General features: G+C 34.5%; 4 protein-coding genes across 4 annotated transcripts; 3 read left to right on the top strand and 1 right to left on the bottom strand.

The window, feature by feature from the left end:
- The first annotated feature begins 34,159 nt into the window (after positions 1-34,159).
- Positions 34,160-40,785, top strand: LOC145328598 (uncharacterized). Its single transcript, XM_080172342.1, has 11 exons — positions 34,160-34,182; positions 34,603-34,638; positions 35,105-35,184; positions 35,424-35,546; positions 35,911-36,016; positions 36,456-36,635; positions 37,119-37,223; positions 38,126-38,225; positions 38,587-38,695; positions 39,129-39,185; positions 39,642-40,785. Exons 4-11 carry the CDS (start codon positions 35,430-35,432, stop codon positions 39,723-39,725), a joined length of 858 nt encoding a protein of 285 aa, XP_080028468.1. The 5' UTR covers positions 34,160-34,182; positions 34,603-34,638; positions 35,105-35,184; positions 35,424-35,429; the 3' UTR covers positions 39,726-40,785.
- Positions 40,786-41,204: 419 nt separating this feature from the next.
- Positions 41,205-85,307, bottom strand: LOC145327782 (glutamate receptor ionotropic, delta-2-like). The gene is made up of 21 exons (XM_080171338.1): positions 85,252-85,307; positions 84,160-84,215; positions 83,462-83,505; positions 82,581-82,649; positions 81,957-82,018; positions 81,600-81,707; positions 77,236-77,305; positions 76,350-76,409; positions 75,580-75,686; positions 74,998-75,079; positions 74,758-74,801; positions 74,455-74,540; positions 45,908-46,031; positions 45,577-45,642; positions 45,284-45,322; positions 44,690-44,750; positions 44,113-44,213; positions 43,707-43,817; positions 42,746-42,837; positions 42,224-42,285; positions 41,205-41,361 (listed from the first exon to the last, which is right to left on the bottom strand). Exons 5-21 carry the CDS (start codon positions 82,007-82,009, stop codon positions 41,236-41,238), a joined length of 1,392 nt encoding a protein of 463 aa, XP_080027464.1. The 5' UTR covers positions 82,010-82,018; positions 82,581-82,649; positions 83,462-83,505; positions 84,160-84,215; positions 85,252-85,307; the 3' UTR covers positions 41,205-41,235.
- A 12,897-nt stretch (positions 85,308-98,204) lies between these two features.
- Positions 98,205-122,313, top strand: LOC145327450 (uncharacterized). Its single transcript, XM_080171000.1, has 23 exons — positions 98,205-98,373; positions 98,840-98,921; positions 103,186-103,346; positions 106,763-106,822; positions 107,573-107,646; positions 107,851-107,895; positions 109,640-109,720; positions 110,375-110,428; positions 110,712-110,774; positions 111,057-111,097; positions 111,991-112,034; positions 113,673-113,743; positions 114,283-114,332; positions 114,763-114,858; positions 115,388-115,600; positions 115,973-116,099; positions 116,554-116,639; positions 116,852-116,885; positions 117,963-118,068; positions 118,767-118,916; positions 120,897-121,007; positions 121,607-121,707; positions 122,190-122,313. Exons 1-23 carry the CDS (start codon positions 98,245-98,247, stop codon positions 122,311-122,313), a joined length of 2,103 nt encoding a protein of 700 aa, XP_080027126.1. The 5' UTR covers positions 98,205-98,244.
- Positions 122,314-122,586: 273 nt separating this feature from the next.
- LOC145327449 (uncharacterized) lies at positions 122,587-141,322 on the top strand. Its single transcript, XM_080170999.1, has 9 exons — positions 122,587-122,719; positions 123,252-123,456; positions 124,081-124,209; positions 125,118-125,217; positions 132,528-133,240; positions 134,768-134,855; positions 136,652-136,736; positions 136,885-136,952; positions 141,174-141,322. Exons 1-9 carry the CDS (start codon positions 122,587-122,589, stop codon positions 141,237-141,239), a joined length of 1,587 nt encoding a protein of 528 aa, XP_080027125.1. The 3' UTR covers positions 141,240-141,322.
- The last annotated feature ends 2,857 nt before the right edge of the window (positions 141,323-144,179 follow it).

Below are 144,179 nucleotides of genomic sequence, written 5' to 3'. Positions count from 1 at the left end.
AAGGATGAGCTTTGCCAGCCTGTTGTGGCGGCTGAGCAAGACAACACCTGGGCTGTCCTTCATAACTTTTCTGGGGCCTCCAGCTGCGGCCTCCAGGGCTTCATCTCCTCTGCCGGCCATTTTCAATATTGTGAATGACCTAAGAGGAAAACATCCATCGTGACCCACTATGGGCCAACAAACCTGGACCTTGTGATGATAGGGTTGAAGGGAGTCGAATTTCCCCTCGGCGTCCATGGTCATCTCCTTCTCTTGGTTGAAGGATGTCAAAAACAAGTCACAAACAGAATCCATGTATGTGTTTGTGAAAGTATAGTTCTCATAATACCTAGAACTATCATTGTTGCTAACACCATCCTCATTTGTTGCAACACCAGGTTTCTTGACAAGCAACATTTTAAAGCAGTTGGCAGCCTTAAGAACTGCGGCCACAGTCCTCCTTGCCTGCCTGTAGGTCCTTCTTGCCAGGGACCTCCAGAAATCATTGTCCACCACCTGTGTGAACATTACCTTGAGCTTCGCCATCTTGGGATTTAGCTCGCTCTCGGGAATGGATGCATTAACCTCACCCGCCGTTTTAACGGGCCACTGGTCCTGTGACAGGCGCAACCAGCTTGGACCTTCCTGGTATGTAGATCCAGGTTGTACATCCTCAATCGTACACAAACCACGCGTCGCCAGATCGGCGATGTTGTGTTGGGTTGGAACCCATCTCCAATCTTCAGGGCTCGTCAACTGTTGTATCTCAGAAACACGATGACTGTTGAAAACATTTAGCATAACACTGTCACTGGATAACTGAGCCAGGGCACAGCTGCTATCACTGAAAAATACTTTGCCAGAAATGCTGAAAGGTAGAGCTCTGACAACTGTATCCACAAGCCTTGCCAAAATTAGACAACTAAGCATTTCTAACCTTGGTATAGACTCTATCTTCACTGGTGCGACACGTGACTTGGCGCAACACAAAACTACATCAAATCCTCCAGGAACTGGCCATCTCAGGTAGGTGATGGCTGCATAGGCCTGGTTTGATGCATCACAGAAACCAACAACCATTGGAAGCCCCAATGGCTTATCAGGAACCATCGAACGTCTGAACGACACATTTCCAAGTGCCGCCCGGTCCTGGAGGCTGCTCACGAGCTCCGACCTCAACTCTCCAGGTATGACATCATCCCAGTTGCATCCATGTATGCAAACTGAGCGCAGACAAAGCTTGGATTTAAGCAGCAATGGTGCTGCTAGACCCATCGGGTCATACAATTGTTGCACAATTCTCCAAACTTCTCGTTTAGTTATCAACTCAGGTAGACTTCTCCAGAGTTCCTCCAGATCCAGGTCTTCTAGTAGCTTTCTACCCTTGATCTTCTCGCCGTGGTTGGCTCTGACAGGCAGGAACAATTTATCCTGTTTAGGGTCCCAAACAAGGCCCAAAACTTTCACACTGTCAACATCATCTCCAGAATAAACAACAGATTTAAATCTGAAATTTCCAGGTGCAATCATCTCTTCCAGCTCTTGGACCAGCTGGACAGCTTCAGGTTTACTGTTATGACCGCTTAAACAGTCATCCACGTAAGTACAAGTCTCCAATTTGACCGAAGGAGGATCTTGATACAAAACAAATTCAGATCTGAGTGGTTGCTGAACATCTCTCCACACATCTTGCTGGGCTACAACATCAGAACCTCTAATCTTCTCAGATCCATAAACATCTTGAACATCCTGCAGGGAACGTCCACCAAAAATACGACCAGTGAGTCTGAGGGCGGTCACGGCCATATCGCCGGCCAAGGCTTCACCAAAGTTGATGGTTTTGGTGAGATAAACCTCCGGCTCTCCATCAACTGTATCAGCGAAAAAAACACGTTTCAGCTGAGAATCTTCATAGGTAGCTAACAATGAATTGTAGAACTTCTGAATGTCAGCCACGAATGCACACTTGTAACTTCTGAACCGAATAAGATTGTGCATCAGGGAATATAATGGAACTTGCCCGTCCATCATAATACTATTGAGGCTTAGCCCCTTGCAGCAGAGGCTAGAATTGGCGCATATCCTCAACGGCGTGGAAATAGATTCTTTATATGCGCAGACTAGGCTCGAATAATACACGGGCTTAGTATAAGCTAGATCTTCTGGCGAAGCTTTTGTGTACACTCCACGAGAAACAGCTTCTTGGAACACTTGGCAGAAGGTGTCATATTCACCTTTTTTGACCATCCTCTGCCGGTCACGTAAGCAGATCTTGTACGCCTGCTCTGAGTTATCAAACAACACACTTGGCGGCTGTTTGTAAGGATATGAGGCCGTCCAGATGCGGTTCTCAAGATCCAACGTCAAACCTTCTTCAATCAGCTGCCGCTTACGCACGTCCAAGGCGGACTGCCCGGCGGCAATGGCGGCGCAATGACGGCAGTTCTTACAACCGCTGCACATTGATGGCGGCTGTATCCCCAAACTTTCTGTACTCAGGAACTCCATCTTGCTGACCTCCAACTTAACAGCTTTACAAGCGACAGGATTAGTAACAGTCCTGCCGTCCGCAGACACAACTAAATAACCTGTACCAAATAAGCTTCTGTACAGTCTAGAATCACCAACCATTTTATCTGCACACGGGAACATAGCTGGTGTTAGATGGCCGATAAGAATATCTATCTTACCGTCGACCATAGAAAAATTATCAGGCTTCATGTTGAAAATTTCGGCGGCGGCTGCAGGATCAATAGAACGCAACCCTTCTTCAGTACCAATGCTGGGCACTACCGCCGCCTCCAGAATATGGCAATTCCGGTTGCGGTCAACCAAGCAGATTTTAACTGTAGGACATGCTTGGCTCTTCCCATCTGCCAAAGAAATAGTAGCTGTGCGACCAGTTGATGGCAACTCTAACTTCTTGGCGATACTTCTAGAAATCAACGTCAGATTTGCTCCAGAGTCCCACATAGCATTGACGGTGACTTGACGTTTGTCAGCCGCCAATGCTGGGAGCTGCTGCAACATCAGCATAAAATTGTTCTTGCTAAACAACTGTGATTCATAAACTGCCGCAACTTGTCCAGCCACAGTCTCATGAATCAAACTATTATGGGGTTGATTGCAGCTGTCTATGGTACAGCTGCCAAGTTTATCGGCTCTAGGACAGTCGGCAACCCTATGCCCTTTTTGCAAGCAAAGCAAACAGGCTCCTATCTTCTTGATGAAGATTTTACGTTCAGGAACAGACATATCCCTAAACTTGGAACACTTAAACAACAGGTGATCAGAACTACAACCTTCCGACGGGCAAGGCTGTTTCTTCTTGGTCTTAGCTGGAGACCCAGGTTTACCAACGGCTGTAGCTGCGGCCGCAGGATTACCTTTCTTCTTGGAGGGGGTGTCTACATCAGTCGAGCACCTCATCAAAATGGCGCCCCTCTGTTCCTCTATAATCTTCAACAGCTTTGGAACATCTGGGGTATCCATCGAGCCCAACGCTAGGTTGAGCTTATCTTGAAAATCACGTGGCAACTTCTTGGATAACATCTCCAGAAGGATCATGGTCAACCACTGGCTTGTGGTAACCTCATCATCGTCATCATCTTTAGTCAGCTGCTCGAGCTGGCTAACTGCACCACCAAACTCTGCTAACACAGTCACAATCTGGTTGGAGTCCGACGGTTTAGACTTCTTCTCCCATTGGTTGAAAAGGCAGAGCATCTGACGTGTTTTGGACTTAAAACGTGCATCAAGGTAAGCCCATTGAGATTCATGCGATTGAATCTGAATTAACTGAAGTCTCAACTCTTTATTTTTACAGACCTTTTCACTGCTCAACAATAACTGTAAATATGACGGGTCCTGTCCTACAGTAAGCTTTTTAAAATTGTCCTTGAAACTTACGTAGGCTGCCTCTTGGCCGTCAAAGCTGGGAAGAAGACGTTCGTCGACACGATTCATATATCCTGGCGTGAACATAGAACCGGTGCTGAACTGTGGTGTGCCAAACGGTGACACAAATGGCGATGCTGTCGAGGCACCCGCCGTCGTTGTGGGCGGCTTCACAGGTTCAAGCTTAACCTCAGCCAGCCGTTTCATCAAAGCAGACAAAGTGTTTATAATTGGTTCAGGTAAGGGAAAGTATGACCCTTTAATAACTTTCACAATCTTTAAGCATCGATCATATAGTTCAGCCTTATGGTCAGGCAAATTATCACCAACTAAATCAACAACACTTTGAATGTCACTAAGCTCTTCTATAGCATCTAGAGCATCCTTCAGAGCACTATAGTCTTTTTGCACAGTAACTATATCAGAATAAATGTCACTAAACTCCTCAAGCTCTTGGATTCTCACACCAAGCTTGCTAAAACCGACCATGATGCTATCGAATGTCTCGAACTTGTCATGGACAAGGATTGACTCCTTAGTGAAATGTCTAACGTCAAGCTCTGAAGATTCACTGACCAACTTCATCACTTTACTTAGTTCACTGGTTAGGGCCTCGACGGCTGGGCGCAGCCGCAATCCCAATTGAGCGCCTTTATTCTTTTTAGGACCCATGATTGTCACTAGAGTTAACTGTACTGATTACGACTATAATAATGTGTGGTAAGGTATCACAACCAACACATTCACAAAACTTCACAGATTCTTCTTAGCCGCATCTGTTCTGTCTTGTTTTCATTGTTTCGGAACGCAATGCCTAGCCGTTCTCGAAATCTTATCTCCAAGCCCTCCGAATGACCAACATAGTGAAGTTTACGAATGTGTATTTATTACCATGAAAACAGTAAGTCACATATGATGTCAAACTAAGCAGGAAGGCTTATTTGAGATCTTCCACGGATTAGAGCGCATGTATTTTCAACCAATACATTATTTTCATTCACGTAGCTCCTCACATGGGAATCATCAAAGGAAAAGTGCGCGTCTTTTTTGTTTGTTTACAAGCGACGCGCGGAGATAGTTAGGAATACCGCGTAACACACTCATTCTCTGGTGTAAGGAAAAGGGAATTAATGGGTTCGGACTTGCCAGGGAATACAAGAAATACATTCCAACACACCATAAAAAACTTACTACTTTATAATACAGAAGATACAAACATATATTTTTACTTTTTACTCTTCTGAATATTTTCATTCTTGTTCAATGTTATTTTTTTTGATTGGTTTGCATTCAAAATTTGAAGTGTTAAACAAATATTTTATTAAACATTTATGTAAATATATTATATATGTAGGATTTACAGGGTCCGGCACTTAAATTATGTCCGTTTTAAACTTTGAAATGTATATCATACTTCTAAATAAATGTCATACAATCAAAGGGTTGATTAAAGTCCAAACTTTTCAACCACAAATTAAAATCTACAGAAGGGATAATTTTGTGTATCATCATTGGGGATGTAAATAAATTCATGATTATTTTATATCATCAGATCCTTGTTCATGTACTGACATTTTGACACAAAGGCGTATTTTAAAGAAACTCATTGATTAGGAAAAAAATATGAAAGTATTTTGATAGATTTGCAAAAAAGTCTAATCAGTTGCATATCAAAACAAGAACGATTACTTCTCATGAGAGCGAAGACCCTTTGAACTAACAAGAGAGATAGATAGATAAATAGATAGAGATAAAGCGTCAGAGATATAAAACAGGCTAAATATCGAGAATTCTGTGTTACAAACAGACGGAAAGACACGGACTTATAAATCACACTTATAGCGGAGCTTCGCTACAAAAAATAAAAAATGTATTTCTTTGTATTTAGATTTTTATCTTTCCGTTATTTGTATTTGTAGTTTGTACACAGTACGATTTAATAGAAATGAACAAATTTCTATTTAAATAATCTTCTTTGGTCATTTAATAAATCATGCATAAAGTGAAATGTTATAATTAAAATAAAAGTTTTACTCTTTGAATTCTAACCTTCGAAAGTTCTAAGTGTTGAGGGTAGTTTTTCTATTAGACCAAGGCAATCCTGCAATTTACAAATTTAAATTTTTCTCTCTTTAGTTATGGCGCGGTTTGGGGAGAAGATTCGAACCAATTAACGGTTGTCTATAATTTTATTGTAGAACTATTTTTTTGCCACTAGTGCAGAAAATTTTCCCTTTTTTCATGAAATTAACTCAAGCAAGCGGCAATATATGAAATTTAATCCTATTATAAGATTGAGATATTTAAATTAAATCATGTAGAAAATTATCATCTTATTTATTCTACTTATGCTGCTATGCATACAATTCTAGACATTTTAATTAAATAAGCATAAAGTATTTATGCAATAATTAGGTTTCAAGTATGGCTTCGAAACCGATTAATATCCGCTGGATTATAACTGGTTCTCAGCCATACAGAAAAATCAGTATTACAAACAATTTTCCACGAAAATTGAAATGAAATCATAAAATTGATTCTAATTTCGTAGCCTAAGTCTTTAGCTCGTCGGGGCTAGCAAAATCTTTTATAACTTAATAATTTTTCATTTTGATACCCACGGAAAGCTGTCTAAAATACGATGCGATAAATAACTATTTCAATATGGCTCTGTATTGATTAACTTCCGCTGGTTCAAAACCGGTTATGAATTATACTGAAAAGCATGTATCTTATGAAGAATATGTAAATGTTGATATCAGACCAAGTAGCTTTTAAATAAGTATGTTAATGAAAAGTACCTCTTCTAAAGATTAAAATCATTGGTGTAAATGTTTAGACATTGAGATCTTTTTATGTAAAACTAATCAAGATTGAATTATATCACCCAAAAATTATAAATTAGCGAATGATATATTGTGTAATGTTTTTTTTAAACCTTCGGGTGACGGTACAATTTATTATCCAGTGAACCCCCCCCCCCCCCGGTTAAAAAATACATGGTATCCCACCTCAACATTTTTTTTCCATTTTAAGCGTGATGTTCTCTTGGAATCGTTGAGGCCTTTTTCTGGCACATTCTTCTTACACAGAACCCTAGATGCAAGGGAATTAATATTTATGAGTATAGAAAAAGAATTAAACAGTAGCAGAGCTACTACACATATTTAAAATTAGATCTGCAAAATTATTATGAATTTAACAATTTTTAGCCTAAATCAAAGAGTTCAAAAAGAAAGCTTTTGATAATGCAAAAAGGTTAATGCCTGTTCATTGTTATCTCTTGGACGGTTGAATTGGTTAGAGTCAGGTTTAAAGCTATTTATTCAACGCTAAAGGGGAAGAAAATAACACCTAAAGAAAATTTGTTTACACAAGTTTTTAAAAGCATCTTATGGGGGGGGGGAGGGGTGGTGAAGGCTAATTGCAGGTATCCTACCAAATTAAATGAAATAATTACCTAATTGAATAAATATAGAATCAAAAGGGACTTAAGTAAATAGAAATTAATTCTTAAGAGCTTTGAATTTCATGAAAGGGTTTTCACATCTTTTTTCCTCTAGGGCTTTAAAAAGGTGGTCATTTAGAATGATGATTAAAGGGCGGAAAATCTAGTTTTACTAAGGATACATGTATAGGGCAACTTTAAAAAAATTAAGGTCTATCTCAACCAGGGATCTAAAGGGATAAGATAATGATCAATAAATGTATATCCTCAATTATGATACGCAATATTACCCTTCTGTAATTAGTGGTTGAAACGTTTGAACACTCAGCTTAATGAACCAACCAATCAAAATTTTAGAAAAGTCCCTCATGTTGATAATCCAACGAATAAGAAAACGTTCTTATAAAAACTTTGGGGACTAGTCTAATAAAGAGCTCAATTACCCCTCCCTCCTGTACCTCAACACCCTGTATAAGGGAGAAACTAATTTTATTTTGATTTAATAAAATCATCAATACTAAACTGTTTAAATTGAACAATAAAATTAAAAACTTTTATAAGCACAAACCCATAATAAAATTGATTACTACTTATCTACAGAATCATACTTATATACGATCTAACTGCATGTTTATAGAGTATTAAAGGATGGCAACATACATAAAAGCGTAGCTCACAAATTATCAAATCAATGGTAGCCTAACATCTTTTAAAACTTTAGGTACAGAATCATACTTATATACGATCTAACTGCATGTTTATAGAGTATTAAAGGATGGCAACATACATAAAAGCGTAGCTCACAAATTATCAAATCAATGGTAGCCTAACATCTTTTAAAACTTTAGGTACATAATTATAAAATTTATTTATTCTTACTTAAATAATTAACACCTAATTATAATTTATTTATATGACCTATAAGAGGTCAATTCCAAGTTTTTGAGAATATAATTATAGCGGGGCAAAAAGTAAGAATTTCTAGGGTAAAAATAAAAACAGAAGGAAAAAGAAAGTGTTGTGCATTAAGTTATTCTTAAACAAATGTAATGTATTATATCAGACTATTAACTTGATCTAAAAATCATAAATAATGAGTAGCCCTTAGGGTTATTAACCTAACCTATATATGGCTATTTAAATTTGTTATCTACACTATTTTGATTGAATGGGCAAGTCTAGGATCAAAGACAGGGAATCAGAAAAAATTCATGACAGTAAGGACATATATTTAGAGAACAATAGATCTAAAAATCTTTTAGTTGTCCTAGACTTTGGTTACCAGAGCAAAATGCTATTATCTGTTTTTTTTTACAGCAGACCAAGTTCAACACATACACGAACAGACAGCATAGAGTTCAAAAATTACATATTGGCCTTTTAGAGTGAAAGCAAAGGTACAAACCTCGTTATAATTAAAGATGTTAAAATGCTTCTTTATAATTTGTGGTAATTAGAGTATATAGAGTAGAGGAATGTTTTGGCGTAAAAACAGGCACAATACATTACAATACGCAGTAAGAAATTCCAGAAGATAGTATTACAACCAAAGACCAAGAGTGTAATGGTATACTAAATTTAATTCAGAATACTGTTTCCTTTATTTCTTATCAATTTTATGAGTATACTGTTTAATTGATTTTACCATTTGGTAACACCTTTTAATTACAGAGAAATATTTCAACCAAGGGATCTAAAGGGATAAGACAATAGCCAATAAATTGATGTACATTTTACATCTCCGATGGTGATAAATAAATTTAATCCTTCTGTAGATTACAATTTATGGCATGAAACGTTTAGACACCTAACTAAACCAACCAACTAAAATTCAATAAAAGTCTCTAAAGTTGTTAAGCCAACGAGTAAAAAAAGTTCTGATTGCTCTACATTATAATGGATAAGTAAAAAGGGGAACGATAATTTGAACAATTCCCATGCTTAAATCTAAATTGCAATAAACACTCCGAGACGTGTGTGAAGCTTTCCTTAAAAGGAGAAATAAATTAGTTTAGTATTTACCGAAATCTTAAGCTTTAAACAAAAGACCTTAGTACTTTATACAATAAATAATTATTTCATTTGAGAATACTGTTGCTTTTTAAAGTAGATTTCAGTTATCTATATTTTTCGCCTTTTTCTTTAAATTTATATATTTGTCATACATATCAGTAAAGAAAGAGAAAATTTAGATAATAGCTGGGACAATCAAAAAAAATGTATATCAATATAAAAAAATCTAACTCTTAGACTTAATGTATCTACGGAGGCAAAACAATTGTAGCAAGCCCAAAAAAGCAGCTATTACATCTTCATTTTGACTTTAAAAATCAGCTGGGTGTCTGTCCCTTTTAAAAAAAAAAAAAATTTAAATTTGCAGACTGTTTTGCGGCTAAGGAGCATAGATTGCCTTTTATTATTTTTAAAGAAAATATGAAATTTTCAACCTCTCAACTGGATAAGACCAATAGATGAAAGTTTAAATATTTGCTACTAATTTGCTTCCATAATGTTTACACAAAAAGTAAATTCTTATGTATATATATATAGTAAATTTTAAAGGTTTTAGGTTCAAATCTTTACTCTATTTAATAGTAGTCACTGCTAATCAGTCTATCAAGTAATATTCAAGTTAAATTCTTATGTTATATTAAATTTTTGATATTTATTAGATTGTAGTTTAACATTTAAAGCTATAATTGTGGATACATTCTTATATTGACTTTGACAGGGCTTGCAGGTTTCAGGCTATCATTTTGTTGCTGGTTCGTATGACAACCGTGTTTTATGGTTTTCATGGTCTCCTAGGCACAGCAACAAAATTGAACAGTAACAGATAAATTAATTTCTTCTTTAATAGATAGTTTAATTCAGACGTATCCTTTTATAAAAGTAACAGAATGTCTGTCTGCTTGTCTGTCTGTTTGTCTGTCTGTTTGTCTGTATGTTTTCTGTATGATTGTCTGTCTGTTTGCCTGTCTGTTTGTCTGTCTGTTTTTATGTCTGTTTGTATGTATGTTTTTCTGTCTGTTTGTCTGTCTGTTTTTATGTCTGTTTGTATGTATGTTTTTCTGTCTGTTTGTCTGTCTGTCTATACCTAGGATTCTCGCTAAACGCTGAACCGATATGGTTCTCCTTTGCAATGTTACTTCTCATAGGTCCAACGAAGGCTTTCAACTATTTTGGGGAGAGGCGCCACGACCTTCCTGAAATTGCCCCAGGAAAAAAATGCCTCCCCCACAAATTTTTTTACCCTTTCCTTTTTAAAATTAAAATTTTAAGGTCTCCATTTGCGTCTTCATACAACAAGACTTTCGTTACAAAAACACTTTTCAAAAGTTCCTAAGTTTGTTATATTCTTTAATTTAGTTAGTTTAATGAACTCAAAAAATACTAAAATATTTTGCCCACTCTCTAAGTCCTTTTTTAAGTTCCTCCTCAGTTTTAAATATCTGGAATGGTCTTGAATATGGCAATGAATTAGAAAGGCCAATGACTGTACTATATGAAATGTGTAAAATTCATTTTAACAGCTGGCTGATTTATACATGATAATAGATATAAAGCTATTAGATAAATGGTTACATAATTTAATAAATAATAGGTTCCTATATTCAAAAGCGCCCATGTAAATATATTGCCTATAGAAAATGATGTTATACAATACAAGTGACCAATGATATGCCAGTATACATAATTGACTAATCGTAAAATGTAGATATACTGGCCTATCATTGGTCTTTTGTATTGTATGACGTCATTTTTTGATAGGCTCTATATCAAATTACACTGCTTATAATTAGCTAATTGTTTTTCCTAAATGCTGTGGGGACATTATTTTTTTCTTTTTACAAATCTTATCTGGACCAATACTAAACTTTCCTAAAAAATGTGGAATAATCAGTCCAGACGTTTACCAGATCTTATTGGACGCGCTACCAGACAAATAGACAAACATGCTGTTACTTTCGTATAAAAGGTTCTAAATAAAAAGGGACATATTAGACTATTAACCCTAGATTTCGAAGAAAATAATGATTTATCTTAATATATCTATTACAAAGATATGAAATTATTTGCAATTATAAGAAACATGCGGCTTAGATACATTTATTAATACTACCAATATTTTAATTAGCAAATTTTATAATATTTAAACACAACCCAATCTTTCCCGATTTTTTATAATTTTTGATGGAACACGACTCCAGTGACGTCATATTTTTCTTTCCCGAAAAAGGGAAGGGGGGAAGAACAAAAGAGATGGGAGAAAAGGGAGTTTTCCCCATCTCTTGTGAAAAGATTTTCTTCCACCCTTCCCTATTTCGGGAAAGAAAAATATGACGTCACTGGAGTCGTGTTCCATCAAAAATTATACAAAATCGGGAAAAATGGGTTGTGTCTAATATTTGCATTCAGAAAAAAACATCATACTGACAAAAAACAAAGCAAAATATGCTTATTTAATCTTAACAAATTTTGTATTTTAATTTTCCTAAATCCATAAATTAATAAGGAATTTAACAGTCATTTTGGATGCTGTTTTAGAAAGTCAAAAGCCATCGCAATTAATAAAATTTAAATGATGTAAGCGACTTTGTTATTTATACAATATAAATATTTTTTGCTGTTTTCTAGAAAATAACTTGTGGTTTTTGTGTTGTGTACCTTAAAATCAAAGGCTTTCTTTTTAAAAAGCGTATCTTTTCTATATAAGCAACTCTAAAATAGGAACACAGTAATAGTGTCTGACTGATTATGACGTAACAAAAAAAATTAGCCAATGAGAGGCCACTATAAATTTTACCATTGGTCAATAACGGCCTCTCATTGGCTAATTTTTTTTTGTTACGTCATAATCAGTTAGACACTATTACTGTGTTCCTAAAATAGTTACCAGAAATTCCATACGTCCATTACAACAAGATTTTTAAAAAACTTTTTTGATAACAACGTTTTATGTGATGTTTTGGAAAAATGATTTCTGGGACAACAAGGTGCAATGTTATAAGCGAAGTGTATTTATAATCAAAACCTAAATATGAAAGTATGTCCTATAATACTAACAGCATTTGTAAAAATTTAATTTTGCAACAAATTATATACAATTTTGTTTTGACTTATATATCAAAATTCCATTATTAAGTTCTACAAGTGTTAATGTTCTTTTGTCCTACCACCTTATTTGCAAGCTTCGCTTTTATGGATGTTGTGATCCATGTTGTACTAATTTTCTTGTAAAGTTAATGTTTAAAAGCGCAGCTTTTCTTTGGTCGGGTCAATACATAATATCGTCAGAGATTTTTATCAAATTAATCTATTATAGTAAACGATATATTATTATTTGGATGTTCAACAGATTTTCAAGTACTCCTTAACCACCCTCTTTATATCACATCCTTCCCTCCTACTGGATGAACGAACAGATCATTAAATGAGGTCCATATTATAAAGCTAAATATACAACAAATTTTCCTCTGTCAATATCCCAAGCAATGTCATTTAGGGATGGGACATTGGCCTGTATACAGGGTTACTAAAGAAGATAATAACCATGTCATCTTATTCGATAGCTAAAAAATCTAAGAGGGCTTTATTAAATATTGATTGGTTGATTACAAACTAATAACTATATATACCTGTCAATCAATAATTTAATCTACAGGAGGGGTTATATTATATTACATTGGGTATGGATAATTATATCAATTTATAAACCGTTGTCTTATCCCTTATACAAAAGAAAGGAAATTTTATTTAAAATAGTTTTTTTTTATTTTAGAGGCAAGATGTATTTTTTACGAGCAAACTTTTGTGCAATGGTATGCTGTTATTGTTATCAATTGCTATATTTTACATAATAATTAAATTTAAATTTTCAGATGTGATTTTAAATATGAAATTACTGGTATTTTTTATCTGTGTGTCAATCACAATCTCATACATTGAAGCAGCAGAAGAAACACAAGACGACAACGTAAGTTTTAAATAAAGCTTTTTTTTCTGTAATTTCTGTTTGTTCGTATGTCTTTTAGTAATATTTTATTGGATACTCGCAGTTCTATATTCTAAGAGGAAGGGAAGGGCAGAAAGATATATTTAAACAATCTTATGACTTATAAAATAGCCTAAAACAATTCCGGGACCTATGTGATTGTGAAGCTTCTCTACAATAGAGAACTCAATCGGTCGAGTATTTATGGAAATCTGAAGCTTACAGAAAAAAAATTATAATAAGGATAAAAAGAGAGGTTTTGTGATGTGAATATGTGCAATTTTGCAACAAAAGGAAAAATAAACTTTTTAGTCAGAAAAAAAGAGAAGGGTTAACATTAATTAGAAAGTTACAGAAAGACTGACAGACACTGGTTAATTACAGAAAAGCCTAGGCATTATTTGGTGTAAACAAAATACAGAAAAAGTTAAGATTTAAAAAGATAAAATTATTTAAACGCTGTAGAAAGAGGTATCGTATAATCTTTAATTTTCATATTTACGCGGATGACATCAACCGAAACACACAAAAACAAGGATGACAACATCCATAAAAGCGAAGCACAGAAACGGTAAGACAAACGGACATTAATACTTGTATAGTGTCAGAACTGAATAATCAGAATATAAATGTATAAGAGTCAACGCAAAATTGTAAGTAAATTTGTTGAAAAACAGCTTGATTCAGGATAATGTTTATGGACATACTTACATTTTTAGGACTTGATTATAGAGTTGCTTCGCTTATTACATTATACTTTGTTGTCCTAGGAATCAATACACCAAAAATCAGATCAATCGGATGATCAGATCACATAAAAATTTGCTGTTAAAAAGTAAAAAAATCAACATGTTTAAAATGGACGTACGGAAATTTTGATGATGATTATAGAGTTGCTACGCTTTCTAAATCGTACCTAACTATTAAAGGAATCACCATGCAAAATTTGAAACCGATATGACAATTCTAACACGCCTAAATTAACGAAAAAAGCTATCCGTTACGGACGTACGGACGGACCGACCTTAATTATAGAAAAGCTTCGCTTTTAAAAACATGGGATAGACAGGCGGACAAAGGGAATTATAGAACAGATGTTAACAAAGAAAAAATGAGAAAGATTATGCCATAAATTAAAAGAATATCACGAAAATAAAAATGTGTTATGACCTTTAAAGCATGACCGACAGACAGACGGTAAACAATGTTTAGACTAGATGTGAATATGCCATAGCAATCTTCACTTGAAATGTCACCCATAGCCTCCTCTGGAGAGTCTGTATTCGAAGGGGAAGGAAGAGGCATTGAAATAGCACCAAACCACCCCAAGACTTAAATTTAAAAATAAAATGGCTTAAAAACCACCACAGTAACTAAATGAAGGTTTCCTAAAATTAGAACCTAATCAACTCAGCGGACAAACTAAAAAAACCTTACTTATACGACAGCATGTGTCAAATGCATGTCATAGCTTCAGTTATTACAATTTTAAAGTTTCTAGAAGACATTAACATGACCTCCAGAGGACGCATCACCCTTTACGCCTTAATCGCGTATGTGTACTTTTGAAGCCCTTATTCAGTTTTATAGATAACAATTAAACCTAATGAAGTTGAGTACAGAACAAAAAGAAAATACGCCTTTTTATAAAGTTAAGCTTCTCTGTAAATAACTTTATTATTAGAAGATATAAGTTTATATAACTAATTATGATTTATGTTGGTTACAAATACAATGACGAATTAAATATCAGATATATTATCGCATAACCTAGAATAACTAAGGAAGTCAATTAAGTAACACTAGACAACCAACCCTTTGTAGGCAAAACCTTTGTCTAGAAGTTCTAATTGTGTATGGTAATTAGTCAAGTCATTTACTAAGTATATTGGGTATAGTCCTTTCCATGACATCGCTCCATATGGGGCGATGATTTTAATTGATCGCCTCTTATGACATGGGGCGATGTAATGGCTCCTTGAAAGGAGCGATTTAATAGCCCCTTATAACAAGAGGCGATGTTATGACTCCTTGAAAGGAGCGATTTAATAGCCCCTTGCCCTAAGAGGCGATTAAATGATCCTTTATCGCTCCTTTATCGCCCCTTCTAAAGAGGAGATGATATGTCCTCTTATCCCAAGGGGCTATTTAATTAAATATCGCCTCTTCATGGCCCCTTCACTATTATATATATCTTAGTCCCTTGATGGCCCCTACATCGCTCCTACATCGCCCCTTCATCGCTCCTCCATCGCTCCTTCTCCAAATTTATATTACATTGTACTTTGATGGCCCCTACATCGCCCCTCCATCGCTCCTACATCACCCCTTCATCGCTCCTTCTTCAAATTTATATTACATTGTACTTTGATGGCCCCTACATCGCCCCTCCATCGCTCCTACATCGCCCCTTCATCGCTCCTTCTTCAAATTTATATTACATTGTACTGTGATGGCCCCTACATCGCTCCTACATCGCTCCTTCATCGCTCCTACATCGCGCCTTCTCCAAATTTATATTACATTGCAACTTGATGGCCCCTACATCGCTCCTCCATCGCCCCTTCATCGCTCCTTCTCCAAATTTATATAACATTGCAACTTGATGGCCCCTACATCGCTGCTACATCGCTCCTCCATCGCTCCTACATCGCCCCTTCATCGCTCCTTCCACAAATTTATATTACATTGTACTTTGATGGCCCCTACATCTCTCCTCCATCGCTCCTCCATCGCCCCATCGCCCCTTAATAGCCCCTTACCTTAATTTATATAAAAAAGCCCCTACATAGCCTCTCCATCGCCCCTTAATAGCTCCTTACCTTAATTTTTATAACATAGCCCCTACATAGCCTCTCCATCGCCCCTTAATAGCCCCTTATCTTAATTTATATAACAAAGCCCCTACATAGCCTCTCCATCGCCCCTAATAGCCCCTTACCTTTATTTATATAACAAAGCTCCTACATAGCCTCTCCATTGCCCCTTAATAGTCCCTTACCTTAATTTATATAACATAGCTCCTACATAGCCTCTCCATCGCCCCTTAAAAGCCCATTACCTTAATTTATATAACATAGCCCCTACATAGCCTCTCCATCGCCCCTTACCTTAATTTATATAACATAGCCCCTACATAGCCTCTCCATCGCCCCTTACCTTAATTTATATAACATAGCCCCTACATCGCCCCTCCATCGCTCCTACATCGCCCCTTCATCGCTCCTTCTTCAAATTTATATTAAATTGTACTGTGATGGCCCCTACATCGCTCCTTCATTGCTCCTACATCGCCCCTTCATCACTCCTTCTCCAAATTTATATAACATTGCAACTTGATGGCCCCTACATCGCTCCTACATAGCTCCTCCATCGCTCCTCCATCGCTCCTTCATCGCTCCTACATCGCCCCTTCATCGCTCCTTCTCCAAATTTATATTACATTGCAACTTGATGGCCCCTACATCGCTCCTCCATCGCCCCTTAATAGCCCCTTACCTTAATTTATATAACAAAGCTCCTATATGGCCTCTCTATCGCCCCTTAATAGCCACTTAATTTAATTATATAACATTGCCCCTACATAGCCTCTCCATCGCCCCTTAATAGCCCCTTACCTAAATTTATATAACAAAGCTCCTATATAGCCTCTCCATCGCCCCTTAATAGCCCCTTACCTTAATTATGTAACTAGCCCCTACATAGCCTCTCAATCGCCCCTTAATAGCCTCTTACCTTAATTTATATAACATAGCCCCTATATAGCCTCTCCATCGCCCCTTAATAGCCCATTACCCTAATCTATATAACATAGCCCCTACAAAGCCTCTCCATCGCCCCTTAATAGCCCCTTACCTTAATCTATATAACAAAGCTCCTACATAGCCTCTCCGTCGCCCCATAATAGCCTCTTACCTTAATTATGTAACATAGCCCCTACATAGCCTCTCCATCGCCCCTAAATAGCCCCTTACCCTAATTTATATAACATAGCCCCTACATAGCCTCTCCATCGCCCCTTAATAGCTCCTTACCTTAATTTATATAACATAGCCCCTACATAGCCTCTCCATCGCCCCTTAATAGCCCCTTACCTTAATTTATATAACATAGCCCTACATAGCCTCTCCATCGCCCCTTAATAGCCCCTTACCTTAATTTATATAGCATAGCCCCTACATAGACTCTCCATCGCCCCTTAATAGCCTCTTACCTTAATTTATATAATCCTTACCTTAATATATATAACATAGCCCCTACATAGCCTCTCCATCGCCCCTGAATAGCCCCTTACCCTAATTTATATAACATAGCCCCTACATAGCCTCTCCATCGCCCCTTACCTTAATTTATATAACATAGCCCCTACATCGCCCCTCCATCGCTCCTACATCGCCCCTTCATCGCTCCTTCTTCAAATTTATATTAAATTGTACTGTGATGGCCCCTACATCGCTCCTACATCGCTCCTTCATTGCTCCTACATCGCCCCTTCATCGCTCCTTCTCCAAATTTATATTACATTGCAACTTGATGGCCCCTACATCGCTCCTACATAGCTCCTCCATCGCTCCTCCATCGCTCCTTCATCGCTCCTACATCGCCCCTTCATCGCTCCTTCTCCAAATTTATATTACATTGCAACTTGATGGCCCCTACATCGCTCCTCCATCGCCCCTTAATAGCCCCTTACCTTAATTTATATAACAAAGCTCCTATATGGCCTCTCTATCGCCCCTTAATAGCCACTTAATTTAATTATATAACATTGCCCCTACATAGCCTCTCCATCGCCCCTTAATAGCCCCTTACCTAAATTTATATAACAAAGCTCCTATATAGCCTCTCCATCGCCCCTTAATAGCCCCTTACCTTAATTATGTAACATAGCCCCTACATAGCCTCTCAATCGCCCCTTAATAGCCTCTTACCTTAATCTATATAACAAAGCTCCTACATAGCCTCTCCATCGCCCCATAATAGCCTCTTACCTTAATTATGTAACATAGCCCCTACATAGCCTCTCCATCGCCCCTAAATAGCCCCTTACCCTAATTTATATAACATAGCCCCTACATAGCCTCTCCATCGCCCCTTAATAGCTCCTTACCTTAATTTATATAACATAGCCCCTACATAGCCTCTCCATCGCCCCTTAATAGCCCCTTACCTTAATTTATATAACATAGCCCTACATAGCCTCTCCATCGCCCCTTAATAGCCCCTTACCTTAATTTATATAGCATAGCCCCTACATAGCCTCTCCATCGCCCCTTAATAGCCTCTTACCTTAATTTATATAATCCTTACCTTAATATATATAACATAGCCCCTACATAGCCTCTCCATCGCCCCTAAATAGCCCCTTACCCTAATTTATATAACATAGCCCCTACATAGCCTCTCCATCGCCCCTTAATAGCCCCTTACCTTAATTTATATAACATAGCCTCTACATAGCCTCTCCATCGCCCCTTAATAGCCCCTTACCTTAATTTATATAACATAGCCCTACATAGCCTCTCCATCGCCCCTTAATAGCCCCTTACCTTAATTTATATAGCATAGCCCCTACATAGCCTCTCCATCGCCCCTTAATAGCCTCTTACCTTAATTTATATAATCCTTACCTTAATATATATAACATAGCCCCTACATAGCCTCTCCATCGCCCCTGAATAGCCCCTTACCCTAATTTATATAACATAGCCCCTACATAGCCTCTCCATCGCCCCTTAATAGCTCCTTACCTTAATTTATATAACATAGCCCCTACATAGCCTCTCCATCGCCCCTTAATAGCCCCTTACCTTAATTTATATAACATAGCCTCTACATAGCCTCTCCATCGCCCCTTAATAGCCCCTTACCTTAATTATGTAACATAGCCCCTACATAGCCTCTCAATCGCCCCTTAATAGCCCCTTACCTTAATTTATATAGCATAGCCCCTACATAGCCTCTCCATCGCCCCTTAATAGCCTCTTACCTTAATTTATATAATCCTTACCTTAATATATATAACATAGCCCCTACATAGCCTCTCCATCGCCCCTAAATAGCCCCTTACCCTAATTTATATAACATAGCCCCTACATAGCCTCTCCATCGCCCCTTAATAGCCTCTTACCTTAATTTATATAACATAGGCCCTACAAAGCATCTCCATCGCCCCTTAATAGCCCCTTACCTTAATTATATAACATAGCCCCTACATAGCCTCTCCATCGCCCCTTAATAGCCTCTTACCTTAATTTATATAACATAGCCCCTTCATAGCCTCTTCATCGCCCCTTACCTTAATTTATATAACATAGGCCCTTTATGGCTCCTGTACAGCCTCTGTAATTGTATTGCCCCTTCATTATAGAAGGTAGGGCATTAAGGTAAGGAAGGAATGTGACCCTCTACAGTTTTAAATTTAAGTTTTAAAAGGATGACAAGGATGACAACATTTATAAAAGCAAAGCTCTGAAACGGTAGAAAAAAGTTTAAAGGAAGCCTGCAAGAAATACCACGCTTTAACTGCTGAAAGACTGCCACAAGTAGACCAAATACCCCAAATTTGAAGCCTTCAGCTTCTATAACAAAAAAGTTCTAGGCATTTTAAAATGACATTTTATGTACAATGGAAATTTTGAAAGAATTGCAATGCTCATGTTGAAAACTTTAAAATTAAACTACGTGGCCTAGAAACAAAATTATAAGCTTATTTTTGTCATAAATTTAGGTTTCCAGTAACTAATTATATTTTTACAATAAAAATACCCATTTTTATAGTCAAAATCATTAAAAAAAAATAAGTTTTACTTGCGTTGTACCGAATGTACTGTAGCCAATCAGAAGGCTGAATCAGCTTAACAACCAATCACAGCTAAGCTTGTATTAGTTTACCCCTTTGTTTCCGCTATGATTTTCGTTTAAAAATGCAATTTAAATCGATTTTTTTTCATAGATTTTGACTATGAAATGTGGTGTTTTTATTGTAAAAATGTAATCAGTTACAGGCAATCTAAGTTTCTGACAAAGATAAGGTTATAATTTTATGTCTAGGCAACGTAATTTAATATTGTTTTTTCTTTTATGAGCATTGGAAATCTTTCAAAAATTCCATTGTACATAAAATGCTATTTTGAAATGCCTAGAACTTTTTTGTTATTGAAGCTGAAGGCTTATAATTTGGGGTATTGGGTCTTCTTGTGGCAGTCTTTTAGCAGTTAAAGCGTGTTATTTCTTGCAGGCGTCCTTTAATGAACATTAATAATGTAGAGTGTCAGAACTGAATAGTCAGAACATAAATTTAAAATTCGAAACAAAATTGTAAGTAAATTTATTGAGAAATTGCTAACATGCAGGAAAATGCTTAAGGACGTACTCACATTTTTTGAACTTGATTATAGATATGATTCGCTTATAACATTCTATTTTGTTGTCCTAGGAATCAGTATCCCAGAAATCAGATTAATCGGATAATTTTGATACATAAAAATTTGTTGTAAGTTAATAATTAGTATGCTTAAAATGGACGTATGGATATTCTGATAATGATTATAGACTTTCTAAATCGTACCTTTCTACTACAGGAATCACATGCCTAAATTAACGAAAATAGCTAACCGTTACGGACGTACGGACTGATCCTTAATATAGAAAAGCTTTGCTTTTAAAAAGTTAAAAAGATTTTTTGAGGGGATGGGGTAATATTTTTCTTGGGGTGAATTTTCTGGGAGGGTGGAGATACCCTCCCTCGAAATAATTATAAACCCTCTATGAACTTAAAAGAAGCTTCACTGTAAAGGAGAACCATATAGGTTCAGCGGTTAGCTTTTCTACAGACAAAAAAAAGATTACTACTTTATATAATAGGTTATGAAAAAGGAAAAAAAAGCAAGATAACAAGGATAACAACATTCACAAAAGCAAAGCTCTAAAATCAGGAGGTCAAACATAAATTTTGTTAAAATTAGCGTAAATCTATAATACAAAGTAGAATGATGTCTGTCCATCCGTCTGTCTGTCTGTCCGTCTGTCTGTCCGTCTGTCTGTCCGTCTGTCTGTCCGTCTGTCAGTCCCTTAAGATCTCGGTAACCACTGGACCGATTATATTCTACTATTCAGGGAATATACCTACTGGTCCTGTGGTGGTTTTAGGCTATTTTCTTGGGGGGTGGGATACCCCCAACCCCCCCAAAAACAAAAAAATCCCCCCCCATTTTTTTTTTTGCTGAAGATTTTCTTGGTCCTATTACGAATTTCGCCAAAAAAAAATTTTATCACCTCTTGGGGCAAAGCCCCTGAGGCTAGGGGCGAATCTGCTAGTATAGAATATAGTAAAAGGGCATAATTTTATTTTTAGTATTTGATTATAATACTAAACCTTGTTGTCCTAAGAAACATTACTCCAAAACCCAGATGAATGGGACAATGATATTATACAAAAAAATGGACGTACATACTTTCTAGTAATGAATATAGTATTGTACCCAACTGTTATAGAAATCATTCTGCAAAGTTTGAAATCGATAGGATATTTATAACATGTCTAAATTAAAGAAAATGTCGTCTAACCGTTTGGACGTACGGACAAACCAATCCTTACTATAGAAAAGTTTCGCATTTAAAAAGGAAAATTATAATGAAAATATAATGAATTAATAAAATAAATATAAATAATATAATAACATAATGAAATAAAGAAAAAAAATAAACTAAGAGAATGAAATTTTTTAGTTAAATAGAATATTGAATAAGGATCATATAATGGACAAACAGACAAAGTAAGTTATAGAGCAGACTTTAAGAGAATATGCTATTACTCAAAGATTATCACGAAACCTAAGTCTTTTGAAGCATAATTGAGAGACAGACAAAATAATTTATAGACTGGATATACATATGTCATGGGAATATTCACTAAAAATCTCAACAGTCTATCTTTAACAATAGCAGAGAAAACCACATGCTTAACTTAATGAGAAGAGCAATGACGAAAGGACTAGCCCTAATTGTAGAAAAGTCTCTCTTTTAACAAAAAAAGTATTTTTTTTTGGTCTGAAGCTTAAAAATTTCATAAACTGACTAAATTCTCCATTTAAGGGAAGCTTCACATAGGTCATGGGATGGTTTTTTGCTTTTTCATTTTCAGATTTAAGCCCCTAATTGGTTTAGGCTATTTTTCTGCCTCCTTACATTAAAAAGAGCGCAGCTGCAAGTGAATAAGAAAAGAGAAATATAAAAGAAGAATACATATTATCCTATTATATAAAGTAGTAAAACATAAACAAACGTTGGAGTGGACAAACCTAGGAATGGGACAATCGTCGGAGTGGACATTGCTTATGTAAAACGCAGGAGTGTCTTTTATTTTATTTATAAGATAAAAATCTTTCAAAACAAAAAAAAATCTTGAATATCTTTTCTCACAGACTGAAATTTTAAAATCAGTCTAACAGTTTTCCAAAGTAGGTAAGTTCTATCGAAAGGCAAAGGTTTGAAACAGATAGAACATTTCATTAAACTAAAACATATTTTTTTCTCACATTGTTTACAACTGTCAAATAGGTTTTTTTATATGCCTAACCCCTGCAGGGGGCTTATTTGTATATTTATATCTTAACCTAACCTAACCTGTGTAGAAATAACTAAACAAATGTTGTTGAAACCTAATTTTTAAGATATTATAGACACTTCTGCGTTTTACTTATATAATGTCCACTCCGACATTTGTCCGAAATATCCTGTGTTTGTCCACGTTAGTAAGGCTTTCTGTTCTGAAACTTAAGATCTCAATAACTACTAAACAGATTGGGCTTTCTATTTCAGGTAAGCTTAATATTTGTCTTGTAATGGCTTTAGGCTATTTTATTTTAAGTCGAGGGATGGTTTTAGGCTATTCTATTTTAAGTCCTGGGAAGGCTTTAGGCTTTTATTCATTCCCCTTTGAATACAGAGCCAATAGATGCTGGGGGCGTAGCCGCTAGTCGATATACAAAGTTTTTTTTTGTCTGTAGCAAAGGATCTCGTTTGCTGCTAAACCGATATGATGTATGTCTGTCTGTCTATACCGTAGGATCTTGCTAACCGCTGAGTACTGAGATGATTTTAAGATAGTTTATTTTTTTTCCTTATAATAAAATAACAGGATATTTGTCCATAAAAAGCGAAGCAATATCTTAATTTTTGTTGTTGGAACTGTTATTCAGTTGATTATACCAAGGATCTAAAGGAATAAGACAATGGCCGATAAATTTTTATCCATCCCTAATAACGATACACAAAATTGCAACACTACAACCAAAATATGACAAAAGTCCCCAAAGTTTTGAGCCAACGAATAAGAAAACTTCATTATAAAACTTTGGAGACTATTGTAAAAATTGCCTAATGTTTCCTTTATCCCTGAGATTATACAGACTATCCTTAAACTAATATTTACATTAAAGTAACAGGATGTTTATCAGTATCAACTGAACCGATATGCTTCTCCTTTACATTGAAGCTTATTTTACTCGCAGGAAAAGTTTTCATTTTGGGGAGGGGACTAACACTTTCAGCCCCCGGAAGGTATCACTTCCCTTAAATTCTTAACCTTCCCCCTCCCCCCCCTCTCCACCACATCTATTCATTAAAGTATTCCTAGGGTCATCTATGGGATTAGCCGTTAGTGACTTAAAAATAATTCAAGTGCAATGATATATTTACCAAATTAATACGATAATTTTGTATACATTTTTTATGAAAAGAAATTATTTTGCCAAAGGCAGCCAAAAAATAAGCAGCAAATATTTCAAAAATGCTCTGATAATCAGAGATCTACAGGGATAAGACGATTGTCGATAAAATGATATATATACATATATACAGTGTGTTTTTTTATGAGAACTTTTTTGAAAGCAATTTTACCTTACTTATAGTTATTAGAATTTAATGATTAATGGCTTATTCTCTTCTTTTTTATAACCTTTAATAGAAAAGCAAAAAATATTTCAGTTTTTATTCAAAAAGTACAGTAAATTAAAAAATTTAAAACTTAGGTGTCAACATCTAAAAATGGTTTTAGTGCATTTTTCTTATAATCTACCTTTGCAAGAATGGCTGCAAAACGCTTCAAAGTTGAGATATTGAGCTAAAAATTTATATAGATACTACTTGTGACATGTACTAGAACATTTTGAAATTTGAAGGCCATATCTCAACCAGGGAGGGAATACTGGCCCCCCAATGTACTCCCTCCATTCTTGGAAAGGGTAGAAGATTTGAGCATAAGAAAAATGCGCTAAAACCATTTCTCGTATTCATTTGAATCCGGTGGATAGGAACCGGTTCTCATCCATACGAAAAAACTATGTCTAGCATCGTATTATATCCAGCTTTCTACGAATATAGATATGTACAATCATAAGATTAAACCCAGTTTTTTTAGCCGGTGCCTTCTGCACCTCGGGGCTAAAAAAACTAGTTTTAATCTCATAATTGTACTTTCTATATCCGCGGAAAGCCGTTTATAATACGATGCGAGAAATAACTATTTTAGATGTTGACACCCATGTTTTGAAATTTTGAATTTACTGTACTTTTTAAATAAAAACTGAAATATTTTTTTGCTTTTCTGTTAATGGTTATAAAAAACGAAGAGAATAAGCCATTAATCATTAAATTCTGATAACTATAAGTAGGGTAAAATTGCTTTCAAAAATGCTCTCATAAAAAAAAACACTGTATATATATGTATGTTTATATATTAATTATTCCCATTGATGATTCACAAAATTACCCCTTCTTTAGTTTAGAATTAGTGGTTGAAACATTTAGACACTCAACTTAATGAACTAAACAATCACAAAACAATAAAAAGTCCCCAAGGTTGTTAATCTAACGAATAAGAAAACGGTATTATAAAACTTTGGAGACTAGACAGCACTCTTGGATAAGCCAACTTATAACACTTTGGGAACTATCCTAATCCTCCCTGGCGAAATGACAATGAGATTTTTTGGTAAATTTGTGGCAAACTTTATTCTTAATAAATTAGCACTTGGCAAAATTATACTGGAGAGATATTTCATTGAAGAATAAATTTTTTTTTTGCCCAAACTTTTCGTCAGCCAATAATAACAGATAAGTTAAACATTGTAAAAATAATATAGTAACTTAACTCGAGTTGTCAACGGCAGAAATTAGGTCCTGAGATGGTTTTAGGCCTGGAAAGGTTTATAACAATTTTATCTGTATTTCTTAAAATAAATTAACAGAATCTTTGTCTGTATGTATGAATGTCTGTCTGTACCGAAGGATCTTGCTAACCGATGAACCAATATGGTTCTCCTTTACAGTGAAGATTCCTATAGGTCCTGAGATCGTTCTCCTTAATAGGGTAGCTTCTCATAGGTCCTGGGGAGGTTAATAACTATTTTATTTTAATCCTTATAATAAAGTAACAGGATCTTTGTCTGTATGTATGTCTGTCTGTACCTTGCTAACCACTAAACCGACATGGTTCTCCTTTACAGTGAAGCTTCCTATGGGTAATGAGATGGCTTTAGGCCATTTTATTTTTAATCCTTATAAAAAGTAAAAGGATCATTGTCTGTATGTATCAAAGAAGATCGCTAACTGCAGAACCAATATGGTTCTCCTTTATAGGGTAGCTTCCAATAGATCCTGGGAAGGTGTATAACTGTTTTGAAGGAGGATATAAGGGGCTATTAAGGGGCGATGGAGAGGCTATGTAGAGGCTATGTTATATAAATTAAGGTAAGGGGCTTTTAAGTGGCGATGGAGGGCTATTAAGGGGCGATGGAGAGGCTATGTTATATAAATTAAGGTAAGGAGCTATTAAGGGGCGATGGAGAGGCTATGTAGCGGCTATGTTATATAAATTGGCTATTAAGGGGCGATAGAGAGGCTATATAGGGGCTATTTTATATAAATTAAGGTAAAGGACTATTAAGGGGCGATGGAGAGGCTATGTAGGGGCTATGTTATATAAATTAAGGTAAGGGGCTATTAAGGGGCGATGAAGAGGCTATTTAGGGGCTATGTTATATAAAATCGGGTAAGGGGCTATTAAGGGGCGATGGGGAGGCTATGTAGGAGCTATGTTATATAATTAAGGTAAGGGGATATTAAGGGGCGATGGAGAGGCTATGTAGGGGCTATGTTACATAATTAAGGTAAGGGGCTATTAAGGGGCGATGGAGAGGCTATGTAGAGGCTATGTTATATAAATTAAGGTAAGGGGCTATTAAGGGGCGATGGAGAGGCTATGTAGGGGCTATGTTATATAAATTAAGGTAAGGAGCTATTAAGGGGCGATGGAGAGGCTATGTAGGGGCTATGTTATATAAATTAGGGTAAGGGGCTATTCAGGGGCGATGGAGAGGCTATGTAGGGGCTATGTTATATATATTAAGGTAAGGATTATATAAATTAAGGTAAGAGGCTATTAAGGGGCGATGGAGAGGCTATGTAGGGGCTATGCTATATAAATTAAGGTAAGGGGCTATTAAGGGGCGATGGAGAGGCTATGTAGGGCTATGTTATATAAATTAAGGTAAGGGGCTATTAAGGGGCGATGGAGAGGCTATGTAGAGGCTATGTTATATAAATTAAGGTAAGGGGCTATTAAGGGGCGATGGAGAGGCTATGTAGGGGCTATGTTATATAAATTAGGGTAAGGGGCTATTTAGGGGCGATGGAGAGGCTATGTAGGGGCTATGTTATATATATTAAGGTAAGGATTATATAAATTAAGGTAAGAGGCTATTAAGGGGCGATGGAGAGGCTATGTAGGGGCTATGCTATATAAATTAAGGTAAGGGGCTATTAAGGGGCGATGGAGAGGCTATGTAGGGCTATGTTATATAAATTAAGGTAAGGGGCTATTAAGGGGCGATGGAGAGGCTATGTAGGGGCTATGTTATATAAATTAAGGTAAGGAGCTATTAAGGGGCGATGGAGAGGCTATGTAGGGGCTATGTTATATAAATTAGGGTAAGGGGCTATTTAGGGGCGATGGAGAGGCTATGTAGGGGCTATGTTACATAATTAAGGTAAGAGGCTATTATGGGGCGATGGAGAGGCTATGTAGGAGCTTTGTTATATAGATTAAGGTAAGGGGCTATTAAGGGGCGATGGAGAGGCTTTGTAGGGGCTATGTTATATAGATTAGGGTAAGGGGCTATTAAGGGGCGATGGAGAGGCTATATAGGGGCTATGTTATATAAATTAAGGTAAGAGGCTATTAAGGGGCGATTGAGAGGCTATGTAGGGGCTATGTTACATAATTAAGGTAAGGGGCTATTAAGGGGCGATGGAGAGGCTATATAGGAGCTTTGTTATATAAATTTAGGTAAGGGGCTATTAAGGGGCGATGGAGAGGCTATGTAGGGGCAATGTTATATAATTAAATTAAGTGGCTATTAAGGGGCGATAGAGAGGCCATATAGGAGCTTTGTTATATAAATTAAGGTAAGGGGCTATTAAGGGGCGATGGAGGAGCGATGTAGGGGCCATCAAGTTGCAATGTAATATAAATTTGGAGAAGGAGCGATGAAGGGGCGATGTAGGAGCGATGAAGGAGCGATGGAGGAGCGATGGAGGAGCTATGTAGGAGCGATGTAGGGGCCATCAAGTTGCAATGTAATATAAATTTGGAGAAGGAGCGATGAAGGGGCGATGTAGGAGCAATGAAGGAGCGATGTAGGAGCGATGTAGGGGCCATCACAGTACAATTTAATATAAATTTGAAGAAGGAGCGATGAAGGGGCGATGTAGGAGCGATGGAGGGGCGATGTAGGGGCTATGTTATATAAATTAAGGTAAGGGGCGATGGAGAGGCTATGTAGGGGCTATGTTATATAAATTAGGGTAAGGGGCTATTCAGGGGCGATGGAGAGGCTATGTAGGGGCTATGTTATATATATTAAGGTAAGGATTATATAAATTAAGGTAAGAGGCTATTAAGGGGCGATGGAGAGGCTATGTAGGGGCTATGCTGTATAAATTAAGGTAAGGGGCTATTAAGGGGCGATGGAGAGGCTATGTAGGGCTATGTTATATAAATTAAGGTAAGGGGCTATTAAGGGGCGATGGAGAGGCTATGTAGGGGCTATGTTATATAAATTAAGGTAAGGAGCTATTAAGGGGCGATGGAGAGGCTATGTAGGGGCTATGTTATATAAATTAGGGTAAGGGGCTATTTAGGGGCGATGGAGAGGCTATGTAGGGGCTATGTTACATAATTAAGGTAAGAGGCTATTATGGGGCGATGGAGAGGCTATGTAGGAGCTTTGTTATATAGATTAAGGTAAGGGGCTATTAAGGGGCGATGGAGAGGCTTTGTAGGGGCTATGTTATATAGATTAGGGTAAGGGGCTATTAAGGGGCGATGGAGAGGCTATATAGGGGCTATGTTATATAAATTAAGGTAAGAGGCTATTAAGGGGCGATTGAGAGGCTATGTAGGGGCTATGTTACATAATTAAGGTAAGGGGCTATTAAGGGGCGATGGAGAGGCTATATAGGAGCTTTGTTATATAAATTTAGGTAAGGGGCTATTAAGGGGCGATGGAGAGGCTATGTAGGGGCAATGTTATATAATTAAATTAAGTGGCTATTAAGGGGCGATAGAGAGGCCATATAGGAGCTTTGTTATATAAATTAAGGTAAGGGGCTATTAAGGGGCGATGGAGGAGCGATGTAGGGGCCATCAAGTTGCAATGTAATATAAATTTGGAGAAGGAGCGATGAAGGGGCGATGTAGGAGCGATGAAGGAGCGATGGAGGAGCGATGGAGGAGCTATGTAGGAGCGATGTAGGGGCCATCAAGTTGCAATGTAATATAAATTTGGAGAAGGAGCGATGAAGGGGCGATGTAGGAGCAATGAAGGAGCGATGTAGGAGCGATGTAGGGGCAATCACAGTACAATTTAATATAAATTTGGAGAAGGAGCGATGTAGGAGCGATGGAGGGGCGATGTAGGAGCGATGGAGGGGCGATGTAGGAGCCATCAAAGTACAATGTAATATAAATTTGGAGAAGGAGCAATGAAGGAGCAATGGAGGGGCGATGTAGGAGCGATGGAGGGGCAATGGAGGGGCGATGTAGGGGCCATCAAAGTACAATGTAATATAAATTTGGAGAAGGAGCGATGAAGGGGCGATGTAGGAGCGATGAAGGAGCGATGTAGGAGCGATGTAGGGGCCATCACAGTACAATTTAATATAAATTTGGAGAAGGAGCGATGTAGTAGCGATGGAGGGGCGATGTAGGAGCGATGAAGGAGCGATGTAGCAGCGATGTAGGGGCCATCAAGTTGCAATGTAATATAAATTTGGAGAAGGAGCGATGAAGGGGCGATGTAGGAGCGATGAAGGAGCGATGTAGGAGCGATGTAGGGGCCATCACAGTACAATTTAATATAAATTTGGAGAAGGAGCGATGTAGGAGCGATGTAGGGGCCATCACAGTACAATTTAATATAAATTTGGAGAAGGAGCGATGAAGGAGCGATGTAGGAGCGATGTAGGGGCGATGTAGGAGCGATGTAGGGGCCATCAAAGTACAATGTAATATAAATTTGGAGAAGGGGCGATGGAGGAGCGATGTAGGGGCCATCAAGTGGGTTGTTATATAAATTAAGGTAAGGGACTACGGAGGGGCGATGGAGAGGCTATGAAGGAGCCATCATGGGGCTATAGCATAGCCTCTTATCATAAGAGGCGATATTAACGCCCCTTCAAAGGAGCTATTAAGAGGCCATGAAGGAGCTATAGCATAGCCTCTTATCATAAGAGGCGATATGAACGCTCCTTAAAAGGGGCTATCACATCGCTCCATATGATAAGAGGCTATGCTATAGCTCCTTGAAGGAGCTATAGAAAATCATCGCCCCATATGGAGCGATGTCATGGAAAGGACTATACCCAGTATATTTGCGATTAATTTTATTTAATGAAATCTTCTAATTTTTAACATGTACAAAACGGCCTGCTGTATTGCATCAAGATCCATGACAGATCTATATAGGAAATAAACGTCTATAATCAAGCTCGAATTCTCCAAGAAAATAATGTTAAAAACTCATAGTGCTCCAATAATCCCTATTAAATTCTCATTGACCAGAACAATAAGACCCATTATTCTACTTTTAGCATCATTAATTCAGTTTTTTTAATTCATGTTGCTATTTGAATAACATTGAAGTGTTTGATTTCTATTCATAACACAGAAAACCTAAATTTATAATATAGTAAATCTAAGAAAACTTAGTTTTAATATAAATTGATTCGTGCGACACCCCCGTAATGTGGTCTGATATTAAACTAAACATTTTAACCCTTTCAGAACGAAAATTTTAAATGAAAAATATTAGGAGTATATTCTTTAAAAAATGTTAAAAAAATGAAGCAAAACTTAAAATTGTGTATTGTTACATTAAATATAGATAAAACATAAAACTACTGAATAAATCAGTTAAACAGATATTATAAATTATGGCGTTAAAGTCGTAATCTTTATGTGCAACTTAATATTTTTAAAAGAAAGAGAGAGAACGGGTGGATATAGAGAGAGGGGTAGAGAGAGAGAGAACGAGGGGATAGAGAAAAAAGAGAGAAGCTCTTGAATTAAAAAAATAAAAGGCAAAGCAAATGAAAGCAAAAAGGGTGCACAAAAGACAGACATACTGAGTAATGATACTTAGTGGTATTTGAATCTTTACACAAAAAAGAGCATTACCGATAGACCGACAGATAATATTATTCTTAGAGTATACATGCATTGGTCAGCAAACATAAAATAAGCCTTCTGTCTTAACCCTGAAAGATCGGGCCCTCTACAAATTCTTAATACATCGGATTTTATACCTTAATATTTGCATCAGCCTTCTACCTTTCCAGTACGGATATTTAATATTCTCAAGAACATTACAGAACAGTGAACAACGTGAGCTGTAGGCTAGTTCATCATACTATTGATAAAACACAGCAGTAGGTATCTTAAAAAATATCTTAGGTATGATGCGGTTTGGTCCAGACTCGAACTTGACACCTAGCCAAAAGAAAACCTTGCTAATTACATATGAACAAAAATTTCGGTACAATCTATTAAGAGGGTAAAGATATGATTAGGAAAATTTATTGTTAGAAAACACAGGTTTGTTCAGAGAGAGAAAGAGGGGACAATGGGTTGTTTATTACACTAGTCCCCGAATTTTTACAATAACGTTTTCTCATTCGTTGGCTTAACAACTTAAATTGAGTGTTCAAACGTTTTGATCTACAGGAGGGGTAATTTTGTGTGTCATCATTGGCAATGTACATCAATTTATTGTCTTATCCCTTTAGATCTCTGTTTGTCCTTGTTTATGTTTATATTTATCATAATTGCATAATAAGTTTTTACGCTTTTTTAAAGGATCAGTTTTTAAACATGTAATTTTTTTCTGATTTTTTGCATTCGATTAGTTAATGTATTTCTCACAAATCACTAAGGGTTATTATTTTAATTGTTATATTTTTGCTGTAATTCAATCAACATAAAACACGATGATAATATCAAACATTGATTTTGAAAACCGATGTATTAAGTAAAAGTTTTGAAACCGGCTGATTGCTGTCAGAGGTAAAAATGGGAGAATGATATGAAAATATTTTATCCCTACTTTAGTTGGGTAGATGAACTACGAATATGGAATTAAATAAAAATTATTAAGGTTGTATGATATATTTTTCGCTATGGCTTCGAAACCAGGAAATGGATTATATCCAGTTCTCAGTCATACTAAAAACTCATGTATAGCATCGTTTTACAGACATTTTTTTACGAATATCAAAATAAAAATCACAGTTTAGTCAGACACAATCTGTTTGAAAAGTAGTATAAGAAACAATTTTATCTTGTATGTATATTAGGTTTACATTTATCACAAAGAAAAAAGATTTTTATCATCTGCCCATCTTTATTGTCGCGGAGCTGAATGGCGAACATTACCCAAATATTGTACACGGTTATTTTCAAAAACCCGCCAAATTTTGCTATTTTAGAACATACAATATCAAATTGCATTATTTTATAAGTTAACTAATAGTTGCGCCACTATTATTGCGTATCTAGGGAAGAAATTGTATTAAACTGGCATAGAAATATCACAATTATTAAATTAGGAAATCTCATAACCCAAATCATTCAAGGACCTATGTGAAGCTTTCCTAAAATTGGGAACTCAATCAATTTAAGACATTAAAAGACAAACAAAAAAAAACTTTCAACATTATGTAACAGGAAATAAAACTATTTTTGAAAGCTGAAAAATTAAAAGTTTATTTGCTATTTTATTTCTAGTTAAAAAGCAAAAACATTTTATAATATGTATAATTATGATTTTTACCTAAAGAATATTGCATTAAAAATTTCACTTTAAGAACATAATATTTAGCTTTTATATATTTATTACTAGCATCATCGCCCCTAAAATCTAAGGGCTCAGTATTCGAAGATTTTTTTACTTTTTCTTTTTAAATCTAAAAAAAATATAAAAAACTTGGTTATCGAATTCAACTCCCCCTCCTCAAGTTCCTCTAGGGGCGTATTCGTTAGTTTATTTTATACTTTGCTGATTCTCAACCTGTAAGTTTAGGTGAAAACAAGGATAATACCATCCAAAAGTGACGAAACAAAGGAACTCAAACAAAATTCAATTAAATTATAAAAGACCGGCCAACATGGGGTGTTAAAGAAAAGGTGGAATATTCCAAAAAAGAAATTTATTTGCTAATATATTTATCATACTATAGTCGAGAAAATATTTTAAATCCCTTTTTTTTACATTGATTGACGAACAAAAAGAGTTCTATAGAAAATGGGAGATTTACACGAAAAAAATACTTACATTTTTTTAATAGCAAACTTACAGTTTGACCTACCATTTCGAGAGATAAACGGAGATTTGTGCAATATAAAAATGATTAACATTTTTTTATTTTAAAATCTAATCTAAAATTTTTATTTCAGAAGGCAGAAATCAAAGACTCGATAGTAAAGAGGATTTTTGAAAAAGTGTTATACAAAACCGCTAGTAGTGACAAAGCCGCTAGATCTATCATGTAAGTGTTTTAATTGTGGAGAAGCTACGCTGTAATTAGTTTTATTAGTCAGTCTGTCAGTTAAGATTCTAGGTTTGATTAACATAGCAGAAGTCAATTACATAACCAATAAGATATATACATATAATATATTATCTAATTACAAAGAGTAGTGCGCGAGTTCAAGCTGTCTGGTTTTTAAAATTTTGTTGGATGTGTGGGGGCGGGGGGGAGTTAATACACAATTTTTAAAAACTTGAGAGTGTGTCTTGGAGGGAGGGGACATTATCTCTTTTACAACCTGCCCTGTGTAAGATGATTGATACTCGTTCTTATTTCTGACTAATTCTAAGTTTAAGGACAACATTTACTGAATATGATTTTCTATTGGTTGAGATAAACATGATATAATTGTCCTTGTTTTAACTAGAAGAATAATTTCCAGTATGGCTTCGAAACCGATTAATATCCGCTGGATTAGAACCGGTTCTCAGCCATACTGCAATACCATGTAAAGCAAGCAATTTTCAATAAACATTAAAATTAAATCATAAAATTAATTCCAGTTTTGATAGCCTGGGCATCTCGGGGCTAATAAAACGAGTTTTAATCTTATAATTGTACATATATATATCCGCGGAAAGCTGTTTATAAAACGATGCGATAAATAACTATTTTATTTATGATAGAGCCCACAGACCCAAGTATCCTGAACAAGGAAAGGGACTTCTATCTCTGTTTCTACCAAGTAGTATTCAGTTTGAAAATCTTACTCTAGGAATAGAAAAATATCAATAATTTCACCCTTAGATGCTTTACCAATTGATATAGAATATTAGTAGATATTATGAAGGGGGGAAACTTTAGCCATCAGCATCACTTTATTTCTTAACCCAAAAACTTTAGATACTTTTTAAAATTTTGATTGGTTGGTTTAAAACAAATATTGTGATTTTAAACCAATAATTATTCTCTCATACTAATTACTAATAAGTAATTTTGATTACTATTAATGGGTACGTACATAAATTTATCACCCATTGTCTTATCCTTAAGATCCCTGTAATGTAAAAAGGGATAGGATAAATCTGTAAAGACTAAAAACACCATACCTATAATCAAACAAATTTCCTTATCTACTATTTTAATACTGATTTTTGTTATTGTTAAAATGTTGAACATTTTTGTATTGTGCTAGATATCAGAACCTACACCTACGACTTGGTTAACAAATGTAAGTAATTTATTTATTTAATTAAAATAAAAATAACATGATTTGTAGAAAAATAGTTTAAGGTTTCGTGATTTTTTTTGCTTTTTGAAAGTATTTTCTTTTCTACATCTTTTATATACCACCCCCAACCCCCTCAACAATATAACTTAATGTTTTATGCTTGGACATAGTATGATTATTTAAAAGAACAATGAAAAATGACAGCTAAGAAACTCACCTTAAACCAACAAACGGATAGACGGATATACCCTGATTATAAAACAGTTGAGCTACTAAAACTAGTGCTCAACAGTCGCCCAAACGCCGTATGTTTAAAACCATTGGTGCTAAAAAATCTTAGTAAACAAACGATTTACCATATTAGGTTCATGTTTAAATATCAGTTTTAAAACGTCAAATTACGAGCACCTTATAAGTGGCCGACGCGCGCGGCTTGCAAACACTGACTGAAACCTTTTTTTTCTAGTGTACGAGGTTGTGGCATTCTTCTTTTTTATGATCCTTGACCAAGTTATTTTTGCTTCAACTGGTGGCAGCCATCATTAGGTATATAGATAGATTGTTAGATAAATAGGTAGATGGTCAAAAGATAGATAGATATGTAGAAAAATAAATAGATAGTTAAATACTTGGAAAGCTTTTTTATACTAGAAAAAGACATCATTAGGTAGATAGATAGATAGATAGAAAGATCCGAGATAGTTGGATATATTTATAAAGGTCATTTACAAGTTATTCAATATAGAGTTGAAAACATGAGCACTAATAACATTTAACCTATTCAGATAAACATGAAGTCCCTAAGCATCATATTAACAGCACTGGTGTGCCTACACAAGGCAAATTCATATTCGTCAAAATTCACACAACCAAGAGTTCATAAAGATGAATACAGAGAAAAAGAAAAGGTAAAATATATCATTTCAAACGTGCACAGGGTTTAGTGTTGAGTCTAAAACAGAGTAGCAATTATGCTAATAAAATAGATTTTTTTTTCTCAGAGGAGCTTGGTATTGGTTTCCGCGTAGCCGTTTATTCAGACAAACAGAGATTTAAAAGCATTTTCAAATGGACTAATAAATTGTCGGCGAAGCGTACTTTTTTTTAACTCCTTCTTTAATTTTAAAGTGGAAATGACAAAATGTACAAAAACTTTTACTCAAAAGAAGAACCATATTGGTCTAGTAGATAGCAAGATCTTACGGACAGACAGACTCTTTAACCAGCTATAACAATATTACTTATATCATGACTAAACCTATCTATATTTAGATTGAAATATTACCAGTAGTAATAAGAAGAACAGACTCCTTAACCAGCCATAACAATGCAACCTACACAATCACTAAACCTATCTACCTAAACACCAATCAGATAGGAATGGACATATTGCCTTATAAAATATAACATAACACTTGGAATTTTTGCTATCTTTTTCTGTCTAACTGTCTTTCTATCTATTTTTCTGATTTTTCCTGATAGTTTTGATTATCTTTTTTATCCCTCTTTTTTTCATCTGTCTATGTTTTAATTATCTACCTAAATGTAATTTTCTCTTTCTTTATAAATTTTCTTTCTTTCTTCAACTCTCTCAATTTTTCTTACTTTTTTTGTCTCTGTCTTTCTATCTCTCTCTCTGTATCTCTCTCTCTCTTTCTCTCTCTCTCTCTCTCTCTCTCTCTCTCTCTCTCTCTCTCTCTCTCTCTCTCTCTCTCTCTCTCTCTCTCTCTCTCTCTCTCTCTCTCTCTCTCTCTCTCTCTCTACCTCTCTCTCTTAGAAATAAGTACTAAAAAGGTAAAATGAACATAATAAACTAGATACCTCACTTCCCTGGCCCGAGGTAGAGCAGAACATATTGAAACTTGTGACAAATGACTTCACCAGCCTTCCTAACCCTGACCATGTGCCATACAATGATATTACAACAAGCTGGCAACCAGTTGGTGATGATCAGGACGGACAGTATTCTCATGTCAGTCCTGTTTATGTCCCTCCAGGTACAGGTAGATAGAAAGATAAAAAATATTGAGGTAGATAATTAATAATTGTTTATTGGTTGACCAATGAATAGATGGAAAGTTAGAAAAATAATAATATATTCATCAATAAATATAAATTTTGATAGATAAATTGCTATATAGCTCTATTGTTAGATAACTTATTGATTTCATTGATAGATTGTAAGATAATTAGATTGTTCAATAAATAGATATTCTGATTGTTAATGTTTTGATGAATAAATTGTTTGATAGATAGATTGTTAGATAACTATATTTTTCATTAAAAAGATATTTGAATAGTAAGACTTTTATATAATTAAATTGATTGAGAGATAGATTGTAAGATAATTAGCATTTTTCAATACATGGATAATGTGATGGAAAATAGATTAATTGTTTGATAGATAAACTGTGTAATAAATATAAATTTCATAAATTTTTTTTGCAGATTATTTGTATAATGGGTAAATATTTATCTAGGCTATGAAAACAGTAACAGTATAGAGCAACCCAAAAATAGAAATGAATATTACAATTACTACAAGCCACAAGATCCTTTCAATTACTATAAGCCTGAAGAATCAGGTAAATATCATAAAAATAGATATAACAATCATAATTATAACAATTACTACAAACCACAAAATTCTTATAATAATAATAAGTCTGAAGAATCAGGTAAATATAAACACTAATAATTATAACAATTACTACAAGCCAAAAGATTCTTATAATTACTATAAGCCTCATTAATCAGGTACATATAAATAAGCAAAGTTATAACAATTACTATGATCCTTACATTTACCACAGGTAAATATAAACAAGCATAATTATAACAATTACTACAAGCCACAAGATCCATATCCTTATACTAAAGTAACAGGATGTTTGTCTGTCTGTGTGTCTGTCCGTGTGTCTGTCTGTGTGTCTGTCTGTGTGTCTGTACCGAAGGATCTCGCTAACCGCTGAACCGATCGGGTTCTCCTTAACAGGGTAGATTCTCATATGTCCTGGGAAGGTTTTTAACTATTTTTGGGGAGGGTACTACTACCCTCCCAAAAGAAATGACAAAAAAATTGAAAATTTTCTTTAAATCTGGAAGACTTCAACGTAACATTAAGAAGTATCCGTAACATAAAGAATTATCGTAGACTTTAACAAACAAAAACATTTAAAGTGCAACTAGAGGCCTCTAGGGGCGTAGCCGCTAGTAATTAATATAATAATTAAGAATCAGGTGTATTTAATTTAGTAAAAATAGAGGGGGAACTTTTTCATTTATTTGTTTTTTAATTTTGGTCAGGTTAAGCTAGGTTATATTGGTTGCTGTGTAGCTCCGCAGGGCCGGGTTAAGGCATCATATGTATAGGCCAAAATGGCTCCTTGTCTAAATTAACCAAACAATTATCACATTAAAGCCGAATTAGTATCAATTTGATATTTTATTAGAGTAAAATTGTCTATATAAATCTAAACACATTAAGGGTATGAAGACGATGGCATTTATTTGAAGAATGAGAATTATGGTTATGACACAGACAGAGTGGAGTCGGGAGACCAATTTAGCTTTTTCAACCTTATTGGGTAAGATTTACACTCTTAAAGAACAAGAATGTCTTTTTTTCAATCTGTTTAACATAATAAATCAAACATAAAAGCAGAGGCATGCAGAAGGGCGTTTAGGGAGGTGTATAACTACACATTGGCAAAAATACGGGGTTGGATGGATACACCCCCTAGGTATCTACCCCCATACACTTCTTGACAAGGGTCTACACCCTCCCTAATTCAACCAAGAGGGGAGGAGTAAAGTCAAAAGCCACACCCTATGAAAATTTTAGTGTCAATTCTAAAATGCTGACAGACAAATACCAATAGGTACTAACTAATACTACAAAATATTTTTTATTCCTTTTTTTTATAAAATAAATCAATTAATTTTTAGGAAACTGGTAAAAATGATAATATCCCGAAAAAGATCGAACCGTCGACAAGTTTTCGAGTCAACACAATTTGTGCAAGACCAAGCTGCAAATGCTTTTCCTAACATAACGGTAAGTTGACTTTAGGTCATTTTGAACTGGTAGGATTCTAACGACATTTATTCTCAATAGTTTATGTCGACTATAAAACCATCGGTATGTTACAAAAATTGCAACTTATCAGTGACATGCAAAGAACAATATAACCAGATAAGCCAAATTCAATTATGATCACTGATTACCCAATTAATTAAACCTAAACGAAAAGACCCAACTATAACTGGTTTATTAAAAATTGTAAATTAATCTTATAATTTTTCATTTTAATATCCGCTGTAATATAAGCTGTCTATAATACGATAAATAACTATTCTAGCATAGCTATGAATTCGGCTTAATTTTTTCGGCTCCTGAGCTATTAATCATAGAATTTTTCATTTGAATATCCGCGGAAAATGTCTGTAATTCGACGCGTTAATAACTATTAAAAAGATATTTACTTTAGCTGAAAGGTGGCATTACAATTGGAGTTCTAGAAACTGCACAAGAATTATTATTACAGGTAATTCAAAAGAATTGTACTATGGATTTAAAACTGGTATCTTTATTTCTTATATTTTGATGTACGTTATTTTTCGACAATTGACATAAAAAGAAGGTGGTCATCACTGACATCTTTGCGTTATGACGTTAAACTAAAAACTTTATTTCTTCGTTGGTGGGTAGTGATTGTTATAATACCAGGGACAAGGAACCAGGATTCTGGCAAAAAATGTAAATCTTTTTATTTCTTCCTTTTTAATTTCATCTAAATTTTCTGCGTATAATAACATAAGAAATATTAAATTAATACCAGTTTCGTTGGGAGGGGCCTTCGGCTCTTAAGGCAACAGAATTTAAATCTTATTCATTTTACTATCTTCGAAAAGCTGCCTATAATACGATACGATAAATCACTGTTTTGATTCACGGCCCTCTGTTCAACACCATATCAATATGAATATATTTTTTATTGTAGATGCTGAATTGGTTAGCCTTCGTAGCAACAGACATAACAATGCAAATAATCTGGCCCACGGGTGGCGGAACTGGTAAACACTAAAACTGGACAATCACGTGAACACAAGAGAGAAAAATATGTTTTTGTTTGCTGTTAATGATTATCTTAGAATGTCAAAACCAGGGCTCGGCAGCAGCTCCTTAAATACTTGAAAACCAGTGAAAAAGGTTTGATAGTCCAATAATTTTTAAAAATATTTAAATTTACTTTTTTTACCATTTTAATGTAAAATTATAAATTTTTCACCTTAACTTCTAGCTCTATTTTACATATATATCTCTAACTAGTGCTTTACTATTTGTTCAATTTTATAATTTTCAAAATGGAGTTTTATTTCATTTTTTTTATAAAGCAGCAAAAAGTGCCAAATAAAAAGTAACGTCTTACAATGCAAATGGCCAATGATAGGCCACTATACATTTATTTTGGGTAAAATGTATACTTGCCTATCATTGGTTATTTGTAATGTATGGCATAAATTTTTATCGGGCACTATTTGCTGCTTTATTTTCATCTTTTAATGTCCATGTATAAGGATTTTAAGAATTAAATATTAATTTAGATCTTTTATCCCAAATTTATTTAGATATATACTGACCAAGTTCTCTAAAACTTTCGGTTGATACCATTTATTGAGCTTTATAGTCTTTAAAGTTTATCTGATACTTTTTTTTAGTAGCGAAGCTACTCTATAATTCAATTTGTCTGACCGTCAGTCCGTAACGCTATGGGGAAATGTTATTTCGGCTGCAATTCAAAATGGCTGATTTTTTGTTGTTGAAGTACCCTATACCAATATGGGCATCAAGTAATTTACTTTGTCCGCTGGTCAGTCAGTAATACCACAAATTATAAATATTTATTAAGTATATAATTATACGTGTCAAAGGTTTTGTGATTTTTCACGATATAGTTAATATATTCTTGATTGAAACATGTTCTTTTTCATATTTTAGAAATTTATTTGCATTTGTATTAAATAGAATAAATTGTTTTTGGGCTTATTATTATTATGAGAACAATATTTTTTTTGTAAATAGTTTGTTATTGTTTGATATTATACTATTTTGTTGTGTTTTTGTTTTATTTTATTTTGGCCAATTTGAATAAAATCCTATAAAAATAGTTGTTTAATTTCTTCCTATCCACTTCCCCTTGTTTTTTTACCGGCCCAAACCAAGTTTCACAAAAGCAGAAAATTTAAGCTTAATTTTACTGAATAATCTTGATTTAGTCTTGGGGAACTTTAAATAAAAGTGGTTTTGGCATTTGGAATGCCTTTGCTCAACACAGACGCAGCTCTTTACCATTGCAAAGTCAGACAAAGAGCAAACAGTCATAAATTTGGTTGTTCGTTGGCTAATATCTGTGTGTTGGGACATCAAATGAGATATTTACTTCCCCCTGCTATTCTTGTTTGCTGGACGAGACGCTCATAGAACTAATTGACAAGTTAAGTATTTACTTTTTTTTCCGAAAGCAAAGCTTTATAGAACACAAAAAAAGTCATCTAAAATATTATTCTTTTATTTCTTTATTTGTATGATAAGTATCACATTTGTCTCAAGGTATGTCTATTCCTTCTATTATTAGCTTGTGCATTTTTATTAAGCACTTTTTCTCCACAAAGGGTTAGGAAAGCTACTAATAATCCAAGTCCATACACAACAAGTCCAACCTAAACATATAATAATATGATGATTTTTAAAATTTTAATTTCATTTCTTCACTAAGTATAGTGTTTTTGTTAATCTATCTATCTATATATTTATCTATCTAATTATCTATCTATCTATCTATCTATCTATCTATCTATCTATATATCTATCTATCTATCTATCTATCTATCTATCTATCTATCTATCTATCTATCTATCTATCTATCTATCTATCTATCTATCTATCTATCTATCTATCTATCTATCTATCTATCTATCTATCTATCTATCTATCTATCTATCTATCTATCTATCTATCTATCTATCTATCTATCTATCTATCTATCTATCTATCTATCTATCTATCTATCTATCTATCTATCTATCTATCTATCTATCTATCTATCTATCTATCTATCTATCTATCTATCTATCTATCTATCTATCCATCTATCTATCTATCTATCTATCTATCTATCTATCTATCTATTTATCTATCTATCTATCTATCTATCTATCTATCTATCTATCTATCTATCTATCTATCTATCTATCTATCTATCTATCTATCTATCTATCTATCTATCTATCTATCTATCTATCTATCTATCTATCTATCTATCTATCTATCTATCTATCTATCTATCTATCTATCTATCTATCTATCTATCTATCTATCTATCTATCTATCTATCTATCTATCTATCTATCTATCTATCTATCTATCTATCTATCTATCTATCTATCTATCTATCTATCTATCTATCTATCTATCTATCTATCTATCTATCTATCTATCTATCTATCTATCTATCTATCTATCTATATATCTATCTATCTATCTATCTATCTATCTATCTATCTATCTATCTTCCTATCTACCTGTATATTATAGAGACCCAATTCTTTGTACTTTGTGTTTTTGTATTGATTGTCGCCTACATCTACAAATAGGAAAACAAAATAATATTTTTCAAAACATTGTAAATAGATGATGTCACACGTAGTTAAATGAACAAGAATGACAACATCTAAAAATCAAATCTCCGAAACGGTAGGACAAACAAACATTAACAGAGTGTCAATAAAGTGTCATTACTGAATATGCAGTTATATTTATATCCAAGTAAAACTTTTAAAAAATTTGTTGCAAAATTAAAAAAATATACTTGGATAAAATGTCGTCAATTTTGGTTGCTAACATGGACATCATTTATTGGGCAGATTGTTTATCCTGTAGGAGAAGAGGGAATGGGGTAAAGGGGGTGGATTGGGGGTATGTTTATTGTTTATTTTAGCCAACTACGAGTTTATCCTTATTAGAGCATATGAAAATCTTGTATAACATCCAAGTAATAATATATTGATTGCTGCTTATAAAGCAATCAATCTTCATACACTTACTTTGTACATTTTTGCCCGCTTTGTCGAATTCATTTTGAATATAATGATTAACCAGGCCTGCTTCTTTCAATTGTACCAACTTGTTAGAGATACTGAAATAGAAATAAACAAGGTAGACAACAACCATAAAAGACGTCAAAAAAAAAGAACAAACAAACAATAAATCATGTTGGGTGTCAGGACTTAACTTAAAAGTCAAAGGAAAACTGTTCATAAATTTGTATTTAGATTATAGAAAAATTGGAAGGAAGGATAATTTAACTAGACTCAAAACAATGTTCCATATAAAATACCCTAACCCGCCTCCCCCCCCCCCCCCAGTTTGTGTAGTTTATTTACATCTTTTTCTTGGTGAAAAGTCGAACAAGGCTAGGAGGAACAGATCCTTTTAGTAAATGAGATATTAAGAGCAGAAAATTTTCAACTTTCTTACTGTTTTATCATAAAAATATGTTAAAAAAAATATTATTGCTTTTTTTAAAACAACCAATTATAATTATTTTTTTATGATTAACAAAACATATAAAAATTTTAATAGTTAATAAGAAATTATTAATTTTGATACCAAAATAGATATTAATAGAAACGATTATTCAAATGATAATGTTATTCGCCGCGCACCTGCTCTATACTTGGTATGTCCGTCATTCAGTCAAAATGTAAATTATGTAAGGCATAGGTTATTCTGTGCTATCTATAGAAATTTCCCAATGATTCCATAATTATTATTATTATTTTATATAAATTAGAATACTTCGCCCCTGGTTTCTAGGCTAAAAAGTAGTATCATATTTAAATGGATGCCTTTCTTCCCAGCTTATCTTTGATTGAGTCCTCCTTTATCCGCAAAATAGCCTAAAACCTCATTGTTTCTAAAAATTGTGGACTAGTGTACATATATCCCCCCCTATGGATCTTGGATCTTATCTTACGGCCAAAACCCAGTTTGCTAATTGTATACCTGTCATAGAATCTAGAATTTCTTGGGAGTCCAATGGCAACATTGAATGAGAAGGTACAATCTTTCAACATATGTAGAGTAGACTCTCCAAACTCATTTGTGAAATCCTTCCTAGAAAATTACATTAACCTAATACAATATTCTAACTACTGACTATCTATTTTTGATAGCAAAGGGTCTTCCCATCCATTCGTCTGTCTGTAACAGATAGCTTGTATCATTAATTAATCGTCTCATTGTGTGATGATTCCTGTAACAGTTGCTACAAGTAGAAAGTGTAGCAACTCTTTCTTTAAATCTATTTATGTATTCCAGATTATTTTTTATCTATCTATCTATTTTTTTATATTTTATTTATTCATATAATTGGCTATATTTCTTATTATCTATGTATGTATCTTTCTACCTCTGCATATAGACTAGTTGCAAGCTAGATTCTCCCATTACTACTTCACTTTTGTTCATCCTCTCTATTGCCATATCGTAGTCATAGTTGATTTCATATTTCTTAACATAAAAACATTAGTTCAACTTACATTGAGTATTTTAAAGAAGTCAAGCTTTTAATTCATAAAAATACAGAGCTTATTAAATCTTAAAGACTAAATAACAATCAGCAAATTGTTAAACATCAAGAATTTGCTTCAATATATGGATGATTTCTTCAAGCATTTTTTATAAAGAGAAGCTTTTTAATGTTTAAAATCTGATTAACTATGAAATAGATCATTTATTTTCATGACCTTTGCTTTTATGTATAATGTCATCACTGTTTTAGTGCCTAATTGTATTCGGAATCACCAAGTCAACAATAAAACAATTAGAATAATTATACACTTAAAAATAAAAATATATTTGATAAATAAATATTTCCCAAATAATTTCTCTTGATTGGCTGTCTTAAAAACATCAAGATATATCAAATTCAAATAATGTTCTGTTCATAGATATTACTGGACATACACATCCAATAGTTCTGTTACCTTTGCTATTTTCTGTAGGTTTTGATCCAGACTTTTGTTTGTTAGCTCAAAAAATGTATCCCTAACATAATAGTAAAAATAATAAATATATCATAAGGTAAAAATATAAAAGGCTGTCATGTTAAATTTTCATTCCCATATAAACAACCCCTTAAATAGTGGATGTAAATATTCATTTATTTCCCGGAGGTAACCATTTATTTCCCCGAGGTAGTTATTTTTAGAAGATTTTCAAATTTTTTTGGAAGATTTTTGAATTTTTATTAATTATTAAAAGAAACTTGATATCAGGGATAAAAATAATCATAGCCGGGAAATAAATGAAAATTAAAAACCAAAATTAAACCACATTTTAGCATAAAAAAATGAGTTTTTTGTTTAAATGATATTGATACCCCATTGATCATATTATGTTTTAGACATCACGAAACCTTTCAACTCGAATTATAGTTATTTATCGCACTTTATTAGAGACAACTTTTCATTTTGAATTGTCTTTTATACGATCTAATATATGAGCCTTCAGTATGCCTTGGAACCGGTTCTAATTCAGCGGATATTGTCGAAGCCATACTGGAATAATTTGTTACTCACCCGAAACTTGTTACTGGTAGATCAAAATTTCCCAGTTCACTAAATATTCATTTGTTTGATTTTTCATTAAAGAAACTTTTATCCTTTTATTAAAGTATGATGTCTGTCTATTTGAATGTGTTTCTGTATGTCTGTGTGTACCGAAGGATCTCGCTAACCGTTGAACCGATATGTTCCTCCTTTAGAGTGTTTCTTTTCAAAGGTCCTGGGAAGGATTATAACTAGTTTAGGGGAGGCAACCACCCTCCCTCCCTTCCTAGCTACAATGGTCCTTAATACATATATTGAATTACCTCATAGTATAAATAAGAGAAGGCTTTAGTGGAACTGTCATTACTGATATTAAGCTTCCTTTGTACCTAGAAATATAAATTATTATCCATTAAAACATAGATTAAAAAATATCAGGATTCGATTTTAATTAAATATTTTTGAGGTCCTTGTTTTTATAGAGTTTTGACGTTTTTTTTTTGTCTTATTATTATTAATTATAGAGTTGATATCAAGTTATTGTCAAATTTTTTCACTTTTTGAAGTTTAAAACTACAATTCTAAACTTGAATTGTTTTTGATTTTAGAAAATCTAAATAATATAAAAGTTTGTCAACATTTACAACTACTCACCCTGTAGCAATAACAAGAATACCCGCAAGCCAAAAAGCGAAGAAAAGTCGCAGACTATTTGATTTCATTCTGCTGATTGTGTTGTCGCATTGGTCTATCAGTGTCCCCATTATCAACAGAACATCTTAATATGATAATATGGTGTAGAAGAAAATCCTTATATCATGTACATTGGCCAGGTTCTTTTTATTTTTCATTCAGTTCTCGCAAAAGACCGAATGAGTTCTCCATTTAAGGGAAGCTTGATAATAAGCTATATTATTTTCAAATTCAGTAAAATAGTAAGTTTTATTTGTTTGTCTATTTAAAACTCACTTATTACTTAACCGATTAAGATCTCAATAGGAAAGCTTTACAAAGGATGATATTATCTTGATATGATGTATGAAGTAGTTAGTTTCATTAATCTCTCCTCTAAAAAAATTGCTATTCGTTGCACCAAGTAAGGTTTTGATAATCTAGGGAAGCTTCACATAGCCTCTGGGGTGGTTTTATGCTATTTTTAGTCATTGTATTGCCGCAAGGAAGCGTCCTCTGAGTTTTTGTGTCGTGTACTAAATCCCAAAGTCTCCTAATCCTTACTCTGAAAAATCAGAAACGACGACATTTCCCCGGAGGCGCGTCTTCGTGTGTGCGTATTTCCTTTGTTTTTGGAGAATGCATAAAGCATTTATGTTGTATGTCGTGGAAAATGTGTTTGAATGCTAGAACCCATCTGTAAGTCTGTCCTGCTTGCACAAGACTTAACCAGGTAACGATTTATTACATGCGTGATGAATATAAGGCCAAATCCTAAAAGTAATTACTTTTGGTAAATGAAGAGCAAATTATTTTCTTTGTTTGTTTAATAAGAAGACCAATGATGCCTATGTAACCTGTTTATTATAATTAATTATGATTAAATTAATATTTGTATTTGTTAAAACTATTTACTACTCTCTTACGCTTATTGATATGATTATTGCATTTATATGTATTACAAACTAATACATTTTTTTTATATATTCGGTTTTCATCTTGTAATAAAGATCTGTAACCAATCTGCCTTTACATCCTCGTTGGGACAGCTAGTACTGGGTATTTGTGTGAGTGCGAATGGGGCGTTTCTCCAAATTTAGGTATGGAGACCGCTCTTCTATGAGTACTACTAAAAACCTTCTTTTACTGCAATACACATAGACATTCTCATCGTCGGTTCGTTTATTTAGAATGCTTAACCCTCTATTCCCACAAGTATAATACAAATTTGGTTGAGCTGGTGGAAGCTCAACAAAAGACCCACGCGAAGTATTATATTGCTTTAATCTAAGAATAAATGGTTGGTTTTGATATTCGATCAGAATTATATAAGTATATTAAGTATTAAGGAAGGAAAATGTTTTTATAAAGTGTATTTATATTACAAGTGCATAAGTTAAGTGTGAAAATATTTACAGGATAAGTGTTAAAATCATAAGTAGTGTAGGACAGAAAAGTGCCCTAAGTCCCAAGCAGTGAATTGTGCTAAGTGTTAGAATTCTAACATAAGGCCTAAGCTCAATTCATGCTAAGTACTAAGGGTCCTAAATTTAAACTTCAATGCATGCCAAACAACTAAGTCATTACCTTTTAAAGCCAGAAGAGAAGTTAATGGTAGAAGAGTCAATGAATAACTAACTTATTTTAAGAGGTACATGCTATAACATTAGCTTTGAACCAGGATCTTAGTGTTTGTCTGTGCAATTAAATGTCTGTATGTTAATTTGTGATGTAAATCAGACATGGTTGTAGGCATACATATTTGTACTGATTGGTTACATGGTTACTTTAACAATAAACATAATGTCTTTAATAAACATATAATATTAACAAATCACATACAAATTACCATGAATAGGCTAGCGTTACCCATATATGGTGTTATATAGGTAGAGATAGGCCTATGAATGCATAAAAGGATACAAATAATGCCTTGGGCCTAGCTAAAGTAATTGTGTCTTGTGCCTGAAGCGCTACTTGATAATTGCGGGGCACATCAATCAAATATTCGGATTCTGCTCTATATAGTGTTAACTTTATATCAAGCATAGATAGATAGTTTGGATGCGAAGCATTTCTGTAAAAGTCTTATATGTACGTTCAAAGAATTTGAAAATTGAGGATCGCATCTCCAGTGGGGGTAAGTTGTTAAAAAAAGAAAAAAGAGAAAAAGAAAAATTTTAGTAGTCCCATTATAGGCATATATAATAAACTATAGGCATGTATAATAAGCTAAGTTAAATACGCATCCATTAAGAAAGTAAGCTTTGCGTATTTTCATAGCTGGATATACAAGATGATAAACCTCCCATTCAGAATACATTCTTTTCTTGAAAGGTTTAGTTTTATCTAACATTGTCACATCAATAAATGTTTTTGCTTCTGTTGTTGTGGGCAGTTCAGCTTCTTCTGATGATGAACTGGGTGTTGAAGTAATCTCTTTCGAAGAGTAGACTGAGGTTGGTGGGGAGGTAGATATGTAGCTAAGGGCGTCCACTTGTGCTACCTTGTTGCCATTCTCGTCCAAGGTGATTGAGTGACTTTCCAGGTCATAGTAGAGTTGGGTGAGGTCATCGGCAGAGAGGGATAGTGTGCTGTTGGAACTACTATCACTGTCGGTCTCCACTCTACTGTCTGCTCTGGTATTCAGGGCTGTATTTAACAAGAAATTCCGGATGGTGATGGACAGGTTCTCTGAGAATCCATCGTACTCCAGTGTGGTGATAATGTTGTTGTTCTCGTCTACCATCTCAAGGTGTTGACAGGTACACAACCGTAATCCGTCCAAGGTAGGGTGGTGGTAGGGCTCCAATATTCCATGGTCATCTAGGTTATCTCCAGGCTGGTCCATGGTAGATCCTAAAAAGAGTTAGTGCGCGTGCTCCAACCGGTTCCTTGGGGTATCCTGGCTATGGTAATCTAAACAAAAGAACTTTTAATAATCTTTTATTAATCATTTTATCCCTGGGATATTCTAGAAATTCTTTTCGTTACAGATAGACCTATAATGGATTGATTAGTTATCTCTATTTTTGTTAAATATAACTGTATCCTGAATTTAAATAATATTTCATATAAAAATAAGTACAATTAATATTTACATATCGTATTAATTTCTTTGGCTAAATTATTCGCGTATATGTATAAGTATAAGGTTTTACCGACAATAGTTGGTAACCCTGGTTTGTATATTTTGTATATGTACATATGGTTTATACCATTTTTGGTATTAGCTGTATTTCATTTTAATTTTAATATGAATGAATTTTAATCAATTCGAAGCTAATATCTTATGTTACATCGCTGCCAAGTATATCTATTAGACCTAATGTCTATGAAATATATCGTTTGACGTCCGTAATTAAGATTTGCGTAACAATAAGTTGTTAACCCTTTGTTTATGTTTGGGCGGTCAAAAGTGATAGGGGTTAGATTTGAGCGAGGCTATAAATAGCTGGCAGCCCAATAATTCTGCTCATTTTAACAACAATTGTCTTTGCGTGCGGAGCTTGCGTTCGAGTGTTTAATTTTACCGTTAATTTTAAGAAAATTTATATAAAAGTGACAAAATTTAGTAATTCGTTTGTTTTATATAAATGTTTTTATGTTATAGATTGTTGATATGCTCATTATTGTTATCGTTAGCCACTATTTAAGATTCAAGAAGGAATATTTCTTCGTCGATAAGGTTTTTATCACTATATTTTGATCAAAAGTGGGTTAGAAATAATCTGGGCATATCTTCAATCTACGACGATTCTGTTTTATAAAATACTTGCAGTTTTGATAGGACATATCTGAGTCATCAGGTAAATTGACGTACCTTGGTTTTTGTTTACGTTTTCCATCTGCAAAAGTTAAGTTTACCCATCATAAATATATACTTATATTGACACAGATATGTTCTATCATTTTATCAAAGTTTATCGAATATTGACTTAAATCTTCTAAAATAAGTTTGCTTTAATTTAGATTTTAAAATAAGATTTTTGTTTACTTAATTCAACTATAATTACTTTTAATTAATAGGTTATATAAAATTACGTTTTAAGTAACTCAACTATAGTTACTTTTAAACGGTCGCTTATAAAAATTATATTTAATTAGCTCCATCTTAGGTACTTTTAAATAAATAGTTCATAAGATTATGTTTTAGGTAGCTCAATTATAATTACTTTTAAACATTACGTTATGTAAAAACAATTATGCTTAGTTAGCTCAATTTTTTTTTTGCTTGATAAATCATAAAGTAAATGTTTAGATAGCTCAACGATAGCTATTTTTAAGCGTTGAATTATGTAAAATTAATTACACTTTCATTAGCTTAATTAAATCTATTTTTAAATGATAAATCAAAATTTTAATGTTTAGATAGCTCGACGATAGCTATTTTTAAGCGTTAAATTATGTAAGATTAATTACACATTCATTAGCTCAAATAAATCTACTTTTAAATGATAAATCAAAATTTAATGTTTAGATAGCTCGACGATAGCTATTTTTAATCGTTAAATTATGTAAGATTAATTACACATTCATTAGCTCAATTAAATCTACTTTTAAATGATAAATCAAAATTTAATGTTTAGGTAGCTCAACTATAGTTACTTTAAACACTAGATTGTAAAAACGTTTATGTGTACAGTCTCTTTCATAAAATTAATTTTGTTATATTGCCTTTCAGAATCATTAGTCCCCTTATTAAATTTACATTTGCTCATTATGTTCATACCGGACAGCCTAGATGCGCATCAGAACATCAGGGAGAGATTCGAGGAGTCGATGAGAGCGGCTGCGGCCACTCTCGCCAATTCCTCTCTTCTCGAAACCTCCCTGGACGACTTGAATACAGTGTACAGCGACGCGTCCGAGGTACCAAGCCTCGCCAGCGTTGATGACTACGGGAGTACTTACAACACTTCTGAAACGAAGGGTATCAAGGGGAGATGTTTGGCAACGAGCATCTCTCACTGATGCTTAGTAGGACTATTCAGATACTCTGGTCTCTCCTCAATTCGGTGATGCGGAATTCCTGCGGTGACATTGGAGACAATGTTGTCGGAGGTGATTCTGGGTCTGCCGAGTCGAGGAGAGACCAGAGGACGAGTCTGGACACAATCAACATGAGTGGCTTGTTCAACATGTTATTGGGTTTAGGCTTGTTGGCTTGTGCTCTCCTAGTTGTCTTCTTTGGTGCTGTAGGGCTTGAGACTTTAAATCGTTTAGATGATGCCTCGGACAGGTCGCTGACTCGCTGGATTCGAGATGTATGCAGGCGCATCCGTGATATAGGCGTCCGGACTATTGAGCTTCTCCCCTGCAATCACAGGACTCGGTCTGGTGTTGCTTCGCCGACTGTGGAAACGTCAGATACAGGAGTTTACGAGGCCACGTCCTCTATGGATGATATTCTGTCAGACACACAGGTGAACTTTTCTTCTTTTTTAATGTTTTTTATTTTTTTGTATAGCCACCCATTTTGTCTATTAAAGCATCATGTCGTTGCAGGATTGTTCTGTCCTATCCTCACTTCCTCAACTTTGACTTTCGGCTCTTCCATATATATCGCTCACCGTTTGTCTCCGTTAATGTCACCAGAGAAATCCGCCGGGTTACCGCAATCAAATTGAATACCAGTTGACTTAGCTAGGGTTTTAATTAATATTATTTCCTTCTAGGAAAGTGGAGAGTCTGCTCATGCCGCACGTATCCCATTGGGGTTCTCTGAAGTTGTTACAAAACTTATTTTCCTTTTTTGTTTTAGGCTCCCTCTGTTAATCCATCAACTCCAGCTGAGGTGAGGTCTAGTGTCGGGAATTTCGCTGTACACAACCTGTCTCCCATCGAGGATCGGCCTACCGGTAGTAATGTGCCTGCAAGATTGGACAGTCCATCAGGAAGTCCTGGGTTCCGCCCGTTGATCTTCGAACAACCTGAGCGGCTCCATGTAAGTATAGATGTATTAGTCCTTTCTATATTAATTTTCAGAAAGAGGCCGTACCTAATTTTTTTTTTGCACACATTTCTAAGAGTGTTTGTAACTAATTTTTTTTAATTGGTAGAATGTTAGCCTTAAAACATATGGTTGTGTAAGCATTTTTGAACCGTTTTAAGATTTTAATTCTATCATAAAGTGGGTTGAGTCATTACTTAAACATATGGCGTTACAGGATTTTAGGCATTCTCATTTCCTGATTTTTCCGAACTTTGTTTAATGTTGCGAGCAAAACTAATAAAACTTATTTTATTTTAGGCTACGAATTCAATCCCTCTGACGCGGTTCTACACAACCATGGGGAGGTGTAATCGGGCCAGTACTGAAGGGACAGCTGAGAGATCCAGCGACAGCTCGTCTTTGAGCTCTATTCTATGCCTCAGTCGCATTGAGTCTCCATCTGCAGCTGATTTGTCTGAGGTAAGTTTGATAAATTCTTTTAATATTCTTATTTGCAAAAATTACGTAACTTAAATTAAGATTTTTAGTGAGCTTAGCTATGCTTATAGACAATAATTTATTTTAACTATAATTTTGTCCCTTCTTAATGGTTAGTATTAAGATTCTGGATAATTTATTTAATAATCTTTTAGACTGTAAAAAAAATTGACTCGCAATCTTATATGGATAAGCGTTGATACATTTCTCTTGAATATTTACTAAAACTTTTGTCTATTAATGTCCCTTTCCTTATTTCAGGATGCGGAAAGTACAGTACCACTGGTCGATGACCTTGAAGTTGACCTCCCGCCCATTCGGTTCAATGCTGTGAGTGACGAGATCGAGTATCCTGTGCCAATGAGGGTTCTCATGCAAACTCCAACTCCTGCCCGTTTGGCGGAGATTGCATCGGAGGAGAGTAGCTTTGATTCGGCTACGCGTTCCTCAGATGACAACAGGGAGGAGGAGTCCGGCGCTGAGGGAGTTCCTCGGCGTCGGGGTCCTACATTCCCTAAGCGTACGCCGTGAAGTGGCGCCTTTAGCTTGGTCGAAGACATACAAATTTTAAGACAAGGACCAGTTTAGACAAAATGTGACAAAATTTACAAATTTTAATTTTCATGTAACTAGTCAAATAGTGATCACTATGTAGTAAAAACTTTTGTTATTAGACGTTATGACTTTTTATACTGTACAAGACCAGATATTAATTTACACTATTGCCATTATGTTATGTATATACATGTTAGTTTGTAAGGATCTTAGTATGTAAGGAAAAAGATGTAAGGTTGTATTTTCTTTTGCCCATAACTTAAAACTTCATTTAATCCCAATTACTGTCTTCGTAAACGTATTAATTTTCTTTTCTCAATAGTATATTTACAACTTCGATTACAGCCTTATGTCGCAATTTATTCATTCTTGTTAGCTTTTAAGGTTTATGTATATATAGATATTTAATCGAGCTCGTACCTCAGTACCTTTTCTCTAAAAATTCATTTATATCCATCCCTGTGCATTAATCGTGAACTTTAATTGTGCTGTGATATAGAGAGGACCTGTAAATAGCATATATATATTTTTTTTTTTTTTTTTTGTAACCAATATCTAAGTAGACTGAAAGACTGACGCTAGACAAAGTTATGTAAATATGCTTATTCAAGTACTTTTAAAAGATCTCATGTTAAGGCTGTTTGCAATTCTAATATTCGAATAATAAAGTAATATCATTGATCGGTTGATCTCATTAAGGAGAATTTGTTTAATTGTTAAGGCTTAGAGTAAGTAACATTTCCTTTCAAAATTAGAATACTTAACATCCCTTTAAATCTTAATACAATAGTCGTAAAGCTTAATTTTCGGGATAGAATTTTCTTATGTCCTTCTTTAAAATTAAATCTAAGTTTTATTTCCACCAAGTAGAATTAACCTGGTTCGAATAGAATCGTTGATAGGCTATGTGCCTTTATATATACAAGTTCTGCATTTAGCGCTCAATTAATAGTATTAATGATCTCGAAGTTTTATTATGTGCCAGTATACAGCTTATGTCCAAAAATTATATTAACTAAATTTTTAATCTTGTCAGAAATTTTCTCATTATCATAATTTTTCCAAAGACTGTTAAATAAAATTTATATTTTGTCTTCTAAAATTGTTTAATTAAAATTTTATATTTTCGCTAAAGAGGAATTTTTGTCAAAATTTTATACTTTTTTTCTAAAGATTATCTACCTTTTGTTAAAATAAATATAGAGATTTTAAGTAACATATATACTGTTATTCACTGATTTAATATATGTTGTGTAAAATTCCCGTTTGCGTAGCTACTCTATAAGTATTACTGTTTGTTCATTAATTTAGTTAGATACATAATTAAATTAAATTGTTACCTTTGCGAAGTGCTTAGCCTAACTTAAATTCGCTTATTTTATGATAATTTTCATAAGTAACAATGTTACCTGCTATGTTCTTTTGGTATATTAGCTAGGATTTATGCAATTTATTTCCTATCGTTTCTATCGCTACTGTTTAAGATAAATTTTACAATAGTTACATAGAGGTTTTATAAGAACATACAAGAATATAAGTATCTTACAGCGATATATATATATGTACAGGAGGTTTTATACTTTTCGTATGCAAAACTTTTATATTGTTAGGGTACGTCCGTAAGTCATTGTTAGAAATCAAATTATAGGAATCGGTTTTAACTTTAGTTTACTCTTCGTGAATAGTGGGAAGCGTGCAATGCCCAGAAATGAGGAGAACTGTGTCTCTCAGGTTTTCTATTTGGGGTACTACTGCCCGTAATTCGTCTGTTATAGCCTGCCGGCTTCTATATTCTCGCTGTCTGTATCGTACAACCAAGCGGTTGTATGCGTCTCTATAAGTATTTCTAAGCATACGACAATGCAAATATCGTACAATACGACGGGGTTGGCTGATTCCACAACTAATTATAAACGCTAACATTTCTTTAATCATCGTAAGTAAGTTATAACAATATTCTACTAGGTTCGCGAAGGTCTCGTGTAGTATTCGTTGCGATCTAGGCATAGGCTTTCGGAATCTAGTTTGCATTATGTAAGTTTTATAAAATATTCTGCTAAAACTTACGTGTTTGTGATAACTGTAGTAATTTACAAGGTTGGTGATTTCCTCACTTGTGGATATGTTATAGTGAACTGACTCAATTTCAGGATAAAATTTAAGTTATCATTATTGTTCACTACTGCTAAAATTCTGAGTGGGCGTTTCCTGTCCGTAGTTATAATTAAAGTTTTGACATATTTTTTGTATGTAGAGTGGTTATAGCTTCTAATAACTAATCAAGCTCATCACAATTCAAGGTATATATATATAGGTTGTCTAATAGTATTGCTATGTTTGTACAATTTATACAATTTATATTAAATGTTTTAACTAGTTTTTATGTATATAACAGGATGCGTATTTAACATTCATAACATTCGTATATTTGTACAATTTTGTATCAATCGTTTGACTCTGTTTAGACTATACAGAATCAAAACTTTCTATATGCAATTTGATATAAATGTTTTTGAGGGGATCGACTTTTTAGTCGACGTGTATTGCATATAGTTGGTCTCCCCCCTTTCAAGAGAAAAGATGTAAATTTTACCACTGGATACATAACCTTGAGTGGGAAAATTTTGCATAAATATGATGACTTAGTTATCAGATTAGAAAAACATATTATCATATTGTTCACAAGTTTACAGGGTAAACGGAAATGTAAATTATGGTTGTGAACTTGTGCCATTTCTAAATCTGACATGTCTATCATTTATTCTTCTAAGTCGTGGTCCTCCGGTAATAAATACGGAGTCTAATGTCATGTCTTCATCGGCACTTGAGTCCTCTATGTCCGAATCTGAATCTAATGGTTTGTCTTAACCTCTTTTCGAGGAAGCTTTGTGTTTATCAAGTTCGAAATTAATTCCTTATCATTATCCTAAAACTAAGCGCAAATGTCGTCTTTTTAGGCTTTCCTTTGATAATGTGACGCGGCATGGATTGTTTTGTTTATTATGATGCGCACGTTCGTTACTTTTGAATGAGATATGAGAGTGTGAAGATTTCGGAGAACAAAATTGGGCCTATCATTGGTCTCATAGTGTGTGAACGACCCTAGTATATCAGGGATTTGAAACCATAAGAACTTCAGGTAGAATTTGTTAATTTTATTAGGAAGAATGGTGTATAGGACGATTATATGTAGTTTTAAAAAGGCTTTAGCCAGCTAAGCATGAAACTTAATTATGATTAATATATGTTTTAGTAATTTTTATGTGCCTTTATTTTTGCATTTAACAATGATTTATTAAACCAAATAATTTTCCTTTTAAGCCAAAGTTTCCAAAGATTTTTTACCGTAGAGAAAAATGATTTTAAAAAGCAATTAAGATTACGTGGTTATAAATAACTGGAATTATGAACTAATTGATTTTGTAATTTCAGGACTTTGAAATAATTTCATCAATAAATCTATATTCAAACCTGCTGTTGAAACTTGATGGTTCCTGGTATTGGGGGTTTGTATGTTTGCCAACTGATCTCGTGAACTTCCCGCTAATTCGGAAGTCAAGCTCAACCAAAGTGTCATGGTTGAGACAATTTCAAAGTATCTGATGAATAGGCGTTAGCATTCATCAAGAGATCAATAGCATCCAGTGAATTATTGATGCAATAAACTGTGACAATTTTTCTGTGAAATAAGTAGCTAGTGAATCATTATGCCACTAACCAAAAAGCAGAAAATTGAGCGAGCTATCGCTATTGGCAGTGAAAGGCTAGAAGTTTTTGACGAACAGTTAAAAGTGTTTTATGACAATCTAAAAGCCTGCCAAAGTTTTAGTTCATGTGAAAATGTGAATGTAAAATCAATTCGTGACATTTTTAGTGAGGTCAAGGACCAATCTGACCTGATAAAAAGTCTAAAACCTGCCGTGGAGTCTAGTGAGCTGCGCGAGTTCAAGCGTGATTTGGATGAAGCTAGTGAGCAGAAAACTGTTGCAGATAAAGTCTATGCGTCGTTGGAGCAGTGTACAAAAATTCTGTACTGGCTTGACAATGATTCAGACGACGCGAGGTCAAGCACTGTCGCCAGGAACCTCGACGTCATTGAGAAGGTGAAGATGGACATGGGAGTGCTTAAAATTTCCGTGGAATTGCGCCAAGAAGTACGTGATATGTACCGAAGGCTTAGAGAGATGGAACGTCGTTCATCTAATCTGGATGAGAGTGGGACACCTGCCATGCTCTCCAGAAGTATGTCTGCCGTGGATATTCGGAGTTCCAACCCGCAGTATGGGCGCTGGGACAACAGTTTGTTGCCGTCGTTCGACGGTACCGACACGGATTACCCAAACTTTAAACAGGTCTTTAAGGATCTATGTTCTGGTTATGGATTTGCTGACCAGAGGTTAAGTCTGATGTTGTGTATGGAGAAGGTGATAACCAACCCGGAACTACGCAAGCAAGTGTCAGCGATTAGAGATCATAATGAACAATGGTCGTTTCTTGATCAGATGTTTTTATCAAACACTCGCCGGTTCATGAGGATTTTAACTAAGCTGAACAAGATGAAACCTGTGGATAAACCTGTGGATGTGGTTAGCGCAATTGCTACCTTCAAGAGCATGATGCAGGAGGTAGAAACCATCGTTGGTTCTGCAGCTAAGGATTACAATCACCTAACTCTTATTCATATTTTTAAAGACAAGTGTCCTGAAAATTTGAGAGACAAAATTATGATGGAACTAGGTAGCATGAACCAACCAGACATCCCGAAGATTGTAGAACTGCTGGAGAGGACCAGGGGTGCCATGTTGGCCGGTGATATGTCATATGACACTGGTGCCGGCAAGAGAAATCGTGACAGAGCTGCCGCCGCGCAAGTATCTGGCCGCAACGACAATAAGAATGGAAAGGCTGGAAAGGACAAGGCTTCCAAGTGGAACAGTGCATGTCCTGTGGAGAGCTGCAAGGAGAAACACCCGATTTTCCGTTGCCTCACGTTTAAGAAGATGGATGTGGTTGACCGAAAGAAAGTTGTCCAGCAGAAGAAGTTATGTGAACTCTGCCTATGTGACGGCCATACTGCTGACAAATGTAATAAATCGGATAAGCTTGGTGTTTGTGGTACCAATAATTGCGACAGATACCATTCCAGGTTACTCCATGAGGCTTGTGCTGGTGTGAATACAGTTTACAAGTCAAGTTCTGCACCCAGCCCCTGTACCTTCTTACTTCAGTTAGTTCCTGTTGTAGCACCTGGCGGCGGCACCTGCCACGCCACGGTAATGTTTGACTCCGGGGCAAATTTGCCACTTGTGTCTGAGAAGTTATCCAACAAGTTGAAGCTGAAATCTACCGGCAGATATACAACTATTTCTGTAGCTGACGGCAGTGAGTCTTCCTGCCGCAATGTTGTGTTTTATCTGAAGGATAGGGACGGCAATTTGAGGGAGTTTGAGGCAGCTGTCATGCCTACCCTCGGCGGGGCCAACGAGATGCGCTCGGTCCACCCCGAAACTGCCGCCGAGATATTTAAAATGCCGCCAGAGAGGTTTACATATATTAGTGGAGGCTTAGATATCATCATTGGAAATACACATCCTGACGTGTTTCCTTCAACCTACCAGAAAGTGGGCCAGTCTATGTTGTGGCGAACCATTTTTGGTAGTGGTTTTATCTGTACGAGTGCTGACGGTGGAGCTGGAGATCAAAAGTCGGCTTATAAGGCTGTCAGTGTCAGTGGAGGCACCTTGCCAGACTTTCTGACGTCTGAATCGTTTGGCGTACAGCCGCAGGCACTTTGTCCAGGATGTACTGCCTGTCAAGAGTGCAAGGCTATGGCCGACGGCACTACCTGGGACCAGCGTGAGAGGCAGAGGATAATTGAGGCAGGTTTAACACTAGACTTGCAGTCCAACAAGTGGACAGGTCAATATGCTTATATTGAAGATCCTCACACTTTACCCTACAATGAGAGTTTAGCCCGCAAAATTGCTGAAAAGGATCGTGCCAAGATGGTCAAGGAAGGTACCTATGGAATGTATGTGGAGGTATTCAACGACGCCATAAAAAGAGGCGTATTTCAAAAAGCCACGCCTGAAGAATTGCAGTATGAAGGACCTAAGTCTTGTTCATCAATAGTGGTTGCCTTCAAGGAGGATTCAAGTTCCACACCCATGAGATTGTGTGCAAATAGTTCTCTGACGTTCAAAGGTACCAGTTTTAATAACATAATGCTGGGAGGCCCGCCGCCAATGCAGAAGATTTTTTATCATTTGATGCTTTTCCGCGGTTACAAGGTTGGTATAACCGCGGATATTTCCAAGTTTTATAACTCCATCCTGGCCACAGAGTTCGACAGCCAGATGAAGAGAGTTTTATTTTCCCCGACGCCAGATGGTCCACTTGAAATTTACCTGACTAAAGTTGTGAATTTTGGCGAGTTAGCTGCGGGAAATTTGGCAGTTACAGCCCTGAAGTTGACGTCCCGCCTGTTCGGCGGAAAGAGTGAAGCAGAGGTCAAGGAGATGTATGGAGAGGGGCAGATAAATGGTAGTGAAATTGTTGCTAAACCTGAATTATGGAAGGAGCCACAAATACCTACCTACCCTGATGAGGAATTCAAGTTACCTCAGATTCCAGTTGCAGTCAAGCTTGAGAAGCACAGCTTCATAGATGACGTTATTTCGGGAGCAGGATCGAAGCCAGAAGCCAAGGAGATGATGAAAGAGGCCGACAGAATTATCGGCAAAGGTAGTTTTTCCTTCAAACAAGTCATTTATTCTGGAGATGATTGCCAGCCTACCAAGGTGCTCGGGCTGATATGGAAGCCAGCCACCAATGTGTTGTCCATCGCCACAAGAGTCAACCAAGATGGTAAAGTTAAGGGAAAGAAGGTGAAAGAGGATGCTGATTTGTACAACCTCCAGGATGCCTTGGACGAGAATCTGACAAAGAAGATGGTCCACAGGTTCGCCGCCCAAACCTTTGACCCGATCGGGCTTTGCAGCCCTATTCTGTTGAGAATTAAACTTGTCCTGCGGAAAACATGTTTGCTGAATTTGGGCTGGCAAGATTTCATTCCAAAAAGTCTACGGGATGAACTTGTTAAGTCGCTGGAGGACAGAGCTGAGGTCGCTAAATTGGAGTTTGACCGCTGTGTGGTCCCGGATGAACCAACTGGCCTTCCATCCTTGATGATGTTTTCGGATGGGTCATCAGAGGCTTATGCATGTAATGCATATTTGAGGTGGCCAACTAGACAAGGATTTGAAACGTTTCTGCTAGCCACCAAGTCAAGAGTTGCGCCGGTCAAGTGTGAATCAATTCCACGCCTTGAATTGATGGGGTGCCAGATGTCCACAAGGTTGTCAAAGTCCATCAGAGATGCCCTGCCCTTTGATATTGTCAGAGTGATGTACTTTACTGATTCATCGTGTGTTTTATCACAAATAGTTTCCAACAGTGCTATGTTGAACACTTTCAATTCTCATCGCATTGGAGAAATTCAATCTGCAACCAACAAGGATGACTGGAGGTGGGTCCCGGGGACACACAACGTTGCAGATTTGGGCACCAGAAGCACCTGCAAGGTATCAGATTTGGGACCAGGTTCCAGGTACAGATTGGGCCCAGAATGGTTGCGCCAGGATGAAAGCGCGTGGCCGGTGAAAACTGCCGAAGAAGTCAAGCAGGTTTTACCCCCAGAGGAGTTGAATACCAAAATGTTTAAGTTATGTTCAATGAAAGTTGCCGGAGAAGCCGCTGAAGATGTCTTTAGGTTTAAGCACAGGAGATCATTTGGACAGGCCAAACGTATTATGGCAGCTGTCCTGCAAGTTGCGAACACCTGGTTGAAGAAGCTAAAGAGCAGACAAGAAGGTAAGACTACAGCTGCTGGTAGTCATGTAGCAGCCGCAGATTCTGTGTACAAGCCGTCTTTGTACAATTTTATGGCGGCGGCGGAACTTTTCATTGTGTCACGAAGCCAAGAGGATGAGTGGATAAATGACGCTAAAGGCAATTATGCGTCATTAAATCCATTAGTGCATGAAGTATCATTGACCTGGCCTGTCGTTGGTCCCGGAGGAAATTTTGTGACCAGGGAGATGAGGATTCTTAAAATGGTTGGTCGTGGACAGCCAGTCATTGACGCCATTACTGGTGGCCGTAAAATGATATTTGAAGACATGCCAGGTTTAATAATTTTGGAGCCTGGTAATTGGTTAGCTGCTGTTTTTATGAGAGAAGCGCATGTTGAGCTTCACTCTGGTGTCCGTGGAACTTTAGCTGAGAGCCGCCGTTGGTGCTGGATTGTGAAGGCAAGGAGGTTGTCCATCATGGAAGTGAAGAAGTGTTGGCCCTGCAGTGTTGAGAGGGCTAAGGAATGTCGTACTACCATGAAGGATGTGTTACCTGACAAGTTGGTCCCGAGCAGGCCTTTTGAAGCTGTGCAAGTCGACCTGATGGGTCCGCTGGTTACGAGGAGAGCTGCCGCCAAAACGAGGAGTCAGACAGCAACGAAGAAGGTGTGGGTGTTCGTGGTGGTCTGCAGGTTCTCAGGGGCGTTATGGTTAGATGCCTTGGAAAAGTATGATACCAGCAGTATCCTGTTGTCCCTGCGCAAGTTGGAAGCTGTTCATTGTCTGCCGAAGATCATAGTAAGCGACATGGGCACACAATTATCCGGTGCTCGCAAGGTTTTAGAGCAGAAGTTGGGCAGCCAGGTAGAGTTTTCTTGGTCTCAGATCCCGGCCCGAGCCCACCATTTCATTGGGCAAGCTGAGAAAATGGTGGGATTAACCAAGAGATTGCTGTCCAAGAAGTTGGTGAATAGTTCTGTTAATTTCAACGAGCTCCTGGTGCTGTTGGCGGAGGTTAGCAAGTTGATGAATAGCAGACCATTGACGATTGAAGCTGCGAACGACGTGGAGAATTGGCGGCTGATTACCCCTGGCCAGCTGCTGGGAAATGTTGACCGCCAGCCGTTGTGCAATGTGGCGATGAAACCGGAGGACCAAATTTCCTCCAGGTTGAAGTTGTTGGAAGATTTGTCTGCCCAGTTTTGGACTGCCTACCGCCAGGAGATCCTACCGAAGATATTACGGATGTCCAAGTGGAAGGATGAGATGGCGGAGCCACTAGCTGACGGAGATATAGTTCTGGTTACGAGTACCAATCCGCTGATGAGATGTTTGAGGATGGGCCGAGTGACGAGAATTGAGGATGGAAGAAAGACTGCAAGAGTCTTGTTCAGGCTGACAGATAAATCTCCCCTAGAAGAACATGCTGTATCAGTCAGGCAGTTGTTAAAAATTATGATTAATAATTGATTCTTATTTTATGGAAATTGAGATTTTTTTAGTAAAAAGCCACATTTTTCATATGCCTATTTTTATGCCTAAAATAAGAATCAAATGAAATGCGATTAAATTTTATTCTATTTCATATGCTCAAATTTAAATTTATTGAGTTTAAATTCTTTTCAAAAGTACAATTCATTATAAAACTTACCTGAAAAGTTTAACAAAAAGGAATAAATGTGTCGAGGTTGCGTGATTCGATATTTATTCTAAGAAAAAAAAAATCAAGTATTTTTTAGCAGATTTTTTTTAAAATTATATATGAATTTCAATCAAGTAAAACATTTTATTCAGATCAAGGAATGATTGAAAATTCATATTTAAAGTCTCATATTTTTTACAAAGAAGAATTGGTTTTTTTTTATAATTCCGATGAAAATTCTAACGAAGATATTATTATTTTGCTATTCTTAAGTATTAAAAAGTTTTATTGTTGATTAAGATATTACAGTTCTTATTCATTAGGTTTGAAAAACTTTCTGCCCAAGGATTTTGAAATATTTTTTCTTACTACTCTTTTTGATGCTTAACAAATTTAGTTTTAAGTACCTATAAATCTTAATTTTCTTGTCTAAGATTTATTTCGTTTTATTTTTACCATTATTGTTTACATTTACATTTCAACCTGATTTCGTAGGTACTTATTGATTTATTAATAATGATTTATTACCTATTGATTATGAAATGATTATTATTTAGTATAGTTGTTATATTTACAACATCATGATTAATAGGATTATCTATTTTAGGATGTGTGTATGTGATCATGTGATTGTCATGTGCATGGAATGTTGTATGGTACAAACCAATCCCCATCCTTCTATCCTAAAATGTGAGGTATTATGAGTCCTAGTGAGGAGTATAATATTGTGTATGCATTTCACGGGGTTTCATTTAGTTAGGAGCAAAATTGTCACGTTTTCGGGATGTGGCCATTCTCATGTGATTATGGTGAGTTGAGTTTAGTGAGAAATATTGCTAGTGCTCAGCGCAAAAAAACCTTGAATCTCGTTAAGGAAGTTAATTTGACTTTCAAACGGGGGGTGTGTCTTAACCTCTTTTCGAGGAAGCTTTGTGTTTATCAAGTTCGAAATTAATTCCTTATCATTATCCTAAAACTAAGCGCAAATGTCGTCTTTTTAGGCTTTCCTTTGATAATGTGACGCGGCATGGATTGTTTTGTTTATTATGATGCGCACGTTCGTTACTTTTGAATGAGATATGAGAGTGTGAAGATTTCGGAGAACAAAATTGGGCCTATCATTGGTCTCATAGTGTGTGAACGACCCTAGTATATCAGGGATTTGAAACCATAAGAACTTCAGGTAGAATTTGTTAATTTTATTAGGAAGAATGGTGTATAGGACGATTATATGTAGTTTTAAAAAGGCTTTAGCCAGCTAAGCATGAAACTTAATTATGATTAATATATGTTTTAGTAATTTTTATGTGCCTTTATTTTTGCATTTAACAATGATTTATTAAACCAAATAATTTTCCTTTTAAGCCAAAGTTTCCAAAGATTTTTTACCGTAGAGAAAAATGATTTTAAAAAGCAATTAAGATTACGTGGTTATAAATAACTGGAATTATGAACTAATTGATTTTGTAATTTCAGGACTTTGAAATAATTTCATCAATAAATCTATATTCAAACCTGCTGTTGAAACTTGATGGTTCCTGGTATTGGGGGATTGTATGTTCGCCAACTGATCTCGTGAACTTCCCGCTAATTCGGAAGTCAAGCTCAACCAAAGTGTCATGGTTGAGACATGGTTTCTTATTTTGTGACGCTTGTTTTCGTGTCTCTAAGGGAGAGTGTGCACGTATTCCTGGTTGCGGATCCTTCGAATTAACCGGGAATATGAGTGGAAGCGTATCATTTTTAACTAATGTGGCTATCTCTTGATTTGTGAGTTTATTGTAAGGCTTTGTAATAATCCCCCTTATTTCCTCTGGGAGGGTGTCAAAATGTTCGTCAATTGGCTTGAATCTTTTGATTTCGTTGAAAGAGTATTTGAATATTTCAGTCTTCTTATCAGAAAGTCTTTCAAGCGTGCAGATGTTGGGGCTTACATCCAAAACTCTGTAGGGTGAGATATGATAGATAGGAGTAAGATTTGGGTTAACACCAGGTGTAATAGTGTTATTTCTAACCAAAACAAGATCTCCTATATCAAATTGTGTATGCGGGTTTTGTTAATATACTTTAGTCTTGCCTCCCTTCCCTTTTCAATAGCTTTTGCTGAAATGTCCAAGTTTTCTTGTATACCGTCTGAAAGGTCTTGAACATAAGCTTCTGTGCGAGCTATTTCAGGGTGATATTCGTCCGGTTTTATTGCTCCAAAGAATAATTTAGACAGGGAACTGCGTGTCCCAAATAATAGTTCCATGGGTGAAAATCCAGTTTTTGGTATTTTAGTGCAATTATATTGTCGGACTATTAACGGTAGTAGATATAACCATGAGGTTGTTTTGTCTTGTGCCAAAATTTTAATGATTGGCCATTTTATTACTTTATTGCTAGCTTCCACCAATCCTTTAGAGGGTGAAAAGTAAGCAGTAGAATACAAAACTCGGATGCCAATAGAAGCAAAGAATATCAAATTCTGTTTTTCTAGGAATGATTTTGCATTGTCACACAATATTTGTCTGGGGGAAAAGTTAGGATAGAAGTAAAACATGAATTTGTCTATAAACTCACGGGATGTGAGTGATTTCATGGGATATGCAAGAATCATTCCTGTTAGTTGGCAGACTATAGTGAGGATATGATTATAACTACGATAGGGGGGTAAGGATTGTATATAGTCAATACTTACGCATTCAAAAGGTCTTGAAATTGTACTATATGTTCCTACTTGTTCTAGTTTTGTAGCTGAATTTTGAAGCTGACAATTTAAACAAGATCTAGTGTAATTTCTAACATATTTCTTAAGGTTAGGGTGGAAGAAATTTTGCATATTTAAAAGCATTTTAATTTCTCCACTATGTACTAACAAAAGATGAGTATAGCACACTAATACTGGTAATAGTTTAGTTGGGAGATAAACCTTTAAATCTCCTTTTATCTTTGTAAACAGGATAGTATCTTTAAGTTCATAGTTCTGTCTTTTATAAGTGTAGGTCTTTGCTTTAGAGGTTAAACAACGTTTGTAAATATCAGAGTATTCCTCCTTTTGGCCTGCAATTATCTTTTCTATGCTAATCCTTTCTTTTAGGATTTCCAATGGTCTTAGTACTTTGCCTATAACTCTATGTTCTGCGGCAAGCGAATTTATGGTGATTTTGGGCTTTTGCTGTTGTGGTTGTGGAGGTTGTTCATCATAACCCAAATAGTCGGGGTTATCCGTTATGAATTGTGTCCATTCCTCAACAGTCCAAACTTTATATTGGGGTAAGTTGTCTTCAAACCCAGATTTAACAAATCTAGGTAGGGCTACCTTTTTAATACTTGGTAAAGTAGCCTTATATGCCCTTGTTAAGAAATCTGCTAAATTGTCTTCTCCCCTTAGGAAGGACATTGTTAGCTTTGGTATTAAGTTTAACAAAGTGGTATTCCATCTTTTCAATTTATTAACGGATGTTAATGCTTTAGGATTGAAGAGATAGTAAGCACATTTTGCATCTGTTAGCAAGGTGCATTCACAACTTGGACCTATTAAAGTTCTGAATGAGTTTGCTGCATAAATAATTCCTAGGATCTCAATGTCTATGATATGTAATCTTGACTCAGCAACGGTAATTTTCTTTGAGGTGTATGCAATAATCTCAAACATAGTTGCTAAGGACTTTAAATTAAAGCTATTGGTTGATGAAACCATTGCAGGTCTTACTATGTGTTGCTCCTTGTGACCATATAGTAAAAATACAAAGGGGGGTTTTGTTTTGTCCGAACAGTGTTGAGTGACAGGTTTAACACCCTCTATGTTTGTGATAACTATCACAGGGCAATACATAGCTACACTAAGAGCTTCAAATATAAGTTGTTGCGGATCTAGATATACATATCCATGTTCTAATTTACGAATAAATTCTAAGAATTTATCCCTATCATTATTAAATACAAATTGAATATACTTATGTCTCAACATCGTAGAATGTATGATTTTTGATGTTCTTTGCAGGATAGTGGTCAAAGGTGTTTGAACTTTATTTAGCTCCAAAAGCAATTGTAATGATATCCCAAGACTATTGTGTACAGTATCTTCAGGATAACCCAGAGTTTTACTAGCCAAATATTCAAATTCAGGCGGTCCATCTTCAGACATACGTTTAGTATAATCCTTAATGCTTTCACCTTCATTCTGCAAAGGTAAAGGTAAAATTGGTAATCTGTTATCATAAATAACATGGTGTACGGGATCATCGAAATTTAGCCCAGGGGGTAAGGTTTTAGCCTGTAATTCTGGTGTTACTATTTGCGCTAAGACTGCTGAATATGAGCCAGTTGAGGTGCCGGCTGCATCTGACAAAATAGTCTTAGGTGCCGATAAGTTAACTAATTTGCTAAAAATTGGTCCTGAAGCTAAAGCTTTCTTAATGTCCTCGAATGCTTGTCTTTGTTCCAGAGTTGGGACAAAAGTTTTACCTATTCTAGTAGATGTAAGTGAAGTTAGAATATGTGTGGGAGCCATAATATCAAATCTTAAATGTTTATGCATGCTTTGTAATACACCCATAAAAGACCTCATTATGGTAATATCAGTAGGCATGGGAATATTTAAAAGTTTTTGTACTCGCCTCTGATCTACACAGCAATAATTATGTGAAATGAAAAATCCAAAGAAATTTACCCTACTTTTAAAGAGTTGTGATTTCTTTAAGCTAATCTTTCCTTTATGCGTGTGTATTCTTCCCATAACTTTCTTCAAAATCTTAAAGTGTATATTCAATGATTCAGATCTAGTTTTAGCTAGTTCAGTTGAGACAATGAAATCATCATAAATATGCTGGACTTCTGGAATAGGTGAGTATACCATTTTGGCTAACTCTCCGTCCATCACAACATTACCATTATCATCATAAACTAAATCCCAGTGTAATATCTTTTCCATAAAGCGTGATAGACTTTCAGGTGAAGTCTTAATACCAGTTGGTAAGGATGCGTGTCTAAAAGCTCCTAACTGGGTTGCAAACAAAGTTAAGTCTCTGCAAGAAGGTTCTAGCGTTATACTATGAAAAGCGTTAGCCATGTCACTACTGCTATGCACAAATTTATCCCTTAGTGATTGAATTAAATTTTCTGCTGTGGGTAGCAGTGCAGGCTCAGATTGCAGACAAGGATTTAACTGTTGAAAGTTTACAATTAAACGAGGACAGCTCCCCTGATCCGATTTTGGAATCAGATAAGCTGGACTTGCATAGTTGTTATAGGAATCCCCATCTAAATTAGCTCTTTCAATAGTACCATTCTTTAACAAAAACTCTAAGATAGATTGCATTTGCATTTTCTCTATGGGTGATAAATAATATAATTTCTTATGCTGGGGTAAAGTTTGACCAGGTTTTAATCTAATTGTATAATTGCCCAGATATTTACTCATATTACCTCTATCAGTGGAATGTGTAGATATGATATCTGGATAAGATTTTAGGAATATATCTTCTATATAATGTCTTACCTCTGGTGGGTAGTCTGACAGCACCACTAGATCCTCTGGTTTAACAAACTGGTCCTTAGGCACACTGTAGCCAGTAGGTTCCGTTACATAGTCCATGAGGTTATCAGACTCAGCTATATGTTTTAACCCGAGTTCAATAACGTCATCACTATTTTCAAAGAGTTTATTCTTTTCAGGATCTGGTGTAGTTAGAATTTCATCAATATTAGAACGGTAGTCAGATAAAGCTACTCCTGGTACTGGAGTGTCATTGTTTATAGCTGTGGGATTCGGTATATATCCATCAGCTAAAGGAAAAGATCGTTCTACCAGATTGATGGCGCTGTATTTTGGTAGCTATAAGAGTTGAACTGAGTTGTTTCTGGTGTCTAGTGAGATCTGATTGATGGCTGGAGTGTTAGCTTTCTCCTCCGCATGTTGCTCTAGGGCTTGTACAATCTCATCTAGCTCAGTTGTCACAGATACATTGTGTAGGAATGATTGTGTAAAGTCAAAGTCTGTGGTGATCTCCTTGACGACAAATTGGTTGCTTGGTTCCAAGTATCCAGTGATAACAGTGTTAGTGATGGCATGTTCAGTGACATTCGTTATCATTGCTCTACCACTGAGATGTCCTCTGTTGTTGACCGTCAGTTGCGTTTGTCCAGGCTGGATTTTGATTCCTCCATTTCTATCATTGGCAATGTGGTCATCGCTAAGAATGACTTTGGTTCCAGGAGCCAAGTTAAAGGGAGTGTGAACGTAAAAATTTCTCATCTGATTATCAAATCTTAACATTTTCTAAGCACCTTTCACTACACTGATCAACCAAAAACGTCCTATTTACAAAAATATCCAGGAAAAATGCCTTGATTTTATGGTATTTTGGGAGGGAAAAAGGAAAAAACAGGGAAAATCTGAACGGTTTTGTTTCTTATAATGTTTGTAGGGATATTCAACTTGTCATACATAGTTGAAACAATTTACTTACTGTTAAGGATTTATTTTATGATATAAAATTGCCAATTAGTTTTTTTATAACGTAGTAATTAGGTAATAAAGACCTATTTTAAATTCGTATTATTGACAATAAAATACCTCACTGTCTACAAAGGGTTGAATCTCATAGGTTATTTAAAATAATAATATCCTTTTTTATTGTGTTGGACAATAAATAACCCACTTTCAAGAATTAGTTTACACTTTTATCAGACTGTTTATAAAGAAATATTGCGTCTTTATCATTTACAAATTTGTAATTAAAGGTGGGCGAGAGATGGGCCATCTAAAGTTAATTGGATACTAATAAAAAAACCTGTTTATGGCTTTGTTATTGTATTTAGTTTTCAATAAAAAATATTGCTTATTTTATCAATTTCTAAGTAACTAAACATTGGTTTAAAGCAAGGATTATGTTAAAAGTCAGCTTAACCGTTAGGAAAAGTCAAGAACTATGTGAAAAAGTTTAATTTTAGCTATAATGAGAGAAAAAAGCAATTTAATGCACATTTTATATAATACGGAAAATTTCTTCTTTTCCCATTACCTTATAAAAATCGTCGGAAAAAGCCGTTTTTTAAGCAAACAAAAGCGCGTTTTACTCTATCTGTGAGATATTATGAATGAGATAATGTTAAGATTTGATATTAAGATGAGAAAAATTTACGTTCACAGTCCCTTTAAAGAAATGGTTGATGTTCATCTCTATAGTCTGAGTTTCATTAGAGTCAATTTTGTCAATTGTCCCTGTGCAGAGCTGTAACTCATAATCAGAACAGAACAGGCTATCTAATACTCTACCAGGATGGAACATAGAGTATAGATATGGCGCTGGCGGGTGGTTGTCTGCAACGAAAGTCAATCCTAATTGGAGATCTCTAATACCATTCATTCCAATGATTATAGGTGTGACATTCTTGTGTTCCTCAGGTACAATCATAAACGGTACTGGTCTATAGATGCCTGAGAACTGTGTGAGGCGAATCATGAGAGTTATCTCTCCAGCTACTGGGATTTTGTGTCCAGAATAGCTGACAAGAACCATGTCACTCTTTTCCAGATGATTCTTGACCTCATGTTGTTGTACTCCAAACAACATACCAAAATAGCTGGTTGACATGATGTTTCTGTCTGCTGCTGAATCAAACAAAGCTGTCATGTATACATCGTAGTTTCCATTTGTCATACAGCCAGAACAGTTCAGATACATTTTTCTATTTTCATCCATGATGGCTGCCGAACTGTCTACCGCTAGAATCTTGGGATCGTTAGGGTCCATTCGAACGGTAATAGCGTTAACCCTACTTGTTCTGCCACCCTCTTTGGATTGTCCATTGGCGTTGGCCTCAACCCATTCTTCATATGCCTGTTTAAATACACCACCAGGTCTTACTTTACCACTATGGTACAGTTCCATCATTGCGGGTCGTCCAGGACATAGGTGTTGAGCATGGTATAGGTCTTTGCCATACTTCTTGTAACAGCTTGGGCAGTATCCTGATGTTAGTGCTGTTTGATATTGTCTTCCTTGGTCATCACACAGTAGTCTACATCCATCTGATATTTTGTGGGAGTTTTGACCACATGCACCGCAGTAGCGCTTATTGGATGATCCATAGGAGATATGATAGTCTTGTTTGGTATTCTTCTGTGGTTGCCTATCTCTATTATCCCTGTTTTCTCTGTTGTAGGTTTTGGGATAGGCTGGTTTAGCGGTAACTTCTCTAACTGTTGGTCTCTTGTAATAGCTTGATGTAGCGGCAACTTTAGCAGGCTGCTTGTCTCTATTCATTCTTGCATCCCTATCTTGTGAGTAGTTGGTGTTATTTGTCTTTTTATAAAGTGACAAATCTCCATTGTAACTAGCTGATACACCATTCTGCTGTAGGTCCAGATCCAGGTCTTCAGTTCTAGGATACATGGAAGCGGTCAACTCATGATATGTAGGGGCTCTTCCAAGATCATGTGTGAGATTGTGATGGTTTTCAGATGCTATATTGCGGCTACTTGTTGGTAAGCTACGTTTGAGGGCCTCCACTGCAGTTATGTTGAATACATTCTGTCTTTCCTTCTTATCTGTATAATGAACAGCGGCTCTACTGGCAAGATTCTGAATGGTACTGACAATCTTAGGGAAGGACATGGCTTTGGTTCCCTTAAAGGCTATCAGCTTAGCTTGAGCTTCCTGTGGGCTGATGAGTACATCATACTGTAGCAATAAGCTATTGTAGACACTTTCAATAGACAGTCCAAGACTGAAGCTCTGCTGGATGGTAGTATATGCTTCGCCAGTTGTGGTTCTAAGCATGAAGGTTTCAAATTCTGATCTTGAGAGGTTACATAACTCCTGAGCAGTGTTCATTTCTGATAGATAATCAGTAATGTAGGGTGGCTTGCCGTCTCCTTTGAAGCAATGCTTGAGAGGGAAGGTTCCATTAGCTAGCTTAAGCTTTTGATCATTGCCTAAAGTGCTCTTGTTTGCATAGCTGCTTGGTGGTTTAATTCCAGTTTGGTTAGTGAAGTTACTGAAGTGCCGTTGAGTGCGTTTGTCATTCTCTTCTTGTACAATACGCTGTGCCTCTAACTCAACTTCACGTCTTTGTTCCTCTTTGTATTCTCTCATACTCTGTGTGTAGTTGGTACAGAAGTTTCTCATCATTTCTGATTCCACACGTATGTTGGGATTACAAAGTCTTATGGTGTCCAGGAATTGTGGGAACAGGAAGTTTCCCAGAGGATCTGATAATGTTGCTCTAACATATCTATCTCTGATCAATGCGTCTGGTGAGTCCGCACGTATAGATATGGATCCTATGGATTCCGTGTCTGGTTCTGGCGTCTTGGTTCTCTCACCATATTGTTCTGGTTCCTCCTGGTTGGGCATTGGTTCCTCCCTTCGTGTATCATCTCCTGCAGTAGCTGCATCAGCTGACGGAGTTCTTCTTCCAGGCGTCGTCGAGCGTCCTCGACGTGGAGTGCTCGCCTTTTCAGCGTTGTCATCTTTCTTACTTTTATTGAATAATGGCATTACAGCTAGCTTAAAGTTTTTAGACTTTCTATGAGTTCTTTAAAGAAGCTTATGAGATGTTGTACTATTTTAGGATTTAAATAGCAAAGGTACAAGAAGAAACTAAATAATGCGCCTAAAGTTAAAACAATCAGAAATTGTTTACAATAACAAATTTTCCTTTTAAATTTGTTAAATATAGATGAGTATGTATTGTCTACTTCACCTACAGTTGTTTCTACGTCGTGAATGCTTGCGTGTGAGCTTTGAATTTTATTCTGAAGTGTGCGCTAATGCACTCTTATCCTTAATTAAGCTCAACTGTAGAAACACTTCTACTTAACTTTATATATATTTGCTTATAAAACTAATTTGGGCTATTTAGCTATTCAAATTAGCTACCAAGTTAAATAGAATGGTAATGTTTGCAGCGAAGTTAATTTGGGTATGCTAATATACTATCACAAATTAACTTTTATTTGCTCAGGAGTCGACTTTCCTAGCAAATGTTGTTGTTGAGAAAAACAGCAATTTATAATCCTTGTTGAATTCTTACTCCACTCTAAGGATATGTAGCCTACGATCTGCTTATTCCTGTAAGGCTTTATGAATATAACTTACTAAGGTTCACTCCCAAAGGATCGTCTATATTCTAATAGTATTGCAACAGTTTTGCCTGAATATCAAAGATCTCGCACCCAATACTTATAGTTGTATTAGGGTATGCCTACCAATCCTACTAAGTATTATTCGCGAATTATTATGGGGCTTCACTTGTGATTTCAATCCTTATAACTATATTATTGAGACTCACTTTAGATTGTCCTATGTATATATGAATATAAACAATTTGTTTTCAAGGTTATTATAGACCGGATGTGCTCCACTTAATTAGTGATAACACAATATTTTATGTGTCTTACTGAAGTGTGATATCCTACGCAAGGTGATCAATCTATACGCTGGAAGTTGTCAATCAAACTCTTTAAAGTAGACTACAATGTTTGTGTTATTGCTTGGTCAAATATTATTGAAAACCAAATTAGCTGAATTAGTGCACTTTTAAATTTTTTTATATCTAAAAGGTAACAATTTTAGCTTATAAGAATTATGAACTCTACGTACACGAGGCTCTCAATTGCATTTGTGTCGTGCCTTTCAGTCCCTATCTCTTCAAACGCCTCATAGTCCTAACCTTGCTCTCAAATAGTTTCACAAGTTTTGGAAAATCCGATTTTGCCATAACTACAACTGTTCGATTTTGGTAAAAATACCTGCCTTAGGCTGTTCGGGTACGGCAAGAAAAAAAGAAAAAAAAATTTTTTGAAGTAAAATTTTTCTAAGATACAACCGGTAAGTTGCACCATTGTGAGTGCGAATGGGGCGTTTGTCCAAATTTAGGTATGGAGACCGCTCTTCTATGAGTACTACTAAAAACCTACTTTTACTGCAATACACATAGACATTCTCATCGTCGGTTCGTTTATTTAGAATGCTTAACCCTCTATTCCCACAAGTATAATACGAATTTGGTTGAGCTGGTGGAAGCTCAACAAAAGACCCACGCGAAGTATTATATTGCTTTAATCTAAGAATAAATGGTTGGTTTTGATATTCGATCAGAATTATATAAGTATATTAAGTATTAAGGAAGGAAAATGTTTTTATAAAGTGTATTTATATTACAAGTGCATAAGTTAAGTGTGAAAATATTTACAGGATAAGTGTTAAAATCATAAGTAGTGTAGGACAGAAAAGTGCCCTAAGTCCCAAGCAGTGAATTGTGCTAAGTGTTTGAATTCTAACATAAGGCCTAAGCTCAATTCATGCTAAGTACTAAGGGTCCTAAATTTAAACTACAATGCATGCCAAACAACTAAGTCATTACCTTTTAAAGCCAGAAGAGAAGTTAATGGTAGAAGAGTCAATGAATAACTAACTTATTTTAAGAGGTACATGCTATAACATTAGCTTTGAACCAGGATCTTAGTGTTTGTCTGTGCAATTAAATGTCTGTATGTTAATTTGTGACGTAAATCAGACATGGTTGTAGGCATACATATTTGTACTGATTGGTTACATGGTTACTTTAACAATAAACATAATGTCTTTAATAAACATATAATATTAACAAATCACATACAAATTACCATGAAAAGGCTAGCGTTACCCATATATGGTGTTATATAGGTAGAGATAGGCCTATGAATGCATAAAAGGATACAAATAATGCCTTGGGCCTAGCTAAAGTAATTGTGTCTTGTGCCTGAAGCGCTACTTGATAATTGCGGGATTCTGCTCTATATAGTGTTAACTTTATATCAAGCATAGATAGATAGTTTGGATGCGAAGCATTTCTGTAAAAGTCTTATATGTACGTTCAAAGAATTTGAAAATTGAGGATCGCATCTCCATTTGTCTGCACAATTGTATGAAAGATCTTGAAACTTAATTGCGGCGAAACAGTCATGAGGTCGGTTTTAGCTGATAGTCCCTCCAGTTGTAACAAATAAAGCATGTTACATAAAACTTAGCTTCTCTCACTAGTTATGTCTATCTTCTATAAATAAAGTTCTTACTTGCAGAATAAGCAGATTTGACCAAAGCATCCGTAGTAGATAGTAGATACAGAAATAGTGAACCAGCAATTATTATTACAAATAAACTAAACAAAACAAATATAATTTCATCCTAAAGTAGTACAACATTGATAATTATTAATGTATTTTTAAATTTTTAGTGGGATAAAATAAGGGTTTTCAAAGTTTAAAGGGGGTAAACACTGCTTCAAACTCCCCCCCACCCCCATAGGACGTCTAAGATGTCAAGCATTAAAAATTGTATACAGCAAACGCCCATGTTCGCAGTTAATTAATCCTTACCAAAGCCAAGTATATCCGTCTAATGGTGATGTTATAGCAAGCCACTAAAACAATTAAAGAATTTGTTTTTAATGTTTTCCTATGTATATACCAATTTATATGTATATTATCTTTTACATGTGTCTATCTTTCTCTCTATCTCTTTGTAAATGCACTATAGGCTACGCCTCTTAGGTACAGACAAACATCCTGTTATTTTATGTATAATGGATATATCTATCAATCTAACTAACTACTTACTTGAGGTGGTGGGGGAGGTTTCTTGTATATGAAACATACTTGATCAGAATAATAAGCTTCACTGAAATCCATAAATTCCAATCTGAAAGATTTAAAGTAATAATACAACATTATGATATTTATGAAAAGGACAATGAAACAAAATAACTTTCTATGGTGTTTCCTGTAGCAGATTAGTACAGGTTTGGAAAGTTAACATCCATGGCTATGGCTTGAATAATTTAACTCTCTATATCATGATCTAACTATATATCTATCTATCTCATTTTTTATCTATCTATGTATATATTTCATTATCTATCTATTTATATTATCTATCGAATTTTGATCTGTCTATCTTATAATCTATCCATCTATTTATATACCTCTTGATTATCTATCCATCAATAAAATTATGTATTAATTTATCTCTTCATCTATCGATCTACCTCATGATCTAACTATGAATTTATCTTACCGTCCATTAAACTATCTATCTCGGGATCTATCATTATCTAACTATCCATCTAACTTTTGATTTATCTTATTATCTATCTATCCTTCTATCTATCTATCCATCTATCAATCTATTTATAAACAAACCTGTCATATTTCATAAAAAGATTCGCCCATCCTAAATCTGCTCGTTCAAATTGTAGTTCCCCTACCAAACCATCGAATGTACCATTTCTTAATTCTCCCCAAAGCCCCTAAACAGATTAATTACTGTGACTTATTTAACCATTGAACCTTTTTTCTGAAATCTTTATTAACAGACAGACATTCAAAATATAGCCAGACTTTCCCCTGTCAAAAGTGATGACATTAAGTCAATGTGAATTTTTGTCGACTATTTGGCGTAAATTGGCTGGGATCTAAAGGGATAAGACAATGGCATATAAATTGATGTACATACTCAATGATAATACTCAAAATTACGCTTCTGTAGATTACAATTAGAGGTTGAAATGTTTTGACATACATTAATGAACAAACCAATCAAAAGTTCAATAAAATTGCCCAAAGTTGTTAAGCCAACGAATAAAAAAAAACGTTATTGTAAAACTTTGAGCACTAGTGTAATCACATGTAATAAACAGCCCAAAGTCCCCTCCCTCACGCATGAATTGACCATAGCTGACAAATTCTCGACACGGAATCACTGTAATGATCAAAATTTGACAATATGTATTTGCCTGATTTTGGACCAAGGTATTCCTATTCACAATAAAAGCAACGTTAATATAATACTTAATAACATCTTTTCAGTTTCAGCTGACATATTAACAAATCTCTTCTATGAAAACTAGCGCATGTTTAGATTGCAAATTAGAATTACTAGAAATGTTTTTAAACTTTTAATCCAATATCACCTTTGGTGGTGGATATCTTGCCAGTTTGAAGCCCAAACTTCTTGATATAGTATCCATTATCTAAATGGATTTATTATTACTTGGATCTTTCACCAGATTAAAAATAATCTAACAAAGTGAAACTTGTAACTGGCTAAAATAACGACCCTACACAATTCACCCTCTTTACCCAATCCCCTCCATGTATGAATGAACTAATAAATAAGTGATGTCCATATAAGCAAACTAAATTGACGCTTATTTTTCCCCTGTCATGATATCGACGTATATTCTAAATCCATTATTATCTAGGAATTTTTTAGTTAAGAACAGTTTGAATAAAGAAAAACATTTGATAAATTTCAAAACAGCCTGTGATCATAATTTAAATTGAATCAGATTTTAAAATATTGATTTTTAATCGAACATGTTTTGCTTCTGGGATATTTTATCCTATTTCTTATAATTGCAACATAGATATCTATCGCACCGTATCATTAACAGCTTTCAGCGGATTATAAAATTGAAAAATTATAAGCTTCGAAACCGATTCATATCTGTGAAAAATGTATTATTTTAACATAAACATAAACATATTTATTTGGGCATAAAAATTAAACATAGTCATAAAATCAAAAAAAAATATAAAAACACAATTCAAATTACTATAACAATAGACAACCTAAATCCTAATCAGTTCTGCCCGGGTAACTATGATTAGATCACTAAGGATCTGTCTACTTTGCCCAAAATATATTAAACAAAGGTATCGTATTATAGACATTACAGCCATACTGGAAAAATTATCATTCAAATAATATTTAAACTACTGAAAATATTATCTTTTACCTTAGCAATAAAAGTATGGTTATAAATGCAGATCTTTGAAAAGATTACATTGACTTACCCTATTCTCATATCCTTTCCATTTGTTGTTTTCTTTATAGGATGATGGTGAAACGTTAAAAGTTACAGCCCTAGAAAAAAATAGATTTATCAAATATGAAAATATGACAAAAATAATTAGTTTTGATAATAAGGTGTTAAAACCAGGGAGGAAGGAGATCTTGGACTATAGATTAGCTCATCCCCGATACGTTGGCGTAAAACTTGGGAAAATTTATTTAATCCTGATTAAGTTATACAAACAAACAAGTGTCCAATTTTACATCAATAAGTTTAAGTCATCCGAGGGAGTAATTATGTTTATCATACTTGGGTCACCGCGGCTCGCTCACTTATAGAAATGGGAAACTTATAAAAGTTTTACTCAACACACGAAATCGTAACAATTTTAATGAGAAATACGCATTTTATAAGGCATACAAAACGCTCTAATTTTCGTTCTATTTAACGTAATTTTATAATTTTTTTTGCTTTTTATTTTATTTTACATATACTTTTATCATTTTATCAAAAAAAAATTTATCTTTTTTTCATCATTTTTTGGAGAAATTAATGCTTAAACTAAGGGTATCTTTAGACGCAAAATTGACGCACTTAGAATAAAAAATGCGTATTGAGTACAAAGGGAGGATAATTTCAAGTCATGAATGTTCTAAAGATATCTTTTTTTCCATAAAATTTTAATGTCTAGTCCACCCCACGTCACCCCGAAAATTATATATCAATTTAGGAAGATAATTTTTGTAGAATAATTACAGAAATTACAACTTTATGGACTCTGAAAGTATAGTTAAGATCAAAGGCGTGCAAAAGGTTGGTATAGGGGTTGTTTACACCACCCTTGTAAAATTAAGGGGGATGGATACACCTCCCTAGGTGTCCACCCATGTCCACCCTCTTGACAAGAGCCTACACCCTCAGATACACCCCTCTATAAATTCCAAGGGGGTGTAAAGGAAATAAATTTACACCCCTTAAAATAAAGTGGGGTTGGGGGTGTTTAAGGAGGGTGTATATAAGCAAGTCACAGATTCAGATAATTATATGCTATCTATTTTTAGATAAATTAATTACCAGACTTTACTAAAATAATCTTGCAATATTCTGTACAACTGTACTGTACAACTTTTAATTAGTAAATTGATACATGAGGAAGCTCTCATACATATGTAGGGGGGGGGGGGGGGAGTTAATGCAACCATCCCATAATCAATTAATCCAAATTTTGTTATGAAAATTGGCATGTGTAATCCTTGGTAGGTCTGTTTTTCAAAATTTAACAAAAAGTTGGGCTTAAGGGGGGGGGGGGTTAAGGCAACCATCACGTAATCAATGCACAAATGGCACTTAGAATTCGAATTTCATTACAAAACTTGGCATGAGTAATCCTATTTTCCCAAAATGGAACAAAAAGTTGGAAAAGTAATGGCTAATGGCTGTTTGCTCAGCTGTTTAGCCGTTTTTGGGCTATTTTCAAGGCAAATCCATCAATAATCATGTAGGAATCATCCATTAGGGATAGGTTTTAATGGGTGCTGAGCTGAAAAATACTACCAAAAATAGTGACAGCAGGGTAATGGCTTATAAGGATATAAAAAAAATGAATATTTCCATGGAATTAAACTTTTCTTAATTAACATTATAACTTTATGTCATGGACATATTACTAAAAGAACTTTTTTTAATTTCTAGATTTCGCTGTCATAATAGCTAAAAACTGCCAAAAATGGCCAAGAACAGCTGTCAACAGCCAAAAGTATACATTGTAGATTAAATCATCCCGCCCTGGAAAAATTTTGATAAAAGTTTTGCCCCCAGTAAAAATTGGTTGATTTAAGCAAAAAAATGACCCATGCTAAATATTTTTTCTGTGATGCAATAATTGTGACCTCATGAGCACTGCAAAGTTTTTGAAATCTGCAAAAAAAATGTTTTTTTAGTTATTTTGTGTGATCTCAATTTTAAAGATTTTTACAAAATTTCAATTCTAGTATGTCAATATAAACCTGAAATTTACCAAAAAAATGGAGCAGTCTCAATTATAACATATGAAGGTGTAGCAAGTAATCTGCAAAGTCAAATTCCATTTTTGCAGAGTTTTTCTTACATAACTTAAAAATAAAAATTTTAATTTTGTTTTTCATTTAGATGCAGTAACTACTGGACCAGGCAGTTTCAAAATTTTAGCTCAATATTCAATAAATTTTGCTCACCTTCCAGCACTAACCCCCCCCCCCCCCCCTTTATTGATAAGAAGACCATTAATTTTATTTGGGGTTTCCCTCAAAGTTTTTACACAGATAGTGTTAGTATTTATAGTAAATTATGACCTTAAAAAATTGAATTATATATGTATGCAATTTTGACTTTGGAAGATGTGACATGTCTAGGGTAGGTTTTTTTAAAAAACATACTTTTGCTTTAATGTATGTTAAATTATACCAATAACCATATTTTAATTTTCAGTACCACCCACTTAACAGCTAGAACTGGCTGGAAACAGCTAGGAGTGGTCAAGAGTATGATGAGTAGATAGGGCTTTTGATGTGTCTAAGGGTAGGTTTTTATGGGTGCTGAGCTCAAAAATACCACACAAAATCCATATGGCAGCTTGCTAACGGCCGCAGCTCAGCTGGGAGCGGCCAAGAGTAGAATGAGTAGATAGGGCTTGTGACGTGTCTCTAGGTTGGTTTTTAACAGTCTGTGTAACAGCCCCAGCTGCCAAATGGATGGACCCCCACTATTTATAGTAGTATTTTTGAGCTCGGTACCAATAAAAACCTACCCCTAGACACGTCAAAAGCCCTATCTACTCTTCATACTCTTAGCCGCTCCCAGCCATTTTCAGCCAGTTCTAGCCATTTAGCAGCTGGTACAAGAAATTTAAAAATGGATATTTAAAGCAAAAATATGTTTTAAAAAGTTGATTCCTATGTAATTAATGATAGTTTTGCCCTGAATATAGCCCAAAAACGGCTAAACGACTAAGCCGCCAGCTGTTAGCCGTCACGTTTCCAACTTTTTGTTTCATTTTGGGAAAATAGATATACCAAGGATTACTCATGCCAAGTTTTGTAATGAAATTCGAATTCTAAGTGCAATTTGCGCATTGATTACGAGATGGTTGCATTAACCCCCCCCCCAAACTTGAATTAATTCCTTTAATGATCTTGATAGATATATGTTTATAACTTTTAATATATTTTACAATAGTGCTCAAAGTTAATGTTGTGAGGGAGAAATATAATAGACAATTAATTAGATAAAATCCAATAGAGAACCTGTGAATGATCAGACAGACGGAGGGATAGACAGACGGACAGACAGAGGGACAGGTAAATAGTAATAGACAGTCTTTGAGGCATTAACAAATTACAATTAGGCTATGCTAGTTGATTCATTGAAATCCAAAAGAGAGGCAGTTAGACAGATAGACAGACAAGTGGTGGGAAAGACAGACAAAAGGACAGACAGACAGAGGGACAGACAGACAGACAGACAAATGGGTATTGCCTAAAAACAGTTTGGCTGCTATATGAATCATTAAAACCCACAATAGAAAAGAAATTTACATTAGTTTCTTTTTTCGATACTCAACGCCCCCCCCCCCCTCCCCCACTCAAAGGGGTTTATTATTTCTTAAAATCAATAAGTGACTTCTCAGCATAATAAAATTGAATATTCTTTTTTTCATCAATTTATCTTAAATAGAACGAAAGTTATAATCATTTTATTGTCTACATGAAATATGCCTTGAGAAAAATCAACCTAATTGTCAGTAAAAACGTCATATTTATGCATATTTACACAGTAAATAAATTTTAAAATTGTATTTTATTGTAATGAATAACTTAAGGGGGTTGTATGAATTATCAAAAACCTAAAAAAAAACTAATTTGGTTAAATTAGTCTTAGGAATGATTGATTTAGTACAGCACATATGAATATGTTGTCAATTTCCTATCAGAGTCGCAGTGGGGTAAACCATGATATATATCAATTTATCGCCCATTGTTTTTTTCTCCTTCGAGCAATTTCAAAGAATTTGTATGCTTGTAAGTGAAATTAGTTATATTCATTGAAGATGATTAAAGTCCCTCCACAGATTATGACGTCATACGATAAAATAGCCAATGAGAGGCCAGTATAAATTTTACCATTGGTCAATTACAGTGTATACTGGCCTCTCATTGGCTATTCTATCGTATGACGTCATAATCTGTGGAGGGACTTTAATCATCTTCAATGAATATAACTAAATTTTAACATTGGTCAATTACAGTGTAAACTGGCCTCTCATTGGCTATTCTATCGTATGACGTCATAATCTGTGGAGGCACTTTAATCATCTTCATATTAATTCACCTCAAAGTTTTATTGTTAAGGAGATCGTTTTGTCTTGGAATAATTGGTTTGTCCAATAGAAATCTTGTTCCATTCCAATAATTGTATGTTCGGATAGCTGTATCTTCCCTATATAATTAAGATACAAATGTTTAAATAAAAAAAATTTCCAATATGGCTTTGAATCCGATTAATATCCGGTACACAGCATATACTGAAAAATCATGTTTAGAATTGTATTATATAAATTTTCTCGGGGCTAACAAAACTGGTGTTAAACTCTGGTAATAACTATTCTATCTCTTTTTCTCTCCTCCTCTCACTTTTATCCCCTCTTTCTTTATTTTTCTCAATTCTAACTTTATATAAAAATCCAACCTCATGTAAATTTTGAATAGATTATCATTTCCAGAATTTGAAAATTCCACCATTCTCAAAACCTAAAAATATCCGTTTATAAAAATCTGAAGTACTAAAGTGGATTTATGTGTTTTCTAGGAAGCTTATCTTTGGTCCTGGGCAGGTTTTGGGACATTTTATTTCGGTGAGGGTAGGTACACAACCCATAAAGCTATGACCTTTGAAAAATTTATTGTTCTTCTTTTTTGTTTTATGGTGTAACATCAGTGCACCCCCCCCCCCTCAAACGAGCATCTAGGGCGAAGCAAATAGTTATACAAATTATAATAACACAAATTTTTGAATTTATGTATAAATGATATTATTATAAATCAATATCTTTTTTATATTTACAATAATTTTTTGGGATATAAATAGATGTTAAAAAAATACTTAAAAGGAACAAATCGTTCATTGTATTAGGAGTGTCCGTCTGTCTTTAAAAATCTTGAAAACAGATTTGTTTCTTCTTTTTAAAGTAAAACTTTTCTATAATTAGAGTTGGTCCGGATAGGTCTTATCATTAATTTATATTTTTAGAATTTTCAAACTTTTCATGATGATTCCTGTAATAGTTAGATATAATTTAGTTGAAATTATTACCTTGTTAAAGAAAGGATGACTCAGTGTTGAATTTTTCCCATTTTTAGTTAGCAAAATATACTCACTTTTCTACATGAAATAAATGAAAAATACAGATTGTTTGTTTTTATTTGTAAACCAAATAATTTATTTTCATTGAATAATCATTTCTAGATTTCCTCGTACGGGCGGGATTACAGTCCAAGACCTTTTCGACTTGGTGTACTGTCTAGGTCCTGGTCCAGCAATCCAGGAGAACGCACCCTTTTCTGTCCAAACACCCAAGGATATTAGGCTAAGTAACATCCAACAGACAACCAACTCTCTGTGATGCACGACCTTTGTCTGAGAAGTCCCAACTGTGCATGGTAACGAGTTGCGCCTGTTTTGGGCCAAGGCATTCCCCCCACTCTAACTATTTATGTTGCGCATCTGACATAGCCGCAGTAGGAACCATTTTTAACGTCTTTAGTTATGACGCGGTGTCGGCCCGAGATTCGAACCTATCACCTTCCCGACGACAGGCGGATGAGCTACGTGTTGAGCCACAGTCGCGGGTTCATTGAATAATCATACTTTGAATATCTTTTAATTGGACTTTAACAGATTTCAAGTCCCTTTCTTTAAAAAAAAAGTACTTATGAAACATTTAAATTATAAGGTTTTATTTTAACAAAGACGATTACATCTTATAGTAACGAAGTTTGAAATGATGAAAGAAATACATTATAAAAAGAAAGAACGAAGATACATTAGGAAGTAAGAGAAAAAGAAAGAAATAGAAAGAGAGAAAAAAGGGTAGTTTTACGAACAAAAAAATTATTAAATACTTAAAGAGTAGGTACTATTCTAGTAAATGATATTAAATAATCTTAAATTGATGATTTAAAATGAAATATTACCAAAGGTAGATTATGGTTTCTTGTCAAAAAATCTCTCAATTTTTCTAAAAATTAATTTTGATAAATTAATACAAAATGTTATGTATTCTACAGATTAATTTCGTATGGTTGGAGCAATTTAATTTTATCCCCCCCCCCCCCTCCCCTTCCTTAAAAAGGTATTTAATTATTTGTTTAAGGGCTACTTTCTAAGCAGCTTAAACCAACAAGGAACTCAATTCAAAATAATCACAAAACCTATATAATGGGGGGGGGTGGGGCGGAACAAGACATTGTAGAATTGACGACCTTTTCATATTCCCCTCAAATATAATTTCAAATTTATTTCGCTTGCTGGTAATACCTTATTCCTGCTCTCTAAGTATTTGTGTATGTCTGTCTGATTTATCTTTAGGTAATTTATAGGTTGTCCTTACCCTTCAACATATAAATAATTGAAATTTACATATTTACCCTAAAAAGGTGAATGTGTTTTAAACGGGATGGGACGAGCAAAATACGAATGCAGAACTAAGTATCATTCTGACCATTCACGGCCTTGGGCCACGGTAAATGTATTTCTTACATTAAAATACACATTTTATATCATGGTCTATTAATTCAAATATTTCCGTTTTAGTAGTTAATTAAAAGATGTATTTTTTTTAGTTAAGGTCAAGAATAATTTTTACTTTATTAAAATAACTGTAAAAAATCACCTTGTGTAGATATAATAAAAATAGTTGAACATGCAGAATCCAAAACCACATTAGAACTAAATAAAACAGTTTTTCTTCATTGGTAATATCCTTGTATATTTAAAATAAATGATTTTTATTCCAGTAAAGAGTAAGAAGTAAATTATTAGTAAGGTTTATTGTTTTTTCCATTAAGATCGCGATAATCATAGAAACTATGGAGTTTTCTGTATTAGAGAAGTATAATATAATTAATGTATCAAAAGTCTCAATTAGTATCCTTTTTTAATTGTTTATATTGACATGTTATTCTTTTTCGTGTCTATGTCTGTCTGTCCTTCTGTCTGTAAGGCTTGTTCTTATCTAAAGTACAGATAACTCAATTCCCTTTACACATCTACACATTTGTTGATATCTAGTCATCTATTTAATATGTCTATCTATCAATCAAAATATTAATGCCTATCCATCTTTTTATATATATACTAGCGGCTGCGCCCCTAGCATCTAGGTGCTCTATATTCGAAGGACAGAAAAATAGCCTTAAAAGATACCCCGACTTATTTTTTAAAAATTAAATAGCCTAAAACCATCTTAGGACCTACAGGAAGCTTCACTGTAAAAGAGAACCACACTGGTTCAGCGGTTAGCGAGATCCTTCGCTACAGACAAAACAAGCTTATTACTTTATATTATAGGATTAATACGTCATTGTCTATTTATCTATTGATATGTCTAACAACATATTGATATATCTACCGATTTATTGATATGACTACCTATCTATTTTTAATAAGTCTATTCATCTATTGATATATTTACCCATCTATTTAATATATTTATCCATCTATTTTATACATATTTATCAACCTATTGATATGCCTATCCATATATTAATATATCTATCTATTTATTCAGTGATATATCTACAGATTTATTGATATTCTTATGTAAATGTAACAGGAACTCTGTAAATTCTGTCTGTAACTATGGATCTAGATAACTGCTAAACCTATACGGTTCTACTTTACAGTGTAGCTTCTCATTGGTACTGGGAAGGTTTAAACTATATACTATTGATATATCTATTAGTACATCTATATATAATTATACCTGTCAATACTGAACTGTTCAACTGGTATAGGAGAAAAAGTTAAACTTGTTTCATCACTGAAGAATCAAAATTAAAATAATGTCAATGAAAAATTCACAAAGAAAAAAAGCATTTTGGCCTAAAGAGAAAATCAAAGTATAAAGTCGCAAAATAAAAGAACGATTACTATTTACAATTTGAAAAATTGTTATAGGATTCAATTGAATTAATAAATTAAGTAATCTAATTCTTTTTAAATGTTATGAAACAAAGAATTTAAATTTTTTGTAAATTAGAAAGACGCGACGTACATATCTTAATTGTATAGTAGCCCTAGTGCCAGTGCTACTGTTAATTTATAAATAATGATTTTTGATTCCTGAATATGGCAAAGCATTTGATAGACTTGTTCTCGTTCATCAATTTATCAACTAAAATAATGGATACACTAGTATGTGTAGTTATTTCAACAGGGAAAATTTTGTCGTCAATTAAGGCAGCTATTGTTGACGTAATTCATTAGTCAGTCCGTTCATCCAGGCCAGCTTGGAGTATTACTATTATTATTAGAGTACTAGAGTACATGAAAATCTAAAGCAACATCCAAGTAAATATATTATGATCAATAAAATATATTTAACTAGCTGCTACGCCCCTAAAGGCCTCTAGAGGCACTTCATGGAAGATGAAATAGACCATCACCTTTTAAGTTTATATTTAAAAGAACTTTTGGTAAAAAAAATTAGGTGTGGGGTGTAGTTTTCTAGGGGCCATTTATCTTGGAAAGGTAGAGGTACCCTCGCCCATAGTGAACCTTATCTGGACCTTTGAAACGTTTCACTGTAAACCTAAACCATATCGGTTTAGTAATTAGCAGGTTCTTTCGCTACAATCACAAAGTCATTTAGACATTCTTTTACTTAAACATTATAAACAGTTTTTGCAAATATTTTTAAAAAAGTATTTAATAATTTTACCAATATTTTCCAGGAGTATTTTAACAGATGAATCCATTTTTAGATCATGGCAATCTGAACAAAAAAGGGATCATTAATATACAACACAAAATTAAAAAGACTATCCTAAACAGGCATTTCATGTTATAAAGGCTTTACAGTTTTAAAACAATCTATTAACAAAGAAGTAAATTTATTTTAACACCACCAGATAAGGCAATTTTAAAATTGGACAACTAAAAAAAGGGTTGTTATCTAACACTAATATACTCTAATAAACTCTAATAGCTTTGTCCAAGATCAGTGACAGTATGTGATCTTTGGCCATTAAATGATTAGATTTTTAAAAATTTATTTTAAGAGCTATTTAATAGCGGTTTAGTCAGTAAGACATTGGACATAACTGATACTTATAGAGATGCTACGATTCCAACAACAAAATTAATTAGAATAATTCTGTCATAATGCCGATCGAAAATATATAAACATATACTTAAACTCTAAGCCTTCATTTTAGGATAAATTCTATAACATTTCTTAGACTAGCCCAAAGTTAGGATTTCCTAAGATTTATATATCTATGTAAGGATAACGAAACCCTAACATCTTGGATTTACTCAACTGTACCTGCAGGGGTAAACCCTATAAATATGATTATGAATATCAACTTCAACATTTTTACTTCTGTAAGAAAAAAAAGAAACACTAATGATTAAGGACACAAAAAATTCTGTTTGGTTCGAAGATTCTTCGAGATTCTTATCTAATGACTTCCTTGTGCTATTATTCCTTAATCATGCAAAGACTAAAACAGAGCTTACCAATAAATACTCTTATTATAAATCCAACCAAATTAAATAAGTACCTTAAGTAAGTATATGATTTCTAAAAAATGCTAGTTTAATAAAACTCATATTACCCCTTTAAATATAATAAGAGTAAATAAGAAAATGAACATATATTTGATTATCAAACAATGGAATGCTTTAAATATGACAATTTCATACTTAATTTTGTTCTCTTTAGTCTTACTCAAGCAGATGATATTTAATAAATGAAAATATACTGTCTTAAACATCTCTTATATACAAGAAAATACAAGACATGATATGATATACAATATGTATATATATATTACCCAGGGTGGAAGGAATCAATGTAGTTCTTTATTTACAAACCTACTATCACTCTTAGATTTTCCAAAAACAAAGACAATGTTACTACAAAAAAATCTAATTTACCAAAGACCTAACCCTACAAAAGATGTAATCCTACAAAAGGACCTTCAAAAATCCACCCTTACCTCACACAGTAAATTTGTATGATTGGGTCTTTTGAAGGGTTAGGTTTTTGTAGCATTAGGTCTTTTGTAAATTAGATCTTTTGAATATTGGACCTAATGTAATTAAGTCTGTTGTAGCAACGCCCCAAAGACAGATGCGTAGACTATGTGGTGCAGATATATCTATGTTTCATTGTCTCATTCCTAAATCCATGAATATTAATAATATGATAATTGGTTTTTTTCGGCGTTCATTAATAGTAACGAAAATTTAATATTAGCGAAATAGATTTAGGTTTTGAATAAAATTTTTACTTGTCTTGTTTTTACCGTCTTAAACTAGAGACCTTAAAAATGGCAACTACTGCTCCTATGTCTGGCAGGTGACACTAATAGTGAGGAGGTCTTGGCAAATAAACATCTTTCCAACAAATTTCTTTTTCAACACATAACATTTGTTTGCAGTTTCAGAGATCTACTAAAAAACCCTCATCATTTAGTTTGTAAAAAGTATTTTATTTCTGAACATTTCTTTAAACTCAAATTAACTGTGTGCATTTGCAAATTTTTATAAAAAAAACTTTTAAAACACAGTTAACATTTCAAAGGATTAAGCTTCTTTGATATTCAGGTTATCTTTTAACTCAAATCAATTGTTTGCATCATCAAATTATACTTCCAAAACTCTCAAATAAGTCAACATTTTATACCATGTAGTTTTCATTTCATGTTTTATCAAAAAAATGTACACATTTTTTACTTTTTTGGTTAATTCAAAAGAACACCAATTCTTCCTTCATCCTAAAACCTAAACAAAGCAGGATATCATAAAGATTAAAATTTTTCCCATCTCAGGAATAACTCCACCCATTTTTTTAACAGATTTCAAAATCCAAATCTCCACCCATAGACAACCAAGGACAAAGATAAATCCACAACCTTTTCATAACCCCCCCACTCCTCCCACTTTTTGTCTCCTCCCAGGTTTTTTTCTGTCTCCGCCTTCAACCAAACTCACCATCCAAAACTCCGCCTATTTCCTAACCATCAAAAAAATTCCTCTAATAAAAACTATGCCCCGCCCCATAACTCAAACAAGGCCAAGAATTATTCCCTACTCCTCCTTTTTAAAAAACTAATGTTTTAATCTTTTATTTCAAACTTTATCAGTAGTCATCTGTATTTTATGGTGATACCTAAGATTCAAAATAATTTGTGACATTGTTCTATATAAATGTATGTTTAATATCTTTGATCATATTTGCTGTTATCTAATGTCTCATGCCTATATTTTTTAGACAAAATGAATTGAAAATGATTGCTAAAATCGAAATATATCTTCATGTCTTAGAATAGTGTAATTTTTTTTAAAAATAGGTTGAAAAACATACTAACTTTAAAACAAATAAACAGGTGCAACTCATTGTCATGCACAGTTTGAGCTTCCAGACAAAGGGTTGGTTGTCTGTTGGATGTAACTGAACCTAATATCCTAAAGTGGGCTTTAGAGTATCGTATCCGGCCCTATCTTTTCTCAAAAGTAAAACATGTCCAAAATAAACAGATGCACTGCTTACAAGGGGCTGGGTAGCAGCAAATTTTTGCAGCAAATTTTAAAAATACCTCAGCCCCCACACTGGACAATGCGCTTTGCTGAATTTTGGAGTAATCTTTTTAGTTATCAAACAATTTGGCTATAACATGCTATTTGCTGGTTTTATTAAAAAACAATTATAAATCTTGGTATTTTCTTTCTATATTATGCGACACAATGATTTCGAAGGTGCTTTGACTTTTGTGTCAGAACCTAAATTGGGACATAGTGCATTTCATTACCCTAGGTTAGGGAACTTCATTTCACTTTTCAATAAAATCTAAAATGCAGCGGTTTTTGAGAAAATTAGATTTAAAAATTTCAAGTTTAATTTTTATCCCCTAGGAGTTATCGCATAATCATGACAAGAAAAGCAAAGATTATTTATTTAAAATTTTGAACAACTTTGCTTTTATAAAATTCTTCATAAAACCACTCCTGAAGGGAGTTAATAAATGGCCATTTTTATCAGTTGCGTTGCTAAGGTCACGGAAATTCAGCCTTAATTAAATAAATCATATATAGAGAGGTTTTATGAAAGACTCTATAAAAGCAAAGTTGTTCAAAATTTTAAATAAAAAATCTTTGCTTTTCTTGTCATGATTATGCGATAACTCCTAGGGGATGAAAATTTAACTTAAAAAATTTTTAAATCTAATTTTCTCAAAATCCGCTGCATTTTAGATTTCATTGAAAAGTGAAAAAAAGTTACCTAACCTAGGGTAATGAAATGCACTATGTCCCAATTTAGGTTCTGACACAAAAGTCAAAGCACCTTCGAAATCATTGTGGCGAGTATTTGTGATTGTGTGTGTAAGTGTTTTTGTTTGTGTATGTTTTAAATGAAATAATAAAACACAAAATTGCTTTGCTAAGAAAACAAGATAGTAGTTCTACATAGATTTTTTACCTGTTTTAAGTGAATCTTATCTACATACAGGCTGCGATGTTAGTTTTGATCTATTAGAATTAATGGTGGAAAAGTTTGGACACTGCTAGTTTGTAATATCAAACCAAAAAAAGCTTCTAAGCTAACAAATGAGAAAACATGCTTCTATAACGTTAGGAACAAATAAGATTTATATTCATATGGCCTCCTTCCTCCCTGTGTTTAATCTAGAAAAACTCTATTATAATTCCCCCCCCCCCCAAAAAAAAAAAAAAAATTAGTTATTATGCCCCAACTCCAACAATTATGTGATTTTAAAAAAGCTTTACTTAAAAGGAGCAAGATCTTTAGGTATAGAAAGACACACAAACAGACCCTGCCGCTGTTATGTAAGTATTTATCGAGTAGCTTTGGCTGAGTATGGAAATGTTAATATTTCAGAATTGATTGTGTTTTATAAATGTTATATTTATCAAAAATAAATTGGTTTGGCATTTACTATGTTTTTTCTTCGATATTATGATAATAAGAAAAATACAAATTAGGACTCCATTATGTGCATGACATTTTAGTAGAAATACTTTTTTACATTTATGTTTTTTTTTCTGTCCGTCCGTCCATCTGCCTGTAACGGATAAATCTAATCATAAATGTGCTTTCTATTTCAAAGCTTGCACGATAATTTCTGCAATAACTAGGCATAATTGAAATTTTTTTTTATTTAGTTTAAATGTTTGTTCTTAAATCTTATTATGCATTCTGCATTTGAAATAAATTCAAATAATTGGGGAAATGTAAAATATTTCATATTGGCGTCCTATGGTTGTTTTCATTCTTTTGATATATCAAAATGATTTATCTAATTTATGCTATAATTTATTATTTTATCGTAAAAATTTAAATATTAATGACATTAATTATCTAGAAAAAATATTGGTTTGCCATTTAATATATTTAAACTGTCGTAGATTATCTATAACTAACTTTATCTTTCAGATTTTTATCACTTTAGAATAAGACTGTGGCATAAGGCCGCTGGTTGTCGGGTAGGTGCTAGGTTCGAATCTCGCCCAACTACCACGTCATAGCCAAGAATCAATAATGAACATTAAGCGTACAACAGTCTACTTTTACGCGCATTTTATCTTGCCGTTTCCTATCTTTTAATTTTTTTCATTATTCTAGATTAATTGTAAGCTTGGTGTGGCTGAGTATGTACAATCCTACGTTGTTCAGCCAGCTGTTTGGGCCTTTTAACGTTTTATAATATATTTTTAATGCTGTATCAGTGTATATACTCTAAAAAGACGGCATGTCCGTAATCTCCAAGTAAACACATACACACACACACACACAAACACACATATACAAAAATCTTATCGTTGAAGCACTACCTTAGGAAATTTTTAAGTCATAGCTTTGAAAATTGATGTTCTTGTCTCTATATATAAACTACTGATATTAATAAAAATGTATGTATTGTAAATTTGTAATTTACATGAAAAAAATAATTGGATATTTTTTTTAAATGTCAACGTACTTCATAACGGAGGAATATATATTTTAAATGAACAGACAGTCAGATAGACAAAGATAACCTTAGAATGATAGACTGACAAACAAAGCGCGTTGTATACCGGAAGCTTATTGGCAACAGGAATCTTTTTAAAATCCAGCTATCTATTTGTAATAGGAGCTGCGCTAAACTTATTTCCCCTGCACTGGGACAAGCAAAGTTAGTTATACAAAAAAAATTAAAAGCTTGAACGTCCTTGCCTATATGATAAAAAGTTACCCCCCTCCCACAAATGAAAAAGCTTGGACGCCCTTGATCCAAAGGGATAAGACAAAGGACAAGAAACTGATGTACATCCCCACAAATGATGATACACAAAGTAAACCCTTCTATGAATTACAAATAGTGGTTGAAACGTTTAGACTCTCAACTAAATAAACCAACCAATCAAAATTCAACAAAAGTCCCCAAAGTTGTAAGGCTAACGATAAGAAACATAATTATAAAACTTTGGGGACTAGTATAATAAACAACTCAATGTCCCTTGCTTCAGATTTGCTTCACTTACATAATAATCAGAAGCTACGCTTTTTAATTGTACCATTTTGTTACAGTAATTTTGACAACTTTGAAATCGTTAGATCGTCTAAACAACGATCATGGCTTTTCGTTTCAGACAAACTGGCCCAAATGTACAGGAGATTCCCTTTGAAAATGACCTCATCATTTCAAACTTTCCTTTAAATGTATACATTTTTTAAAAGCGTAGATTTTTTATAATTAAGGCCGGCCCGTCCGTACATCCGAAACTGTTAGATCTTTTAGTTATGTTCAACGTGTAAGAATTGTCCTAACGGTTTCAAAATTTGCATGATGATCCATATAATAATTAATGTAGAAAGCGTAGAAAGTCTGCACGTCCATTTACTTTTTTTAATACAAGTGTTAATGTCCGTTTGTATGGATGTTATGATCCTTATTTTAACAAACAGAAAGGGAATATTAAAATTGAAAAATAGTATTTCACCAAAAAATATTCTTTTATTTTGAGATTTTTATATTTTGAATAATAAGCGACTCAGCTGCAGCTGCAAATTGTTAAGAAACTAGCAGCAAAAAAAACAGCCAGCTTTACATTAATTTTATTATGGTCCTGAACAGGTTTTATGCTAGTATACCTTGCGAGGGGTGCAAGAAGGATGCTTATTGGGCGGTTTATATGCAAATTTAGTTTTTTGTTGTTGATTTTAATATAAAGTCCGGTTTTAAAATAGAAAAAAACTTATTATTTTGCAAAGCTATCAAAAAGCCGGAACATACAGTGAATACTTGTATGTTCATACATTTTAGTAAGATATTTTTCTACTAAGTAGCACAGATATTGTAAAATAAGTTTTAGAATAAGCCCCACATTATTCTTAACTACATCCGTTCCTTATATCTATCTTAACATCTATAACATTTTAAGGTAGCCGAACGATTTCAGCTAACCTTCCTTGGTATATTCATTACAGACTAAAAGTATTGTTAAATGAATAACGTAAGTACAAAACATTCAGAAGGTTTTTTGCTAGACTTTGATATGTTTCAAGTAAGATCCTGCAGGTTTCAAAATAACTTTTACTGGCTTTTTTTGATGTTAAGACATCTGATTTAAACAACAAACTATAAGTATACATGTGTAATTAGATATTTAAGAAGCAGGAATGGAATTAGGATTTGACTAATAATAATAATGTTACTTAAAGGTGCCCGACTGTTTTTTTAAATAAAAATATTATTTTTTGGCATTTTCAAAGGAACTACAAATGTCCTTACTCTAATTTTTCCTTCCCTTTTTCATTTGCCCCGCATTTTTCTGGCAAATGTCCATAGCTGAAAAATAATAGAGCTAAATAATTAGAATTAGGGAAAGCCTAAGTTTCAAAGTCTTCTAACTTTCAATTGAAAAGTTAACATCCTCTATCATAAAAAATAGTAAGGTTTTTGTTGTCTGAAGTTTAAGATCTCGAAAATTGCTATTAAAGTAAGCATTGTAAATTTTATGTGATGGTTTTAGGTCTTTTTCGTGATCTCTCGTGCCCTTTCCCAGTGGCGAAAAAAATAATTTATTTATAAATTTATTGTTTTTTTTAATATCATATTTGAGTATCTGAAAAAGCTGTAATTATGAGCCTACAATTTTTAGGAACGTCTTGAGTTAGTACTAGGTATATTCTTAAAGAAGAACTGGATTATGGAAAGAAAACGTAGGAACTTTTTTCGTGTTTTTTTTTCACAGTAGCATTTGATAGGTTAGGTTAGGTAATTGTTAATGATTACCTCGCAGGGTTAGAGCCCCCTGAATGAGCTAGCTATCTGAGAAAAGCTACTGTAAAAATACGATTAAACCCTCTACTTCGTTTTATTTCTATGATCCGAAAAACTTTTACTAGTAAAGTACATGGGTATGAAAACATTCCAACCCTAGAACAATCATTCTATTGAAGACTAAATTCTAGTAGATAAAAGATTTCAAGTTCAGCAATACACTGACGCACCTTTACATTGAATAGATAGATAGATCGAAAGGACAGAGAGAGCGAAAGAGAGAGAGAGATTTGTGTGTGTGTGCATGTCGAGCGGTCAAACGCAAGCCAGTAGCCGTTAAATTAACACAGTTTATTTTAAGATTTGCTTACATTTCAAATCATTTTAACATGTTATCGAATGTTTTGTTGATATCAAAGTGATTTTAAAAAATAAGTTAATTGAAGAGTTTATTTTTCTCTTTTAAAGTGTACTCAGAATTCATTATGTTTGTAATTATTTTAATGTTGTGTTATTAACTAGCGGTTTCGTTCCTAGCATCCAGGGGCATGTATCTAGATGTGTATAGATAGGGCAGAAAATGGCCTAAAACCATAGAAAGGGTTAAAACTAAAAATAAAATAGCCTAAAACCATTTGTTTGAATTTTCAATAGATTACAAGAAGTTCAAAATTAATTTTATAGAATATTCGCACCGATAATGTTTTTAATCAGAGCAGAACCTAGTAAAAGTGTCGAACTATGACGTCAGAAAAAATTAACAATTAACCAATGAGAAGCCAGTATTCACTGTAATTGACCAATGGTAAAATATATAGCGGCCTCTCATTGGTTAATTGTTAATTTTTTCTGACGTCATAGTTCGACACTTTTACTAGGTTCATCAGAGCATTTCTACAATTAGGGATTATTCTGATAATAACATGTTAGATCTATCCCTTTCTAACTTCTTGATTCCTGAAACAATCAGTTACGTTTAAGGAATCGCAGCAAATCTATGATTTTTACACAGTAATTATTATGATGATTTTTGAAATGACGATTCCTAGGAAGATAAGACACCATGTCATAAGCGAAGGATATTTATAAAATGCAAAAATAAAAGTATAGGCTATCTGATTTATTATCCTTATTAGATTAAAATTTAATGATATCATCTCACTTTCTATCTAATTAAAATTTTGTAAAATATATTAATTGAAGTTGTTTTGATATAGAACGTCATATGTTTGAATTTATTGAATAATAGTATTTAAGATAAATTCAACCAATATTATATGTTTTGTAATATGTATCATACAATAAACTAATTTGGTCTAAGGAAACGGATAAAGAAAGTTAAAGAGTGTCTTTGTTGCGGAAAATAAAGCAAATAGATGAAAACTTAGCTTAGAAACTAGGTCTAAATATGAAAAATCACGAAACCTTTTTATTTAAAAATTCGCTTTTATTTTATAACATTTACTAGCGGCTACGCTCCTAGAGGCCTCTAGAAGCACTTGAGAAGGGGGAATTGAATTAGATAACCCAATTTCTTAATTTAGATTTTTTTTTTAAAGTAAAAAAATTGTTTGTGGGGGAATTTTTTTTTATGTAGGGGAGGGGTTTCCCCCTACCCCCCCCCCTTTTTTTTTTGGGGGGGGGGGGGTTGGTAATTTTTTTCTAGGGGCGATTTCTCTTGGCATTGTGGTGGTACCCTCCCCCAAAATAATTATAAATCTTTCCGGGACCTATGAGATGCTATCCTGTTAAGGAGAACAGACAAACAAACATACCTTTCAAAATATCTCTTTTTTTCTCCATTTAGACTTTTAAAAAATCAACAGTATAACAATAGTTTTTTCTTAAATATTTAGTTTTTACTTGAATGTTAGAGTTCATTAATAGAGCTATTTCCTGTTTAAATAGCTTAAAAACAAGGATGAAGACTTTATACAATTTAAAATTTGCAGAGTGTGCAATGGAATTTAAAATGTTTTTGTATATATTTCAATCAGTAATGAAATTCAATATATGACACGTCAGTGGTACAGCAAAAACGACCGCAGAATAAAGACTTATAGACAGACCTTATTTAATTATTGAGAAGCATAATCACTAGAAATAAGTCCAAGAGTCACCCGGAGACAAAATGATTGCAAAAATGCTGTGCACAGCTGTTTGACCTGTTAATGTGTTCTGCAAAGGCCCAGCTTTGTGGGTCACCTTCAAGAATATACGTTGAGGTTTATTTTATCATGTTGCGCAAATTGGATAAATTATCTTGTGTTCAAGATTAATTATAGAGGTGAAACTATTCATAATTTAAAAATTATTTACTAATTTGTTAGATCTGGTTACGCCTAGTTTGTTTATCAGCTTCAAGATTGTGTTTTAAGGTTCCTTTCAATATGTTGCGCAAAATACATAATTGTTATCAAGGATAATTATTGAGGTAACACTATCAAAAATTAATAAAAGTATGTGTTTTCTATAGGGTTAGCTTTGTGAGTATGCTTCTAGAATATGTATGGAGATATCTTTGAAAATGTTGTGCAAATTGGATAAATTATCTTGTGATCAAGGTAAATTATAGAGGTGACACACTGATAAAATTCTAGGGTTTAATAAATTTATGTGTCTTGCATAGGTCTAATTGAAGTGTAATTTAACATATGATAATGGTTAATTACAAAGGTAAAACTATTCATTTTTAAATAATACTTTATGTATTCTGCTTAAGTCTAGCTTTGTGGATATTCGTTTCAAGATTGTATACTAATATTTTGTTTAAGTTGGCTAGCCTACATTACATTGTGATCAAGGTTAATTATAGGTGATAATACTATAATATAAGGTTTTAATTAACCTCCTATGTGTTGTACACATGATTAGCTTTGAAAATGTTGTGCAAATTGGATAAATTATCTTGTGATCAAGGTAAATTATAGAGGTGACACACTTATAAAATTCTAGGGTTTAATAAATTTATGTGTCTTGCATAGGTCTAATTGAAGTGTAATTTAACATATAATAATGGTTAATTACAAAGGTAAAACTATACATTTTTAAATAATAGTTTATGTGTTCTGCTTAAGTCTAGCTTTGTGGATATTCATTTCAAGATTGTATACTAATATTTTGTTTAAGTTGGCTAGCCTACATTGCATTGTGATCAAGGTTAATTATAGGTGATAATACTATAATATAAGGTTTTAATTAACCTCCTATGTGTTGTACACATGATTAGCTTTGAAAATGTTGTGCAAATTGGATAAATTATCTTGTGATTAAGGTAAATTATAGAGGTGACACACTTATAAAATTCTAGGGTTTAATAAATTTATGTGTCTTGCATAGGTCTAATTGAAGTGTAATTTAACATATGATAATGGTTAATTACAAAGGTAAAACTATACATTTTTAAATAATAGTTTATGTGTTCTGCTTAAGTCTAGCTTTGTGGATATTCATTTCAAGATTGTATACTAATATTTTGTTTAAGTTGGCTAGCCTACATTGCATTGTGATCAAGGTTAAATATAGGTGATAATACTATAATAAAAGGGTTTAATCAACCTATGTGTTGTACACATGATTAGCTTTGTTTTTACCTTCAGGATTTTGTATCAAGTTTGACATATTGCACAATTTATGCTATGTTATATTGTAATCAAGGTCAATTATAGTTGTGACACACATAGAATTCATGCGGTTTAACAAATCTTTGATCGTACATAGGTCTAGCTTTGTGGATCAGCTTCAAGATTGTGTATTAAGGTTCTTCTATATAAGTAGAGCAAAATTGTCATCGATATATTGAGATCAAGGTATAGCCTTTCATAAGGTTGTAATGTCTTTTGCACAGGAACTTTATGGGTCAACTTCAAAATTAAACAAGAAGTTTTCTTTTGCTAAATTGGCTATCATTTGATCATAAGCCAATCAATTAACAACTTTTAATTAATATAAACAAAAATGATCTGACATAATAACCCTCACATACTACAATTCATTATTACACAAATATATTGATAAAAAGTTAACCTTAGCTGGATCTTTAAATCATATTAATGGTGATTTAGATCGGGGTGCGCCGAATTTCAGCCAATCACATTGGCTGAAATTTGGCGCACCCCAATCTGGTTCACCACTAAAATGATTTAAAGAACCAGCTCTTCATTTAACAATCTTGAATTAACATTTCTAAGCAGATACATAAGGATTAACCTGAATAAATAACCCTGAATGAAAACATAAATATTATTCTTGTGACACAAACATATTTTCACTATTTTTATCCTTCACTTTACTCTCTCAAGAAAACATTCATTGTTCAACAAATAATATTATTTACATTTATTTCAGCAGACATGAAAGAAACGTCTTATTGTTTTAAATCTTCGAATTTAGCATGAAAGAATGATGAATATGCATGTATTTTTATTACAGAACAGCATATAAGATGTAAAAAAACTAGAATAAAAATGTTTGATTCCCTTCCCTTGGGGAGTTTTTCTTCGGGTGCCCCGCCCCCTCCTCCACCTCCTGCCATGGGGAGGGCACCACCTCCCCCTCCACTACCGAGCTCAGGGGGAGGACCCAGCCAATTTAAGGTAAAAGAATTATACACAGGTAAATTTGCACTCAAATTTATAAAAACTATATTAATTAAAGGGAGGGGACATTGGACTTAAAATTACACTAACACCCAAAGTTTTGTTAAATCTGATTAGTTAGTTCCAAGTTATTATTGATCAAGCTTTTTAACACATTGTTTTCATGTACATAAGGTGTAATTTATTGTCGATTTATCGTCGATTAAGATCCTAGATTACTGTGTGAATTTTTTGGTAAAAAAATTCCTTTGTAATATTTCTCAAAATTACTACTGCTATTAAATAAATAAAAGATCGATAATTTAGATGTATATACAAATAACTACCTCCCTCCCTTTTTCAATAACTTTTCATTTGCTAGGAAATTTTTTTCTGCTACTTGGCTGTGTTAATATTCCCTACACCAGGTCGATTTTTATGTGTAACGGAAGTTGTTGCAAATATAGGTATTAAATGTGTTTAGATGGTTACTGGACTGGGGGAGGCGTTGCACCAAGCCAAGCTAAAGCTGACCGGCGTCAAAGAAACTCCAGCCTGTGCAGAAGGTATATTTATTAAAGCTAATATGAAATTAATTCGGGAAAAAATCACGAAAAAATACGTGATTTTCAGCTGTCGTTAGAAATATTGACGACTTTTTTATCGGATCATCAAACTCTATTTTATATTTATTTCGTTTTTTGGCTATACCTCATTCCTAGATTTATTAAGGATATGAGGCTGATAAAACGGTTCATTTTATACTAGCGGCTGCGCCCCTAGCATCTAGGGGCTCTTAAAACGAAAGGGTAGGTAAAGACAGAAAAATTGCCTACAACTAAAATAAGACTGAAATTTAGTAAAATATTTTAAAACCATCCAGGGACTCATGTATGGAAAGTACAATATTTTTTATTTTTTGACAAATTGACTGGGCATAAATATATTGTATTGCATTTTTTATCATTACTATATAATTTAAAGGGAAATATATTTTCTTCTGGTGCTTAGCCCTACCCTTTCCAACGCTACTCTATAACTTGTTGTGGGTGTTCACTATTACACGTGACTGCTGTTATTACATGTATGATTGTGACCAAATTGTCAAAAAGTTTAAATTCTAGACCTCAAATTCTAAAAAAAATTGTGCATCTTAAAAATCCACATTACATACTCTTCCAGATTTTTCAAACTTTGTAATGCAAGTTCAACAATTACATACCCCCGCCCCCCCCCCCCTTGAACAAGGCTAATAATATCCATCTGTGACGAAGTATATAATTTGATCGTAAGCATAGACAAGCAGAGAGACAGTCAATATGTTCTACAAAAGTACATTTGTCAAAGGTTTATTTATTTGAGATTTCAAGATCTAGCTCAAGAAAAAACTGCGTAATACACATTTCTGCCAAACTTATTTTATGACCTTCATTGCCTAACAGACTATATTGTACAGACCAATTAAGTTGTGGTAGAAATGACTATTGATCAGAAGATTATATTCAACATGCTTTTAGCTTTTTATCTCTCATAGAAGTAGAGTAAATTACATTTTCCCTTGTGATATTTCATGTCTTTTCTAACACGACCGACAGACCTACGTGCAGAAACTACAAATTATGGCAACCAAAAAAATACGTTACTCCTGAAACATTTCCTTTATGCCATTTTCTTAGAAGAAACTTCTTTTTTCTTTTGTTACAAAGATTAATTTACTAGAATTAAACTAAATTATAACTCAGGGTTTTAAAGATAAATATTTATACTTAAACAAAGATATAAATGCTCATCGATGTGATAAAGTAGAGATAGTTATTTTCTGCCAAAGTAGTAGTATGTATGTTTGTCTGTCCACACGAAATTTTATGTAACTTGTCCATTTGTTTAACTATGCAGCTATTGGATGTTTATCGTGCTAAAGTAGTAGAATATTTGTATGTCTCTCTAAGCAAGATTATGCGCATTTTTGCTTTTTTAAATGTGGTCTGTTTGTCTGACGATGAAAGGACAGTCATTTAAAAAAAATTTATTAATGTTCCCTTTATCAAAATTTAAATTAAATTACATGTATGTACAAAGTACATACATGACGACATAACTACAATCATGAATTTTCATTATAAAACTTTTTATAAAGTAATTCTTAAAATTTCTTCTTACTTTCTTTGCTTACTTTATGACGACGTTCTCATTTTTACAAATAAAACAAGGATGACAACATCCATAAGTAGCGAAGCACAAAATTTCGTGGATGGGTGACGGTCATTGTTGTTTTCTTCAAACGATGGGAAATTTAATTTTGATATCTTTAACTGAAAAAAAATCGAAAATCGATTAATAAACACCAAAGATATGGGGGAAAATGTAAAAAATATAAAAATAGCCAAAAACCTGCAAAAAGGCAGTCTGACCGTCATTGTTGGTTCTCCAACTTCAAACGATGGGAAATTTAATTTTGATATCTTTAACTAAAAAAAGTTTTAAAATGTAAAAAATAAAAAAAAATAGCCTAAAACCCGCTAAAAAGCCGTCCGACTGCCATTGATGTTTTATAGTTAATTGTGCTCCTTAATGATGGGAATGTTGTCAAAAAATTTCAGCTTTCTATCTTTTATAGGAGCTGAGTAAATCCCATTTCCCCCATAGCGTTACGGACGGACGGACGGACTGACGGACAAAGTGAATTATAGAGTAGCTTCGCTACTAAAAATTGAAAGTTACTCTCAAGTAAACAAAGACGCGTATGTTCAAGAGCAGGGATTATTTTTAATACTTGCGGTAAAAATGACGTAAAAAGTATGTGCTTGCATGGACGTCCACGAAAAGGGGTTAAAAAGGTTGTTCTCCCGTCCCAGAAGAAACGATTACCCCCCCCCCCCCAAAAAAAAAATAGTTTATGTATGATTTGATAAAATTAAATAAAATGGATGGTTTTAAAAGTAGCTTAGCTAACCAAAAAGTTAATATTCATCTATAAATTGAAGTTTCTCAATCATAAGCGTGCGGAAGGGGGATGTAAACAACTCCCTTTTAATTGAACTTTTTCACCACCTCAAGAAATCCACCTCTTTATAGTAACCTGTGCACACCACTGTTCTCAATGATAGATTGGAAATATAAAACCCACATAAAACCAAAATAAAGTTTAAAGTCTGCAGGACGAATCTTTTTTTTACATTGACTTTTAAAGCTTTACGTTACGAATGGAACAACCCTAATTTTAAAATGCTTCGCTTTCAACAAGTTCGACCTTAAACATTTCATTTTTATAAAAGATCATTTCTATTTTTAACTATTTTCAGGGAGGGAAGAGACAATGCTAGTTTATTGTATTTTCAATCCTTATTTCTAAATCCTTAGACTGAATTTCATATATAAACTGCTTGGAAAAAATCTATTTACCAAATTACCACGTAACTCATATATAAGATTCCTGATAATTTATTTTTTAGGTTAATTAATTGAGTGTTTGAAATATATCTGTTTACTTTTCATGACCAAAAATATAAACAAAATAGTATGTCTGCTTTTGAAAGCTAAGCTTTTTTACATTTTGGGCCTGTCCACATGTCCGTAACAGATGGCGCTGATAATTAATATCTAGACATGTTAATATTGTCCTGTTGATCATAAACTTTGCACAATGATTCCTATAACTATAAGTAACAATTTTGAAAACTTATATTCAAATACAGAAAGTCGAATATTACTATAGAAAAACAACCATCTAACTAATTTAACTTATATTTGTATGTGCATTTAATTCAGTTTTAAATTTTCAAATTTTTGAAATTTATAAATTTTCATTCGATGTACAAAGTCAATTTAGAACATAAATTCTTCTCATAACAAAGATAACAACAACCGTAAAAGAGAAGCTCTAAAATCAGATGGTATAGCACAAACGATCCTTTTGCAGATTGTAAATCAAAGCAAAATATATTTTTTTTAAATTACTTAAATACAGAAATCTATTAAAAGATACTTACATTTTTAAGACTTGATTTTAGAGATGCTTCGCTTATACTATTATACCTTGTTGTCCAAGGAATCATTATTAAAAATGTCTCATGATTATTATAATTATATGGTATAAGAAATTCGCTTTCTAAGTCAATCCAAACTGTACTGGAATCACCATACAAATTTTGAAATCAATAGGACAATTCTAAAATTCTAAATGATAGAAAAGTTTCGCATTAAAAAATATATACTGCAGATTAACTATTTATAGCACAAGATTTCAAAGTTTTTAAATCATTTTTACATCACGTATCCTACATATCTAAGTAATTTTAGTAACTTCGATTTCTTAAATTCCTATTAAATGACTCAAGCCGCAGATAAAATAACAGTCTACTTATTTTGACAGATCCTAAAAGTATTTTCCCCAAATTAATTAAATTGATTTACGAGGTAATAGAAATATGTTTTTTTTTCTCATGATTCATCAAATTTATGCCAAATTGACGGAAGTTTATGCAATTTAAAATCCATTTATATTTTTTATTATTCTTGTTTTTTTTTCTGAATCGTAACACGAATCAGCATCAACGTTTAAAATCTTAATGATTAATTAATAAAAAGAGCTAACCATACGGACGGATCATAGATGTATAAACCATAATTATCGAAATGCTTCGCTTTGAAAATCTATACATTCTGTTTAAAAATGTCATTGATTAAAAGATGATTTTTTACCCAACTTTCTGACAAATAAATCGCATCGCAGTCAAATTGAAGCGACAGATGCATACTTAAGTAAAAATATGTTCCCATCAAATTTATATAAAGTTCAATTTTAAAATTTATCTCATAAACCTAATTAAGGTGTGTCCAACGGGCCAAGCCGACAAGTATCCATGACCCCAAGTCCGCGTGTAGCAGGCTCACGTCCTAGATCCTGGCATGCTGGTCCTGCACAGAAGAGTGACAAGAACAGGGCGGTCATCAGTGAGATGCAACAAAAGTTGGCTGCCAGGAGAGCTAAGGTACTCATAGATAAGATAGATAGATAGATAGATAGATAGATAGATAGATAGATAGATAGATAGATAGATAGATAGATAGATAGATAGATAGATAGATAGATAGATAGATAGATAGATAGATAGATAGATAGATAGATAGATAGATAGATAGATAGATAGATAGATAGATAGATAGATAGATAGATAGATAGATAGATAGATAGATAGATAGATAGATAGATAGATAGATAGATAGATAGATGCAACAGAAGTTGGCTGCCATGAGAGCTATTGTACTCATCTATTGATTAACACATTAATTTATTAGATTTATTATTACTTGGATCTTAGCAACTTAAAGTGACGAAAATGTTTGCCCTGTCAAAATATCCCTTTTTGATTTATAATTTGATTGATGATTTCCCTTTTTTATTAATTGATTGATTTATAAATTGAATTATAGATTAATTAGTTTTTGATGGACTAGTTGATTGATCTAATGATTGATAGGTTGATAAATTGATTTTTAAATCAATTTATTGATTTTTAAATCAATTTATTGATTGGTAGATTAATTGATAGATGAGATGTTGATTTTAAATTTCTTGATTTAGTAATAGAATGATTGGTAAATCGATAAATTAATTGAAAAATTACCCATTGACTGATAAATTTATTAATATTTGATTGATAGATTGATAAGTAGATCTGTTAAAAGATTGTTCAGTATTGAATGAATTAATTTATTGATGGTTTGATTATTGGATTGATTGAAAAAGGGATTTATATAGTAATTTGTAGATTATTATGTGATTTTTGAATGAATGTTAGAAATATTGAAATATTGGAGAAACAAAATCAAAATCTTGAGAATTTATGATATTAAAATTGCTTCATAAGATTATTCTAAAAAAATGCAAATGTTACTCCACAATAGATATTGCTTCATAATGCAATAATAATTTTGTATTTACTGATTATTAAAAGATTTAAAAATTAATTCATTTTTTTATGTATTTATATCTTTGCTTTTGTTTTAATCAGCATATAGAGATAAATAACATGAAGATTATTGTTTGGTTAACTTTGAAAACTGAGGGGAGGATTGGTGAATGCATTAGATTATCTGCAATTGTTTCTTCCCTGATGGGTATGCTATCATATCCGTATTTTTCCACATATTCGTAGTTTTTCTTTATCTCAAAGGGCAAAAAAAGTTAGAATTGATTATTTATTGCATCGTATTACAGACAGCATTCCGTGAATATCAAAATAAAAAAAATATAAGATTAAATGTAAATCAATGATATACTTGATTTTTCAGTATGGATGAGAACCGTATCTAATCCACCGGATGTTTATCGGTTTCGAAGCCATACTGGAAAATTGTATATTGTTTAAGTGAAGCAATGAGAAAGTATCCCCATGTTCTGCAGTTATAATAATTAGACTATGTGATAAATGAGATAAAATGGATATAGGATATGTGGATATATTGATAGAGAAAAATGCTTTGTCAATTAAGCTTGCTTTTATGGACCTTATTTATTGGTGTGTTCGTTCAGGAGGAGAGGATTGAGGTAAAGAGGTTGGATTGGGAGTATTGTTTTTTTTAGCCAGCTGCGTAATACTTTATCAGAGTTTATCATAAAAGTCTCGTGCAATATCCAAGTAATAAAATAGCAATTGATGCTAATCTCGCAACAATCTTTTATACCTTTAATTTCCGATCTGTCAAACATTTTTCATACAAAAATACAGGGAGAGTAAAATGGGTGAGTAAAGTATTGAATTAAGTCTTTTGTTGTATCTATTAATTCCTTATACTAAAGTAACAGGATGTCTGTTTGTCTGTGTGTTTGTACCGAAGGATCTCGCTAACCGCTGAACCGATCGGGTTCTCCTTAACAGGGTAGATTCTCATAGGTCCCGGGAAGGTTTATAACTATTTTGAGGGAGGGTACCACCACCCTCCCAAGAGAAATCACAAAAAATCAAAAAAATGTTTACGTTTCTCGATTTAACAAATAGAGTTCAACGAAACAAACTCAACATAGACATATTAAAATATAAAAAAACATAAAGGCCTCTAGGGGTGTAGCCGCTAGTAATAATGAAAGCAGGGTATGCAAATAAAGGGTTGTTGATTAAATTCTTACCCTCTTCCAAATGCCAATGTGAACATATTGTTATTGCTCCGCTACTTATTGAAAAATATGAATACTTATAGCAATATTTTCTATTGTTTAAACTGTGGAAAAAAAACAAATTGTTTTCTTACAAGATTTATTGTTTCACAAAATTGGTCAATTTCCCCAAACAGAAAAAATAACTATAATCCAACCTTAAATTGTAGAAGCTTCAGTTCGTTTTCAAGTCGAGTAGAGATTTCAAGTACCTTATATTCGTGCAAAAAAGATAAAGTCTGTTAACTTATGGACATGGACGTTAAGACATATAGTAGTAATAAAGTAGCTGCGCTACAAAGAATTGTAAAAGTGGGTTAATTTTTATAGACAATCTTCTCTGTGTTGGAAACTGTTAAAGATTGAAGAATGAAGGAAATATTGTAGAAAAGAATATATAATAATAACAAACAAGGAATGATATTATCATAAGTTAGCGCAAGGATTAAAAGGTATCGTAAAGAAATCCCGCATTCTACATTAGAAATATTTTTAGATGGATTTTGGCTTTTTTCTTCCCTCTTAGAATTCAGAGGCCCTAAATATTAGGGGCGCAGCTGCTAGTATTTTCATAAATTATGGAAGTAAATAAAAAGTATAGTAAAAATAATATTTAATGGATAATGAGATAGAAAGAAAGAAAGAAAGAGAGAGAGAGAGTGAGAGACAGAAAGAAAAAAACGAGAAGAGAGAGGGAGGGAAGAAACACCCATTATAAAGAGTCGGAAGAACAGACATACACTTAAAGAAAAGCTAAACTAAAAATATTATGTAAATTATTGCTACCTTTTATACGAAATAAAAGTATTTGTACTAAGCACATTTCATAATAATTTAATAAAATATTTTTCATAATAATTTAATAAAAAATCAACATTTATGTTAGAGTCCAATTATATATTTTTTAAAATAGAATATTGAAGAAATCATCTCTGCTCAAATTGGAGGTATACCTTCCTATTAATTCAATGTGTTGTTGAGTGATTACTGAGACCTACTTAGTTTATAAATGGCTAAAATTTATTTTCCAGTATGTCTTTGAATCCGCTAAATACTGCAGGATTAGAACTGGTTTTTGGCCATACTGAAAAATCAAATTACAAACAATTTCCTATGCATATTGAAATTATAAAAATTGTACTAGTTTTCAATCTTATAATTTTTCATTTTGATATCCATGGAAAGCTTTCCATAATACTTTGCGATAAATAACTATTATACACTAAAATCTAAAAAAAGATTGTTGCCTAGGTTGACCGAGAGGCTGAAGTAAAAACCTCAAATGAAGATGCACCATCCCCAACACCACAGGTACAACATAATATAAAAGTTGCACCATCCCCAACTCCACAAGTACAATATTTTATGAAAGTTGCATCATCCCCAACACCACAGGTACAATATCTTATGAAAGCTGCATCATCCCCAACACTACATGTACAACATCTTATTCAAGTTGCCTCATCCTTAAAACCACATGTTTGATATCATATGAAAGTTACAACATTCCAAACACCACAGGTACAACATCTTAAGAAAGTAGGTACAACATCTTAAGAAAGTTGCACCATCACCAATTCCACAGGTATAACATCTTATAAAAGTTGCACCATCCATCAATAATTCTTAATATTGGGATTAATGTTAACATAAAAAATGAGACAGATTGGCAAACAAAATAAAAATGATATGCAAGTTTATTCTTTTTTGGTCCTTTTTTAAAAAGTTTTATTATAAACAACGTATCTTCTATTTGAATAGATATCTATAATAAAATATCGTTGACAATAATTTGATATTTTGTCCAGTATAGTTTCGCAACCGATTAATATCATCTGGATTCGAACCGGTTCTCAGCTATGCTGAAAAATCATGTATATCATCGTATTAAAGACAATTTTCCACTAATATTGAAATAAAAATCATAAGATTAATACCAGTTTATTAGCCCAGGCCTTCTGCCCCTCGAGGCTAACAAAACTGGATTTAATCTTATAAATTTTAATCTTAATATCCGAGGATAGATGTCTATAATACGATGCGATGAATAATTATAACAAGGATGAATGCAAAGCATACGGAGGTTATAGAAAATATTCTCAAGAATCTTTGGACTCGTGTGGCTCTTATATCAGGTAGATAAAAAGATAGATAGAATTTTATTATCAGACAGAAAAAAAGGCCAGATAGCTTGAATTAAATATAAATTTTTTTACATATGTTTTACATTAGATTATTTGATGCATATTAGGAAGCTAAAAACATAGATAAAATTTTTAGACAAAGAAAAATTCTTTTAGTTTTCTTTCTTTTAATATATTAAATAACTTTTTTTCCAGGGAACCTTCCATGACACCTTCAATAGATGGACATTCTTCTTATCGGTACAGTTCAGTTCCTTTCTTAAAATGAAAGCTTTTGCACAATTAGGGTAGATCCAAATGTCCAAACGTCAATCTAAACATGGGTAAAGAATAAATTCCATGTTAGGTTAACTGTTTTAATGCTTTTTTTGCAAAAGGTTTACATAAACTTTTTGTTCAAATGCTAATATCATTGAGTATGTAATATGTATTGTATAAATAGATTTAGAATATAAGTGGATATTATGGAGTGGAGACAAAACACCTAATTTAAAAATACCTAATTTAAAAATGCCTAATTTTATAAATGTCTAATGTGACAAAATACCTAATTTATAAATACCTAATTTAAAAATGTCTAATTTAAAAATACCTAATTTTAAAAATGCCTAATGTGACAAAACACCTAATTTTAAAAATGCCTAATTTTATAAACACCTAACTATAAACACCTAAGTTTAAAAATACCTAATTTAAAAAAACCTAATTTTAAGCATATCTTAAAACTGTTGTTAAATATATTAAACTGCCAGCTATGCCCCCTAGAGGCCTCTAGGGGCGATTGCAGTGCGGAGGGGTATTCAATTGAGTCTTTGGGGGGGGGGGGGAAGGAATATGACCCCCTCCCCTCCAGAATTTCAAAGGTTGAAGGACAAGGAAACAAATGAATTTTAATTTTTATTGGTTTCTTCACTAAGTATCCGTAGCGTCGCTTTTTTTTCTTGGGGTGTGATAGTTGATCATCCCCCATTTTCGTTCTTGTTTGATAAAGAAAGATTGAAGAAATATTAAAAAACGGAGGGGGGGGGGGGAATTTTTTAAAGGGCGATTTTTCATTGGAAGGTGTTGGTAACCTCCCCAAGACCTTCCCAACCTTATATAAACCATCCCATGACATACGGAAAGCTTCATTGTAAAGATGAACCATATTGGTTCATCGCCTAGCGAGATCCTTCAGCAAGAACAATCAGCCAATTGGATTAAAGTTATCAAAATTTTAGGTATTTTAGTGAAAATATTTGATAATTAGTTATTTCTAAATTAGGCGTTTAGATAGTTTAGAATCAGGTATTTTTAAATTAGGCATTTGTAAAATTAGACATTTTTAAAATTAGGTATTTTTAGTTAGGCATTTTTAGTTAGGCGTTTTTAGATTAGGCATTTATAAATTAGGTGTTTTTAAATTAGGTGTTTTTAATGTAGGTGTTTTTAACATTAGGTATTTTTAAACTTAGGTGTTTTTAGTTAGGCATTTTTAGTTAGGCATTTTTAAATTAGGTGTTTTGTCCCCACTCCGATATTATGACAGGGGAAAAATTGTCGTCAATTAAGCTTGCTAACACGGAAATCATTAATGGTCAGTTCGTTCATCCAGTAGGATGTGAGGGAAAGGGGTAAAGGGGGTGAACGTGGTTATCGTTATTTTAGCCCGCTGCGAGTTTTACTTTATTAGAGAACATGAAAATCTGCAACATTCAAGTCAGGAATGAGGTATAGCAAACAAGCCTAATGAATAGAATAATATTTGGGGTCATATAATGCTATAAAGTGTTGCCCCCAACGGCAGCAGAAAATCATGTATAGGCTTCTTGATTTTTTTTCCTGAATTAATTTCATTGTTGGTATAAGCTCCATCAAAACTATTGTATAGTTAGATTATTAAACATGTTGCTAATATCAAAAATACAAAAAATACCTCTTTATTTAAATTAAAGATTTTATGTCTCTAAATATATTTTTGTTTTTAAACTATCTATCTATTTAGAAGAGTATCAGTAGATGCAGAAAGAAAAGAAGAGTTGATGCTCGCCAAGCAAGTCAGACAAAATTCTGTTAAAATTCTCAGGAAAAAAGATTAAAAGATGTTTTTGTTTCAAGCCAAAAGAAAGGGATATCTAATATGAAAAAAAACTCCTCGGACTCGAAATTAATTAAATTTTAAAGCATATACTGTAAGAAGCAAGATAATAAATTATTTAACTTTTAACGGTCCGATTTTTTCTATCTCATTTTCTGTGAATGAAAGATCGAGGGCTTTAACTTTAAACAAAGCATTTTATCTGGGGTTGAAGTTTTTTCTTTTTTTTCTATGTGTGATTCCCTGGTTAAGCGTAGATAGTCTAAAATTTAATCCTTTGAGTATAATTTTGATATAAATTTAGTTATACTAGAATTTGTTTCCAAACAAGCATGTAAATTTCTATAACGATGATGTGAAGTCTTGAAGGCGTAGTATCTCTATAATCTTGAAAAGTTAATTTTTAACATATTGATTTCATTAGAAATAAAAGAATAGTCCTATCAAATCCTAAAAGCGTAGTATCTCAGACTAAATTATTCTAAGCAATTAGAACATACCATAAACTATGTTTTTTCTTCTAAAGAAAGTTATGTTATTTGTAGAAAAGAAGCTTTATAATTCAAAGTTTTCCCGATTCATTAACTTAATAAGTTGCGCTTTCATGGATATACTAAACAATGTAAATCTTTCTATTAACAGACAATCACCCATGTTTGATAACAAAGTGGATGGACCAACTTATAATAATAATAGGTATATTTATATTTATATGACATGGAAAGGAATTTTCAATCAGGGATTTTTAATATCATTAATCATTAAAAATATTTTTAAAATCACAAAATTATGGGATTAAATCCTCAATTTAGTTTTATAAAATAGAACTAAGTTAACATATTCTTTTGAATTGGGGAGGGGGGAGGGGGGTTATGGTGTTACCTAAAGCACCTAAACCTTCGCTGTTAACGGGAACCAAAAATAAAGTTTACAAATTTGTGGGCATAGGTTTCGTGATTTAACGACATTTCACTTTTAGGCAAGAAATAGACTTTTCAGCGCCCCTAGCTGAAGTTCCCCCTCCTAGTAGTGTTGTTTTAAGGTAATTTTAATATTAAGTTTCTTAGTCTCTAGCCTCTAGGTAGAGCTATACCCTTATATCGATAAATCAGTAAACTTTTCTAACCTCATCCTTTCTTGAAAAGTGCTGAGTCTTATACTCATTATTTTTTTTAGAGATATCTAACGGCAGCAAATCCCAATTTACATATGTAAATAATTACCCTATTCTATGGGGGAGGGAGTGGGTTGTGGGCAGGGGTTGTAAATCATCTGGAACAGGGTTAATTTAGTTTTGCCTTTCCTTTATTATTTACATTTTAAGGTATTGGAATCAATGTGCTTCCCCTACAGTTGAAACTAATGGTGAGCTTTCTTATCATTATTCTATAAGGATTAAACCTAAATATTTGCATTGCTTTCTTATTTTTCACTTTTAACAGTTGGAGAGTTGAATCCATTTTTATAGAAGCAGAAATATAATCTATGATTAAGGTTTTGACCCTCTAAAAAACAAAATCTACCATTCCACTTTCTCCTCTCTTGGTGATGATATCATCAACGCCGATACGAATTTTGAAATGTACCGTTCCACTTTCAATAGAGGCGAAACTGGAATGGTACATTTATGTTTACATATCAGCGTATTCATAAACATTGATTTCCTTATTTAAATAAACATAATATTAATGGTATATTCTAATTATTATTTTTATTTTACAAAAAATTTTTAATTGTAAATAGTATTTTATACATTCCTACGATGAACATAATTTAAAAATAGTATGTATGATATCAATTATGTCTATGTTAAAAGTGTAAACCACCATTCCAGTTTCGCCTCTCTTGAAAGTGGAATGGTACATTTCAAAAATCGTATCGGCATTGATGATATCATCACCAAGAGAGACAAAATTGGAATAGTAGATTACAAAATCATATCGGCGTTGATGATATCATCACCAAGAGAGGGGAAAGTCGATTGGTCGATTACGTTTTTTAGAGGTTCAAAACCGTAATCATAGATTATATTTCTGCTTCTATAAAAATGGATTCAACTCTCCAACTGTTTAAATAACAGTAAATATAATAAAAAAGTAATTTTTTGGTTTTATTTTGAAATTTCATTAGTTATTCTTAATTTTAACCCTAATATTTTTTCTCTAAATAATTATTTAACGAGATTTTATTTTTGTTTCTATCCTCTAATTGAGAGAATTGTCCTTGTATAAACTAAACCTGAATATTGTTATTCTAAGGCTCTGATAGCACTACCACTAGCGGAGAAGATAAAATAACAGAGGTAATCTTTAATCAGTGGAAGGGTAACAGAAGAAAATAATTTTTTCCGTTGACTTTCCTCCAAGCTGTTATGTGACTTTTATCAAAGTTTGAATTAATTTTGGTTACATCTATCTGAAGACAGGTGTAAATATCTTCTAAATAGACTAATCTATCTAACAAGAAGGTAAATTTTCATATAAGGGTGTACCTAATTTTCATTTGTATTTGTAAGTTGATTTACTTTTGTTGTTAATGGACAATCCATAACTTTCTCCCAAACCCTACTTTATTTTTTTTTAAAGATCATCTTTAGCCCCATTGTGAACGCTGACCCTTTGTAGCAATAGGATCCATTTGCAACGTCTTCAGTAATGACGGGGTTAGAAAAAGATTATAACTCTTCAACTTACCTATTAAATAGCTTCTTAACTTAATCTAACTTCACGGGTTTGCACTTAACCTAAACCAACCAAAGCATCTTTACTTATCATGTGTGGAGAGGGATTTTTTTGTTTATATGGCCACTTGATGAATATAGGATCATACCTAATCATTATTTATTTACATAATAAAGGGGAAAACAGAGAACTTAGTTGTAGTGCATGCCCAGACACTTTTAGACACTATAGATATCTTAAAATCGAATCTAGCTCATTCCTAACCCATCTGGGGTCAAATCTTAGGAAGATAATATCTGTCATTTTCGGAAAAACTTCGTCTTCTTTAAATTATCCATTTTTTTGTTTATAGGGCCACTTGATAAATAAAGGATTAAGCTTAATCTTTATTTATCTACATAATAAAGTTGAAAAACAGAGAAGTTATATAATTGAAAACACTAGTTTTCTCTCAGTTTAACATATTTATCATAGTTTTAAAATATCAATTTTATTTGCAGGAAAATTTTGTTAGCTTTTGTCCATAAAATATTCCTATATTCACAGCAACTCATAAACATTATCAGAACGTCAGTATGTCCATTCAACTGATTTTTAGGCCTTCTTTTTTCGACGGTGTTTTATTTGCTTGTTAAAGAATAAGCGGCTGCGACCCCCTAGCATCTAGGGTATCTGTTTTTTCTAAAGGTGTAAAAAGGGGTAAATCTAGAAAGTCGCTCAAAAATCATACACGAGACGTCATAAAAATGAGGGATTATCCATCTCTTTTTTAGTGGGTTTCATTCCCCCTTCTCCCCTCATCTCCCTCATTTTATGACGTCACATTGGGCGATTTTCTCCATTTACAAAAAGGGGACCATAAATACCTTAAACCTATGCGAAGCTTCCCTAATATAGAAAAATCAATTGGTTCACTATTTATTAAAATCTTAAACTAAAGACAAAAACTTACTACTTTATAGAGAGACTTTGTGGAACATATTCGGTTATGTACAATATCGTTTTAGTAATCGCTATTGTAAGAAGAACGACGTTACTCGTGTCGCCAAACCAGTTAAATTCAACATATCTTTTTTTTTAATTTGCTGGTTTGCATGATATTTTCCATATATATGCTTATTAATACCAAATCGTAATAGTAACTGGCTTTGAAATTAGCAGGCTAAGCTTGTCTTGCCAATTTATGCTGTTAGGTTAGATGGACGAATCCTGTTTATAGAAAACATTCTCATCTTTAGATTAAATTAATTTTGATTTAGGAAGAGCCAACACCATTCCCAAGTATCAAAGACAAAATCAAAGATATCGAGACTGGGAAACTTGTAACATGGTAATATATTTTCTCGTATTCATTCGAATCCGGCGGATAGGAACCGGTTCTCATCCATACGAAAAAACTATGTCTAGCATCGTATTATATCCAGTTTTCTACGAATATAGAAGTGTACAATCACAAGATTAAAACTAGTTTTTTTAGCCGGTGCCTTCGGCACCACGGGGCTAAAAAAACTAGTTTTAATCTTATAATTGTACATTCTATATCCGCGGAAAGCCGTTTATAATACGATACGAGAAATAACTATTATGGTAGGGCAGCTACTCTATAACAAGGGCGTTCCCGTATGTTTGTGTATGATTATGGCAATTTAGAAATCAAAGATTTTATTCAAAAAGCCATTGGTATTATTTCAGAAATAACCAATCTTTTTACTGCAGTGGCGTGCAGAGGATTTTTTTCAGAAAGGTACTTGTGGCGCAAAATTCCCCCCCCCCCCTTAAATTTAAGGACAAAGAAGCCTCTTTACAGTTATCTTACTATGAAACTAGTAATTAAACATGTATTCTAAAATATATCTAATCTTTGTTTAGTGTTCCAGATGTAAAGGAGAAATTAAAGCTTGACGATTTCAAACCTGCAGGTTACATTTATGAAATCTTTTGTTCTGTTATAGGAAGTCGCATCTATTGCATATATTATATTCTGCTTATTAAGTTCTGACATTCCACAAGTGTTGATATTCGTTTGTCCTACAGTTTGATTTGAGAGCTTTCATGGATGTTGTCATCCTTTTTATTTTAACATTAATTTATTGTACTATTTATGTTAAGTAACCAAAACTATCTATAATACAAAGTAGAATGATGTCTGTCCGTCTGTCTGTCCGTCCCTGAAGATCTCGGTAACCACTGAACCGATCGGATTCTACTCTTCAGTGTATATACCTACTGGTCCTGTGGTGGTTTTAGGCTATTTTCTTGGGGGGTGTGACAACCTTAACCCCCCCACCTCTTGGGGAAAGGGGCGAAGCCGCTAGAACATTTATAAAATAATAAATTAACATAATTTAGAATGGATGGAGACAAGAAAGAAGTTACAAGCACAGTTAGATGTTTTACTAACAAGAACAACAAAGAAGATTAATAACATAGCCACTAAATCAGAAGGTATCTGGGGGCTTTTACACAAAGTGTTTATCGAGCACTGATTTATTGGTTTCAGAATGAATTGAATATAAGGAGGGGGGGGGGGGGGGGCTGGGTATTGCTTTTATTATACCCTATGGGGCCTATATGAGTAGTTCACTAACCATGTGGGTCTACCTACCTAGTACCTAATATATTATAACCTAACTTTGTACAATTTATATTTAAAACTTAATTGTTAGTATTTGTTTGTCTGTTTGTTTGTATATTTACCTGTTTATTCTCTTTTTTTTGGCAGTCTATTTTTTTCTGTTCTGAGTCCATCTATTGGCCTGTTTGTTTATTTAAATGCAAAATATTTTTCTATCAACTTATTTTTCTATTGTCTAATAATTTTCTGGGTACTTTCTCTGTGCCTTGTTATCTATATATGTATGTCTATTTTATCCATTTTTGTTTCATATTTTATTATGAATTAGAGTTACTTTTCTTCCATCTGTACCAAATGAATTTTTCTCAATTTATTTATCCCACTCATCTATTTGTCTAGATACAGAGCAAGATATCGAGGAAGAGCCTAACAAGGAAGATTCTACAGACAGCAGCGAAGCACTCCAGACCCACACTACAGTGGACCAAGACGTAAAGACCCTGATCAAATCTGTAGCAAGTGAAATACAGAAATCTTTTTCACAGAAAAATCTGGAGGATGTATTTTATGATGCGGAAGAGGATTTGGATGATAATAACACTAACGTACAGGGATGTGGAATAATGTGTATTGTAGCTTCGCAACTCAATAATTATGGCATGTCTGTAGCTTACACTTGACCAAAAGTAAAGTAGACCATGCAAAGCTTTTGATAACGTAGAAGTTCATTAGAAGTTCATTAGAACAGTCCAAATCTTATTTTAGACACCAATCTAAACAAAAGCCAATTTCTAATATTGAAATCTCAGTATCCCGACAGATGGACGGACAGGTTGTGCTGTAGGATTTATGCCTATTTGTCAGGGGAATCACCTTAAATATCTGTATCAAAAAATTAACAAGTGTAATTAATTTAACAGCATTCTAAATAAATGTATGAACTTAATAATTTATTTTAATCCACATTCCTCAAAATTATCTAGGATTCTACAGAAAACTCACCTAATGATAACAAACCTTTTGAACCAGACCTAGAAGCTCCTGTTGATTTTGATTCTATTCCAGTTGTTTTGGATAATTCTTTAAACAAGGCCAAGCTGAGTGTAATTAGGTAATTAATGATGTTGAAAAATAAATTAATTGTTGACTAAGCAGACTTACGAACATATTGGCGAGCGGACAAAGTGACTTACAGAGTAGATTTTCATAATAGAAGAGAGGGAGAAAAGAGCAGTACTTGAAAGTATAAATCACAAAACCTTTATTAATACATGTAAGTATGTGTTTTGTTGCATAATCGACAGACAAACTGACATAGTAATTATCTACTCATCTGTGCTAATTGAAATATAAAAATATTAACATTATTTCACATAAGACATATAGAATAGATAGATAAAAAAGACACAAATATACAGACAATTAGATATACCTATTTGTAGAAAGATTAATTAAAATACCGGCCATAGTAATAGAAATTATACAGGTTATTAAAAAGAGACATAGAAAGGCAAATAGATAGACACATTGGCAGAAAATGAGATTTCTATATTTGTTTGGTTTAGGAAGAGCAGTGTTGAACGAAGGGCTCCCTCTAGTGGAAAACGAGCCATAGGGGCTAGAAGACAAAATAGAACTACAGCTATCAAAGGAAAAAATATGATTTTTATATCATTATGTATTAAAAGAAAAATTTTGGCTCATAGATACAGAATTAACTTTTAAATATATATTATTTTTCAGTTTGGCTGAGAATAGGTTCTAATCCTGCGGATATTTTAGGTCCAAACCTTTGTAGTATAAATTTCAATTTCCAAACAAACTTTATAGAACAACTTTTTAAATCATAAATATTTTTAACAGAACTTCTAACAGAATTGGATGATATAAATGACAGGAAAATATTTGTTTATTTTGATTTAATATTTATACAGATTATGTTCTAGAAAATAAAAGGTGAAAGAGTGTTTAATGTCAGCTGTAGATTGGCGTAATAATTTAATATATAACTAGACTTTTTGATTATTCTATTTATACTTAAAAACAAGGATGACAACATCCATAAGTAGCGAAGCATAAACAATTAAATAAGAATTTAGATATTAGTTGACAAAGGCATGTATATTAGGAAAAAATCACGAAATCTTTTCAACATTTGTTTTTAATTTCTTAATATTTATTTATATTTCAGTACTATGACTAACAGACTGACGTTCAAAATAGATTACATACTGGATGCTCTGAACAACGGGAAATTTAATTTTGGTATTTATAACTGAAAAATTTTGGAAATTCGGCCATAAACACCAAAGGTATTGAGAAAAATGTGAAAAATACAAAAATAGCCTAAAACCTGCTTAAAGGCAGTCTGACCGTCATAGTTGTTTTCTTGAAACGACAGGAAATTTAATTTTGATTCTATAACTGAAAAAATTTTGGAAATCGGACCATAAACACTAAAAATATGGAGAAAAATGTAAAAAATACAAAAATAGCCTAAAACCTGCTAAAAAGCGGTCCCATCGCCATTGATGTTTTATAGTTAATTGTGCTCCTTGATAATGGGAATGTTGTCAAAAAATTTCAGCCTTTTATCTTTTATAGGAGCCGAGAAAATCACGTTTCCCCCAAATTAAGACGGACAGACGGACATTTCAAATTATAGAGTAGCTTCGCTACTAACAATAATATGTAGACTTTAATTGATTTTCACTTATCATCTTTGAATTATAAGACTTACATAGGCCTATAAAATAGCCTAAAACAGAGTCGATAAACAATTAAACTTGCCCTGAAAGCAAAAATACATTTTTTGGAGGGGGGGGGGGGGATGTACGGCAGAAGAGGTGTCTGACACTCCAAAAACAGCCTAAAAACTTGAAATGATTACTACCCTGAAAAATCTATTGGATTTTGAGGTTCATATCTCCCCCAACTTATGATTATCTATATAAACGATATTGATAAATTGTAGAGCATCCCCGCTACCAAAACTTCTTGGCCTTGAAAAAGACACAACCAGTGAAGAAGAGAAAGCTGAGTATCTGGCCAGGGAAATGGCCAAGTTAGAATCAAGTCAGGTACTGACTATCTCACTTTTATGCTGTTAATATATCGACATAATGACTTTAATTACGCATACACATTGCATTGGAACGTCCTATGGGGGGCGGGGATGAAGGGGTGATTATTACTTCTAAGTTTGTACATATTTACATAAAGTTTTACCCACCCCTAAAAAAAATTATCCCAAAAACCCCAAACTATTGTTTTTTACAAATCAGGTAAATTTTGACAGTTCACACCCAAAACGAGGATTTTTAACCTCATTTTGTAATTAATACTTCTTATGTTACTTGTTATAAAATAAACTAACTTTTACTTTTAACATGAAATCATCAAAAAGAATTATTAGGTTTATAAAAGTTTAACAAGAACAGTTATGTCTGTGAGTATAATGTACTATTAAATGTTTAAAACATTTACAAGCTTTTCTTTCCAAGAGGCAAAAAAAATTATGAATCACATAAAAGTTAGGCATATTGAATTATTATAAAATCCTATTTAGTAGACGAATATATAAGTATACTTACTTAGTTAATCCAGCTTTTTTCACAACAAATTGCCTTTTTTTCTTAAATAACAAAATTAGTAGAAAATGTCATTGAAAAAAAAACCTTTTGTTGACAAACTTACTTTTTATTTTTTATTCTATTTTTTGATCTTTGCTTCCTTACATTATCTTTGTTTTGTTATGAATATTTTTATTCTTGTTTAGGTTGTGAGTATACTGCAGAGTATAGAGAAGGGTATTCTAGACTGTTCGGTTCCCCTACTCATTCCATTTCTCAGTATTCAAGTAAAGCTGGCTATGAGCAAAGATATTTTTACTGATTTGAACCAAGAAAGTAAAAAAGAAGTTATCAGGAATTGATTTAGCCCTTTTAAAATTACAACACATCTTCCAAAACTAAACTTCTGAAACAATTATCTTTTGAAGAAGATTTATATTTGTTCTTTGAAAGAATATAGTTAACTTTTTCTAGGGGGTATTTTCGAACCCCCGCCCCCCCCCCCCCCAAAAAAAACTCAAGTAATAATCAGTATTCAATAATTTATAATCATCGAAATCTAAAATTCCACTTGTTATCAAATGTTCTGCTTTAGTCAAACTAACACTGATTATAATATAAAATAATTTTATATTCAATGCTTTGTTTTACTCAATTTGCTATTTTTTTAAAAATATATATATATTTGCTATTTTTTATTTATACAGCATGACCCTCGAAAAAGTATCTTTTAGGGTATACAGCCTTTATTTCTTAATGTATCATAAAAATAGCATATGTCCTTGTTCTCTGTACATTTCCACACAAATATATATAAAAATTTAAATTTTACCTCCATTAACACCGGAGATTTTTAGAGCTAAAGTTTTGAAAAAGTGACTGAGAAAAAGAATTTTTTTGTTTCTCACTATTTTTGGATGGTTACATTATGTCTTTCTGGTAACGGAAGAATGATAAACAAAGAAAATCGAGTTAACTAATTATTTCTTTTTTATTTCACCAAAAAATTTAAATTTTTAATGGCAAAAAGTACTACTGAATGAATTGATTATTTGCAAATTTCAGGATATTTACTTACCCTTATTTATGAAAAGGATTAATTATGACAGTTGCTCCACCCCCTTTTTTGACATCTCAATCACTTAATAAGGGGTTAATTAAGCTTTCTAGACTAAAAAATCATTATAATGTAATTTTATTTTCCTTATAACTTTTTTGTTATTAAAGTTAGGATTATGAAACAAAAACAATTTTCCTGCTAAATATATACATAAAGATTTTTTTGGTTTTTTAATCTAACACAATTTTGCCTCATAAGTAAGTTTCTTAAAATAGCATTACACTAAAAAGACTCAAAAAATATGTGTAAAAAAATGCTTTTAACTCAAAACCTAAATTTTTTATTTCATTTTTGTATAAAGTTTCTGATAGTAACAAAAATAATAGAATTTCTATCTTAATTTTGCCAAAAAAGTCGTTTTATGTTAAAAGTTACTTTTTGCTCAGTCACTTTTTCAAAACTTTAGCTCTAAAAATCTCCAATGTTAATGGAGGTAAAATTAATTTTTTTTGTATATGCTTGTGTGGAAATGTACAGAGAACACGGATATATGCTATTTTTGATGATACATTAAGAAATAAGGGCTGTATACCCTAAAAGATACTTTTTCGAGGGTCAAACTGTATATAGATTCATAAATGGTGCTTGCTTACATGTGAAGACCGGAGCACCGAAAACCCCCCCCCCCCCGCTTAGTTTTGACAAAAATAAAAAATAAGGGGGGGGTAGTTTTTTAACCCCCCGCTTAGTTTTGACAAAAATCAAAAATAAGGGGGGGGTAGTTTTAACCCCCCCCTTAATTTTGAAGAAAATCAAAAATAAGGGGGGGGGTAGTTTTTTCACTGTACAACACACCAGAAAGTTGAGTGAGGTAAATCAAGTAAATCCAGTATACCAAAGTCAATAAATAAGGAAATTATGCCCCAAAACATGAATATCCCTGTAATAAGGTTTCCCCTCTGGTATACTGGATTTTCTTGATTTACCTCACTCAACTTTCTGGCGTGTTGTACAGTGAAAAAACTACCCCCCCCCCCCCTTATTTTTGATTTTCTTCAAAATTAAGGGGGGGGGTTAAGTCTTTGCCTTGCGGAGCTTTTTTCCTCCTTGCCGTTTTCCAGACATTAAAAAACTACCCCCCCCTTATTTTTGATTTTTGTCAAAACTAAGCGGGGGGGGGGGGGTTTCGGTGCTCCAGTCTACCACATGTAAGCAAGTACCTCATAATTTATATTAAAATTGGGTTCCTATTCTAAAAGAAGGCTAATTCTTCAGGGACAGTATTCTTGAAAGTTTATTAAATGACATAACTGACATAGCCATCCTGCAAGAAGTAATAGATAGATCACAAGAGAAACTAAACAAGCTTGGAAATAAAAATAATAAGGTTATGTATATTATTTTTAAAATACACAAAAAAAAATTTCTTAGTCAATAAAACCAATCTTTTATCATTTTTACAAGGAGCACTATAAAGATTATCGTAAACATTAATAAATGTTTTCATTTGAGGATTTTTGTTTTGTTTTTGAAAACATTAAAAAAACTAGGGAAACGATGAAAACATTAAAAAAAACCTAGGGAAACATTGAAGAAAAAAAACATGAGAAAACATTGAAAAACATTGATAAAAAACCTAGAGAAACAATGAAAAACCTTTTAAAACCTGGAAAATGTACATTAAAAACACAGTATTCATGGTTATCGCCAAAACTTCCTAGTACGTGTTAATATTGAAATCTCAAAACAGTGAAGAATAAAAACATTGCAAACGTAATTTTTATTGTAATCTTTTAATCTTTCTAGTGCTTTTACAAAATAGGTAATGTTAAATAAATAGAATTACAATGTACTAAACAATGATTCAAGTACTTTTATTGGCTAATTTTCTAATTAGAAAATGAATATTATTTGAGACCACTTTTTGGCTAAGCTAAATCTTAACTTAAAAATCAACAAATATATAAGCTTAAAACAAATGTAAAGGTTGTTAAGAAAGATGCTTCAACCAACACATTCGACCCCTATCTCCTTGAAAAAGCAAAGGAAGAAAAAGAGATAGAAGAAGCAGAAAAAGCTAAAAAGGAACTGTATCTTTTAAGGCAGTAACAATTTTTTTATGCAAAGTGTATTCTATAAATCCTAACTCCCCAAATATTAAGCATATGCATGTATGTAAAGCATGTTCTGAGTACAAAAAAAAATCAGTTTTTCTACCCGTGGTTTTAGGTTAATTAACACACCACCGATGCCTGATTTGGACAAAATTTTTATAATTATTAATAACGCAAGCTGTCATATCAGTAATAGGAATAATTTCTAACATTTTTAGTTGTTCGTAACCATCAAATCCCTTAAAAACGAGTGGATGCGCTACGTGTGAAACCACGGTAACAGGTGTTCACTTGGTCTGTTATAATACCATCCGATTTATTTTAAAATCTTTCCACCTATATCTTATATACCTGCTGGGCCGGTTCTATAGAAGTTTGATAACCTTATCTAAAATAAATTTGCGATGAACATTGGACATTTTTATACTGTCTTAAAAGATGCCATATTAAAAGGATTCTTCAAATACTGATAATTCAACTGAAGATATTGAGAATGAAATAAAAGAAGCTATTCAACAAAAAGAGGAAGAAATAGAATTTAAACCATCAGAAGGAAAGATTGCATTTAAATCCAAGTGAAAACAAAAACTATGTATTGAGGGGATGTGATATTGGACTGTAAATTACACTGGTTCCCAAAGTTTTGTATACTCGTTGTCTTGGGTTTGTAGTTTAGTAAAATTTTAATGATTAATTTTAATCTACAGAAATATGATTTTGATTATAATCATTGAGGGTGTACATCATCCATTGTCTAAATGATTTATTCATGTTACCTTTGTAACATTGAATGACCTTGTTAAAAAGGAACTCCAAAAGACAAACAGATAAAGTAAAATATAGATTTTTTAAATGCCATGTAAATTTTCAGAACCAGCTGAAAAATCTACCAACGTAAAACTGACAGAATCCGTGAAATCTGAAAGATCAGAAACCCCCACACCGTCAGATACAACACCAAACAACGAACCAGACAGCTCTGAAGGCATTATTCAATATATCTACTGCTATATCGCGGCCTATACATTTAAAAGACATGTAGATAGAGAGTTAGAAAGACAAATAGATATACACATATTACAGATCGCTAAACAAATTGATAAACAGATGAATATTTAAGTAGAAAGACAGACAAACACTATAGATATTTACAGATAGTTAGATTGAAAGAAAAGAAAAATGTACGAAAGACACAGGTGAAAGTACAAGTAAAATAACATTTTAAATAACATTTTAGAGCCAAATGGAGAGGTCGTCAATTTTTACTATATGTTGCCCTACAACGACAGCTGAAAACTACGTATAGGTTTCGTGATTTTTCTTGGAATTAATTTCATTATTAATATAAGCTGCGAAATACAGATTATTTGGCCGGAGGAGAAGATACATTGTACAGGAGAACCATATCGGCTGTGTGGTTAGAGAGATTTTTTGATACAAATATACAGACAGACAGACTCACAAACATCCTGTTACTTGTTTCATAAAAGGAAAATTGAATAATGATTATATGACAGATTCTGGAGTTGATGTTGAAGATAACAGCAAAGAGAATAATGATCTTACCAAGAGTAATAGTGAAAAAGATATCAAGAATAAAATTCTAAATATTCTCAATGACGTGAAAGCTCAAGAGGAGTCTAAAAAGAAAACAAGAAATTTTGGCAGAAATTTCGAGTTTCAAATGCCAAATCTTAAGCCGGTGATTCCTAATGATAAGAGGTACGTTTCTTCATAATTATATCAATTTGGCTAATTTTCGTCAACACAAATTAAAATTTTGCGATAAAGGAGGAATATGAGGAATAAGGTATAGTCAAAAAGCGAATTAAATCCAAAATAAAGTTTAGGGTGCAGATAAAAAGGTCGTCTTTACTACGCAGTGTTGTACCCAAAACAATTTCAAATTAATTCAGTTGTTGGTTACAGCTGGTTAGGTACAAAACTTATTATAATGGTCTATAATACGATTTATGACAATGTATGTAGCAAACCTACGCTATAAGTGTAATCAAAAGTCTGTTTGTTCATAATCGATATACATATTATTACTTGGATGTTGCACCAGATTTTCATGTACTCTAATAAAGTGGTACTCGCAGCTGGCTAAATAACGTTACCCTCAATCGACACCCTTTACCCCATCGACTTCGCTCCTACACGAACTGGACCTATAAATGGGGTCCATTTTAGCTACAATATTGATAAAAAAAAATTCCCCTCTCATTATATCCACGTATTCTTTATCCATTTTGTCCATCGTTGATCTGCTAATTTATTAGCTTCCTCTTTAGTGAACTAAGGTTTATTAAAGATTATGAAATAAAATTAATCTTTTTACACCAGGCCCGCAAAAGTAAGACGTATGGATGACCTGTGGACCCGCCAGGTGGCCGCCAGAACAGGTAACTGGAGCATGCTTGAGGCACCAGCTCCAAAACCGGCCCAAAAGGTCCCCTGGACTAAGAAAAAGGAAAATATCCATATATATACATTGATTATCGTAAAAACTATTATACCCAGGTCAAAATTACAAAATCATAAATAAAAATAATAGAAGGTGCGAAGCCACTCTATAAAAGATTATTTTAGTTCTTGTTTCCGCAACACTGTTCTCTAGTTGATTCTCTCGATAGTGGACAAAATAATGCCACGGTCGTAGCGGCTATGCGTCTTGCGTCAGGTTGGATTGTTGACGCAAAGCTACCGCTGGCATTATTTTGTCCACTATCGATTCTCTTCCCATTTTGAAAAGACCAGGTTAACATGTTTATCTTTTCAAGTTAAATGTAATGCGAACCTGCTCTAAAAGGGGTTATATCCTTAAATCGGAAAAAATGTTTCTTTTGCTATTTTACTATTTTTTTTAATAGTGAAGCTACTCTATAAATTACTTTCTCACTACAATATTCAAATAAAAATAAAACATACGAAAAATACATGAAAAATTTTGTTACTTTTCCCCTATATATTTATTCTTGATTTCTATAACATCTGAGGTGGATTCTTAAAATAATTTACCCCACTAATCGCTCAGTGGGGCATAATTGTTTTCGTAAAAAATCCACCAAAATCACATTAAAAATCTACAAAAATTAAACAAAATCATAGAAGGGTTATTAACATAAGATTTTATTTCATTTTTGTAGATTTTTTATGTGAAATTGGAGGATTTTTCACGAAAACAATTTTGCCCCATAAAGCGATTAGTGGAGCAAATTTTTTTAAAGAATCCACCTCTGCTCTTTAAATCACCACCAAAGTACTATCCGTGATTTTGTATGCTTTGCTACATATGGATTTTATCATCCTTGTTTTATTCCTTAATTTGCTGAATTTTTTGGAAAATATCTACATTTATGGATAAATAAATGAAAAAAGGATCCTGAGCCTGTGAAAAGGGAATCCCTGCTGAAAAACGAAGAAGTTGAGGAGTTTGAAAAGTATAGGACAGCTCTTTCAGAACATAAAGCGGGCAAAAAGGTTCTATATATCCATTATAACTTAATTCAATTTGTCATTTCATTCGAATAGAATGACATATAGTCTTAAGAACAAACATATTTTGACTAAAGAGTAGTTTTGCTACTAAAAATGTCAATTAGTAATCGATAGATATAGGTAAATAGAAGAAAAAATACTCTTTACTAAAAAAAAGAGGTACTTGGGATTGCAGAGAAAGTTGTAGAGGGACAAAGGGGTTTAAAATAAGCCATGTGACGCCATTAAAATAAGTAATTATGTGGTATCCGCCTAGGGTAAATGGCAGACACCAGAGTTCGAATAAAGACTACGGCAGTGTGAACAGACGTGGACACCTATACTATAGAGAAGCTACGCTTCTCTAGCAATCACTAAATAATAAACATAGTCTATTCAGTTGTTTCTTTATTGCTGGTCTAAGGATAACTAAACTTGTACAACATAATATAAATACATATGGATTAGGAATAAAGATAGTTAAAGATAAATCATACAGTAAAACATAGATAATTGCAATGGTTAGGTAGATGGCTATCCCTGTCTGGGGCAGGCAGGATAGCCCATGGAACAGCACAATAGGTAGATAAGCATAGAGGGGTTGAGTGGTAGGTCTGGGTACTAAAGAGGGAAGGTTTGATGATTACTTGTGACAACAACAGTCTGTGTGGGGGTGATTCTATCAGGTGAGGGAAGGCGTAGATCCTTTATCCTCAGGGTTGAGGTGGTGCTGATAACTTGGTGGTTGAAGGGGAAGGTTCCGGTGCTTAAGATGGGAGAGGGAGGGGTAACACCCCTCCCTCCATTTGCAGGACAACTGAGAGACGAAAACCAATACCGTTATCTGACATATTTTCAGGTGGCTTTACAATTGTAGAATAACAGGATTTAGCTGGGTGCGTAGCATCACTATAATGTCTTGGTTTCTGCATGGTCCAGAGGTGCCGCATACCACAACTCTCCCCTCGGAAGGCTGGGAGGGGTTGTCTGCACCGCCAGACTTCCGACAGTGGTTGCGGCCTTCAGTTTGTTGTCCTTGTGGAATGGGTCCGCCAGGATACCAGCTGCTGAACGGTGGTGGACTCCAGCCCTCCCCAGGTCGAACGGAATCTGCTATATCTGCTGGAGTAGCTGGTCCTGTTGGATGTTCTGGCCGTTGGATGTGTACCTCTGAGGCCACCCTGGCAACCTCCAGGGGTGGCACAGCACATGAGGGGGCTTGGACCAACAGCCGCCTGGTATACACCTCTTCAGGTTCCTCCACTGGGCTGGTGGTCTCCATCGTGTTGGTCACCTTGCTGCTGGCAGGCTGGCTACTGGATGCAGGCGCAGCTTCTTCGCCCTCGGGGCTGGTCAGGTTCATTCGGCTTCCAGGGTCTCTGTCAACGCGGGCAGGTGGTGGTTGCCATACTGTAGGAGCATTGCCTCCCTCAGGCTCATCCTGGACACTGGCAGGGTGGTGCCTGGCAGTCAGACCTGCGGGGTAGGGGAAGGTAACAGTCCATCCCATATGCCGGAGGCTGTCTTGGGTCTGCAAGGGTGGCTCCGCTCTAGTTGGCTGGGAGACAGGCCCATCCACGGCCACTGCTGCTGGTGGACTGGAGGCACAAGGCTCCGGATTTCCTCCCCTAGCCTGAAGGGGTCCAGGCACATCGTCTCCATCTTGGGTAGACATAATTGTTGGGGATCCTCTACTTCTATGGTTAGGCTCGGCACTTGGCGCGTCCAGTTGAGTTACTCCCCAGGCAGCGGTCAAAGCTTCTTCAGTTTGGCTGGTAATGGCTGATATCCTGGTTCCTGGGGCAGATGCAGGGGGCGCAGGCAAGTTTGGCCCAGCCCAAACTTCCTGGTACACCAGTGCAATACAATTACCCTGGCTTGGTTGAGGGAGGTAGACAGCTGGATGCAGTTGGGGGTGAGGGACAGCTGGACTCTCCCTGCTGGCTGGGGGCTCTGGCTGGCTGGGGGTGACGGGTGTCACCCCTTCCTCTGGGGCTGCGGGCTCATTCCGGGGTCCAGGTATCTCGGTGGCGGCGACGGTTGTCGCCCCAGGCACCAGCGTGGGGGCGCTGGATAGCACCCCCCAGTCTTCACAGGGGTCCAGGTCTCTCGGTGGCGGCGACGGTTGTCGCCCCAGGCACCAGCGTGGGGCGCTGGATAGCACCCCCCAGTCTTCACAGGTGGCGGCGACGGTTGTCGCCCCAGACATCAGCTTGGTGGTGCAGGGAAGCACCTCTCGTTCCTTCCAGGTGGCGACGCCGGTTGGCGTCCCGTACATCGACTCAGACTCGCTGGCTAGCGCCTCTGGCCTCTCCCACTCGGCGGCCGCCAGGGCCTCCCCGTACACCGTCCCGGTGGTGCTGGGTAGCGCCCCTCGGCTCTTGCTGGGGGTGACAGGGGTTACGGACACCGGTCCCCTGTGGTTGAGGCTGAGGTCCAGGCCAACCCGGTTGGGTTCAGCCGCTTCTCCCAGCACGTTGATCCTGGCCACTATGGTCCCAATCTGAGACACAGACTCCTGGGTAGCCGCGGCCCCAGCGGCGGCAGCTGGTTGGGGTGACGGCTGGGCATCTCCCTCCAGGTGGACCTGGGTGTCAGACTGGTTGCATGCAGGTTGTTGGGCGGCCTGGTGTTTCTTCATTGCCTGGTCCCAACCGGTTCTACACTTGGCGGCTGTGTGGCCGTTGAAGCGGCAGCGCCCCTTCGTCCAGCTGGGTCCCATCAGGCCGGCTTCCCCAGGGTGTATCAACCTGCCAGGTCTCTCCTCCTCCAGTTGGGGCACCAGCTGACAAACAGGGTCTCCCCTACTAGGGGTCAGGCGGTGCTGGGCTGCTTGTGGTGGCTCCTTGGTTACATTCAGCCTCCTCCCCATACACACAGGTCCCTTCCATCCAACAGCGGCTCTCCTCTCCTGGGTGGCGAGGCCAGCCGCGGCCTTAGCTTCTGCAGGTGCTTCTCCACATGAGGGATCCTGCCTCTGGGTACGCCAGGTAGTTGGTAGCAAAGGCCGCTGATGGTGCCAGTCGGAAAGGGGGCTATGATCTCTGGGGGGTACCTGTGGCCAATGTGTGGGCAGGTACCCACAGTTGAACCAGCAAGGCCCAGAAGATGCCATACTGATGGTAGCCTGAACTGTATTCTGGACTGCCAGCAGGCTGTTGGTAGCCACCTGAGTTGGGCCAGAGTTGCCAGCTGGTATTGCGTCCCGGCCAGGCTCCGTCAGCTGCTGGTGGGGAGCCCCTGCGGTGGTTCTGGTTTTGGCAGGGGGTGGCCTTCTTGTTGACTTCCCTAGTTGGAGCTCTGCATCCTGGTGGGCCTCCATCTTCAGCAGCATGGGGGAATTTGGCTGGGACAGGTGCAGTGGTTCAACAGAGTAGAGGCATCTGGTCTTGGAGCGTGGGGGAACAGCCTCACTGCTGCTGGTCAACCCTGCTCCCTCCGTGCTGGGTAAAGCCTTCCACTGCAGCAGGTCACCAGTTCCCATCCTTAGGCCGGTCCCCAGTCGTTCCATGCCTGGGGGCTCCCAGGGAGGCTTGGGTGGCGGCTCCCCCACCCCCAGGTACGCGTCGGGCATCTGGGTGAAGAGCCTATTCCCCTGGGACAGCTCCCCATCCTCCAGCTTGGTGAGGCCAGCGCCAGGTAGGACCTTTCCACCCCAGAAACAGGTGGTACTGGCCCTAGGGCTGGGCCCCTTTGGAGTCTCAGTTCTGGTGGTAGTGTCCATCTTGGGGCTGGCCACTAAGTCTCTGAAGCTTGTCACCTTCTCATTAAGCTCAGTTGCATCGTTCAACACCCCCAGGAGGACACCTACAGGTTCAGCAATCCCCAGTCCAGTATTGCTATTTCTCGTGCGTTGAGCACCAACTGAACAGGAGCTGTGCAGCGGACATTCAGTCACCCTTCCAGACAAGGGCATCTCAGGGACCAGGGGTCTGTGACCTGGCATGTGTTTGATGTTCACTGTACTCAACACAGTAGGCCAAAATAATAACAGAAGCAGTATCTTGTATGAAGAAGCAGAGAGTGGTGGGGTACAGATGTTGGTGGTTCTGGTCCAAATGAAGACTTCTGCCCACCACAGTGCCAGCAGCAGGCCTAGGCACACAGTTAATGCCCAATCAGGAATGTCTTCTATTGCCGCACGTCGGGCCAGGGGCTGACAAGTTCTTATCTTGTAGATATAGGAGCAGAGTAGAGTAGCCGCGCCGCAAGGAGGTTCGAGCCGGCTCACCCCTAGTATAAATACTATAGCTGTGTAATTAGGGTGGTAGTCCACGTAGCCGTAGGCTCGGTCCTCCTGGCTCAAGAGTTTCTGTGGCTGGCGCGTCCCCATGATAAGTAGCAGGGGGTTGGTCTGTTGGGGCCAGCGTCTTGTTTAACTGTTGAGCCTGAGTTGTTCTCCTTTCCAGTATAGCTCTTGATTTCTGTGATAACCAGCGGATCTTAGCTTAAAGGTAAAGGGAATATGGTAGGTATCCACAGATGTCTCTAGGAGCGTATCCGCTAGTAGATATATGGATAGGTAGGCTATCTATATATATATATGGCTACACGCCCATATATATATATATACGTGTATAGGAATATCCCCAGAGCTAGCTAGCTTTCCTCCTTGCTCCAAAAAAATCACGCTTCCTCTGTATATAGTTCACAACTATGAGGGTCGATGGTCCAGGTACACACCACCACTGCCCAGTGTGGGGCATCAAGTCAGGCTATGTCCACAGGGTGGGCGTACTTTCGTTCAGTTACCATATCAGTTTCCAGTGTTGTTTGGTGAGGTTAGTATTCACTTACTTGCACCCATGATACAAAAAAAACAACACTATTTATCACTTGGGTGTTTATATATACATATATTTGTTTCACTAACCACTCAGCTTTGAAGTAGGGTTGGCAGGGCTAGGAAGATGTTGAGGGTCTGAGCGGGTTTAAGGAACTGGTTTAATTTTCCTTATCACACTGTAGATAGGGAGGGAGGAGCTTGCAAGTTTTTCTCCTAAAAAAATATCTCTGTTGTATGCTATAGAGTGGCCCCTCTCCTGTGTGTGTGTGTGTGTGCGTGAAATCTCCTTTCCGTGCAGCGCGCTTACGCACCGTCAATCCGCGCACACAGGTAAAACGCGCACTTATCCCTCAACTCGCTCTCTCGTTGGTCCGCTTTGTCCGTTGAATTTTATGATATTCCGCACTCCGTTGCGCTACCCGTAAATGGCGCTCTGTGATCCCGGTCACTAGCTCCACACCATGGGCGGACTTAGTCAAGTGTGGGTAGGAGGGGGGAAGCGCGTGAGGGGACGGGGTAAATCCGTCCGTTCCCCCTGTGAGGAAGGGGGGGAAATGCCGTGGGTTGAGGTAACTGTGTAATGAGGTAATGTTGCCCTCTCTCCTTAATCCTAGGTTTATTTTTATATCACCTTGATTGTATTCTCTTCAATGGAGAGTGAGCCCCTCCCTTTCCTCTGAAATAAGGGGTGTATTGTTGTTGTGCTGTAGGCTTGAGGTAATTAGATTGTGTATCAGGGCATTTGTTATATTACATCTAGCTTCTATTTTTGTCCTTATCACAATTACATAACAGATTTGTTTATCAACCCTGTTCTATTTTTAGTTGTTATCACAATACACAGTAAATCCAAGCCTGTTCTATTTTTAGTTTTATCACAACACAACAAATTGTTTGCCAATCTTTGCTCATAAATCTATTGTTTAACCATCACACCAGGGTGGTAATCCCTGCAATGTGATATAATATCTGTTTTTCTAGATGGGTGGCTGCGTTGTAGCCTCTCAGGATACTTGGAGTTGACGTAGTTTTCTCTGCTTTGGTGCACTACACTCGTATGTTGGCTCGCAGCTCGCAGCTATGTGGCGTGTTTCAGCCTATCGGCGGCAGGGAATGTCCCGTCCTGCTAGCGCCGCTTGCAGCTATGTGGCGTGTTTCAGCCTATCGGCGGCAGGGAATGTCCCGTCCTGCTAGCGCCGCTTATCCAAATCCGGCTGATGGCGGCAGGGAATGTCCCGTCCTGCTAGCGCCGCTGGTTCGGATCCTGCTATCTCTTGCAGTAAATGTTGGCCTATTTTCAGCCGTTTGCACTTATTTGGCTTGTTTCAGCCAGTCCGCAGGCCTGTTTCAGCCCTTTGAGCGCTCAATTCTCCGTTAGACGTCGGCGCTTCTCGCGGTTCTCCGTCAAGTTTCGCTGTTTCACTTCCACAACTGCCGGATGCAGAGTTAGACCTTGCTATCCAGGGTGGGTAATTCAGGTTGCTTGTGTCAGTTTTGCCAGTTTCGCTTCCACAACTGCCGGATACAGAGTTAGACCTTGCTATCCAGGGTGGGTAATTCAGGTTGCTTGTGTCAGTTTTGCCAGTTTCACTGCTGGGAGTACCTTAGCCTCAGCTGCGCGTCTGCTCTACACTTGTGGTTCGCCGTAATCTCACACAGCTGTCACCAAAAGTTGTGGTATCCGCCTAGGGTAAATGGCAGACACCAGAGTTCGAATAAAGACTACGGCAGTGTGAACAGACGTGGACACCTATACTATAGAGAAGCTACGCTTCTCTAGCAATCACTAAATAATAAACATAGTCTATTCAGTTGTTTCTTTATTGCTGGTCTAAGGATAACTAAACTTGTACAACATAATATAAATACATATGGATTAGGAATAAAGATAGTTAAAGATAAATCATACAGTAAAACATAGATAATTGCAATGGTTAGGTAGATGGCTATCCCTGTCTGGGGCAGGCAGGATAGCCCATGGAACAGCACAATAGGTAGATAAGCATAGAGGGGTTGAGTGGTAGGTCTGGGTAACAAAGAGGGAAGGTTTGATGATTACTTGTGACAACAACAGTCTGTGTGGGGGTGATTCTATCAGGTGAGGGAAGGCGTAGATCCTTTATCCTCAGGGTTGAGGTGGTGCTGATAACTTGGTGGTTGAAGGGGAAGGTTCCGGTGCTTAAGATGGGAGAGGGAGGGGTAACACCCCTCCCTCCATTTGCAGGACAACTGAGAGACGAAAACCAATACCGTTATCTGACATATTTTCAGGTGGCTTTACAATTGTAGAATAACAGGATTTAGCTGGGTGCGTAGCATCACTATAATGTCTTGGTTTCTGCATGGTCCAGAGGTGCCGCATACCACAATTATCCACCTCTTTCTTAAGGGGTTTTCTTTCCCACTTCTCCTCTCATCTCTCTCATTTTTATTACGTCACATGGCTGGTTTTTGAGTCACTTTGTCCCTCTACGAGAAAGTTTTTTTTATATTTTCAATTGCTGTTGTTGTATCTTTATTTATAAAGGTTTCCATGGTTGAAAGTCCAACAAAAAAGAAGGTTGAAGACAAATCTAAAGAAGATGAGAAAGAAAAGGATAACTTAGAAAATGCTTGTAAGATTGAAAGTGATAAAAAAGAACGCAAAGAAAGTAATGATAAAACAGAAATTGAAACAAATGAGAAACCTAAAAATGAAGAAAATAAGAAAACTGAATCATCAGAAGTTGAAGATAAAAACACTGAAAATGAGAAAGAAACTATTATTGAAACCAAGGCAGAAAAGAAAGAAAATCCCATTATAGATGAAGAAAAATCTCCCAAAAAATCTATTGTAAAAGAAGAAATAATTACCGAATCTTTAGAAACAGACAAACATAGCATTAAACTTGAATCTATAAAGAAAGAAAAGGTTGAAATAGAAGTATCTGAAAATAAAACAACTGCCAAAGATAAAAGCACTGCCATTGAAGCTACTACCAAAATTAGTGAGAAAAAAGTTGAAAACAAAGAAAAATCAGAAATTACGCCACTAGCAGCGCAGCAACTGCCAAAATCCCCTATAATTCCACGCAGACGTGATATTAACCCCCCTGCAAGTGTACTGAAAGTACCCCCCTCCCCTACTCTAAGCAGACCCCCACCACCTCCCCCGTCTAGAAGGCCGCCTCCTCCCCCCATGTCACCGCCCCCTATGGACGAGAGAACGACAGAAAAGCTTTTAGAGACCACAACTGCAAGGTTAGAACTTGTTTGTAGCGTAGCTACTCAGTTAAACTAGGGTATTTACGTTTTTACAACGGTTTGTCACTAACTGCATTTAGAAATAGATTAGATTTAAAATATCTTGGGGACCAAAATTAATAGCCTTGATTCCTGTATTATACATAGAATTTTATTGTGTCTTAAATATTTGTTCCAGGTTCAAAAAGCAAAATTTTGTGTAAGTCTGGTAGTCTGTCTATTAATAATTGTTATTTCAAAATAAAGCAGAATAAAGCAACTATACAAAAATATGGAAGTAGTAAATACAGGGGCGTCCAAGCTTTTTTTTGGGGGGGGTAAAAAATTTTAGGGGGGGGGGGTAATTCGTGTTTGGGGGGGGTAAAATGGCGCGCGAAGCGCGCCGAAATTTTTTTTTACCCCCCCCAAAAATTTTTACCCCGGGGGTAAAATTTGATTAGGGGGGGGGTAATTACCCCCCCTAAAGTCTGTTGGGGGGGGTAAATACTCCCCCCAAATCTGTTTGGGGGGTAATTACCCCCCCCAAACTAATTTACCCCAGGGGTAAAATTTTTGGGGGGGGTAATTTAATTATGTAAAAAAAGCACCTACCTAATCTATTAAGTTAATAAGTACTATCCTATAACATAAAGTAGTAAGTAAGGTTTATTTGACTATAGCTTCAGATTTCATTACTTTTAATACTGAGTTCTCCTTTTTAAGAAAGCTTCACATAGATCCCATGATGGTTCCACACTATTATAGGTCAATCCTTTGAGTGGTTTTAGGCTATTTTTCTCCTCCCATTTTACCCCTTAGAAAACACGAGTTCTTAGATGCTAAGGGCGCCACTACTATTCAAATATATAGTAGTATCTCATTCTTTAGAACATAAAAATACAATAATTAACTCACTAACCAATGAACCAATATGATTATACTTTAAAGTGAAGCGTCTTATAGGTCCTGGTAAGTTTTATACCTAGTTTTGAGACACCCTGACATCCTCCCAAAAGAAATCGCCTATAGAAATTCTTTTTCATTATTTAATGAAATATTTAATTTAGTTAGGTATCTATTTTATGGAATCTTCAGTGCTTTACAGTTACATCATAGATCCCCCCCCCAAAAAAAAATTTTCAGTAAAATTTTTTTTTAAGAACATTCAATTTGGGGGGGGGGTAAATACCCCCCCCCCAAAATTTTTTTTTAAAGAACATTTATTTTGGGGGGGGGTAATTACCCCCTCCAAAATGGTTTGGGGGGGTAAATACCCCCCCCCAAAATCGTTGGGGGTGCCTACGGCATTACCCCAAGGTAGGGGTAATTTTTTTTTAGGGGGGGGGGTTTAAAAATTTTTGGGGGTGCCTACGACACCCCCAAAATCGTTTGGGGGTGCCAAATGGCCCATTACCCCCCCCCCCCTTGGACGCCTATGAGTAAATAATATCAAAGAACCGTATTTTAGTTAGGTGACTATGACACACAAGTAAACATAAAAAAAAACTTTAGCTGCGCATCTAAAAATTAAGCTTGTTCATTTAGGTTTCAAGAATTACAAAAAGAATTTAGTATCGACTCTTCCAAGTTTTCAAACTCAAAGCAACCATCTAGAAACATTGAACTACCACAGGAAAGCATTGTATCATATTAGACTCAGAGAGAGAGGAGACAATAGGCTATTTATTACAATAGTCCCCAAAGTCCTATAATAACGTTTTCTAATTTGTTGGCTTAACAACATGAGGACTTTAGTGAATTTTGATTGGTTGGTTAATTAAGTTGAGTGTTCAATCGTTTCAACCACTAATTTAATCTACAGAAGGGGTAATTTTGTTTAGGATCATTTATCGGGGATGTACATCAATATATTGAATATTGTCTTATCCCTTTAGATCCCTGTATTAGACTAGAAGTGGCTTCGCACTAACAGATATTTGGTTAAAACCCTGGGATTCTAAGGGATAAGACAATGGACGATAAATTTATATATATTCCAAACAATGATCAACAAAATTAAAGCTTCTGTAGATAAAATTTTAGGTTGAAAAGTTTAGGTAATACTACTGTAAAACAAACAAACCAAAATTCAATTAAAATATAAGTTTTTGATCCAACGAATAAGATAACTTGGTTATAAAACTTTGTGTACCTGTGTAATATACAGTGAAATATCCCCTTCCTCTCTGTGAAAACCTTTCAACATTAAATATTTATTTTTTAGTAGCGAAGCTACTCTAGAACTTGCAATGTCCGTCTGTCTGTATGTCCGTATGTCCGTCTGTCCGTCTGTCTTAGTTTGGGGGAAACGTGATTTTCTCGGCTCCTATAAAAGTTAAAAGGCTGAAATTTTTTGACAACATTCCCGTTATTAAGGAGCACAATTAACTATAAAACATCAATGGCGGTTGAACCGCTTTTTAGCAGGTTTTAGGCTATTTTTGTTTTTTTTTCACATTTTTGTCCATATCTTTGGTGTTTATGGTCCGATTTCCAAAATTTTTTTCAGTTATAGTATCAAAATTAAGTTTCCTGTCTTTTTAATAAACAATTATGACGGTCAGACTGCCTTTAAGCAGGTTTTAGGCTATTTTTGTATTTTTCACATTTTTCTCCATACCTTTGGTGTTTATGGTCCAATTTCCAAAGTTTTTCAGTTATAGATATCAAAATTTAATTTCCTGTCGTTTCAAGAAAACATCAATGGCGGTCAGACTGCCTTTTTGCAGGTTTTTGGCTATTTTCATATTTTTCACATTTTTCCTCACATCTTTGGTGTTTATGGTCCGATTTTTAAAATTTTTGTAGTTAAAATATCAAAATTAAATTTGACTGGCAGTCTGTTAGTCATAGTACTGAAATATAAATATCAAAAAATTAAAAACAAATGTTAAAAAGGTTTCGTGATTTTTTCCCTAATATACATGCTTTTGACAACTAATCTTTAAATTCTTATAAATATTTTTTCTGCTTCGCTACTTATGGATGTTGTCATCCTTGTTTTGAATAAAATTATTGTCGTAAGGATTTGAATTTTTGTTAATGAATGTCGGTACCAGACTAGGGACGTGTCATAACCTTTACATATATTCCCTGAAAAGATCAGTGATTATATATAATATATTATAGATGAAAAGACAAAAGCAGACAAATGGATATAGAATATAAGTGGATATTATGACAGGGGGAAACTGTAATCAATTTAGGTTGCTAACATGAAAAGAGGGTTGGAAAGGGGGAATCGTTATTTTAGCCCGCTGTGAGTTTAACGTTATTAGAGAGCATGGAAATCTGGTGTGAGATCCAAGTAAAATTATATCCATTTGCGGACAATTATAACACTAAAAATTTAACAATAAGAATTATTATATAGTCCATTGTTATTTCACCTTTTTATAGCTTCACATAAAAACAACAATGTTACAATAGAAGAAGGCAGAGGTGACTAATAAAGTTATGGAAATAGTGAAGCCTAAATCACCAAGCCCAGCTGCTCTAAGCGAGACAGAATCAGGTCAGTTGCAATAGTAAAGAAATATGAGTACGTGAAATATTAAAAAAAAAACTGATAGCCGATATGCAATTTTAATGCTTTATGTCGACTATGCGGGTGAGGCGCGTCTGCCGAGACTAGGATAAAAATGAGCGAGTTTTGTATTTAGAATGGGAAGAATGGACGGAGGAAGAGGAAACAGATTGGGAAGATGAAAGTGAAGATGAAAAAGAAAAGGTAAATTCCTACCCACCACTCCCCATAAATATTTATATTTTGTTTGATTTTAATGGGGGGGGGGGAGGAATGTCCATTGACTTCCCCACTACATCTGGGCAGAATTTTTCATCCTTCGAGGCTCAAAATAAATGAAAACATGATAGATACTTTGGGCAACTTTACAAAGTGTCTCAAAAACCTGCCATGTGACGTCATAAAAAGAAGTGGGAAAGAAAATCCCCAAAAAACAGATGGATAATCCCTCATTATTATGACGCAACATGTCTGATTTTTTAGACACTTTGTAAAGTAATGACTTTGGGAACTTCTATTGAATGTTGAGCGTCAAAACATTTCAACCACTAATTCTAATCTACAGAAGGGATAAATTTGTGTATCATTATTGGGGATAAACTTCAATTTAATCGAGATTTTTTTACATGCAAATAGGGTATTAGGATAAATTGCAAAAGCCTATATGTTTAGCCTAGAAAATCTTATTTACCTCTTCTTAGCTTTATGGACGGGTGGACATTGTGAGTTATACCGTAGCTTCGGTGCAAAATTATATATACAGTAAGCAGTCTTCAAAATGAGGAAAAAACAAAACATGAAATTCAGATAAATTCCTATTTCCATATGAGATACTTATTATTTTAATATTTATGACGTTAAGAGAGAGAAAAAAAGAAAGTAGAAAGAGAGACAGACAGACAGACAGAGAAACAAACAGAGATAGAGAAGGATAACATAAATATCTGGACAAATATATCAATATTGTTCTCAATAAGAATTTTTATTAGAGATAAAGGGAATACCATGTTTATAGATCTAGAAATTAAAGCATGTATTATGCATCTAGGGGCACTTTGAAGAGAGGAGAAGTGGTTGCCTTGATCACATTAAATCAAAAAGTAAAATAATTTTTTGTGTGTTAGGGGATAAATTTCTTTTGTGGGTGATGTTTCTTGAGTTTCTTCGCATTTAAAAACCAGCTTAACAAATGAAGAAACAAAACAAAAAAAAGAAAAATAGGAAATTTATCAAAAGAAAAATAGGAAATTTATCAAAAGAAAAATAGGAAATTTATCAAAAGAAAAATAGGAAATTTATCAAAAGAAAAATAGGAAATTTATCAAAAGAAAAATAGGAAATTTATCAAAAGAAAAATAGGAAATTTATCAAAAGAAAAATAGGAAATTTATCAAAAGAAAAATAGGAAATTTATCAAAAGAAAAATAGGAAATTTATCAAAAGAAAAATTAGGTTGAAAAACATACTAACTTTAAAATAGAGATTGGAGGTAAATTTCCTCCAAAAAATGAAAACCCTTTCCCAACCTATGAAAGTTTCCATAGAGATCCATATCGGTCCTGCTTTTAGTGAGATTTCTTTGGTAGAGACAGACAGATAAACATACAAATATTTTTCATAGAGCTTCTCAAATTTTATCAGAAACTTTTTTTGTTCAACCTTCTTTATAAAAATTAAATGGATTTTGTTTTTAAGACAGGAAAATGAAATATATGTAAAAACCAAAATTGGTCCTAACCATATTTTCAAAGAAAATTATTTAATTTCCTCTGTTTATTAAAATGTATATTGTCAAACCCACCCTCATACATTTGATTCTAGAATTGTAGCATTCCTGATTTACTAACCCATTTTTAAAAATTGTACATACGTTATTAAAAAAAATCTTTAAAACAAGCTATTTGACTATTGGATGGATATTCCCATGTTTTGAAGTAGTTTGAAGGTTCTATATAGCAGCTGAAGAAAAAGGTTTATATAGTATCATACTACAGTATATTATCACTAGTGGCTTCGCCCCTAGCCTCTAGGGGCTTCATCCCATGAGGTAATGGAAAGTCAACCCTCCAGAATAATTTTATAATTATATTTTCAAAAAAGTTATTCTTTGCCGAATTACTCTTTGGTAAAATTAAACCCAGGTTGTGCGCCGTATGCACAAAAATTTCAATTCGTAAAAATTAAAACCACCGTATATCTCGTATGGGGTGAGCATAAGCAAGTACCCCGTATGTGGCGCAAGCTCCGATAGTCCCACTGATTGGACCACATATACACAAAAATTGAAAACTCTCCTCTGTAAATTTTATATAATACCTATAATTGCAACAACTTTTTAAAGATGTAAATTTTTAAAAATTAAAAAAAGCCCAAAAATTTTTTTGGGTGAAATTGTGCAGTGGGGTTCCTCCAACCCAATTACTGGTTTTTGTCTACAAAAATAAAAAAAAATTTAAAAATTTGGAAATGGGGATTTTTTTATTTTCAGGGGGGTTGGGGTGTCCCACCCTCCTAGAAAATAGCCTAAAACCACCAGAGGACCAGAAGGTATATTCCCAGAAAAGTAGAGCCCAATTTGTTCAGCAGTTACTGAGATTTTACAAAAAATGTAAAAAAAAATTTTTGGGGGGGGTGGTTTTTTTAGTTTTTGGTGGGGTTGGGGGTGTCCCACCCCCCAGGAAAATAGCTTAAAACCATCACAGGACCAGTAGGTATAATCCCTGAAGAGTAGAGCCCAATCGGTTCAGTGGTTACTGAGATCTTAAGCTTCAGACGGACAGACAGACAGACGGACAGACGGACAGACATCAAGCTACTTTGAATTATAGATTACTAGCGGCTTCGCCCCTAGCCTCTAGGGGCTTTGCCCCAAGAGGTTTAATCAAACCAATTTTTCGTATTTTAGATTTAAAAGAAACGTTAAAAAAAAAATTGGGGGGGGGAATTTTTTTTTGGGGGGGCGGGGTAGTCGACCCCACTATCTAAATTTTAGTTTTAAAAAGAAAAAAAAATTTTTTGGGGGGGGTTGGGGGTGTCCCACCCCCCAAGAAAATAGCTTAAAACCATCACAGGACCAGTAGGTATAAACCCTGAAAAGTAGAGCCCAATCGGTTCAGCGGTTACTGAGATCTTAAGCTTCAGACGGACAGACAGACAGACAGACAGACATCGTTCTACTTTGTATTATAGATTGGAACAAAATGCAATATTATCTACTTATTAGAGTACTATAGCATTCTCTTACAGATCAATGTTTTTTAGTTAAGGGAAGGGTTATGATATTTGCAATTCTCTAAAATTTGCTAATAGTACTGTTTAAATTGTGTTAAATATTCTAATAATTTGTAAATATTAAATATTTTTTTTTTTCTTCAAATGAATGTCTTCTAAATTTTTTATGGGTAGTAACTTCTAGGTAAATAACAACCAAAATAAATTGAAATGATAGGATAAATCTTCTACCCATAACTAAACCCTTGTGGATATTATAAATTTCTTGTTATTTTTCTTCTGATATTTTGGAAAATATTTACACAATAAGAAAATATTTTCATGTTGATGGTTGAAAATAGTTTATCAGTGTCTACAAACATATGTTTGTTATTTAAAAAAAAACAAGGATAACAACGTCCCTTAAGCGAGGCACTAAAATCAGAAGGAGCGAAGAACAAACAATAACTTTTATATAGCGTCAGATCAAGCAGAAAATTAATTTTAAGTCTAAACAAAATTGTACATAAATTTATTGCAAAACACAGGATACGGTATATGGATTTTTAGAAAAAAAGAATATTTCTAAATGAATAACTGCGACAAAACCTTTACTAAAAAGCTTTTTTATTGTAAAATTTAGCCATATAAGAAAAAGTAAAAGGAATCCCTTAGCTTTCAGTATTTTGGCTTCTTATTTAATGTACTTTTGACTTAATCAATGCATTTGAAAAAAATTGCTTCATTATATATCATATCTATCTTTCTCGTATTCATTCGAATCCGGTGGATAGGAACCGGTTTTCATCCATACGAAAAAACTATGTCTAGCATCGTATTATATCCAGCTTTCTACGAATATTCTATATCCGCGGAAAGCTGTTTATAATACGATGCGAGAAATAATTATTCTTATCTATCCAAACCCCCGACCGTGACTTAACACATAGCGAATCCACGCGTCATCGGAGAGTTCGGACATCGGCTGAACACCGCGTCATAACTTAAGACGTTACAAATGGTTCCTTCTGCTGCTAAGTCAGATACGCGACACTACTGGAAAGAGTAGGGGCAATGCCTTGACCCGAAACAGGTATGGAAGCTTTACAGCGTAATAGAGACGCGGTATATGCCCAAGATGCGCGGAGATGTCTAGAACCCGTAGCGACACCAAGCCCGCTAGAGGTCATTTATTAATTTATCTATCTATCCTAGGTAGCCAAAGTAGCCGAGCATGCCTCAGAAACCTCCTACTCCGCGGAATTTTGCATCAGATTGTAATTACAAATTGATATTTCATTTTATACAATAGATTATATATTATCAAATTTTATATTCAGAAAATAAATAATATTTATATTTTACTTTTATTTTAGTTGAGCATCTACTCTATGGAACATTATGTTTTGTCGTTTTGTCTGATAGACGGCTGAATTTACTTAAATTATTTTGAATATATACTAAACAATTATCATCTTTTATGAAATTTGTGTTTTTTTTTCCATCTGCTATTAGAGATAGACTTCTTATATTTCGTCTAAAGATTTTTTGACTAATTAATTAACTTTACCGTACAACCGAGTATAGTCCCCTTCGTGGCAACGCCCCATTAGGGGCGATTCTTCGTATTTTCACAATAGCTTTTCTCCTATTTCTAGCCCCTGCGGGGTGCTCTAACCCTGCGGGGCAATAACCTAACCTAAAATAACCTAGCCATTTAAAAAAAAAAAAAAAAACGAATCACCCCTTAAAGGGCGTTGCCATGAAAGGGACTATACCCGTACAACCTTATTTTACATTTACTATCCCCGCTTCTAGTCACACTGACCAATGTCATCCTTGTTATCTGTGTATCAATATTTTATTTTAGAATTTGTTGAAAGTTCACAGATAGGGAAAGATAGAATGATAAAAATTATGAAAATCATTGTTTGACTTACATATTGAGTGTACAAACTAATCTGCATTTTAAACATTAAATTGAATAATTTTTAAAGACTTTATGGTTAAGCAGCTGTAATATAATTAAAGTAGGAGCATAGCGTTAAGTCAATGTTTTCGTCCATGGTTCCACAAAGGTTTATTCAGCTCATTTTTTACAATGTTAAAGAATGTATAAATATCGGAAGTGGTAATATATATCATTTTAAAAACAAACAAATCATTATACAAAGCAATAAGTTTTTTGTTTGTTTGTCCGATAAGATATGGCTAACTACTGAACCTATTGAGTTCTTAATTTTAGGGAAGTTTCATCAAGGTCCAATGATGTTTTTTGCAATTTTACTTATTAATTTAAACTTTAAAATGATTTTATGTTTTTTTGGACCTTTTTTAATATAGAGCTCCCTTATAGTACATACTATTTTGTAATAAAAGTCCCTGCTCTGGTACATGTGGACACTTATATCCTTAAAAAAGAATGAAAACTTTTAAGGCAAACTATTATTTTTTTTCTTTTTTTCTAACACAATATCATTATTTCATATGGTTATTAATACTAATACTCAGGTAGCATATACAATTATAATACAATTATAAAATTTTGACTAGTTAGGGTCAAAATAAGTTTAAATACTCTAATCTTTCATAATTGTGGAACCAAAGAACTTGAAGAATAACTACTGCGTGGAAAAGATATAGAGATATGATTTTATAACACAAAATATTGTGACGTAAAGAGATAGTTTAAAAGAGCAAACACAAAATCCCTTATTTCGCCCATAAATAGCCCTCCTCCCCTATTATTTTGTATTACTTATCATTCCCAGCCCGTACGGGAACCCCTTCTATGAAGCACTAACCTTGCAAGCCTTGCTTAAAACTTTTGTAAAGTAACCTAACCAAAAATCTCCACCAAAAAATTATTAAATGTCATCAATACTCTCTCCCCCCCCCCCCCCCTACCAACCCAATCTATATTACAAAGTAGAATGATGTCTGTCCGTCTGTCTGTCTGTCTGTCCGTCGCTTAAGATCTCGGTAACCACTGAACAGATCGGATTCTACTCTTCAGGGAATATACCTACTGGTCCTGTGGTGGTTTAAGGCTATTTTCATAAGGACACCCCCAACCTAGATATACCACACTTTTCTGGGATCTTGCTGTGTCAAGTATCAACTGTTGGGAATATCAAAGGATGACTCCATGCAAAATTCGAGGCGGATTCGGCCAAAACCGGCCGTGAATTTTATGAAAAACCGTTTTTTTCCGGTTTTTAGGGGGTATCTGTAAATCGATTCAGCTGGAGCAAAACCAGTTGGAGGTACAAAAAATTTTACTTCACATGAAATTTAGCAAATGCAATTGCCTACAAAAATGTACTTCATCATCAACTTGATTGGACAACTCTTTTCCCTCCTAAATGTCCATTAAAACCTCGGAAACGGCAAAAATCGCCAAAAATCACGCCTTCGGCGGCAAATAACGGCTAAACGGTCAGCCTGAGGTGAATCAAACATAAGTAAAGAAATGTCCGCCTCAAAAAGCTGTTAAACATCAATGAGATGCTTGAAGTCTCTAAAACGACTCCTTCCCCTCCTTGAAGGGGAAAAACTGAAAAAACGTGGTTTTCAAAAGTATGCCCACTTTGTGGGTGTGGGGGGCACTGAACCCGTCACCCCAGGGTCACCAAATACAAAGTCTAGGCGGCCCACAATGCTGAATTTTCACCAAGTGAAAGTCTTGTGTCATTATCTCTTATGAGAAAAAAGTTATTAATTAATTAAAATTTCAAATTTTGATTTTTTGATGGATTTCTTTGATGAAATGACAGGCTGGTCAATTTTTAGGCCATTTTTTGCGGTTTTGGGGCCGTCATGCCCAAACGGTTTGAGATAATCTCACGGGACCTTTTGCCCAACCTAAGTCTGGTTATTTGTGAGGTCTAGGAAAAAAAATCAGACTTACGCAAAAGATTATAATTATAATCTTTACACAGAAAAATGGCACAAGGTGAGGGTTTAAGGGGGCAAAATGAGCCGACCAGCAATTTTTGACAGCACCAAAAATTGACATTGTGCTTCATCCAATCCGGGATTTTTTTTCTTAGACCTCACAAATAACCAGACTTAGGTAGGGCCAAAGGTCCCGTGAGATTATCTCAAACCGTTTGAGCGTGGCGGGCCGAAAACAGCAAAAAATGGCCTAAAAATTGACCAGCCTGTCATTTCATCAAAGAAATCCATCAAAAAATCACAATTTGAAATTTTAATTAATTA

Source organism: Acartia tonsa, chromosome 9 (assembly GCF_053477335.1).
Source record: "Acartia tonsa isolate MP-2025a chromosome 9, ASM5347733v1, whole genome shotgun sequence".
In the NCBI taxonomy this organism is placed as follows: Eukaryota; Metazoa; Arthropoda; class Copepoda; order Calanoida; family Acartiidae; genus Acartia; species Acartia tonsa.
Note: the sequence above shows the minus strand (reverse complement) of the source record. Positions and strands in the feature narration are given on the sequence as shown.

Bases quoted from the DNA above. Each gene is read 5' to 3' on its own strand.
- LOC145328598 (XM_080172342.1), top strand. From the start codon at position 35,430: ATGAAGTCCCTAAGCATCATATTAACAGCACTGGTGTGCCTACACAAG. The intron at 36,636-37,118 runs GTACAGGTAGAT...ATATTTATCTAG, and splicing joins TCCTGTTTATGTCCCTCCAG to GCTATGAAAACAGTAACAGT. The intron at 39,186-39,641 runs GTAATTCAAAAG...TTTTTATTGTAG, and splicing joins CACAAGAATTATTATTACAG to ATGCTGAATTGGTTAGCCTT.
- LOC145327782 (XM_080171338.1), bottom strand. From the start codon at position 82,009: ATGGTGGAATTTTCAAATTCTGGAAATGATAATCTATTCAAAATTTAC. The intron at 75,080-75,579 runs GTTTGTTTATAA...TAAATCTTTCAG, and splicing joins CTTTTTATGAAATATGACAG to ATTGGAATTTATGGATTTCA. The intron at 74,541-74,757 runs GTAAGGATTAAT...TGTTTTGTTTAG, and splicing joins GACGGATATACTTGGCTTTG to TTTATTTGTAATAATAATTG.
- LOC145327450 (XM_080171000.1), top strand. From the start codon at position 98,245: ATGTTTGATTCCCTTCCCTTGGGGAGTTTTTCTTCGGGTGCCCCGCCC. The intron at 103,347-106,762 runs GTACTCATAGAT...ATTGTTGCCTAG, and splicing joins TGGCTGCCAGGAGAGCTAAG to GTTGACCGAGAGGCTGAAGT. The intron at 116,100-116,553 runs GTAATTAATGAT...TGTTTGGTTTAG, and splicing joins GCCAAGCTGAGTGTAATTAG to GAAGAGCAGTGTTGAACGAA.
- LOC145327449 (XM_080170999.1), top strand. From the start codon at position 122,587: ATGCCATGTAAATTTTCAGAACCAGCTGAAAAATCTACCAACGTAAAA. The intron at 124,210-125,117 runs AAATATCCATAT...ATGAAAAAAGGA, and splicing joins CCCTGGACTAAGAAAAAGGA to TCCTGAGCCTGTGAAAAGGG. The intron at 136,737-136,884 runs GTCAGTTGCAAT...TTTTGTATTTAG, and splicing joins TCTAAGCGAGACAGAATCAG to AATGGGAAGAATGGACGGAG.